This window comes from Argiope bruennichi, chromosome 11 (genome assembly GCF_947563725.1).
Source record: "Argiope bruennichi chromosome 11, qqArgBrue1.1, whole genome shotgun sequence".
NCBI lineage: Eukaryota > Metazoa > Arthropoda > Arachnida > Araneae > Araneidae > Argiope > Argiope bruennichi.
This window is the reverse complement of record NC_079161.1, coordinates 23,742,538-23,886,716: the sequence shown is the minus strand read 5'-3', so window position 1 is coordinate 23,886,716 and position 144,179 is coordinate 23,742,538. Positions and strand designations below refer to the sequence as shown.

Genomic DNA, 144,179 nt, shown 5'->3' with positions numbered 1-144,179 from the left:
GGCCAATCGGGGTTCAGCAATATGCTCCCTCAGCGGCGCCAGTGGGGCGTCGGAAGGTCCTTTTAATGATGCAGCTTTCACAACTGACTATTCTGGAACACGGAGTTATCATAGTCTTTTCACAATGAGAAACATTTAGCATCTAGATGTTTGGACACTTCTTTCTCTTTGAAGGTACTATCAATATCTCTTGGACGAGGAATTCCCACATGTGGTCTTTCACTGTAGTCGCTAATGAACAGATGCGAGACCACCCAGGTGAAAAGATCCACCATCTGGCTATTTCGAGGAGTTTAGTAATTTCCAGCGACGACACAGCTGGCTGTAAATGTCTTATTAGTACTGGGAAACGGGGAATGTTACAATGTATAAAAAAATCAGTGTAACCCTCCCCAAAACACACACACACACACACACATACACAATTCTAACGGTTGTATAAAGAAACCTGTTCAAACATTTAGAATATTAAATTTTAAAAAAATCATAGTTTTTCAAAAAAAAAAAAATCATTTTTTAAACGCAGTCACATACGTTGAAATCCTAAATAAAATTTTTAAAAATGGAAAAAAATATCTTTATCAAATATGGTATCCGGAAAAAAATATCTATACCAAATATGGTAGCGCTAGATGAAAGGGTCTAGCCTATAAAGCGCGTGAGCACGTTCTTTCTGTCATACTCAGAGAGAAAGATAAAATTCCTACCCTCCCCTTTATTATTAGCTAGGATAAGCCGTTAAAACCGTTGAAATTTCTTAAAGAGAGGCTGACTTCATTTGAAACACGATTCTTTTTTCAACAGCAAAGAGCTGCGAAAAAAACGAAGTGGTGATGATGAAAAGGGCGACTTCCGGAGATCGGTTTCTGGAATGACTGCGCGACTAGACACCACTGATTCTCTGGATTTTTTTTTTTTTTTTCCCCCTTCAAGAATGGAGACTGGGGGGGGGATTTTCCCAAAAGAAAGAATTTTAATTGCGACGATGGAAATTAGGCATGCGAGATTAAATCTAGAGACTATAAATGAGGCGTATAGATTTGTTTTTTCGGAAAAATGAACTCGTGTTCGGATTTCTGCGAAATAAGGGCAAATTCTTTCTGAGAAATGTGGATTGCACAATAGTTTTGTGTTTAAAAAAGTTTTCGTTACTAATCGAAATGATGCAATTTTGACATTCTGCGCACATGCTAGCATTCATCCACTGACGGGTTTTTAATTTTTCGAGAAAGACCAGATCTAGAAGTCGAAATGTTTTAGCATCGCTTTAAAATGTTTTAACGCGATGCTTCAGAAATTTTGATTACTGTCGCACTATCGGGTCACATATTGACGATGAATATTTCCATTAAATTTTTTAGAGTTTGATATGTGGAAAGGGAGATGAAGGGCACCAAATTCATTAAATAAACAGTTAAAAAAATTTCTAAATTGATGAAATACGCTCAAGCTCAATTTTTTGCTTGCCATGTTTAAGTATTACAGTAGACTCCCAATTATTCGCGGGCGGGTTATCCGCGCCTGCCGCACAAAGTTTTTTTTTTTTTCTTTTGACTGATTTCTTCAAAAGATGCAGTTTTACAGTAATGCTTTTGTAATTACATAATACATTACAGCATTAAAACAGTACATATGTATTCATTTTTCTGTGTATCCTTGACGCCTCTCGTAAATACAAAGCACTTTTCTGTTTTCATTAACAAAATGCATTTTAGGTTCGTTTTGAGTGATATACTAAAATAGTAAGCGTTCGTTAAACATTTCCTGCTGTTTATTTTACGTTTTATTGTACATAAAACGATTTTTCAAAGTTGGAATGACTGTTTTCTCTTTTGCTATACCCGTTTTTAGCTTTTTTCGGATTATCCGCGATTTTTGTTATCCTCGGCGGCCACGCCACCCAATTCCGCGGATAATCGGGAGTGTACTGTATATATAAAAATATAAATAAATTTAAAAGTAGAAAATTATAGAAAATTTTACTATTCCAGAAATAGATGAAGAAACATAAATAATATATTTTGTTATTACTTTTATTATTTTTTACATTCTCGTATGCGTAGCATACACAAAGGATAGAAATTGTCAAAAAATTCGAACTCGAGATTTCGGCGCATCTCCACGTTTTACGTTCTCTCCGAGTTAAAAACACACACACCATTTTGGAAAATGACCGTCTGCTTGTCTGTCTGTGATTACTGAAAACTCCTTGAGATAGGTGGTTGAAATTTGGTATTCAATCTTTACACTAAATTTACAGATTTCTATCAAATTTTGAGAAAAATCTGTTGAGAGGAAGTCCATCTGTCCAGCTGTTTGAATGTAAGTTAACATGATAATTACAAAAAGAGAGTTGTACAGATAAAATATGGTGCACAGATTTAACATCTATAGTGTCACTTGTTAAATTTTGTCTGTACAACTCTCTTTTTGTAATTAGACAGTCAATCCAACTGCGGGTTGACTGTCTGTCGGTCTGTACTTTCAGAAATTGGTAAAAGCGATGATTGAAAAGCGCAATGATTTAAATATATCAAATTTGGTACGGGATTGTTGTGTCTACAAGTGCAATTTTGTGTCAATTTCTTTCTTTCTTTTTTTAATAGGTTGAGAAAAACGTGTCTAGAACAGAAATTCAATTTTCGGATACTATTAAGCGAATGTCAGGAATTAATCGCCAAAAAAAAAAAAAAAAGTCGCCAATGATGACACGACGCATGCCATAACGAACTCTTAAATGGTATTTTTATCAGTAAAAATGCTAAATTCCCGCTGAAAGCGAACTATTGTAATTATTGTACACAAATGCCATTTTAGGCGTTCTCTGGCACTACAAATTTACTAGAGATTATGCGAGAAAGTTTCGGAAAGACCACTCCAGCTGTTTATTATTTTTTATTTATTTATTCTTGCCGTGTTTAGGAATTATTTATGCCGGCGTCCTGGCATAGGGGTAGCGCGTCTTCCCCGTGATCTGGGTGTCCCGAGTTCGAGTCCCGGTTTGGGCATGGTTGTTCTTCTGTTGTTCTATCTGTGAGATGTGTGAATGTGCCCTCCTGTAAAAAGGGGTTGTGCAAGCGAATGAATGATGCGTGAGTGGCAAAGTCGTACTCTTGGCCCTAGTTGGCGCTGCTATAAAAAATAAGAGACGTTCCCCTCAGGCTTAAATCGCTGTCTTCGTAACAGCGGGCTTGTCAGTGGCAAGTGCCATAAGAAACAAACAAACAAACAACAGGAATGATTTATAAAAGCTTATTAAAGGGTTGAAAGTGCATAATTGCCGGCGTCCTGGTATAGGGATAGCGCGTCTTCCTCGTGATCAGGGCGTCCTGGGATCAGGAGTCGCGGTTCGGGCATGGTTGTTCTGAGTTCTATCTGTGAGGTGTGTGAATGTGCCCCCCCCCCTGTAAAACGGGGTTGTGCGAGCGAATGTGTGTGAGTTTCATGAACTAGAAGTCAGACTTCTGCCCTTGGGTGCTCAGGGGTCTTTACCCACAGAAGCTACTGCAACCTCTTTCCGTGGTAATGAGGACACGACATCATCATCATCATCAAAGTACATAACTGTTGAAAATCGATAATTTTATCTTCGTGTTAAAATATTAAAAATATCGGACAAAATTCGTTATACAAATAATTAAAAAAAATTTTGAAATGATGAAATGCAGTCAGACTCGTTTTTTGTGCACCTGGATTAGGTACTATATATAAAAATATATATAAATAAGTTTGAAAATCGATAATTATTGAAAATCACAAAATCGCCGAAATAGATAAAGAAGCATAGATAACATATTTTGTTGTTAGTTTTATTGCTTTTTTGTGATCATTTACTTACATTTTTGATAATAGGATAATAATTATCATTAATGATAATATTAATGATGATAATAGTATATATTACTTGTAAAGTGAAAATAGAATATCTAGGCATTTTCTAGAACGCCAAAAATGGCACATCAGTGTATGAAGCGATAAATATTCCATACATTTCTTAAACATTTTATAGAATACCGAATAAAAAAGTCAACGAAATACGAAATACTTATATTAAATGCAAATCAAAATAAAATTATTTCCATTCTTGGAGGAACTAGTAGGTTAATATTTTATTTAATTTACTGAGAAATGTATACGTTTTATTTTGTACAGCGTTCATTCTTCTTTTACGCATTTTGAATACAATATTCTAAATTTTATGGGTACTCTTTCATAATTTTTTTAAATAACATTTCTATTTTTAAGAAATGAACATCTTTTAAACAGTAATTCTATCATAACCTTTTTTTTTCATATAATGTTTAAATAACTTTTGTCATTTTATAGAATGCCTAGGAATTATATGTAATACCCACGGAAAATTTATAATAATTTTCATATTTCATACTTTGTCTAAAACCGCTAGGAGTTCTATAAGTTGCATAAGTATCCTAGAGAATGCCGCCATTTCATGTATTGCCATATAAAAAAGAAACGAGAGCCTCGGAAGTTACTTTTTAAAATCAAGATCTGTTTATTTTCTGTTTTGATAGTGAACTAATTACTGATAAGAGAAAATTACCGAATTTTGAGCAGTATCGTATCGTCAGTTCTATAAATACTCTAATTCCTGACATTTGTTCAAAATCTATATTTGATGCAATGTTTGCAAATAAATTCAAATATTTTCAATACGAAGCGAGCTATTATTTTTTACTACTCGAAAATAGGAAAAATATACTTCCAATGTGTAATAGTAAAAGATTATAGTGTTTGTTCGCTAAAATAGAGGAAATCATGGAATAAATAACTGATAATTTAAATATTTGTGTTATTTAAATTATATCAAATATTTATGCTATTTAAATTTCCTTAAATATTTGGGTAATTTAATTTATATTAAATGTTTTAAATATATTAGGTTGTAAGTGTTTCTTAAAATTAGAAATTTTTTAAGTAAAAGTACTTTACAGTTAGTTTAGTTTAAGAAGAAGTTTTAATATTAAAATACCATCAATTAACTATTTAATAGGTTAACAAAACTTTTATTAATATTATCTATGTTAATATTTATTGATATAGATAATATTAATAAATATTTTCTATATCTAATATAGATTAATATTTATTAATCTTTTTTAATAAAAGATTAATTACTCCTTTTGCTACTTTGAAGTAAGTATCAGAATCTGCTATGATATACCCAGAGAGAAAATTTAATTGGCTTCAGCTTATTGCGGTAAATTCATTATACTAGTTTAAAAGAATTAGTTTCTTTCAGAAGTTGCTCATAGTAGTAGTTGCTCAGAATAATTGCGCAGATTGGTCTGTTTAAAACAGGGGAACGATGATCTCGAATAAAGAGAATCCAGGGAGCTGTTATAATTACCAATAGTTCTCATACATTAGAAGTAAAAAAAAAAAAAAAATGAAATAGAAGGGCATTAAGGCTTCCGGAAGGATATTCCGGAGAATTTTTGAATTAAAAATAAAATTGATTTTTCAAATTTTTTCATCACACAGTTGAGGGCATCGCAAAAATATTTAAAATATGTATTTCGAAATTATGAGGAGCAACAAATTTATACAGAAAATGCTACGTTTATTTTTTGACAGCTAAAAACGATTATTTTTAATTATTTATCAAATATTTTGAATGCTGTAAATATATCTAAATTTGAAATAATTGCGTATTAACTATTTTTTTAATAAAAATATTTGTACGATTTCTTTTTTATGGCTTACAGCTAAATAAACGAGAAAAGTTTCATGATTTTTATCATATGTAAAATTAAATTTACATAAGATTATACTGCAAAAATATGTGCATATAAAAGGTTTAATTAAATTACGAAAGCATTTTATTAACTAAATTGAAACTTATAGGCATTTATTTGTTAAAAAAAAGTGTTATCTGAAAATAAGAAAAAAATGTGGTTTTTCAAACTTTATAATGTTCTAAGTACTTCAGTTTTTAACTCCTTGAAATTTTATATAATTACTAAAAACTTGTTGGTAAGAGATTTTGGCATACATAAAAAAAATTATCTTGAGATTCAGCTGTATCTGTTTCCTTTCATAACAAATATTGGACATATTTCCCGTCAAAATCAATAGTTTTCCGTTATTACATGAATTCATTTGGAATTCGTACCAATTTTTGATTTAATGTCAATTTTTCCTTGAAAATGATTCAAGTGACTAACATAAAAATTTAGAATGTTTCCGAATAATTTTGGAACCCCCCGGAAATTGTATCATAAAAGCTATTAATTATTATTAAAAATTATAATTAGACCTATAACTTAGAAATCAACAAACATATTACGAGAAAAATTTTTATACCATCGTTTATGGTGTTCCTCTTCATGCCTGCAAAATTTCTAATTTTTAAATTGAAAATTAAATTGACGTTATTTTAAGGTTATCTATCTCTTTATAGAGTTGAAATATTAATTCTAAGAGAATAAAAAAAAAAGTTAAATAGTTTTGTATCACATGCTTAGAAACGGAGGAAAAAAAAAGAAATGATACATTGAAAAAAGTCAAACTTATGTTCGAGCGCTGTAAGCCAGTGTGAACTCAAATTTGAAAAATCAAGAATTTTTTTCCGTTGATTGGGCTCACTTATTTTATTAATAAAACTATTTTAATATTAATTTTACTTTTATAATTTTATTTCATTTCGAAAATTCCCGCTTAGTTATATAAAAACGGTAACGTTCATAAACGGTAACAATATATATATATATATATATATATATATATATATATATATATATATATATATATATATGAGTATAATTCCCGTAAATAAACTAAGGAAAAGCATTGTTGTAAAATATAAATGTGAAATGTTAAAAAAAATTATTAATTTTAATAAAGACATGACACAGAAATAAAATTAGTATTATCTAATCAGTTTAATTATTGTTCATTCGGTATTAAATTAAACGCCCCATATTCACCCGATTTTTATATGTAAATAAATAGATCTTATTAAACAATATTACATAGCTTTAATTTAAAAAAGTTATTTTAAAAACACTAAGGCCAATAACTCTCTGGCGGCTTTAGGGATATTACGGTATTAAGCCCTGCATATTATGAGGCTTCATTTTAATAAATTAGACAATTTAATTTCATATTTTAACACATTTCCAATATGTTGATGATTTATTTTAGGTTAATCTTTTTTAACTTATGAAAACGCATTAGTTTTTATTTGTCTACAATTAATCTAGACAGCACAGCATAGACGTTTCTATAGAACATTATTGAAATAGTGGTCGTGCGTTTTTAAATATTCTAATAATAAGGTGAAAGTAATGAGACATAGACGAATTTGACCAATCACATCAGGTATAGTAATAATATTATCATAATTCATAGAATCTACATTTTTTAGTTTGTTCATCTGATAAGCAAAGACAAGATTTGAATTAAATATCCCATTATATATATTTATTCACTAGTAAAACATTTATACGAACAAAAGATAAATTAGAAATAAGTTTTTATAGACCTTCCATAGGATATCTCCTTCCTTCTTTAACCATACGCATAATAAAGCGAATTCACTGAACTCCATGTCAACGAAACCTACCCCTTGCAGGAAAACAGTAATATTGATAGCATGCACATTATTATTTTTTTTTCATCTTTCTGCTTCTGTCTTATATGTGTGTGTGTGTGTGTGTGTGTGTGTGTGTTACCGTTAAAGTATGAAATCCGTTATTTTATAGAATATCTAGTTATTCCATGAAATAACTGATCGTGTCAGTCAAAGTGTAAAACTCTCTTGTATTTCATGGTTTAACTAGTTATTTCATAGAATAACGATATTATATTAATATTAAGCGCTATTATTGCAATATTACTTCACTGTGGCATTGTCAATGCCCGAAAATTCTTCATGGTTGATTCAAATATCGAAGAGATATGACCTTGAGCAAGTCATTCAAGAAGAAGATGGTAGAACCCCACAACAATTAAAAGGCATCATAAGGCCTATTTTTAAAAAATTGTGCAATCTACAATTACTGTGTAAGTATCCACTCAGAAAAATGTAAAATACCAATGAATATTTTAATGACATGCTATGGAATTTTGAAAAAGTATTTCGTCGAGTTAAAAATTAATGCAATTATGGTAATTTATTCTTGTATAATTTATTTAGGGTTATAAAGGTAGATGAAGAATTTGAAGATTAAGTAAATATAAATATGCAGATGCTTCTTAATACGAATGCAAATAAAACATTTATATTTAAAAAAATTTAAATATTTTTTTATTAAAAAAAGGATATCCTTCAGAATTGAATGACATATTTTCTTCTAATTTAACTGTTATATCCAATTAGCAATAAGAAGCGCCCGGATATTTCTTTAACTGACAACGCTTGGATTGTTTATAATAATCTTTGTGTTCCAGATGAACAAAATAATATATATGTCACCGTTAAAGTATGAAATCCGTTATTTTATAGAATACCTAGTTATTCCATGAAATAACTGATCGTGTCCGTTAAAGTGTAAAACTCTCTTGTATTTCATGGTTTAACTAGTTATTTCATAGAATAACGATCTGCAGCCCGTTAAAGTGTAAAATAATCTATATCATATATCTCGCACGACAAATACATTTACCTTCCACCCCTACTGCATTTATGTTTTTGTTTGTTTGTTTTAGAAATAATGTTCTTTGTAATTCCAAGTGTCATTTTAGTAATCCTTGTTGTAACAAATGATTTTATGGTACGTTTCCATAAATACCATTTATACGCTGCATAAATGAGATAAATGGCTTCTTTTTCATATTAATTGTCTATCATTAATTTAATTTCATTTTAGATAAATTGTTTGTTTATTTTACACTTTAACTGTCCCTCATTAGTTAATTTATAGAATACCTAGTTATTTCATAGAATAACTAGTTAAAGTGTCAAATGAATAACATATTACACACTTTAACGGACACGATCCGTTATTTTATGGAATAACTAGGTATTCTATGAAATAACTGTATTATATACTTTAACGGTAACATATATATATAAACAAATTTTAAAAGCGGCAATTTTATTGTTTTATTGTTATTTATTTTCTGATTTAACGCTGTACGCAACAACTAAATTCTTGATTTAAATTTCCGATATTTTGGTCATTTTTAATAAAACAAATTTTGTGTTATGTTGTCTGCTTTTTGACACAATTTTAATGCAAAATAATATTCTAAAAAATATCTCAAGTCAAAGTTTCTAAAAAAATGATCTACTAAAAAAAAAAACTAATTATTACTATTATTGTGTGTTGTTTTTGTTTTCCTTGAAAATTTCTATAAATCCCAATAATACTAATAAGAAAAATGATTTCGAGTTATTTATTTTTCCGTAGTTTTAACCCAATTTAATCTCCTAAAACATTTCTTATATGACAGCATCACCTGCAAAAGTTTTCTTTTGTTAAAACCGTTTATTTTTTTTATGATCAACAGTCATTTTCCTTGTAAATTCTTTTGAGCAGTAATACTGCCGAAGTGAACGATTCGGCAACGGCAACGGCAACGTCGTGATGTTTCGGAGTTCCGCGATGTGACAAAGTGGTCACGAGCACCTCCACATCATAATTTGGAATAGATACTTTAATTTGTTAGTTTAGGGAAAGTTAAATTTAATTGAGCTAGTTTAGACGAGCGCAGTAAAGCTCTAACGTCATGAAATTGGGTAATTAATTTAATTTATACATATTTTTCAATATTTGATCTCATTTAATTAATTAAAATAATAAAAAGATTATTTATGGGGTAAATAGATAATTTTAATGGATTTACGTTGCACGTGCCTTTTTTCTATGGGGGACTGATCATAACTGGGCTGAATAAAAATTACAGAAAATTTTCACGCGTGTAGCACATCGTAGCTATCTAGGGCCTAAACAGTAATAATTTTGAGAATTTTAAGCCACCAAATTGGCAACAGAGTTACGATGTCCTCAGCTTTTTTACGGCTGGGAAATTAATGTAAGTATTATCAATTGCAGCTCTAGGTCTTTTCCTAGAGCTGGGTAAAGCAGGATCGTATGCAGGTAGATTGAGTAACTCGTTGCGAATCTGGGGTAATTTTTCAAAGAACTTAATTGACGTTCTTTTAATAAATTCCGAAACAGGTTCAATTTTGAGGTCGTTATGTATTATTTTTCCTCTGACGTACCAGGGTGCGTTAACTATTTTCCTCAGTTGTCTGTTTTGAAAAACTTGCAACCTCTTGATGTTAGTGGCTGATGTCGCCCCCCCCCCCCATATTTGGGAACCGTACATCAGTATTGGTCTTAAAATGGCTTTGTAGAGCAGAAGCTTGAGCCTAATCGATAGCTGGCTCCATGGAGCAATTAAGCTGTTGAGTTTACAACTCATTTTGGTAGCTTTGGAGAGGGCTGCTTTAATATGACTATTAAAGCTTAATTTTGAGTCTAAAACTAACCCTAAGTATTTGTATTCATTTACAAAGGGGACGGGTTGGCCGAATATTTGGATTGGGGCTAGGTCAGGCATATTCACTTTTTTAGTAAATAGGAGGCACGCGCATTTACTTGGGTTGACTTTTATTTTCCAGCCGATGAGCCAGCACTGCAAAATGGTCATGTACTGTTGAATGTTTGCTATGACTATGTTTGGATCTCTATGCTGTGTAAGAATGGCGGTATCGTCTGCAAAAATTGCTAAGTGACAATTGCTAGCTCTAGGTAGATCGTTAACATAAATGTTAAAAAGAGTTGGAGAGAGTAAACTTCCTTGCGCACAACCGCTTCGGATTGGTCTGGGGGAAGAAATTACATCATTAACTCGTACCCGAAAATTACGAGAAAGTAGGTACGAGCGTAAAATTTTGACAAATTGCGCCGAAAATCCAAGTCGCATGCACTTGAATAAAAGCCCTTCGTGCCAAATTTTATCAAAGGCTTTGGCTACGTCCAGAAAAAGTGCACCTGTGGTTTGGGACTTCACAAAGCCACTGTGAATCAATTCTGTAACACGAATTAGCTGGTGATTCGTCGACAGATTTTTACGAAATCCGAATTGCTCGGAAATTAAAATATTTTTGTCGCTGAGAAATTGATTCAGGCGTTTGAGAAGCACAGATTCGTACACTTTGCTCAAGCTACTAAGTAGCGAGATGGGACGGAAATTTTGAGGTAAAGTCAAATCAGAGTTTGGTTTTGGAATAGGGACAACCACAGCTGTTTTCCAGCAATCGGGGAAATAACAATGTTCCATTAATTTATTTATTAAAAAAGTTAAATATAAAATAAATCTAAAAGGGAGGTTTTTAATCATGCGATTTGTAATTAAATCCAATCCTGGCGATTTATTCGGCTTAAGGTTATTAGTGAACGATTCGCAGTGGAGGTTGGTCATCCGTTTTCCGTAAACACCATTGGCCACAATTTATCGCTCGCACACAATTGGATCGAAAGACAGAGAAAGCCGCAGTGACTTTTCAAGGTTACACGTTCCGCTTTGACCTTGAACGCTATCGCACTGGAAGAGATTATGCCGTTTCTTCGAGTTCACCCTTCGGCTAAATCGGGAAGAAGATTCGAACGTGGTATTATTAAACGCAGGCGTAGGAAAGGAGATCAAAGACGTATGCCGGGCCTTTTCCACCTGGATCTTTTACCTTCAGAATCGAAAAGACCCGATGTAAAAGGAGAACCAAAATTAAATTTATTTTGAATGCTCTAAAAAAATGATAATTAGTTAATTCTGGAAGTTTCAATATGATTAATTTTACATATTTTTAGAAGGGCCTGTGATTTGTCTGCCGATATATTTCAAATTAGCTGCTTTTGGCGACCAATTTTTCATCGACACTATTGGTTATGTATAGATATTTATTATTTCCTGAACAAACTATTTTAGGCATTCAATTGTGATCAATGTTAAAGCCTTATTATTTTAAATAACCTTACGTTTGTTTTGTTTATCGTATAAATGAACCGGCAAATCTCAGCGAAATTCTGTAGCATCAAACATAACTATAAAAATATATAACTACCAGGGTCATAATTTTCTAACTGCTCGCTGCCATCCGGGATATTGTAATTTCATGTTGAGCAAAATTCCACTAGGGATTGACCACCTAAATGTCTGTATTTCTAGAAACATGTAAACTCAATAACTCCAAAATATAATAATTTAATTGCATCAAATTCAGTATGTGATGATTATTTGACTTCAAGTGTAATTTTGCATCAAATTTTTGTTTCCAATCGGTTGGGAAAAAACGCCTCTAAAACATAAATTCGCTTTTCAAATACTATTAACCGCATGTCAGGAATGAATCGCCAAGTAACTCGCCAAGGATGGCACGGTAGATTCAATAAAAATGCTAAATTCACGCCAAAAGTTAATATTTCGTAACAATTGTACGCCATTGCATATAAGGTATTCTCTGGCATGATTGGGGGGGGGGGACAACTCCCGTTGGTTTAAAAAAGAAAAATGTCAAAATTTAAGGAAAGAATTGCGCTACAACTAATATGTTATTATTTAAAAGAAAATATTTTTGAATTTTTAGATGTATTTAGTTCAGAAATTATATTTTCAGAAGTGATTGCAAAAACATGCCAAACTCTCACTTAATTTATAATTAATAAGAATTCAAATTAAAACTTCAAGAAATTCACTCCGAGATGTTGATTCCCGTTCTTCGAAACATATTTAGACCTAATTTGGAGCTGTAGGTCAAACAGTCTGACCTGTATATACCCAATAGACACACACGTACACACTCTTCTTTGGTACTGATTAGAAATGAGTTAGTTTACTTTATGATGTGTATCAGGATATCTTCGAAATTTTATACATGAATTCTAACTTCATATATGATGAATAAGACCAGACCATAATTATTTCATTTACAGTAAGTTAACTAATAAACATATTCCAGCTAGGTTTACTTATTTATAAAATATATCAATGTTTTTGTGGATTGGTTAAACATAGATTCTATGACAGCCATTTATTCTATCGTAGATTGGTCATTCTCCCTTTGATAATAGTCAACATATTACTGATTGGTCTGCTTGCTTGTGAAATCCACCATTGTATTTCTGATATTGGTGTTCGTAGATTCTGACTATTATATTTATTCTGCCTGTGTGTATCTATCTCTCTGTATACAATTTTAAACATAAATATGTTTCTTTATAAAGTGCGTCATTGTACTTCTGAGTTGATTACTCATAAATTCTATTCTATATTGGTTCTTTTCTCATTCTATGGTGAGTCAATGTGCAATAAATATCGCAAAAATAAATATGCGCAGCTATAATGTCCTTACAGTATGTGTGTGTGTGTTTGCGCTTCGTAGGGTAGAGTGTTTGATCAACAACTACTAAATTTGCACACCTTGGAGGGTGAAAATTTGTACGCCAAGGTGTGTTTTTTTTAAAAAGATTTAATTAATTAAAAATTAGGTGGAATTTTGGCATTATTCCGCAATAGCATCCGAAAATATTATGGGACAAAATTCAATTTTGCAAGGTTTTGAAATTCAGAAAATATATATCTTTTTGATGATACCAGTTTAATAGTTGTGCAAATGTTCTCTGTATTTTTCACTTTTTAAAATAATATTTTTTTGTCTTATTTGCAAGAATAGCTTACATTATTCTTTTAAAATTCAAACTAGTCTTATTATTTCATAAAATATTTAATTGGAGGACTTTCTTTCATTGTTGGAAGTTAAGGAAAAAAAGTTCTGTTTAATATCTGCATAGTTTGCAAAACGAATAAAAAAAGGAAAGTTACAATACTGTGAAATATAAAAGATAGATTAACCAGCTATTTACGTTTTAAATAGCATTATGATGCCATGCTATTTCAATGCTCATTTTATCTTTCTAATGGTCTCCATTAGAAAGATTTCATGTACGCAATAAACAGAACATATGTAAGACAAATAAATTATATCTAATTAATCCGGAATATCATCAATATTCCGGACTAACTATCTGGTCGCTAAATGTGACTGGTTTTAAATAAATAATAACAAAAAGACTGTAAAATTTCCGAACTCATTTTAAATATTCTAATGCTAAGTTTGCGAGAATCATTATGTTGTGCTTCACTCAGCCAACCAGTCTTCAAAATAAATTAAACCATATAGATATGGAAGCAGATTTGAAAGCACAAAAAATAGCCGATGAAAATATTCTGAAATTTAAACGTTACTTGATTTTTAATATCAATATATTCAAGTATACGTACACGATAATGCACAGACCGACGGATGGGCGACTCCGTAATGGTTTTGATTCACATGACTTTCAGCACTTAAATATCAAATGAAAGCAAAATTAAATACCGGGATGATAATGCAATAATATTAAAAGTACTAATCTTGAAGCCTCAAGACCCCCAAAGTTGCTGGACCACTAAATAGTTGCTTACTTTCCCGATTTACTAATCTGGTTTCGGTGAAGAAAGACCACCCAAAGAAAAAAAAAAACCCCAAATCCCTCAATCCTTTTGCATAGAAATCTTTTCTTGAAATTAACTTCCATTATAGCATATATCTGACCGATTTCGAGGTAATTGACAAACAAGAAAAATTGTCTTTAGATTACCTGTTCTTCTAAATTTATTTTCTGCATCAGGTGCTAATTTTAACAAATTAATGTCATAGGATGTTAAATTTGTCATTAGCATTGTTTTTTGTATTGCTAAAATTGTCATTAGTGTTGTTTATTGTATTGCTAAAATTGACATTAGTGTTGTTTATTGTATTGCTAAAATTGTCATTAACATTTTTCATTAAAATTAGTAAACTAATGTCTTTTCTTTCACTTTTCATATAGTCCTATGACTTGATTCATGAATCCGATCTGTCACACTGTTTTCGGATTCAAAGAAAAAGTATTATAATTGTGAAAAAAATTCAGAATCAAAATTTTGACAAAATTCCCAAATTTTAAAACTTTCTGACGTCCGAAATCATATTTTCTTTTAATTATGTCTGCTTGTTTGTCCATCTGTCATCATGAAAACGATAGCTCAAAACCGCTTCGGCCTGGAAAGATGAAATTTACAATGAGGTCTTCAATTCAAATTTTGACCGAAATTCATTTAGCGGAAGTTAAATTGTCTGTTTGTTTGAATACAAGCGAACGTGATAAATACACAACTTAAAAACAGACAAATGGTACGCAATTTGTAGCATCAAATGTACAGCTCAGTGCGAATCAAATTCATTTAGGGGTTGACCGTGTGTCTATCTGTACCTTCTCACGCATGCAAAACTGAAAAACGCAAAGATTGAGATAAATGAAATTTTGTACTTGATTTTGTTATTAAAATTGTAATTCGATTTAAATTTTTGTTTCAGTCGGTAGGCGTTTAAAATACACATTCAGTTTTCTTTACATCATTACTGAAGCGGAAAAAATTTAATATGTTAGATTCTGAAAATTTAAAATCTGCAAACTCGTTATGTTCACAATTTTGTTCAAAATACGGAAGAAAGGGTAGAACAGCATCTTTGCTGTTGAGTATGTGAGAAAATTTTGAAAAGACCACCTCAACTAGTTTTTGTATTCACTCAACTTGAAACTATTCATTTTTTTTTTGTACTTTTTCCGATTATTGTAGTAATATATTGTTGAGATCTGGCCTTTTTATTGAATTTCATATTTTAATATTTCATATCCTGGTACAGATAATTCTTCACAAGTTATTAATGAATATCAAAGGCAATTTGCCGGCGTCCCGGCATAGGGGTAGCGCGTCTTCCCCGTGATCTGTGCGTCCTGAGTTCGAGTTCCGGTTCGGCCATGGTTGTTTTTCATCTGTTCTATCTGTGAGATGTGTGAATGTGCCCCCCTGTAAAAAGGGGCTGTGCAAGCGAATGTGATGCGTGAGTAGCTAAGACGTACTCTTGGCCCTAGTTGGCGCTACTAAAACAAGAGACGCACCCTTGGTATAAAATCGTTGACTTCGTCAGCGAGCTTGTCCATGGCAAGTGCCAAACAACAACAAAGACAATTTAAATGCTCAACTTGCGAAAATTAGCATAAAACTTTCAAGACTTCCTTAAAAATACAAAAATGATCACTTTTAAACATTCCACAAGCATATGACATTTCGAACGCCTAGAATGCATTTGTTAACTGTGAGTTACTTTATACAATTTCTAATTATGTTGTGAAATGTAATTCTTTAAAGTAACTGAAGGGTCTGAAGATGAGGTCTAGAATGCTGAGATTCATCAAGGTTTCGAGTTCGAATTTTCTAATGATTTCAATACTTTCTTCGTAAAAAATACAGAGAAAATAAATGAATAATAATAACAACAAAACTGAAAGAATAAAAGTCTTAAGAACTCCTTAAACAACCTTGATCTTCAGGTATTTTATTTACACGTATTATTATTTTACTTAAGTATTTATTTTCTAGTTGCCTTTGATGATCAACCGATCCACCAGGAAGATTAATTTTAATTAAATTTCATATCTGTAACTTGATGTTCCCGATTCAATACAATATTTTTGAGCATTAAACGGTAACAGATATACTAATGACGTAATATATAATATCTTTGAGACTATTCTGTTTATTTTGTGCATAAAATTTCATAATCAAGTCAAGTCCGGTGGCATCACATTTCCATTAAAACTTAAACGTCTTTGTAATCTATTTCAAATGGATCGTTTTTTTTTTTGTTTTTTTTTTTTTTTGTTACAATTTAACTGACTTTTAGAATGAGACAAGAAGTTAGTTTTTAAATTTTAAAATGGCTTAAAAATTAATTTTGTGATATTTTCCGAAGATATAGCGAAAAAATACAAAAGTATAGCTTAATATCTTATTTATAAAAATTCTTTTAAAATCCCCCTCCAAAAAAATCGCCTCATACACACTTTTTTCTTTATTATTAGTATATGTTTATTTATTTCGTCCACTTTCGATTCAATTTTTTTTTTCATAAAAACCTTCAAATCGTTACTCACATTGAAAGAAAATGAGATCACATTTCGAGTGCCATGTTTTCAAAACACCCTGGCAGTTATCAGCAAATAATGGGAGATATCGCAGCTTAACATTTCAATAGATAAAATAATCAGGCAATTGTTCAAAGAAACCAGACGATAAAATCATTCATTTCCTGAATGGTTTATTTGGAATTTTTAGTTTTCCGGTTACTCATTAGTCAATGAAAAAAGACTGGTTTATTCGAGTCTGAATGGATCATTATTTATTTGATCCGGAAACGAATTCTAGGCAATTCTGGAACAGATATTTCTAGAATCATTCATTTACACAGTTGTAAAACAGAACTTCACAAATCATTTCTGGTATTATTTATTTTACTTTTTAATTTCTTATGTGCGTAGCATAGAGAAATTATAGTAATAGTCAAAATATTCCTCGAGATTTTGATACCACATTTTAGACCTTTTCGTGTTCCAAAAACCCATTTTTTTAAAAATATCTGTCTGTCTGTCTGCGACGAGGACACTCAAGAACGCTTTAGGATAGATCGCTGAAATTTGATATACGGTCTTTACACCCAATTTGAAGATTTCTATCTAATTTTGAGTAAAATCTGTTCAGAGGAAGGTTGAGTGTCCGGCTGTTTGAATATAAATTAACGCGATAACTACAAAACGATGACAGCTAGATGGATAAAATTTGGTGCACATAGTTAACATTTATAGTCTAGACATTTTTCAAACTTTGACCCTAATCCAACAAGGGATTGATCATATGTCGGTGTACACTTTCAGAAATATGGAAATGTGATAATACAAAAACTCAAATACGTAAATATATCAATTTGATATCAGATTTTATGAATATAAGTGCCGTTTTGTGTCAAAATTTTGTTTCAGTCGGTTCGGAAAAATGTTTCTAAAGCACAAATTCGATTTTTGAATACTATTAACCATATGCCAAGAATAAATTGCCAAAAAAACTCGCCAAGGATGACTGGATAGATTCAGTAAAAAGACAAAATTCACGCCAAAAGTTAATATTTCGGGCCTATTGTACGCCAATGTCATAGAAAAGTGTTCTCTGGCATAACAAAAATTCGATTTTTGAATACTATTAACCATATGCCAAGAATTAATTGCCAAAAAAAACTCGCCAAGGATGACTGGATAGATTCAGTAAAAAGACAAAATTCACGCCAAAAGTTAATATTTCGTGCTTATTGTACGCCAATGTCATAGAAAGGTGTTCTCTGGCATGACAAAAATTCGATTTTTGAATACTATTAACCACATGCCAAGAATTAATTGCCAAAAAAACTCTCCAAGGATGACGACATAGGTTCAGTAAAAAGGCAAAATTCAAGCCAAAAGTTAATATTTCGGGCCTATTGTACGCCATTGTCATATAAAGTTGTTCTCTGGCATGATAATTATTATTAGAGAATAGGCAAGAAAGTTTTGGAAGACAACTTCCGCTTATTTTTTCATTTGAAAGAAATGTTCAGTTCGAAATTTATTATTATTATAATTTGAAAAAAGAATTCAGTAAAATTGAGGCGATTGTGAATTTTAGAATCATTAGCTTCTCATGTTTCGCAACACTGAACATTTTACCCAGGAAATTATTCCCCGGTTTGAAGGATCTGAAATGAAATTATCTTCATATTCTAAAAAGAATTTAGTCATCCGAAGGGAGAGAATTATCAACATTCGAACTCTCTGAGTTTTGATAGTTATATTGTCCAATAAAATCCAGCATTAGAGCAAGTATACTAATTATGTATACTTATATAAAGCTCAATGTGTGTGTGTGTTGGCGCTCTACAGGCCAGACCGTTTGACTTACAGCTGCCAAATTTGGTACATGTATACCTTGGAGGTCGGGAATGTGCACCTGGGGTCTTTTTTTGAATATTTAATTAGAGTTTTAATTATTAATTAAAATCTAAAACAAACTTTCCCGCCAAAAAAATCTTCTCATTTTCCCCACCGCCAAATGAGTAAGGCTTCAGTCTTTTTTCCCCCCAACAGTAATGAGGCTAGGGTCAACATTTTTCGGCTGATTATTTCAAACGATTCTGTTTATTTTCTTAATGTTTGATGTGTTTAAAATTAAACATTGTTAATAAATCGATCTTTCAGATTCATTCTGAAGTACTTTTGAATTGAAATAACACAGAATAAAGGAAATTAAAAATGTCTAATCTGCATAGCGTTACCTCAACTGGCGTAGAAAAATTCACGCGTTTGCGTTACCGTAACTGGCGTTGAAAATTCACGCATGCGCATTGTGTTCTGATTGTTGACAATATTATCAACGGATGATTCTTGATTTAAATTATTTTTAGGTTAGTTGCATGCTCTTGTAATTAAATTATATTTATGTTAGTTATATATTTTTTGTATATGCTTATAGTTTTAAGTGCATCATTTTTTAAGTAGTTTTTTTAAACCTGTTTTCGACCGATTATTTTAAACGATTCATTTTATTTTCTTAGTGTTTGATGCATTTAAAATGAAACATTGTTAATGAATCGATCTGTTCATGATGAATCTGAGAAAATGTTGTTGACAAATTCTTGAGATATAACATAAATTAAGAAAGATATTCTTTAGTGCCCATAAAGTTTAAACACTCAGTGACTCTGTTATCAGTAATCATATTATAAAAAAATGTTTTGTTTCAGTAAAAAGTATTTTATTAATTGCAGATTAATCCTTTCCACTTTAATTTAAAGCATAAATTCTACGGGAGCTAACAGAAAATGAGAGAGATACATATTAAGTTATGACTGAAGGCCTTTATAATATAATGAGTGGATTATATGACTATCAAAAATTGAACGTTTAAAATATTTTGATGAAGAATCTATTAAAGTAGGAATTGCGTAAAATTTTTAATTATTAAAATTTAAACGAACATTAAGACTGGCGAACCGGCTGGTTGCCAAAGGCGGCTAGTTAGAAATAAGACAATGATTTTGGTTTGATAAGTATTCTAAAACTACTTTAGAAAACAAATACACTTCTATGAAATTGTAGATTTTACCATTTTAGTTTACATCAAAATTTTGCTGCTGGTAGTTTTTTACTTTTAATGTATTCGACTAAATTCGGAAACTTGAAAACAATTATTGTTAAAATGATGTTTTTTTTTATTAATATAAGGATAAAATGATGAATAAAAAAAATATTTAAATATGCGTGTAGCTTTTGAAGAAAAAGCATATCTCGATGTAAATTTTAACATTTATTTACAAAAGCTGGAATTATTCAAGAGAAAAAAGAAATGTTGCACATTTTCATTTTTCTTTGCAACATTATACGCGTAACATACCTTAGAGTGTAACTAACTGTTATCTAAGAATTACATTCAAAAATAAAATTTCTGTATGCAATATATGAAATTACTTATGAAATTTTGGATTTTTTTCAACTACATTTACATTAAACAATCATAAATCCACTTCTAGAACATTCAATATCCAATGCATAGTTTATAACATTCTGCACAAGAAAACGAACTCTAATTATAAATTTCGTTAATATATTTTGATTATTTTTTGAGATAGGACGATACTCGTACAGTAGAATTATGAAAAAACTTGTTCTTTAGTAAACACATTTAAAGTTTTGAAATGCTTATAAATAAGCATCACTTAAATGTCAATAGTATGTTATAATTTGGCTTCTAACTGATATAAAGACAATATATATATATATATATATATATATATATATATATATATATATATATATATATATATATATATATATATATATATATATATATATATCACTGGAATCAGAAACGTACGTATTTTTTGACACTGCAAAATAAATAAAAATGCGAATTTTCATCCAAATTAATATTTTCAACCTATTCGGATTCCTTAAATGTTTGCTTTGTTCATTTTAAATCATGAAAATGCATTTAATTTTAAATGTTAGGAAAACGCAATCACTTTGTGCGGAAAACTGGTTTAAAAATTTTTAAAATGTTTTCAGAACAGTAGCAATAAACGGTCTTTGCGCTCGAGATCGTCTAAACGTCTCATCATTTAACTTTTTGACTCTAACTTTAATCCATAAGACTTTCATAAAAAAAAAAAGACCAAAAACCATTACTTTGGTTACCATTATATAAAAAATGCAATAAACGAATTAAATTATTTGCTTTTGTTGTGTGTCATTATTTATGGTCTATTCCACCAACTTTGTTATAATGAAAATTAAATTAGAGCTATAATAACTTGAAATAGTTTCTATAAGTATTAGGCATTTTTGGCAGCCGTAAACAATAACTCCGGCCCGCCTTGATGGTACAAGTCTAAAACTGAATTACCGGATCGCCGAAAACTTAGGTTGAGTCCTAATGATCATCACCGCCCACGACACAACCCCTCCCGTTCATTAAATTGTCCGACATTAAAACTGAATTCTTACATAAATTATGTGCGTAAACTTTTCTAATGGAGGCAGTCCCACAACAATATGGCGCTATTAAAAATGAAATTTTACGGGTCATCTATCGTCTAAATTTCACGGTATATTAAAATCATTTTTTTTTTTTGTTCGACTTGTAAACTAAACAGACATTAAGCAATCCTTCTTCTTCTTCTTTTTTTTTTTTTTTTTAGCTTTCACCAACGGTAGAAAACCACGCGATTAAATATTTGATGAAACAATGAAAATGGTCTGGATTTCAGGACAGCAATAAATCTACTGTAGGAAATGAAGCAAAGAAAAAAAAAAGCCGGCGTCCTGGCATAGGGGTAGCGCGTCTTCCCCGTGATCTGGGCGTCCCGGGTTCGAGCCCCGGTTTGGGCATGGTTGTTCTTCTGTTGTTCTATCTGTGAGATGTGTGAATGTGCCCTCCTGTAAAAAGGGGTTGTGCAAGCGAATGTATGATGCGTGAGTGGCAAAGTCGTACTCTTGGCCCTAGTTGGCGCTGCTATAAAAAATAAGAGACGTTCCCCTCAGGCTTAAATCGCTGTCTTCGTAACAGTGGGCTTGTCAGTGGCAAGTGCCATAAGAAACAAACAACAGAAAAAAAAAATCCTAAAAAATTGCCAAGATGCAGCACACATTTCCACGATTATTAAATGGATATAATTTTTAATACCTTGAAATTGTGCAAAATTTCTTTTTATGCAGAAATATGTTCGAAAAATAATGTAGAAAAACGTCAAAATTTAGGTAATTAAAATTAATAAATTGACCTAATTAATTAAAAGTCTAATTAATTGACCTAATTAATCAAAAATAATCGCTCCGAGTTGCACATTCCCCCCTTTCAAGGTATATATGTTCCAAATTTTGTAGATATATGTTGAACAGTCTGGTCTGTAGAGTGCCGCATGAATACACACATTCGTCTTTATTATTAAAAAAAATTACAAATGATATCAGTTTAATACTTCTAATAGAGACATGAAAAGATCATCCTTGATGAGTTTCTGAAAGAGCAATTTAAATTTAATAACAATACTATGCCCACTCAGTAGTAATTATTGTCATACAATAACACAACATTTATTTGTCCATAGTTAATCACAATTTCGGATGTCGGATATTTACTTATGAACAAGAGGAACATAGATTTATTGAGATTGCAATCGACAAAACGGATTCCTATATTTAGGAATGAAATTATTATTATTCTTTTTTACTAAATATAGGTGTTGTACTAATATCTCTGCATCTCTAAGATCACTAGCTGACAACATGGAAACTTAGGAATATTGTTAATCCAGGTACTAAACAAAAGTAATAAAAGCAAGCTTTTCTGAATACATCCGCTGATGTGATGGAAGAAATAATAGTATTTAGTCGCACCTTAAAATTACGTATAATCAGAAACGAGATGTATTATATCATCGTAATGAACTGGGCCTAACATCTAAATCATGCGATCAAATTTCCGGAGGCAATTTTTGTCACAAACTTCAGCTGCGTGCAGAAAAGATACATCTGTGTTTCAGATTCGACAAGCGCATTATGATTTAATTAATCTGTCTTTCAATATAATTACTATGTTAAATAAGATTGGTTTAATAGAAGGTCACGTATTTAATATTTAAATATGATAATATTATTATCAAAATGACATTGGAAAATAGAATTCAAATGTTTCACGGGAAGCAAATAGCTGAATAACCTATTAAATCGAAAGCGGGATGACGTTAATAATTCAGATATCGTCTGACATAACCTACTTTCGTCTAAACTTGAAAGGTTACTAGTTAAAAAAATTACTTAAGGGTTATTTGTTAAAAGTTAAAGGAATTCTGCTTGAATAAGAATCGGTGTACATTTCATAAAAATCTGCGAAAAGGTCTTCGTACAAATTGTATGATTTTCATACAAATTGTATTTGCGTAACTCTAGATCGTAATGATAAAGCGGAAAAAAAGGAACTGCATGAAACCCTGAGCGCAATTTATTTAATCCATGAAAATTTTAAAATTTATTATCGGTATAAACATATCAGTAGCATCTTCTAGTTTAAAAGCGTATAAACTCAGGCTAATAATTTCTTCGGCCGATTATAATACAAATGCGAGTTCTGAATTTTATTGATAATCATTTGAAAATTGGATTGAGAAAAGTTGGAACATTTTTATATTACTTTTATTTTGCTACAGATTTTTTTTTTTTCTATGGAAATTCTGGAAACTTTGTAGTTAAGGTTATTAGTAGGAAACTGATAATTATGATTTTTTCAGTTAAAAATAGTTTATTGTTTAGCGAAGTGATTTTCAAAATTTTTAGATTGTCTACGCTCTTTGGAGGAATTCAAATTCTTTCAAAATGCCATTCATGTAAGATCCCAACGGTATTTACTGAAAAACGGCTTATTCTCTTAATGTTAAAACTTTTATATCTGAAGTCGTTTTTAAATTTCAGTAACCATAAAATGTGTTTGCAGATTTCACAGTTAATATATGCAAAATTCACATTACATATCAAACTGATAATCGAAAATTCTCTTAAAAATGATATGGATACTAATGTAAATTATATTTATCGCATAGTTATCAGAGAATGTAATTATAATTTTCCCGAGTATATTGAAGCCTAAAAAAAGTTTTACTGCCGAATTGTTTGAAACAGGGGGCATTTTATGTGTATGAATCAAAATTCTTTTGATAAAAAAAATTCAAAAGTATTTACAAATTATAGATAAAGAGAACAACCAAGCGAATTTCACATATATATATCTGAGTCAAAGCAATTTATGGAAAGTAGTTTTTTATGGAGATGGCAAAAATTTCTATTTGTCCAATGAATAGTGAAAAAAGCGATGAACGTTTGATTTGAAATTCAATTCATAAATAATTTTTTTGGTTCTCTTTATATCCTAAAAATTTTCCTTAGTGCAAAAAATAATTTCCTTTTGATTTTGAAAATTTGTGAACATTGCTCTATAGCAAATAAAAATTCGATTTATCATCATATAAAGTCTGTTTGTACGTTTTAAACAATTAATAAATATTTATTTAAATATTGGTTCCTAAAAACTTCATTAAAATACACCAAAAAACCAAATAAGGAAAAATCCCAATAAAATTGCAAATTCCTCATATTTGATTGACATTAAATATTTTCAACCGAAGTGTAACATAAAACTGGGATAGTAAAAGACCGTGATTAAACCACCTGTCTCGAAAATACAGGGTGTTCATTAATTATTGTCGGGGTTTCCGTACCTCATAACTTTCGAATAAAAAATAGTACGCAAAAACCGATTACGTATTCGTAAATTACAACTCAAAGAATTTTATTAATGATATTAAAGTATAAAGCAAATGCGCTAAGATCGCGTTGTTGCCAAGTAGAATTCTTTGAGTTGTAATTTACGAATACATAATCGCCTTCAGCTGAATGACTACAAAGTGCAAATTATGCAAGCTTTACACTTTAATATCATTAATAACATTCTTTGAGTTGTAATTTACGAATACGTAATCGGTTTTTGCGTAATATTTTTTATTCGGAAGTTATGAGATACGGAAACCCCGACAATAATTAATGAACACCCTGTAATAGGTGTTTAACTATTATTTTCTTGTATTCGGACAGAAAGTGTATTTAAAAAATTGAAATCCAAGAATCCATTGAATCTGTTTTTCAAACGTCGCTGAATCTAAGAAAAATATTTTTTGAATTGCATTTGTCAATCCATTTGTCTTATGAAAGCAATAACTCAATAATAAAGCAAGCGAATTGGGTAGAATTTGATATGTGGTCCTTGCGATAAAATTAAATATTTCTACCCAATTTTGAAATAAATTTTTTTAAAAAAGTATACTTGTCTCTGTGCATATGGACAAGATAACATAAAAATGGTACAAGCTTGATAAATGAAATTTGCCGTTTGGGTACTATCATAACTATAGATGCACATCGAATTTTGGATTTAGTTCGTCAACAGACTGACTGTTTGTCTGTCTTTTTGTTCAAGATTACATTAACGTAATAAATGAAAAGCGCAACATGGTACTTAAATGCGTATGATCTCGATAACATAACTGTGAATCCTATCAAAGTTTGAATCAATTTGCTTAGCAGAGAAAAGTACAAAAGGCACATTCTATTATTTTTATTACTTGATAAGCCAAACATAGTACGCACCGAAAACGTGAAATTATACGAAAAAATCGGGAGTGGGAGATTTCCAACAGGATTGTGTTAAAGAAAGCAATGTGTAAAAATTAAATCTATACTTATATAAAGCTCAATATGTGTGTGTGTTGGCGCACTACAGGCCAGGCAATTTGACCTACAGCTACCAAATTTGGTACATGTATACCTTAGAAGTCGGGAATGTGCACCTGGGTCCCTTTTTTTGAATTTTTAATTAGAATTTTAATTATTAATTAAAAACTAACTTTCCCGTAAAAAAATTTCCATTTTCCCCACCGCCAAATGAGTAAGGCTTCATTTTTTTCCCAACAGTAATAAGGCTAGGGTTAACATTTTTCGGTCGATTATTTCAACGATTCATTTTATCTTCTTAAGTGTTTGATGCATTTAAAATTAAACATTGTTAATGAATCGATCTTTCAGATTCATTCTGAAGTACTTTTGAATTAAAATAAAACAGAATAAAGGAAATTAAAAATGTCTAATCTGCATAGTGTTACCCCAACTGGCGTAGAAAAATTCAAGCATTTGCGTTACCGTAACTGGCGTTGAAAATTTACGCATGCGCATTGTGTTCTGATTGTTGACAATATTATCAACGGATGATTCTTCATTTAAATCATTTTTAGGTTAATTGGATGCTTTTGTAATTAAATTGTATTTATGTTAGTTATATATTTTTTTGTATATGCTTATAGTTTTAAGTACACCGTTTTTTGAAATAGTTTTTTTAAACATGTTTTAGGCCGATTATTTTAAACGATTCATTTTATCTTCTTAGTGTTTGATGCATTTAAAATGAAACATTGTTAATGAATCGATCTGTTCATGATGAATCTGAGGAAATTTTGTTGGCAAATTCTTGAGATATTACATAAATGAAGAAAGATATTCTTTAGTGCCCATAAAGTGTAAACGCTCAGTGACTCTGTTATGAGTAATCATATTATTAAAAAATGCTTTGTTTCAGTAAAAAAATACTATTATATTAATTGCAGATTCATTCTTTCCACTTTAATTTAAAGCATAAATTCTACGGGAGCTAACAGAAAATGAGAGAGATACATAATACGTTATGACTGAAGGCCTTTAGAAGATTATGAGTGAATTATATGACTATCAAAATTTGAAGTTTTAAAATATTTTGATGAAGAATCTATTAAAGTTGGAATTGCGTAAAATATTTAATTATTAAAATTTAAACGAACATTAAGATTAGCGAACCAGCTGGTCGCCAAAGGCGACTAGTCACATATAAATTGAACTATTATTATATTTCGTTAAAAATTGCCATTTAAAAATAATTCAGATGTTTTTCTTCCTTATACTTAAATTAAACATTGCGAATAGGAAATTCGTATGTAGCATTATTCTTTTAATTCTATTCAAAATTAAATTTCTTTTCAGATGATTTACGCAACATAAACGTAATTTTTTAATGGTTCGACAAGATTTTTTTTTTGTGTGTGTGCCAAGCTCATATTCAAACTATGATTAGTATAAATCTGATACTTGTATGATTTACATTCATAAGCTGATTCAGCTCGGAAATTAAAATGTATTTATGCATCGAACTTTTGATTTTTGATGAAAAATATTGTGAAGATAAAAAAAAAAAAAAAAACGCAATTGTTTTTCTATAATTTTGTGGAATATATACGAGAACTTATCATTATGAAGATAAATAGAAAATAATCAAATTTCAAATTGCGTTCATACAATAATTTTTTCCGTTGTATTTGTCTTTAGATATTTAAAAATTTGCTCGAAATAAATTTAGAAATCCTTTTTAATAAAGCAAATCGATCCGTAAACCATCTCAAAATCCAGATATTTACATATTCAATGTGGCAAAGTTTTTTACCCATGTTATTTTTCTCTCTGATTTCCTATGAATAAAACAATAATTTTGATTTTATCCACTATAGAATACACGCAAATGGATTGTATGTTTTTATTAAGCAGAACGCAACGCATTGTCAAAAAAACTTAAGCTATTGCAATAATTTTGTGTAAGATGAGTAGAAACAAACAAGTAATTAGATGCAACAATCAAAATCATATGTGATATTTTTATTCAATGCGAATGGCAACACGCTTTTAAAAAAAAATCTACTTATTTAAAAATTTTTCTTCAAAATTTTGCTTATCTTTATAGTATAAGAAATAGAAAATGGAAGAAATAAATGAGTATGTATTTTGAGAAAATATCGCTTCCTTTTGCAAAATTGTGCCCAAAAATTAATAAATATATAAAATTTGAGACTAAAATCTGAAAGCCAAAATTCTTTTACTTAATATTTGTACTTTTAAGTTATCGTCTTAACAAACGCACGGGAAGACGACACATAAGTTTAACTCCGAAAAAATTTGTTTTCGGTTTCTGGAATAAATGTAGAGTTTCTTCAAAATACCGGGGTTTAAAATCCTTCCTGAATTATAATTTTTTTTTTGACACAAGAACGTTATAGGTAGAAACTCATGTTGATTATAAGATAAATAAAAATAGTTCAAATCATGTTGCAGATGACTAAAAATTGAATTAAAATCGTTTCCTAATCCTTATAAGCAACTTGAAAATTAATTTATATGTAGGCTATTTATTTCTTCCAACTGTAAGGCATATTATCACGTGAAAATATGGCATCACAATTTCTTACATTTGTAACAATTTATTGAAATTATTTACGACTTTTTTCGCCAAGATCTAGCTGCGAATCTAAACTGCATATCTAGTCTATAATTAATGAGGGCTGAAAAACAATACGAGTAAATAAAATAATAGATATCAAATATAAAACAAGTGAAAATGAATCTCGAGAAGTTACGTCTGGGGAAAAAAAAGTATTTTGCTAAACAATCGACCATTTTAAGGTCATTCCTTTTTCTGAAAAAAAAAAAAAAAAAGTTTGAAAAACCAGAAATTTGATTGGAGCAAATACAAATAAATCAAACAAGGGAAATGTAAGAATATAAAACGTTTTGTTAATTAAGTATTTTTTTTTTATAGAAGCTCGCGAACTTTGGGAAGTTCTTCTAAAAAAAAACATTTTTAGAAAGCCAGGCTTTGTTGTATTAAAACTGGAAACATTGGCGCGAAAAGTAAGATTTATTTCAATTATATTTTAATTTTATACTTACATATTATCTGCATATCAGCGATTAATCGTAGGAAAAAAACGTCCGAGATTGGAAGCTGATATTTTTTTGTCATAACAAAAATTTTACTGTGTTCGTCATCGGTATGTGGTTAACGCGCAAGTATCTTACATTTTTTTTTGTTATTTTCTGCTATAAATAAATTTTTTAGATACATGAAACTTTAAAAATATTTGCATTATATCAATTTGTTTACTCATTGTATGTAATAAATAAAGAATATGCTATAATTTCTTTACTTATACAATTTAAATAACTTTATAAGTATATCAACGAATGAATTACTTACATAATTTATATGTTTTATTCACAGTTTTTTAATTACATAATTTTTTTTCCATATTTTTTATGCTAATTTTTGGAAATCATGAATTATATTCAAATTTCTCTGGTTTTATTTTTATCAGATTATTGAAAGTGTAAAATATGAAAAATATAACAAATCTGTTAAAAGACAAAATTTTAATATAATAATAAATTTATATAAAATTAATTATATGCATTATTATTAATTTGGTTATTAATACTTTTTATAAATATTAATCGATGCTAAAATGATGAATTACTAATAACCTTTTTGAAAAGATAAAATATTTCTTATAACCAAATATGCCAACAATTTATTTATTTATTCCCCTTAATCATCCTACAGATTCTTTGCAAATTTTTTAAATAAAATGTCTGCTCCAAGTTTTTTGAAACACGAATTAATGATAACATGATCTAATTATTCAAAAAATTATCTGTAATATAATAATCTCATATAAGATTTAAAAAATCATTTCAAAATATGACTGACAATAAACACCAGCTCACATCAATTGTGAGAATTAATTTTCAAAATATTTGTAATAAATTAAATGTCTATTAGTTTTCTAATATCTCAAGAAAGATATTTAGGATTCTTAAAAACGCAGGTGCAGCCAGTCATTCAACTTCCCATTCTGAAGAACAAATTTTTAACCGACCCCCAAACAGTTCTAATGTTGTTTAGGCTATGGCGGCTGCTATTGGCGGCGTATTGTCCCTGCACGTCATCATGAACAGAAAGCAAAGCAGGGGGGAAAGATTCCATAAAAGGCGGATCGTGAAGAACATGCGCTCTGCAGATCGTGCTTCGCCGCTGGGTGTAGGCGGGGCATCGCCAAATCGACCCGGGATACCAACCAATCAGGGAGCTCAGGTCTGTGACTTGGCGTCATCCGGCCTTGGCGATATGCGTGGAGCCAACTGAATGTGGATTAGTTCTTGTAGTGCTGTTCGTTGGTGGTGCGGTATGTTTACGTCGCTGCGAATTTCGACGCAGTGAGGATTTTTCGTGCCCAGCGGATAAAAATGTTCGGTTGCTATGGCGAGCTCTTGAGTGCCTAGCAGCATTCGACGTCGCACTTAGCGTTGGATTATTAATTTTTAAAAATGGGATTAAATTACTTGGATTCAGATTTTACTCAGAGGTAAATATTTTTATCCCTCCCCCCCCCCTAGAGTGCATTGTTCGGTGTATTTGGAATGCATTTAAAAATATATATATATATATATATATATTAGTTACATCAACGGAATGAAAGCTGATACGAATTTTCTGACCTATCTGTAATTTATTTTATTGAAAAAATCTGTTATTCATATTAAAATTCCGTATTGAGAAAAATCATCATCTATCGTGTGATGTTGATGGGACACGGAGTCTTTGAAGATGAGGAATTTCGGTGTCTTTAAGAATGTTGGATTCCGACGTTAGGCCTAAATCCAGCAGTAGTGAACTAGCTGATCGAATAACATGGAAGCGAAATGTTAACGAATTTTATCAATTTAATTGTTGATATTTTTTTATTTCTACGAACATTGATCTATTTATGGTTTGTTTGTGAAATTCTTATATATCCATAGTAAACAAAACGGTGGCTCTTTTTATAGTTTAATGGATTTAATCAGTTATTGAAATGTAATTAATATTTTTTTCTATTAATTATGTTCTAAAAATAAATTATAATAAATAATAATAAAATTTATTATGAATGTCTTTATCACTTTTTTTGTAATCAAAATTTTTTAATTTATATGAGAAAGGAGTATTATAAGTACTACATATTTAACTCTTTAATAATTTAGAATTTTTTTTTCTTTAAAAATATTTTTTTGATTTTGTATAGTGATAAATTTCTATTTCTTTTTTAGGTGAACTAATTAAAGGATTACTTAGTGCTGTGTGGATTACTTGAATTGCTTTAATGAAATCATCTCTATTGGATACCTGGTTCTAATTTATAAAATAATTGAAAAGCCCGGAAATTGTAAAAATTGTGCACAAACATATTTTCACTGGAATAGTTGTGGATTACCGATTGTGTGTTGTTTACGTATTGGAGAGTGTTACAATACATAGTGTTTACTTGGATTACATCATGTTTATAAAATCGGTTCTAAAGTGTGTGCTTTTATGATAAACGGATCAGGAATCAAAGCTCTTGCATATTTAAAGGAAGTATTATCGGATACATTTATTTACAGGTATGTTGTCATTTAAAAAAAAATTTTTTTTTGGATTATTTAGATTTGCGATATTGTTGTTTTATTAAGTGGTAATGAAAAGAAAATAATATAAACAATTTTGTCTTTTTTAAATTTAAAAATACATTAGTTTAATTTTCGTATTCTTTAGAAGATTTTAATAATTAGATCTCATTTATAAAATATAACGATATTTTCTTATTTTGAATTTCAGATAAATTATTAATTAATTTTGTAATTAAGTATTCGTGGAATCAATGTATGATATATAAGCCAATCAGCTTTTGGAAAATTTCCATATCTTTCGAATTTTTTCTAAATATTAATCTTATTTGAGACGTTGTCACAAATAATGAAACAAATAAATAAATAAATTCTGGGAGCATGTGCAGTGTTTACCAGTCAACTGAAATTGTGTTTGAGTGTTAAAATAACAATCCATAAATAGAAAAATATCTGCTTTTGAAATTCTCTATATTTTATTTTAATGACTTATGAACGAATTTATTATTTACTAATCTGAATGAATTTATTATTTATTAAATTGGTGTGAGGCTGCAGAGTTTTAATTCAGTTTTATCATGTTGTCAAGTGAGAATGACGGTTGTTAAACATCTCATAAATTGCTTTCTTTATACAACTCGAAAATTATATGATTTTAGTGATAGAGAATATGATTAGAGTAGTATATGATTTTGAAACCTTTGTTGTTTACATATAACTTTTTTAGAATCCCTAATCAAGAAATTTTTTGCAAGATTCTTTTAAAAATAAAATAATTATTAATAATTATAATGCACAGTTAAGATTTGTGCATACTTTCAATACTCATGGTCCATATTACAAACTACTCTATCTTTATTTGGTATTACATCAGATAATTAAAAATATACTTATGCATTTAAAAAAAATACCATTTATCACATCAAGCAATTGAAAAAGTTATGCATTAAGTAAATTACATTTATTTGAGAAAGCTTGATGTTTTTATATTTACAATCAGTTGTAATATTATAGTAACATTATTTCCTGGGAAGAATTTTTTAATACTGAAATAGGAGTCTGCAAAAACTAAGTTTAAAATTGAAATTTAGTATATATATATATATATATATATATAAATAATAATATTTCTATGTTTGAATTCCTTCCTTTTCCATAGAAGTGAGTATCTTCTTCTTTTGTACAGACAGGTTCGATTGCCTTTTCATATATTTATAATACCTTAAAAATAGGATGAACAGTGGTGCCATTTGAATTTTAAATCTTTGGCCAAACATAAAATAATATGCTTATTAAATAAAAAGATAAATAAATAAATATACCTTTAATAACAGAAGAGAACTTATACTATATATATTTTTTTAATTAGTAATAGGATCTAACCATCTGATTGACATTTGGGGGTGCTATTATCTGTGAATGTTTAAATTTAAATACCTGACAAAATTTGGTCTAATTTTTCTTCTAAATCATAATTTCTGCATTTTGTTTAATATTGACCAGCAACTTTATTATGTATATATATATATATATATATATCATTGGACTACAAGTATTTCATGTAACATAATGAGAACTACAAGCTAGTCATGAATGAATACTACAATATGTGTCAAAATAAATAAACAATGAAATCATTTTGATTGTAAAATGAGTATTGTTGTGAAGATATTTTTGTTGATGTAATGCTGAAATTATGTTTTTAAACAAGTCATATAGGCTGTTTACTTTTGATGCATCTTGAGATTGTCAAGCAGATAGCAGAATAAACCATCATACTTATCTATTTTGTTGTTGTTTACACCATTGATAAGATAAATGATTTCATGTTTATCTGACTGACCACCTTATGTATTTTAATCATAAATAAAAACCAATGATAGTTAAGCTTACTTTTGTACTAAGGTATAGATAAAAAATTGTTGAATAGGGATGCTAAAATTTATCTTAAATATTTATAAATAGAAAATTATATCTTTACCAATGAGGAATCAAACAATCATATATTGAAGTAATATGATTCTGTTATATAAAAACTTCTAGTTGATTTTTTTTTTCTTCCATTTTTGTAATTTAAGCATTTGTTTCGTGACTTTTTTGGAACTCGTTTATTATAAGGATTATTTGGAAATATAGTTTTCAGTTTAAATCAAGCTATTATCAGTGAAATATATTTTATTTAGAGGAAGTAGTTGTAAAAATCGGATTCATATATGTTTAGATTTTCTTTTTGCATATAATTTGTGGGTGCTTTTTTTTTTATTTGAAAGATTTTTTGATATTTTTCATAGAGAAATGTGAATTAACCTTTTAATTAGTACTGTATCTTAAAAGTTCCAAACTTGTTCATTTGGGGACAATTATTTTATTATTATTTAACATTAATTAGATTAATTATTCAACGTATTGCGTCTAGATGTAAAAGAATCATATGCATTTTAAAATATCAAGCAATGTTCATGGTAAGACAATGTTCAACTTTAAGACAAATTATGTTCACTTCTTTGAAAAATTTTAAAAATATTTAGCTATTTTCATATTAGAAATCATATAATGTTCAAAAAGTTTAATTTAAATAGGATTAAATAATTATTCATTTAAAAAAACAGTATGAGCAAAATTTTAATGTAAAATTGATTTATTTTCTCAATGTGAGGCATCAATCAATTTCAGTCTCAAGCAGAATAGAAAGCTTTGTGATTAATTAAATATATTTTTATTTTTGCTTTTGTTTAGTAAGAACATTTAAAATAAGTCAGGAAGTAAATAAATTGGTTGTCTTTTTAGAAACTTTGATTAACTTAACAAATAAATGAGATTTGCATAATCCTGCGAGTTGTCAAATCAACATTTTTTTTTAATATTCAGTTAAAAAGCATATATTTATATTATGTATTTAAAAAATTTCATGATTAAGTATTTTTTAGTTATCAGAGATTTAATTAAATGGAAGGTAGTTTGGTAATTCAATCTAAAAGCTGATTCTACAGATTTAGCCATTAGTTCAAAATAATTAGATGTTTTCTTGAAGATTTGCCAAATAGCATTTTAAACTTTAATTGCACTTTATTTCGTATTCTTTAATCATTAAATTTTTATTTTCCAGTTTCGGCAGTCACTTCAAAATTTTTTTTAGTGAAAGATATATGTTGGGGATTTTTCTTATCTAAAAATCATTGAAAAGTTTAACTCGCTTATAAATAATTGAACTCAAGATGCAAAAGCAAAATATTGTTTTCTTATTTCATCAAGCATGTCTATAAGAAAAGATTTTGCTTTCTTTATTTATTCATGCTATAATTAATGTTATTTTCTATTTGTATGGAATAGACTACTTAACTTAAAACTATGGATGAAAACCTAAAATAGAAATAAAATGTGAAAAAAAATCACAAAATTTTTTGCAATTTTTTTAGAAACTTTTAAAAATGTCGTTTTAAACAAATTAGTTAAATAAATAATCATAACACAAAAGATTTGATTAAATTTTTCTAAATGTTCTTAAATTTAATTTCTTTTATTAAATCTTATTGGTTACTTTTTTTTTTATTTATATTCCTATGTGGACATTATAGCAAAAACTTTCCGACGGAAATATGATTATAAGTATTTTGTTGTAGTTCTAGTATTAAATCACACTAGGAAATGTTTAAGAAATAAATATTTGTGTATATGTTATATTTTCATAATCTGAATTTATTCTGTAGGTTACATTTGTTATCTGCAAATTATATTTGGCGTTTATTTTTAAGTATGATAAAGAGTTTCATTCCTTTCTTGATATTTTTTATTTTGATAATAATCTTTAAATAATATACATGAAGTATAAAATTCTTTCCATTTTGTGTTCTAAATTTCAAATGTTGTGTTCTGGTGTTTCTAGTCTAATTTGATTGATAGGAACTATCGTTTTTGAAAATTTCAGTTAGTAATTGGTAATATTTCTTTTTTGTTAGAATGCAAAATACTCATTTATATTATGGAATTTTAATCTTTAACATACCATGTTGTGCATTTCTTTTCAATCTAATCAGCTTTATAAAGTTTTTGTATAAGGATAGATTAAAATTTCCCTGTCATAAATAAAGCCTTAATTTCTGACATGCAGAAGTTGATGTTATAAATGTATTGTAATAGTCTTATATCTCCAATTTTTCATAGTTTGGGAGTGAGGGATTATTTGAATCAAATAGTTTTTCTTTTGTTAATGATTATCTTGATTAGTGTTGAGTTTTCCCAGCTCTGATTGGTAGAAAGATTTTAACACATTTTGAAAAGGACATGATCGTCAAGGCCGTATTCCGATTTTGTTGGAAAATTTTGACAATAAGAGTGTAATTCTTTTCTCACATGTGCAAAAAAAATCTGTAAATATTTTAAGAATAGATATAATAATTTAATGTAATATGCATATAAATAATCTCTCTCTCTCTCTCTCTCTCTATATATATATATATATATATATATATATATATTAGTATTTATTTATTAACCATATAGAGCAATTGATTGCTTAAGAAAATGCTTAACTTTTTAGTATATTGATAATGATCACTAATGGCATAAGATTAAACCTAATATTTCCCAATGGCGTATAGTTAATATACAAAGATCACATATGAAATAATTTTGATTTATCCACATTCTAATAATAATTCTTTTTTAATCTCTTGAATTTGAGCTTCACTGTAACTTCCGATTCTTATTTTCCCACACTGAACTCTCCACTTATTAAGACCAAAAATGTTTTCTGTGTAAAATTTCTATTTTAAATCTATATATCAAAAACTTAACATGGTCTTTTATCATACTATTCAGATTATGCCAGTACTTGGTCATGGTTCTAACTAAGAACTTTCTAAATCTCTCTTAAAAATTGAAATTTTCATTTGTATATTAAGAAAAAGGATAAAAGTATAATTTCCAGGTAATCGAATCTGTTCTCCTTTCCCCCTCCCTTCCCCAAAAAGGCCATTTCATATATATGCATAAAAATTTAGACAAATTGGTAATATTTTTACATATATTTTTGTGTATGTTTCCTGAAATGTATAACTTGTAAAAGAGTACTTCTTAAAAGGTTTTTTTAAAAGCCTTTTAGTCTAGGAAATTATAATAAAGCATGAAAATTGCTGCATAAACTTCTATAATGGATGTTCACATCATTTTGTATCCAGTCCATTAACAATGATGTTAATTCCACATGTAAAGATGAGCTAGTGACTATTGAATTTATAAAAACTGATAGATTTTACAATGTTAACATATTAGAAGCAATTTGTTACTGTAATTAAGAAATGTATCATAGTTAGAATTGTACATTTTTTTTTTCAATATTTCAATCACTGTTTAATTTTATTTACAAATGTACTATCTGCCTCTGCTCAATTTTTCAGAAATAAATATTTTTTTAATAAAAAAATATATTTTCTAAAAAAAAAAAAAAAAAAAAAAAAACGTATTTTATAAATAAATTATTTTATATATCCATATAATAAGTATCCGTAAATAAGTATTTTATTAATCCGTATTTTATAAAGTAACGTGTGAGAAAGTTGTTATGAATTGTTTGTTCATAAATATTATTCAAAAATAAACATAACTGTGACATAATGTGTCATTCGAATATCTCCAAAACTTAATTATTAAAGCTTTTTTGTTATATGTACTGCATACGTAAAAGAATGCAGTGTATGAAAATGCACCTGATTTTTTAACTTGAAGAATGCTCTTAAATTTTTTGTTAGGGATGTATGAAAAATCGTATAAGTCAACCAGCACACACACAAATAATTAAATAAAAATAAATTAATTAAATATTAAAAATGTAGTTTTAACCATATTCTTTTAATTGCAGGATATAAATATTCTTTTATCAAAGTAGTTGTAATAATAGAAAGATTGTGTTTAGAAATTGTAATTTCATAGTGAAGCTATAAGAAAATAGTTTTTTTTTTAAGACCATCTTGAAAATTATTATTACTTTTTCTTTCCCAATTTTAAGGAAGAAAGAAATTGGCAACGATTCAACCATAATCAGAAATTTCAAATTGTATTCTAATTTTTCCAAACAAATAAAAATTTCATTTTTAGAAAATAACTATTGCGAACTTTTCTTTTCTCTCTCCCTTTGGAATGGTTGTGATATTTGCAAATATTTTGAAATTGGTTTCATTGAATACATCTGTTGTGAAAGTTTAAATACTTTTCAATGATTTATGACACTATTTGAAATTGTGGACTTTGAAGTTATATGTCCAAATTATCAGGAATTTTTGTTGATGCAGTCTGCAAATTTTAGGTCAAGCCTTCATCATTGGCTTTTAAATTGATTAGATCTAATGTTGTAGTATTAATGAAAGAAAAATCTAAACCTTATATGATGCAAAATTTAAAAAAAATAAAAAGAATTTGAGATTGAATGATTTGTACCAATATTTTCTTGTTTCATATTAATGCATTTTAATTATTAAATAGAATAGCCTTGTACATTTTATTATGATCCAGGTGCACTTAGAAGCATTTTGAAACAGAATTTAACAGCTAATTCTGTGTTCTATTTAGATGTGTGATTATTAGATGAATGGGGGAAAAAAAGAAAAAAAATTTATACAGTGTTAAATTTTATAAATGGAAATAATGCGAGAGTGAATTATTTTGAAACAGCATTTTCTTGTTTTATATTAATACACTTTATTGATTCAACAATTTTCCACGTTCTTTTTATAATCAGATGTAACTGAAAAGCATTTTCAAACAATGATAAAAAAAAATAATTCAACAAGACATGTAATAAGTTTTTATAATGTCATGTTTTCATAGAATGCTTAGAGAGATAAATTTAATAAGGAATTTATGACTAAGTATATACAAAAAAAAAATAAGTATGCACCTAATTCAGCAATCCCTTCTGTTTGCATTTTTCTCTTTGAATATTGCTATAATAAATTTTATTAACTGCATTAAGTTGAAACTTTGTTATATTGTTTTTCTTTGACATGCTAAATTGGAAATAGTTTTTTTTTTTGTGCTATTACAAAAATTTAGAAGCAATATTGTAGAAATAACAAAATTTGTTTTGAAATTAATGAGAGCTTAAGAAGTTTCCTTTACTCTAACAGAAATATAGGCTTGATTGTATAACATTTATGTTCATTCTTAATCCATTTATTTCTGTACCGAGTTTGCTTACCAGTTGCCATTTATTTCTGTAATGAGTTGCTAAGTTCATTCATTCATTGCAAATAAAAATTTGTTTTACGACACCAAGAAAATATTTGGTGTACATTGCAAGGGTTTCTGAAAGCTATTTAAAAGACCAAATGCAGATTATAAAATAATTTAAAACTTGATTCAGTTTTGTTACTTGTGCCGAATTCACTCTATTATAAAGATTAATATGCTGAAATTTAAAAGTGTGCTTTTTAAACCTGCACCATAAGTGATTATAACATTGCATAATAAACTGGTAGAAATCTCAAAATGGAATTATTAATTTAAATTTAAGTTAGTTCAAGTGTAAGTCCATAAAAAAAAAAAAAATTACTGTTAAGTGGTCTTTCCAACTGATGATCCTATTTTGTATAACACAAAAATGGGTCTGTTACTGTGAAGAAACCAGTGGAGTGATGACTATGCTTATATTATTAAAAGCTTCAAAAATTTACAAAAGAGCAGTTTCTGAAATATTACTTTTTTTTTATTTGTATTGATTTGATCTTTAGAGCATGAATTTATATTAGCAGGTGGCATATTTTAGTTGACTATAATCAGTGCTTTTGAGTTTATCATCCTTTTACTGAAAGTCTTATACTTAATTTAAGATGAATATGATTATGCTTTATATGGGTTATGTATAAATTATATGAACAAAATAAAAACATTGAAAAACAAATATAAAATAAAGCCAAAGCAATAATCTAGATATCTTCAGAAATTCTCTTATGGAACCAAAAATTTATTGCACTTCCAGCATTTATTCCCTCTTCCTTTTTATTATTCAGCCTAGTAGTGTTTGCATTACATTTTAAGAAGTAAGAATAAAATAATTATTCTATTTTAGAACCATTTATGAATATAAATTATTTTTATACTTCCATTTTTTTTAAAATAAATTTACATCAATTAAGTGATTACTAAATAAACACCATTCATTTCTCATTTTATTGGTCTGACCTAGTTAATCTTCCAAAGAATAATAATAATAAAAAAAATTTCAAAAAAAATTTGTGATGAAATAATAAAAATACAATTTTTTTGAAAATGGTAAAAAGACCTGAAAATACTCTTTTTCCAGATCCAATTCTTCCTTCTTTCTGGATCCAGTTTGACCTGGGAAATACCAACATGAGTCAGGCGTCCTATTTTTAGCCCCTTCACACTCCCAGGGCTTCCACCCTAGAAAAACATAGGACAGGGGAGAACTCATTAGAGGAGCCTCATCCTTTTATCTCCTCTCCCCTTCATCCCAGAGATCTCCTCCTCTAATCTCTGGAGCATCCCTTTAGCCCTGCAGCCAGGGTGTGGCAGCATGCTGAAAAGAACCATCAATGCATAATTTATCTGAAAATTTATTATTTATCTTAATTTTTTGAGATTATGTTTAAATTTGAAATAGCATGCCTAATTGTTGAGAAGTGGCCAGGGGGAGAGGTTTTTTGTCAGGATAATGTTGATTTGTATATTCATTGCTTGTAAGATTTGAAATAGTGTCCCAGTTTAATAACTATCTGAATTTTTTTTTTCCCTTAAAAAGGAGTTGAAGTTGTTTCAAAACCTTTTACATGCAATTAAGTGTTCTGATAATTTAATAAATTTACATAGTTTGACCTTTAATGTCTCATTATTTATTATTTAATAATAATCTTACATTTTCTTGGTTATCAAATGCAATTATATTTCAGTTTTTAGGGTTATATGAGAATGTAAATTCAACATAAACATGTAAGTTTCGGTTGGAATAGTATGTGTTGTAAATGATTTTTTTTAACTTAACAATTATTACATAAAAATATTTTAATATTTAAATAAAATATTTAAATAATTATAAAAATATTTTTAATATTTCACAAATTGTAAATAACGAAAATGTATTAGCTTGAATCTATTCTTTTTTTTAAAGTTAGGAAAAAACACTGTTAATTTTTTTAACATGTAAACAGTGAAATCACAGACATATGGTACAGTTTTTTGTGAAGAACTACTTTATAAGAACTCAACTCTCTAAATTTTGAAGTTTTACATGTAAATAAATAGCTAAACGTTATAAGTTTTACAGAAAAAAAAATAATTCTATCTGTGATTATGAATTTATACAAATTTAATATTTTCTTTTGTGAGATTTTTTTTTTTTTTTTCGTACAGATTGTGCTAGGTTTAGGAGGTTAAATATCAGTGGTGTAGCAAGCATAAATGGTATCTCGTTCATAATCACCCTCCCACGATTATTGGCGATATTAGCAATAAAGCAATAAAAAAAGTAACATACTAATGTTTTCTGCCTGCGGCTACCCCTAAAAGTAGGAGATGCATATGTCGTCTCCTCTTAGTAGTCTGCTTCATTACTACGCCATTCATAAATACCAACCATAAAAAGGAAAAGTTTTCAGTGGTGTGCTTTTTGGTTCCTTTCGCCGTGTCGCGGAATTTCTCTATTCGTGGGAGGAAAAGCGTGGGTGTGAGAGGGAGTACCAGGGTACATTCTGTCAATTTTCCTGATTCTGGCGTCGCCTAGCAACGGGAGACCCCTCCCCACCCTCGGGGCGCATGCGTTGTGGGCGGAATTCGGGCTTTTCTAATTCGATTTGGTCATGCATTTCCTTCGTTCTCTTCCCCTGCTCCCCAGAGCGTTTTTTCTTTCTTTTCGTGCATTCGCTCACTCTTTGGAAGTGCAGTTTATGAAATCCTGCCCTCTGATTGGTCGTCTAGGGCATGACGTGCACCCCTCGCCGCCTCATTAAATGCGCTGGCGCTGATGGAGGGTTTTGAGTGCATTCATGCATATGTGCGTGGTGGGGAGCTTGGGAGGCGAGGTGGGAAGGGGTACCAACTCACGAAAAGAATCTGTAAAGCAGGCTGGGTGAGGGTATTCTCCTCTCATGGCAAAAGATTTTCTATCCCCGCATTTCCGGTAACCCTCCCTCTTCTTTGCCTGTTCCCTTTTCTCTCCTGTGTATTTTAGACCGAGATTTTGATCCTTTTTTTTTTTTCGGGGAGGGGAGAGGTGAGTGAGAGAAACTTGAAAATTCCAAACGACTTTTTATTACAGTCGAATATTTGGAGTTGAATTTTGGCCGCCAGACTTGTGAATTGAAAGATAATGAGATGCAATCGTCTTTTTTTTTTACTTTCTGTGGTACCGGATTAGTGAATACTTCGGTTACGTAAAAACGATGTCGAATTTAACAGAAATGTACATTGTATTAGCATTTAGAGACTAACAAAGAACTGTTTGTAATTTGTTTTTAAAGAATGTGATCGTGGTTGTAATATATTCAGTTTAAATACCACCTTAAAATTAATTATTATTTTAGTCACTTGGAATTCAAATTTTATTTTTTATTAATTTCTAGAGTTACGCAGTGTTGTAACTTTTCTTCGGGTCTAATTTTTATTAGTTTAACTGTTTTTAAAGTAAAGCTATAGAATCTTCAAAATAATGCGTCTAAATTATAAATTATAGTAAAATCCCCTATCGTAGGTATGAAAATTCTAAATGCTTTCAAACGTCCTTTTTTGCATCGTCTTGTCTGAGGGGGGGGGGGTATGTTGACCGAGTTCTTCGACACAGTTAAAAAAAACAATTAAGTTTGTGTTTTTGTGTGTGTGTGTGTGTGTAATTATGAAGAATGTGTAAAACATTCATTTAAAGATCTGAAATCCTGTTATCATTTATTATTCATTACAAAAATATTTATCTAAATTATTTCTTACTATATTTCTTTTTGCATTAAATGAATATTACCTTTAAAAAATCAAAGATAAGTAATTTTTCTATAACGTATTAGATGGAAGGGAATGAATGAAACGATGAAATTGATTCCCCCCTTTTTATTGAAGTTTTTAGTATTAGAAAATGTATAGTTTTAGCCAAAAGTGGTTAATGACATATAATCATTATATTTCTCATTTTTAGAATAAAGCACTTTGATATATAGTGCAGTCGATTCTAGAACATTTCATTTAGCTAACTGAATGCGCGTGTTTTTAAGTCCTTGTATTTATTATTTTTAGGCTATTTTCATTATTTTGTCGTTGGCGACGACAGTTTTGTAGTTGATATATTTACAAAAAAAAAAAAAAAAAAAAAAAAAAAAGACGAATACAGATTAATTTTGAGTTTTGAATTACTACAAATTTGATACAAAGTATTACAAAATTTAAAGACTTTTATAGAGACAGTAAGTGATATAAAACTGTTTAATCTCCTTTGTAATTTTAATATTGCTGTACATATTTTGTCTGTGTATTCCTAAAATTAATTCAATACCTAGCAAGATAATGTTCTAAAACAAGAAATTTAGTTGTTCATTATGAAACAAAATAATGTGACGTCATAAAAGTTGTGTTTAATCATACAGAATTAGTCTGAAAATTAATTTTGTTCAGTTAATAAAACTAAAAAAAATATGGAATGTTTAAAATGGAATTAAATCTACGCTATTACACTTCATAAATAAGCTCTTTGTTGGTAAAGATTTTTTGATCTATTTTTTTGAGTGAAGGAAGTTGTATCCCTTTCTTATGCAAATGGTGTACCAACATACGGTATGCGAATTTATTAAAATTTCAGTGAGAAAAATTATAATATTTAAATAGAAAATCTTGCAAATCTGCCGTTACTTCTATAGAAATAGAAAATTTGTGTCGATTTGAATATTTTTGAAACGAAGCCAACAACAACATCTCCCCCCCCCCTTACCGAATTCCCCCTTTATTTCTGTTCCTCCGCCCTCAAACATTCATTCTCATAAAAATGTATGATGACTCTACTGCAAAAACATGAAAGCAACCATCCACTTCAGGGATTCACCATCTGTTTGCAAACTGGAAAATTGAATTTTTCATTAGGCGCTGTTTGGTACCGCTCTTCGTTTTCTAAAAAGAAGCCCCAAAATATTTGGAAAAGCAGCTCTCTTCAATGATCTCTGTAATACACCCGCGTCTGAATTTAGTGCTGGTGTGTGGTTGGCACCGTGTTTTGTTGGAAGAGGGAAACAGGGTGGTGTAGTATGTCCCTGGAGGGGGTGGGTGGATCGACGGCAAACTGCCGTTTGCAGTGAATTTCGAATTTATGAATGTAAATATTGAACTGGCGAGTTACCAGCCTATTCTACAAAGTGGCAGATATAAAAGTCCTTGTAAATTAGTAAGAGAGAAGTGGATTTAAAATTTTCTATACTCATGTGAGAGTTATAATATGATTTTTAGAAGCTAAATCTAATCCTTGTTTTCTTCGTTATACTGAGTTAAAAATAAAATTTTGAGTTAAGAAAAAGGAGTTACCTAAAATAACGGTTTAAAACGTGATTACTTGTATTTTGTTAAAATGATCGTCGTTTCAGTATTATGCTGTGATGATTCTTGTGTAGTAAATCCACGATTGATAATTCCGAGATTTTGTTAAAAAATGTGTATCAAAAATCACACGAACAATTTTTTTTTGTAAGAAAAAAGTCAATTAATAAGCATGAAAATGCAAAAAGTATAATTTATAAATTATTATATCTGTAGGCTACCCTGCTGTAACAGTTAAAAAGTATTATTTTCATTTTGGTTTGTACCCTTTTATCGCGTATTTTGTGGAGCTTATTATTTTTAATTTGTATTTGCGTTTCTTTGTATTTATTATAAGTAGAAAAATTGAATTTTGTCGAAAGAAAGATTGTTGGCGAAAAAATGCAAGTCGAAGTGATTTATCTATCAAAATTTCGCGGACCAAAAAATAATCTTTATTATCAAAAAAAAAAAAAAAATCTCCAAGTATTATAATTCGATTGGACTATTAAATGTTCGCAAAAATCTTAGAAAGGTCACTGCATCTATTATGTCTTTAAAATATAATTGTTATTCAGTTTGTCTAGCAATAATGATCCAATCGACCATTACCTGTAAAGATGACTTTTAACCACGAATCATTTTAATTTATTTACTCGCGACTTGCAACTTCTAAACAGATTAATTGTTGCAAAGGCGCGAACTATTAGGATCAAATTAAACGGTTCACACACGACGGAGCTACGTTTTAATTTTTATTATCACAAGAACATTACTGAAAGGTCCAAGTCATAAACACAATTACGTTCACGAGAGTAGAAAAGCCGAGGCACGTATCTCCTGGCCACGGTGTCTTTTTATTTTATTTTCTCTCCAAGTCTCTCGACTTTTGATTGATAGTCGCTAAGTAGCAGGTCTCGCTCTTGAATTGCCAACGGCGAACGTTTTATCTGCTATCTCTTTTCCCATTCAGTTTGTTTGCGATATTTCGCGACTACTTCAATCTGTCTTTTTCTTTTACTACCCCCCCCCCTGCATTGGCGTAATGAATGCCCGCTTACTTAAATATATCTATCTACATGTGACCTTCCGAAAATGATAATTTCAATTATTTGCCGATAATGTAATCCAAATATTCTTGTAGAACGTAGGCATAAGTAGATAGCGAACCAGTCTTTGGACATAATGACAGTTGCAGATCAATTACTCAGTGAAATTTCGTGTTTTTTTTATTAAGAGATTTTTTTTATATACTTTTAAGTTTATACAAGTGACAGAACTTTAGATGTTAAATTTGTAAATTTATTGGAGAATTTTCATAAAAATAAGTAATTAATAATTAAATGAGAATTTTCCAATCGTTGACATATGACAGTTATAAACACTTTTTCAAGAAAATTTTTTGCTATAGAAATTTCTTGGAGATCTTTTTTTATAGGAAAATTATTTTGCCTTTTATTAGAATTTTGATTTTATTTTTTTATAATATTGACAGAGCATATAGCTGCTAAACTTGTAAAACTTGTACTATTGTGTCCAATGAAATTAATTTGCGAGATGTTATGGCAGTATAATTTAACCATTTTTTGACTAACCATTTCTGAGATAGCGAACCAATAGTTGGACATGGGATAGTAATCGAGCACTTCGTTTTTGATTGAAATATCATGGTAAAGTGCAGCTTTTATTAGATTTTTTTTATATGCTTGAGTCAGTAATGGTGAGAAAGCATATATATGCTCAATACATAAATTTACCACTGTTGAATTTGATATTAGATTGTAATTCTTCAATTATTGACGATGATTTCCGAATGCTCAATAAAAACTATTCACCTGATGTCAGTCTCTTGACAAGCGCAACTACGCATATCATTTAACCAGTAACTGCAAGTTTTAATACTTTTGTGCTTTTTAATATCATAACCTTCACTCTTTCGCAAATGGATTCCAAAATTAATTTGAAGAGGCGTTTTTTTTTTTTTTTTTTTTTTTTTTTTTGTAAATGCTTGTATTGAATTCGCTTTTGGTGGATTTTATTTGGCCAGAATTATTACAAATTAATAAAATTTAGATGTTAATAATATTAAGTGTTCCTTGATTGTTATTGTTATTAAAGGTTATAAAATACAGAAGAAAATTTTTTTTTGTTATGCTGTTTTTGATGTATAGAATATAAAGTTAGAATTCATATTTTTGCTTTTATCAAAGAAAGAATTTTTAATCATTTCCTCTAATGCATTTTTTTGGTTTTGGAGGGGGGGGGATGGATGAGACGACACCCACTTTTTTTATTTTTATTCAATAAAGCTTGTCCAATAGGAAAATATATTAGACAATTAATCATGAAATAGTATTGAATTAAAACATTTCATTAAAATTGTTCTAAAGATTCTAACTTCAGCAAAAAAAGTAGTGGTGTAAGAAAAATATATTTTAAAGTTATTTCGTATCAAAAGCAGTATATTAGATTCTAAATAGCATTATATACCACAAAGAAATCATATGAAATTTTAGATCGGACAATATTTTTATCAGATAAAATTTTAGACCAGGCCATTCCTGGAAAAAATTGACACACGATATAATGTTCAATTTAATCCAGAGGGCTAATATTACATATATCAAATATTAGCGTTTTTTGTGTAAATCATTCAAATTTTTTCCAATTCAAAATCTTTCCGATTTCAGAAAAAAAAAATTCTTTCATCGATTTTCATAAAATTTGGTTGCGAATTTAATGTTATAAATAATTTCCAACGGGTGTTTCTTATTCAAATTTAAATGCATTCTTAATTCCAAAATTCAATGATTTTCTGTTGTCGGTATTTTTGTAACGACTTGCCTCCGTTTATTATCACGATTAACAAAATGTTCTTGAAACACTAATATTTTAAATAAAAAGAAATAATTTCCAATCAACTAAATCAATCACTTAAACTGACTGATTTATGAAAATTTGAATATCACTATTCAATTAAAAAAAAAAAAAAGGATAATTTTAGATTTTCCATCGATTGTTTCAAAGAAAATACGCCAATCAGCGCGCAGGTTTCTCAAGATTAATTGGCCTAAAATTATGAAAATGTTGAGTTTTTCTAAATTTTTAACATTCAAAACTTCATAAATAAGTCTTAGTTGATCGTGGAAAATAGAAACATTCATTCATTTATTTAAAATTTGATGTGTCCAGAATATTTCTCAGAATATGATACCTTACTGCATTAAATTTAGACTTTAGACTTCATAATTTTTGAAATATATTTATAGGCTGGAACAAAATATTATTGATTTCATTTCAATCCTTTTGAAATCAAAACTAAAAACTGAATTTTATTCTGAAACTGAGAAATTTTTGTTGAATTATTCTTTGTGATATTACATAAATTATGAAAAATATTTTATAGTTCACATAAGACTTAAATACCGAGCGATTCTGTTCGCAATACTCATATTCAATAATAATAATAAATAAATAACAATAAAGATGATAAATAAAATAAAACGCTTGGTTTTTATTAAAAATATCTTTATATTAATTGCAATTTCCTCATTTCCTCTTTAAATTAAAGTTGAAGTTTTACCGGAAATGACATCAAATTAGCAAAATATATATATAGTAAATTGAACGAAACGATCTAAACAACAGTATGAGTTTGGTATGACTATCAACATTTGAAGATTAAAAATGTTTTGTTTGAGAATCTATTAAGAGACCAGTTACTTAAAATATTTAATTGAAAATTGTAGCGAGCGGTAATACTGGCGAACCGACTGGTCGCCAAAGGCGGCTAGTTATAAATAACAACGGATATTTTCATTTTAGAAATAAATGACCATGATGCGCTTGTTAGAAAATATCCGCTCAGTCACTGATGAAATTGAAATACAGAATTTTCCTGAATTTTATGATCAGGTCATACGCCTGGGTACATACAGTATGATCTGATTTGTTTTTAAAATTCTTCAAAACTAATATATTTATTTAAATTAATATGCTGTCGATAATATTTTCGACATTAATTTTCCGTCCAGTAAACTACTGCATTGAACTGTTTTTTTTGTTGTTTTTTTTGTAATAACAGCAGACCTCCCCCCTTCCCACATTCCATGCTTCTTGTTCAATTATTTATGTTTCTAATAAGTTGGCCCGACTGTTGACACCCAACACCTCTCTCTGCTTCCTCGCTGCCCAATTTTCCAAAAGGAACTGCGGCACGGCATGTTTCTGGACACTCCATCTGTTTTGATTGATGACCGCCGATTCTAGGAGGTCTTTATCCAACCTTCTTGCCCACTGACCGGAACGAACGCTCTGGCCATTTCTAAGCGTCCGGAGGTGTCCCCCCTGTGGGAATATGGATTTGTACCCTTCTGGAAAAGAGGCTTATGGTGCCTGGGTATGCTCATATTGAGAAATCCCTAGAGGTGGCTGCACAGCCCCTGCTACTTAAACCCACAGCAATCTTCGGATTTTAGCGAAATGGAACGCCCCATTGCAGGCTTTGGCAGGATTACTGTTGCTCTTAAGTTACCGAGGATTAGGCTGGTTTTTTTTCCACCCTCCCCCCCCCTGATACGGATGAAAAGAAGATTATCTCTTCAGACAGAATAAAAGTAATAAATATTACCGTGCTATTTATATGTAACACTAATTTTATGTTAAATTATCCTAAAGCTTTCAAATTAAAATTAATTTAACCCGTTCGCTCATATTGACGAGCTTGTATTGGGTCGGATTAAAGACAAGGTGCAGTAAGCGCGAGTCCTGGAAATGTAAATAATATATATATATATATATATATATATATATATATATATATATAATATACTTTATTTATATTTTGCGTTTTAGGTAGATTCTTTTAGGAAGACCTACCTATTGCAATGGATCCCATGACAAGATTTCGGGAAAATTACCTGCAGTTCTTCACCGATCATGGTCCTTAGAATCAAAACCATTCTTCGTTCAAAAGTTATATATATATATTATGTGCGTATAACCCTTTAGCCCATGTTGTAAACTGAATAACGAGTAATTTTGTTTCGATTTTTAACTGGCTTGGAATGTGTTGTTAGAAATGTGAAAATCTCGGACGAGTTCGTAAATGGCCCATCAAGCTCGAAGGGGTGGAAATGGTGGGGGAAGGAGGGGGTTGAAATTTTCATTTCGCTATTCCTTCCTTAATATTCAAAATAGAAAAATAAATCCAATTATCCAAATGAGCGTCTCATTAAGACGAACAACTTTTGTATTTAAAGTTTTTCGGTAACTGCAATATTTTAGAAATTAGGGACTGAAAAGTGATTTTCATGTCCTAATTTTAACCGTTTCTAATATCAATTTATGTTACCAGATAGTAACTCAGATGTAAAGGAAATACTTTTGCCTTCCTGCTTGCCGAGACGAATTTTTTAAATATTAAATTGATTCCATTTTGAAAGTTCTTAAATGTTGAATGAAAAAAAAAATATTTATTCACGTATTAGTAATATAAAAAGTAATTTTGTTGTAAAAGAAGCAATTACTTTTTCCTTCATACAATGATTCCTTAATTTGATTCGTTAATATATCTGTGCGCGCATTTAAGCTATATGAATTGCCGAATTAAAAGCATCTTAATCTAAATCATATGAAAATTTAATTATCTGGTAGTAATTATTTGCAACTATCATTATAAAAAATACTCAATATTATATTTTTTAAAAATAAATTGATTAAAAAGTCGAAATAAAAAGTATTTATGTTTTATATTTTAGAGACCGCTCTAGTAAATAAATGGTGCCGTAGTCTAATAGGAATTTTGATTGATTCGATCAAAGATCTGTTTCTTCCATTTCTAAACAATAATATGATTTCACTTAAAAACATTTATTCAGTTAATGAATTTTTTAAAAAGTTCTTATAAACGGGGAAAAAATCCCCATCCAAATTTATTATCCAGGGTTTTTTTCCCCCTTATAAAGGAAAAAAGAAACTCTATCCAAATGTATTCACTGCTATTGCTATGTAAATGCTGTATTTGCGAATCAAGGTAGATTTGATGTCCGCGTTTGAATTTGATAATATTTAATGATTTTTGTCCGCATTTAATTGATAATTTGATGTCCGCATTTAAATGATAAGTAATGAGTTGAAATTTGAATTATGATAACAACGAGCTCTTTTTTTTTTTTGTTATCATTTTTTAAATGGATTTATAGTTTTTGATACCAGAGATAATTTAATACTTCGTCTTTCTATTCTGAAACTCATCTGCATTTTAAATTCATAAGATAACGAATTCTTTTGAATTTAATGCTTAGCTTTAACCCTCAATTAAAAAAAAAAAATCTGTTTTTAGATATCTCCTCTTCTGTTTAGCTTTGTGTGTTGACACATGTGGAATTAAAAATGTCTTGATGTATGCCATAAATTAGAATGCTTTGAATAGAAATCACTGATATGATAAAGATGAATTTATGTGCGTGTGCGCGCTTTTAATTTAAGGCCCATGACTTGTAAAAAAAAAAATCGGCATGTAGACATTGACTTTTATTATTTCAAGAGAAAGTGTGAACAAAAAGTGAAACAAAATATTCTTATTTTACAGTAGAATGCATTCAGTAACAAAATATTTTTGCTGTTGGATTTTATTATTATTTTTTTTAATTCGGAAGATGTATTTTTCATTTCTCTTGAAAGAGTTATATAACCTAATTTTGCTGGGACAATAAATGGATTATGGAATGGAATAAATGGATTATGGCAATAAATGGAATAAACCATTTATTGCCATAATCTTGACATGTTACAGATATTAATTAAATTTCGTTCATGGCAACATTGTCATAAGCCTCTGGTTAATGTTTCATATTTGGCTTCGTTTCAAGAATATTTACTCTTAAATCTTTGATGCGGATTCATTTGTCGTCATGCTAGAGCAACCAGCCTTGTTAGCCTCTGAAAAGAGGAGTAATAAAGCTCAAATGTTTACCAAAATTTAAAGTATGTTATAAATTTTCATACCAGAATTATTTATCTTTTATTGCACTAGAATTTTAAAAAGTTGATTATTAAAATCGTAGTAAAAAATAAAACTGTTCAGTTGGAAAGAAATAAACTTGAGTTTCATTAAATATTTTTTGATTTTTTTATATCCTTTGAAGAAGTTTAAATGAAACTTAATTATGTATGATTTATATTTTTGCTATTTTGTTGCCTTTAACCCTTTAAAGGGCCATTTTTTTCTAGACATATTATGTTAAAACATTTTTAGGCTTGAAATTAGAATAAGAAAAGGGATTCATTTAGCTTATTAGATAAATTTAATTTGGTTAATAAATAATTAAGTAACTAATCGAGACACATCATTTTGTGTAAAATAAAGAACTAAAGCATCTAAGTTTCTGTATTTCTAAAAATATTTGTCAGAACTTATGCCAACCTACATAATTTCATACAAAGATTGATAAATTTGGTGGGAAGCATACTTACCACAACCCTAGAAAGGGTTAAATTAAATGTTATATGTGCATATTATTTTTACTTTCTCGTATACGAAATATAGAGAAAGTAACTGTAACCGTTCACAAATTCGAACTCGAGGAATGGACGAATCTCCACATTTTATAGAATACCTGAGTGTGAAGAACACATTTTTGGAAAATGACTTGTCTGTGACAGAGATAACTATAAAATATTTTCAGCTAGACAGATGAAATTTGGTGTATGGTCTTTACACCATGTTTGTTGATTTCTCTCAAATGTTGAGCGAAATCTGTTCCGTGGAAGTCTGTCTGTCCAACTGCCCAAATGTAAGTTCACACTACTATAAAACTGGATTGATAAAATTCGGTGCACTGATTTAAGATCTACATTGTAGGCACCTGTCAGATTTTGAGTTAAATCCAACAAATAATTGAATGTCTGTCGGTCTGTACATTCAGAAGCTTGTAAACGCGTTAACTCAAAAATTTAATGACTTAAATATATCAAATTTGGTATGTGATTTTGTGGTTTCAATAGGAGTTCTGTGTCAAATTTAGTTTTCAATTGGTTCAGAAAGAACGCACCCAAATCACAAATTTACTTTTATTAGTGAGTATGCGAGAAAGTTTTGGGGAGACCTCACCTGCGGGTTACGTTTTGTGAGTGGTAGGTACGAAAATATGAATAAGTGTAGCTACTCCCTAAAAGCATTCTGTACAACAGATTGTCTTATAATCTGTTCTTGCATATCTTGCGATTTGCAAGCGATACTTAGATTGCACAACGGATCGTTTTCAAAACATTCTTGGAACTTTTTTGACCTTGAACGGAACACTGAGTTCGGTTATCGGTGTAACTGATCTGCGATTCCAAGTGTAAATTTGAGTGATATAAAATATCAGCTCGATGACTTGAAGGTGTTTAGTTTCTTAGCTTTTTTTTTCTTCGAAGGGCGGTGCTAGAAAATAAACACAATACATTAAAAAACGTAATAGCTGTTTCTGTATTTTTCTTACTTTCTCGTGTTATTTTTTAAACAACTTGAAATAACTTACGAAGACAACTCACAAAAGATAAGTGGATATAAATATTATAATATTGCTCTAACATTTAAACGATACTTGATTTTAATTTGAATTGGCTCGAATACTCAACTTATATAAATTAAATGAAGATACCACATAAGTATAATCAGAAAATATTACTAAAAACGTACAGGGTGTTTATTAATTATTGTCAGGATTTCCGTACCTCATAACTTTCGAATAAAAAAAAAATACTACGCAAAAACCGATTACGTATTCGTAAATTACAACTCAAAGAATTTTATTAATGATATTAAAGTGTAAAGCTTGCACAATTTGCATTTTGTAGAGCTGAGCATTCAGCTGAAGGCGATTCTTTGAGTTGTAATTTACGTATTCATAATTCTTTGAGTTGTAATTTACGAATACATATTCGCCTTCAACTGAATGCCTACAAAGTGCAAATTGTGCAAGCTTTACGCTTTAATATCATTAATAAAATTCTTTGAGTTGTCGTTTACGAATACGTAATCGGTTTTTGCGTAATATTTTTTATTCGAAAGTTATGAGGTACGGAAACCCCGACAATAATTAATGAACACCCTGTATATTAAAATTACTTTCTCCTAAGCATCTCCCTCCCCCCGTGTTCTTTTCGGGGAGGCAAAATAAGCCTTTAGGCAGTGTTTTCTTCCGCATGTCTACCCCTCTTTCTTATTATAGGCGGAATGTTTTATAATCTATTTTGCATTAGTGTAACGAATCTATTACATAGCATCCAACCTAACTCCTTACTATCAACTTGTATTATCTTTCACTGTGAAAAACGCCAATATCCTACCTATCTTATTGCTCACCCCCTACCGCTTATTTTATGAGACTTCCTCCCTTTCCCCCCCCCCCTTTCTTCCTCTTCCCTAAGCACTATCTACTGGAAAGGGGCGAGGTTACGGAAGAAATATCCCTTTTAAATTTAAAAATCCGTTCCTTCCTTTTATTATTTTTTTTACAAGTCATCTTCTGGGACATCAAGCCCTGTCAGGAACCCGCCGAATCGGAAATTGGTTCCAACCCCCCTGAATCGTCCGTCGGTCTTCAATCTTTTCAATTCCCTCGCAGAGAATGAGTGGGATTTTAAAATCCGACCAATGTTTGCGTCGAGGCTTATGCACGACAGGATCTAATTAAAATACAGAGTGCATGTGTGTGTGTGTGTTGTTCGCCGCCCCCCACCCCTTCAACCCTGCTATTGTGTGCTTATGTAATTGCGCGTTCTAATATTGACGAACCAAGAGCGGCTGGCAGAGACGATTTGGGACTTATTAAAAATAAATTGCTTTCGTATTATGCGGATATTTGTTTTAAATCTCGAGCCTTTTGTTATTGTAAGGAGGGGGAGGAAGAGGTTTGGGATTTGTTAGGGATCCTTGGTTAATTCTGTTTGTAAAATAGCTCGGTGGAGTGTTTTAAAATGCGGCTTTTTGGAATAGTAGCTCGATGGTTGGTTTTGCAATTAATAATGTTAATTTCAACATTAGTAAGGTGCTTAATGTTTAAATTTTAAGTGAATTATTTTTATTTCCTTTCTATACCAAAAGTAGGTATTGTAGTCTTAAAAAAATTCGAACTCTGAGATTTTGAGGAATTTCTCCCCCTCCCCCTCTCTGTTTCAGATCTCACTAAGCATTACTCCCCCGCTGTTTATGTCCTTAAATAGTAGCGTACACTAATATTTAAGAATAATAAGTAAAAGATAAAAAGTTAATCATTAAGTATTTTGACTTCTTGCAATTATTCTAACGCGATTTATTTCATTACTGGAGGCAGATTATGTACAAGAAAGAAGCGATGCCTTCATCGTGATGCAAGAGCAGAAGAGACCGAAATTTTTCCCTCAGTGATTTTTTAATGAGATTTTGATAAGGATTTCTTTAACACGTGTAGTCTTAGGAAAGAGAAATGTAGGTATCTTTAAAAGAATGGTGGAAATATTAAGGATTTTTATCCCTTCACTTGGAGTGTGGGAAAATGCTGATGAATGCAGCTTTATAAAGCGCGTGTAACATTAATTAAATAAAAAAAAGGGGAATTGGATCAGGAAATAAGAGACCATTTTAGAATGAAGTTAATTTGGGCTGAATTGTGGTGGAAAAATTGGAAATGAATTAAGATTTAAATTAGATTAAGATATATATAACCTGTGAGGATTTGATTAGGTCTTGACGTGTGGTACAGATACAAAGATGTTACAAATTGATTAGTTTTCTCTCATAAAGTAAATAGTTTCTCTTCTTAATGCTATTTCATCTGTTCACGCTTAAAGGATACATTTTTTTTCCATAAAAGAGAATAAGTCAACCCACATGTGGTTGAAAAGTAATCCGATCTTTCATTGACCTGAAGAACTTACACATTTCAACACTAGAATCCCTGTTTTGAAAGAAGATTTGTCTTCGAAAGGTTAAAGATTTACGATTTGAGACACATTATTTGGATCGCATTACTTGCGGTGGCGAAGTTAAGTATTTTGACGCATTATGAAGCCCTTTATCAGTAAAATGACTAATTTAATTTCACATGTTATTGATTTATTATATATAATAAAGTAATGATGAACAAAGAAATAAACTTACAATTAAATTCAGAACATAGATGAATCGAGCTTTTACGATTTTAACAAATCTGTGATATCATGGAACTGGTCTCCATTAGAAAATTTCATGTATCCATATAAACATATCATATCTAAGACGATTAAAATAACATGCTTTTAATATCCGACAATTTGATGGAACCTTGAAATGACGTCTGAACTGTTTAACTGAAATAAAATTTCAACAGTATCTCCCGGACGCTATCGTAGGATTACCAAAGTTTGAAGATGCTAAAAAAATATTTTGAACAAGAAATCATAAATTTCAAGTTACATAAAATATTTAATTGAAACTTTTAGGGACTATTAATCCTGGTGAATCACCTGCTTACTAATACTTCATAAAATGTTAATAGTATAATCATTGCGAAACAATTAAAAAAACATTTATTTTGAATATGTAACTGCACTGCAGTCAGCTCAGCCAGGGCTGGGTTATTAAATAGGTAACTAACTACCTAGGAAGCTATAAGCCATCTCGTTTTTGCGGTATTTTGAAAATTATATCATTTTTTTTTCTTCCATTTAACAATAAAATCCATGCAAGTTGAGCTTACTTGAATTAAAATCAAATATTGCTTAAATTTAAATTGATTTTAGAACATTTTTCTAGTAATATTCATAATTCTTGTCATCTACAAGTTTTTGTTATTTTACCATGAAAAGATGTGAGGCTATTTAATTTTTGTCGGAATTTTATATTTAAAAGTATTTAGATATAGAAAATTAGTCAATAAGCAAATGGTATGGTTTTGAAAGTTTGAGATGAAGAGGGGACCTTGAAATTTTTATTGACTGTGTTCCCTTAGATGCCTTTAGCCGACCCTGCATTTAACCGCTAATAGTGCATAATCAACTGAGTTAATAATAATAAATTGTCTATAATATTACAAATAAATAGTTCGGGGAAATTCAACAACTTGGTTTCCTTTTCGTTTAAGAAAATGAATGTCTTATTTAAATAATTTTGTTTTTGCAATAGCAAGCGAGTTGAAGGTAAACTTTTCATCTTGTGGAACACTCGACATCTTTGAGAGGGGGTAATGGTCATCTTAAAATAACCTGAAATAAATTTACGAAGTCTGGAACTCGATTTATGAATGCTGGAATATTTCTTTTTCTCTAACTGGGAAGTTAGATTGTTGCTATACGCTTTACATAAAAGTTTTACTTACTGGGCGAAAACAGGTTTCCTTTTATATTTAGTTCTAAAGCGCTTTGCGAATTTTAATTTTTTCCTCGGAAAAGGCTATTATGAAGTAGGTTTGGTATTTGTCATCCAGCGGATGTAAGCCGCCATAAAGGTGTTCCACTCAAGTAACTGAAACGCAGACTTGTTTTGTTGACACAGTTTATACGGATTTTGGCATTATTTTTCCAAAGAAAGAGAATCTACGTGTGAAGATAAAATATTTCAGCAGGAAAGTAGCAGTCCGGTGGTGTGGCTACAGCGGACGTGGCTTTAGCGGACACATAAGATTTCGTGGTCAGAGCGGACACTCCGAAACTCATCGTGGTTAGAGCGGACACATTTTCCCCCCATCTTAGAACAGATAAAGGGTGCAGATAAATAAGTAAATAAATACTTTTAAAAATCACAAATATAATTGAAAACAGTATTTTAAGTGGCAAATCTTTCACGTGGGATAACGTTTTTTTTATTTTTTTAACCGAAGTTTTCTGTTTTTGCACTCGATTATCGAATTACAAGGATAAATACATTTTTGTCAATCAAATTTAATTATTTATATTATATTATAGTGCGAATGCATTTTAAACATAGCGAAATGTAATAAAAATAAAAACTTTCAGAGAAATATTTAAAAATGAATAGTAAGTAACAGTGTAATGAAGGGTATGAACGAATTTCGGGGATTTTGTGGAAAACTGTATTTTAGAGTCAAATAAATGTTAGAACAGGTGCAATTGCCATAAAATGAATTAGTTTCATTAATTTAAGTAAAAATAAATATTAGAAGTAAAATATATAAAACATATACAAGTAAATAAAAGAAAAATAAACACAAGTAAATAAATATTAACTAACCTTTATTATAAAGGCATAAATATCATTTACCATAGAATTTAGTCCAACCTAGTTACAAAACTTAAAGATTTTAGACATTTTTCTAAATTGTTTGATATTTCGAATGCTTTTAGGATGTTTTCAATTCTTTCATCCAATTTTACATATGCTTTTTCCCTTTTTATTCCAAAGTCGCCTAACTTTCTGGATTTCAAATTAAAAGACATTTTTTGTGTTTCTTCTTTTAGTATTTTAACTAATAAGTGGACAGTAGGCTGGTTTCTGCTAGTGATTGCATTTAATGTGGAATTCCACCCTTCAACAGAATTATTTGTCCTATGACGCTGTCCATATACATTCCATACTTTAATGGGCATATTTGGAGAAAGGCCTTCTCTCTCAAAAATATCGGCTTATCGCTACAGCAGGTGCAAAGCTCGAAACTACACAATAGATGACATACGACTGATTAGGGAAACAACACAATAGGTGCAAAAATGTCCGCTCTGCCCACCCCGCTCCTCTCACGTGTCCGCTGTAGCCACTGTCCGCTCTGGCCACGTAACCGGCAGTCCAGCTAATGAGAGGCAATAGAAAGAAAATTTCAACTTGCTTAGAATTTATAAATTACACATTTACATGATATCACTGTCACTTGATAAATGTAACTTTGACAATTTTTTTTTTTTTTCCTGTTCTGTTCAGGATAATGTAGATTCAAATGTGTAGATAGGCTGAGTTTTATGTTTTTGTCGTATCAAAACTAGGTGCTGACATGACACATTTCTGTGGATTTCAGTTTTCAGAATAGAATTTTATCTTTTTTGAGATCGATATATTTTCTTTTATGTAATTATTCGACTGTATTTTTAATATTTCCAAGTTATTTTTGATATAAAATTTATTCATTTTATTTTGGCCAATAATCATACTGGTCTTGTTTCTCTTTGTTTACATTTGGTGCAGCTCATTATTTTACTATGTTCAGCTTTTTCTCTTTTTTTTTTCCAAGCCTGTGTGATCTCTGAATAAGGTATTGAATACTTCTTAAATTACAAGTCGTGGAAGTTTGTGAAAGCCTGCTCCTTATTAAATTTTCTCCTATTTTATATTGTTGCGACATAAATCGTGAATATTTTATTTAAAAGTAGCTAACGATTATTTTAATAATTATAAATTTTATTTTGTAAATAGTTGCGAAATTCAGATTGGCAACAGTGATATTTCTGGAACTTTTAAGTTGTTAAAAACGATGCTAGAATGTTGAATGAAAATAAGTTGATGTAAATTTGATAATATTATCTATAATGTAATAAGATTTAGTTTTATAGTAAGTTTGTCTGCATTTTATTTTTGTTGAAGCACGAACACAACAATATGTAGAAATATTTATATTTAAATAAATCATTTTGGCTTAAAATATGTTAGAGTTTGTTATAATCATTGATATTGAAGGTTTTTTAAAAATTCATTTTAAGTTAAAAGTAAAGCTAATTTTATTATTTTTAAGATAGAACCTAAAAGAGTTGGAAATAGATTTAAAAAAAAAGTTTTTATGCAATGTTTGTCATAAGGAATGAATTTGTCAGTTCTGCATCATCAGAGTTACGTGAAGTAGCGATGCACGGGTTTTCATTCCCAACGTGAGATGAGAGCGTATTGCTAAAATCTTAAAGATACTTGCATTTCTAGTAAGATTAAACGCAGTAATTGACGTAAGGAATTGTACTTTGTCTTTTGAGTCAATAAATAATCTTCAACAAAAGTTACTTAGTCTAAATTTTTATATAGTACTCCGGTCTTAATTCTAAATATACGCTTATTCTTATTGTACTAACATTTTAAAACAATAATAGCAACAAAAAAACTCATTTTTTCTGTGATTAACACTGATAGAATTATGAAGCTTTGAATATCTCTATTATATATAAACATAGTTTTGCAGATGAGTGACCAAAAATAAGAAACATTTGAAATTTTAACTTCGATTTATTTCATCCTAGTGGAGGTATAATTTGTGCAAGGAAGAAGTGACAATAAAAAGACGCCTGTTCACATCGCGATATAAAAGCAAAGTGACAGAATTTTTCCCTTTAGTGGTTTTATTACGAGATTCCGACAGGGATTTTGTTGGCACGTGTCGACTGAGGGGGAATCCTAGGTATCTTTGAAAGACCTGCATAGGCGACAGGGATTCCTATACTTTCTCTCGCGACGTGGGAAGGGGGGAGAATTTTTTAGAACGCATGTTGGCAATAATTAAATTAAAAAAAGTGGGATTTGGAGCAGAAAATTATGAAAATTTTAGAATAAAATAACATGGACTGATTTAAGGTTAAAAAAATAGGAAAATAAGAAGAATTAAATTAAAGAGATGCCATTACATACATAAAACTACATCATATCTCTTTCTATATATAGACTATTTTAGACCATTTTAATAACTACTTCTAAGAAGATGAATTAATTAAAACGCTACTCATGTTGGCGATCGCCTTTGTTGATTTTTTAAAGTAATAAAATTCATCGCTTCATAACTCTGTCTATTTTAATTGCAGAAGAATGGAGCTTTATTTTTTTCAAAAAAAAAAAAAAAAAAATGTAAATGTACGAAGACTTTTTAACTGAATATAACCTGTTAGACCAGAAGACTGCATTAAAATTTGAATTTCCTAAATTTTTCAGCAATATAATACATTGACTGTGAAAAACATAAAATATAATTCTAAACTAAAAGTATTCTCCAAATGAATATATCTACTTATTCAGTGGGGCCGCGGTATCCTGGTGGTAAGGTCACAGCTTCGGAACCGGAGGGTTTCAGGTTCGTGACCCGATTTCAATAAAGAACCGTCGTGTAAGGGGATCTGTTGCACGTTAAATCCGTCAGGGCCAACGTCCTCCCGCTGGTGTGCCAGCTCAGATGTCGTCCTCGCCATCTGACCGTGGTTCAAAATGACGAGGTCCGTCCAAAAATAGCCCTAGTGTTGCTTCAAACGAGACGTTAATGCAACCAAACCTACTTATTCAGTGATCACCCTTATATGTACACAATCCATGCGATCCGTAGTCTGACTACTTCTTAATTGTGAAATCTAAGTCAATATTTACCATGACTCCCAAGTATTTCTGCATACTAGAAAGAGGAAGAGCGGTTTTAATTCAATGGAATTCCACTTCATAATACTCCATTTAAATACAACTATTCAGGCATATCTACTCAATAGAAAGAAAAACAGATTATTGCTTTACATAATCTACTTAACTTTAATTCCCTCTTCCGAATATACCTCTTAACACAACAAAACATTGAAATTCTCCCCCCCCCCCCCCGCCTCACCCCAAGCTATTCATTTTCTCTGCATTCCATCATTGCAAGAAAAGCCTGTTCAGTCTGTGTGTACAATACGAATTCGAAGCGAACAACTCTCCAGACAACCAATCAGAGCACTCCTCTCGTACCCCTCCGTTCTTTTCCTCTTCCCCCCTCCCTTCCAATCCCGTCAAACAGGCACTCGCTGCCTCCAAAGCCTTTATTCCGTGCCTCTGTCATAAGCATCATCAGTTCAACGCACTTCTTTTCGGTGCGTTCAGCAAACAGGCATTTATTAAAACGCGCGAGACAAGGATGCGTGCGTTTTGTCGAAGATATATGTATCCCGATTCTTCCACCCCTCTCTCCCTCTTTCATCTCTTAATCTGTGTCCCGAAAAATCGATTTCTCATTTCGGAACAGGAAGCTTTTGGCTCTTCCCAGAATGCCTCTCCACCCTCTCTCTCTTTTGCTTTTTGTACCCCCTCCTCCCCCGCACAGTAACTTTGCTCCCTGTGTATGTATGAAGAGGGAAGGAAAGGATACATACTTTTACAGAATGTCCCCCCCCCCTTTTCTTTTTGATATATGTGAGAATTCTTTTGATGAAAGGTTTTTTTTTTCTTTTTCTCCCACAAGTGGTAAATGTTGCGGTATTTCTTTTGAAGGGGGTGATCCTTGTCATTGATTTTAATAGTCGTATGCAATGCAAGGATAGATCGAAAAAGTGGTGCGACTTTTTTTTTTTGTGAAAGATTTCAGAAATATTATTTTCCAAAATGATACTAGTGGTGTATTTTAATCTAATTAAAAATCTATTTAATTTCATAATTTTTATCTTAATTTAGCCCACATTAACTTCATTCTAAAATAGTCTCTTATTTCCCGATCCAATTCCACATTTTATTTAATTACTTTGAACATGCGCGTTATAAAACTGCTCATTTCAGCATTTTCCCACGCTCCGAGTGAAAGGATAAAAATCCTCAGTGTTTTCATTCTTATAAAGATACCTAAATTTACCTTTCCTAAACCTTTACATGTCAAAGAAATCATTTTTTTTTTAAATCATGAACACAAGTCAGATTTATTCCAAACCAATTCCGCGAAAAAATCTTTTGTTTTTACAACCAGTGAAATCTTAACGATTCTTTGTGGAGTCCAAGCAAATGATGTTTCGAAGGTGCTAGGTCTTGACTGCAAGGAATATATTCAAGTGTTATCATGTGAAGTTTCTATTTCTTGGGTGGAACCACCTTTGTGGACTCTTGTATTATCTTGGTTAAAAAGGGGCCTTGTGGAAAGGAACGTCTTTTGGGCCGACCTGTTGCTTTAATTATCGTCAAAACATTTCTGTGAGATACCGTCGTAATATTTCGTTATCATGAAAAAGGTCGAACACAGGCAGTAGCACCCTGGGGATACGAAAAATCAATAATAAGAACCTTTCGAGCAAGCAACCAGATTTAGTAGAATTAAATTTTCAATTTTATTGGGTTATTTTAAACATATTTGTCATTTGAGTATTCACTAAGTTGTTAGTACCAAATTGGTCATTCAGCCTGTGCCAAATTATCAAAAGGTTTCACAATTCATTCATTAAATATTTAAGGATTATCCTGTATCCTATTACACTTTATAGTAAATGGACATATGAAAAATAAAACGGTACCAAGTAATTATTTAAATTTTAAACAACAACGCGATCACCATAGCAACAGATATTGAAATCGTATTCATAATTGATTTTTTCCTGTTGTTCATGTGTTGTTCGCATTTTGATACTACTTTTTTATCGAATTAATTAAAAATAAAATAAACGAATAAAAATAATAAAATTAATCCCAAAATTTGAGCGAGACTTTACAATTTTTTTTTTTTTTTATATCGTCGACTTAAATGTAAAGGTTTGTTAATTGGTCATTAATTTTTATTTCAAAAGGCAGATATACAATATTTAAGATTTCATTTAATTAAAACGAGAATTAAGTTTTATAATGAGATTGATAATTTTATTTTTAGACTCCTCAGTCATAAACAATTAGGAAGAAAAAGAATAAAAATAAATATTCAGAGGTAGTTAATTCCTGATGCATTTTTACTTGAAAGCCAATTATTTTCATTTTAATAAGAGAATGTTGCGTTCTAAAGCTAAAGTTTAATCCCTGACTGATGAGGGAGCAAGAAGGGGGGTGGCGGGAGACCTTGGTGGTGGTGGGGGATTTGCAGAACAGTAAATTTAATGATTTTTAGGTTTATTCATTAATTTCATTCTAGCAAATTCTTTGGTAATTAATTTTTTTTATTGAAATTCTCTAGAATACATTAAAACTATTTCTCAAGAGAGTAATTAATAATAAATATGAATGTTATTAAAATGGTTTCATGGTTTGATATAATTGTAAGTAAAGTTTGATTATTTTTAGCATAATTATTTTTCTAAGTCCGCAAATGTTTATCAAACGATAATTCTTCTATTTGACTTCAAACCGACATAATATTCTTTTTGATTTATGCTAAAATGGTTGAAATGGTTTTGAAATAAAGCGAAGTGATGGTAAATTCGTCTTTTCTTGAGATTTTAAACAAGTTTATTCGTATGGCGTCATAGTTACACGAAAAACGTAACTGTGCGTGTCGTGCACTGAACTGTAAGATTCAAAAATTAAATAAAGCGCGGAATATCTTTGTATAATATGTGCATGGATTGACCTTGTTTCAGTCTAATATAAGCATATGTACATAACTTTTTTATATAGTGGTCTAATCGATTTTTAATGTCTTGATAAAGTAAGATAAATATGAAATAAATTATTTTGATTAAAGCTTACCAGAGGATATTCATTGTAATAACATTTTTACTATATTTGTGTATATCTTTTATGGTAAGGATCTTCGATTCTAAATTTGAAAATCAAAACTTTAGTCACTGCAATCGAATTTTTTTCATTAATAAAACAATAAAATCTGAAATCCCTTTTTTTTAGTATATAACATTATATGGTCTGTGGAAATATGGAAATAAGAATGGAACATTTCAAGAAATTATCTGTTGCCAAATATTAATTACAAAATATTTTAAAAAATTGGGTCATTTAAATACTTATTCAAAATTAGAAATCATTATTAGTGTGTTTTGTGCAAAAAATAACACGGCACGTTTCATATATAATCTTGTTTTTATTTGTTTTAATCGTTTTCTTTTTTAATTTTTCCATTTTCTCACTATTAAATTATGATTGCTTAGAGACATAAATTTGTATTTTTTTAACTGCCATGCATCTGGAAACTTATAAGTCGCTTCGCAGTATTCCATGCAATTTTGCGGGCTTTGCACGTGTGGCGTCGGTATTCTTTATTAATAATTATTTTTTAAAAAATTCATTAAAAATGGAAATTTAATTTATAAGTTAAAACATTAGCATCGTTAAAAAGATAACTATTTGAACTTCAATATTATGTAAAAATCAATTTTGTGCTGTAATATTTTTGAAAATTATAAGGAAAAAATGCCAAAATTTCACTTAATTTTCAATTAATTAAAATTCTAATTAAACATTTAAAAAATCGCTCCGTGGTACACATAAGTATAGATAATTAAAAATACCTCATCTTGAAGTGATATTAACCTATGCACGATGATTCAAGGGAAAATTTCAAAGTAATCTTTAAAATGAATCAATCATTTCTTTTTTTATGTGTGTGTGTGTTTGTTAAGCAATTAAAATAAAATAAAGGCAAGCATTATTTATTGAAAAGTTATAAAAAGTATTTAGCAATCTTAACAGCTTTATAATTTTTCCGCACACTGTAAACTTTCTTTGGCTGGTGATTTAGAACCCTAACAGATCAAACGTAGAGTCGAAAGATTGTACGAACTAAAAATATCTCATAATACATTTAAAAAAAAAGCGAAAAGCATGTAGAACTTAACCTTAATAAACATGAAAAAATCTAAAATATCTGCTTTACTTTTTTCATAAGGAAAGAAACAGAGAAAAAAAAGTGAGAAAATACATTAACACCAGATTCAAAATTAGTCTCAAACAAAATCGGCTTTTATTGCAGATCAAACAATAAATTAAAAAAAAAAACAGCCGAGCAATTATTTTCTTATCCAAACATCGGAAATTATACCTTCCAAAGAAAACTTTTTAAAAAAGCATTAACTCTCACATTCCCTACCGCCGTGCTGCTGCTGACTATCTAGAACTACACTCAGCGAGAACTTGCAACCTTTTTCCTCCGCCAACTTTTATATTTATTTCCTCCCAAGCAGATGGTGTATCTTACTTTTTCCTCTTTATTTGTTGCTGCCCCTGAATTCACTCACACATACATCCATGCATCTTCACACACGCACACATACGAACTACACAAGGAAGCTAGACGGAAAGACCTTGATTGTTATTGGCAGGGTGCCAGATAGACGGATGGGGGCGGGACCACCCATGTCATATGACGAGACCGACCAATCGGAGGACGAGTTTTCTCTCCCTTCATCTAGTGGATTATTTTTCATCCCCCCTACTTCTTGTATTTTTATTTTATTTATTCCCTGCTCCTTCATAACTGCACGAAAAGAGAGATGGGGATAGGCGAAGGCGTGAATCTAGCGCTGGCGTCTTCTTTAGTGACGTTGGCATCATTTTTTTTATGCGCAATTCCTTTTCTATTCTTTTTTTTTTTTTTTTTTTTAAAAAAGGAAGACGCCCGAATGAATGCAGAAAAAAAAAGTTGTTTATGCAGCGGTTGGGTTTCCTGTATTCAGCCGAATAAGTACAACGGTCTTGTGATTTCTACTGATTCAATTACTACTAGACTTGCAAATATAATGATGGGTTTCAGCTTAACATTTTATAATTATTGTGCTCGGTATCAACGTTGCATTCATTCTAGTACCGTATGCATACACGATTATAACTCGAATGATGCGTACCATCATTTGTGTCCTGTGTTCATAATTGCTATTTATGCAATTTAATGAATATTTAGATTCATTAGATTGCAGATGTAACAATTATGAACATAGCACCCAAATGATGATATGCATCATTTTTGCAATTTAATGAATATTTAGATTCATTAGATTGTAGAAATAACAATTATGAACTCAGCAGACAAATAATGGTATGCATCATTCGAGCTACGATATTATGATTTAGATTGCAAAAATAGGACAATTATGAAATGCAAAGCAGGCATTTAAACTGCTAATAACAAATTATTGACTATAATTGTGTATAGTTAATCTTGGTATCATTATGCTTATTTCAATAGTTCGAAATTAGATTCTAATTTTAAAAATGAAGGAATATGTATCGTAATTGGTTTTAAATTCATATTAGGTAGATTCCTATAGGAAGATTACCTATTGCAATGGTTCTCAAAACAGGACTTCGGGAAAATTTCTTCCGTTCTTCAACGATCATGGTCCCTAGAACCCTAAACCACCTTTCGTTCGAAAGTTATATGAGTATAACGCTTTGTCCATGTTATCTTGTAATAATTTTGTTTGGATTTTAATTGGTTTGGAATGTGTTGTTAGAAAAGTAAAAATCTCGGACGAGTTCGTAAATGGCCCATTTATCCCAAAGAAGATGGGAATGGTGGGGGTTGAAATTTTCATTTCGCTGTAACTTTCTTAATATTGAAGATAGAAATATAAATCCAGTGAGCCAAATGAGTGTTTCATTAAGAAGAACAACTTTTGTATTTAAAATTTTTCGATAACTGCAATATCTTGGCTGAAAAGTGATTTTTCAAACCCTAATTTTGACTGTTTCTAGCATCAGCAATTTATGTTGCCAGATAATAACTTAGATATGAAGGTGAAAAGTATCTTTGCCTTCCGGTTTGCCAGGAGGAATTTTTCTAATTTATATTAACTGATTTGACACAAACAATACCGCCTTAAATATTCAGCAGATTGCAAAAAATAACAACGATCGTAATGATGTCAATCAAAAATCAATCATCAAGAATCTTTTTAAAAACCATTTTTGTGATTAAGTTTTAATTTTCATGCTGCATTCAAAAGTTTCCATTGTCTTATATCAATAATCAATTTTTTACTTTCTCGTGTACGTAGTATAGAGGAAGTATAATAATCATGAAAAAATCCAGATAAAAAAAAAACAATATCGTGCCAGAAATGAATCGCCAAATAACTCGCCAAGGATGACACGATAGATTCTGTAAATAGGCTAAATTCACTCCGTTTCGTAACTGTTGTACGCCAATACTATGTAAAGCTGGTATGCAGGAAAGTTTTTTTTTTGGGGGGGGGATCACCCTTTCTTGTTTTAAAAGAGCAAATATGAGCCAAAAGTTTACTGAATTTTATCAACAGATCCTGATATGCTTGCTCTATCGTTCAGGATATGGCCAGTTTTGCTTCATCTGCTATAGTTCTTTACATGCGTCAGTGGTTGAAATCCTTCTTTTGTGTATCGACTAAGAACTCTCTTTCATAAAGTGTACAAGAAATCAGTACCAGGATAAAGGTTACAGCACATCTGGCTTGCTTCCGTATCGAAAAAGGAGATTCCCTTCCTAAAAGGAGTCCGCCTATTCTGATTCATGTCTTTGGGTGGGCCCGTTCCCGCCCCCGTGACAAAAGATACGACTTCTTCCCTATCTCGGTCCCCCCCTGCTATACATTTCCCCTGACTGTTGCATTCGATAAGCGCTGATACCTCCATAAAGAACAAGTTTGGAGGTTGTAAATAAGGAGACGGCCGATGAGACATGTGCCCTGACCTACTCAAGGTTGTAGAAACGTACGCAAATGTCAATAAAGTTGGCGCGGTGCTCTTTTGGCACTGATTCTTCATTTTCACGGTTGTTTAGCCCATTGAGCCAGGAACCTCCATTTTACTCATTCAAGGTAGTGAAGAATTTTTTTTTTTTTTTTTTTTTTGAATAATCGAAAGAATTTTATTGTGTTTAAAGAGATAGGTGCCGTATTTCTATGTGATTCTACTATTGTTGTAGTACATACCAGATTCTTTTTTTGAAGTAAACTTGGCGATATTTTGAATTTTAAGTTGTTACTTTGAGTATATCTTCACTAAGTTTTGATTTTTCATAAGTCTTGTGAGAATAAGCTGAAATAAGTCTTGAGATTTATCCGATTACAAATTAAATAGATTGTGTCATTGTTAATAAAAACAATTTGCTTCCCCTTCCATCTTTAACTTTTTAATGATACCAATTTAAACATTAGAAATGCATTTTTACAGCATTGTCTTTGATTGTTGAAGGGAAACTCAAATCGTTTTCATTTTTACAACTAGTATTTATTTCATCCTGTTGATGATTAAGGCATGAAGATTCGGTTTATTTTCCCAAACGGGATAGCTTTCTGTTTAAAACATGTTTTTTTTACAAAAGTTTTGATTACAGTGACAATTACAGATAATATTTGACTTCAAATGTAAGCTATAATGAAAATTATTTAAAATTTGTGTATTTTTAAACATTGCCGTTCTTATCTGTGACATATTTAGATATATAATAAAATAGATGGAAAACAAAAAACAATAAACAAAAAAAAATGCTAGAGTAATTCGAAGTGAAAACAACAGCAACATAATTTTTGTTAATTTCTAATTGACCATTAAATTAATAGTTGAATTTTGAAAAGTTGGCTGTCTCATCCCATAATATTAGCCGCCTTTGGCGACTTGCTGGTTCGACCGGCGGGATTAATGGTCGCTATTAATTATTTTATGTAACTTGAAATTTTTTTTTTTCAGAAAAATATTTTCAAACTTCGATAGTCTTATAACTCATGCTGTTTTAGAAGTTTTACATCGTTCGTACATGTTAACTTTTATAATTTTGTGTGAAATATATTGTTAAGAATTAAGCTTACAATGTTTTTTTAGAAATTAATTAAAAATTGAAAACTTAATTATGACATTAAATGCCCGATGTTTTTTGAATTGCAAAATGATGTAAAAATCATTTTTGTACTGTAATAATTTGCGATAATTTCACTGAAAAATGCCATCTAATCAAAATTATAAGGAAAAAAAAAAAAAAAAAAGAAGAAGAAGAAGAAAAAACAGCTCCATCCTTGTATGTTTCTACCAAGTTTGGTAGTTAGGTGAAACGGTCTGGCCTGTAAAGCGCCAAGACACGCATAAATACATGTTCATCTTTGTGATAAGTAAAGAAGTGTACAAAATTTAGTTGAAGTAAACCCAGTTTTTCATGAGGAGATTTGGAATATAACTATACAGCTGCAATGACTTGTTTTATTTATAAGATAAACATATTCCAATTCGTTTTGGTAATAATACCTTCTGCCTTAAACCATGCAATGAACTTGTGAACTTCCAATAAACCCATTTGCTTTTTTCTCCCATTTCTCTTGTGCACATTTTCCGAAACCCTATTACATGCCATCTTAAGTCGCACGAAAAAACGCTAAGTATCCAATCCATTAAGACGTCTTCCAAATTACACAGGACATGTCATGTTCAACATCCCGACAGAAGACAACCTCTCCTTTGATGCCCTATCGCAAATCCATTAACCATCGGGGGCAACAGTCATAAGAAACAAGGAAACGCTTTTTAGCTGCAGTTACAGACAGCAACAGCATCATCATGCAAATCTTCCTTGGTTGGTCTTCAGTCTGGTCTTGTAGGCAGTGCTGGTTCTGCCTCCAGGCACTCTTTGGACCCGAGGCGTTGAGATATTCCATTGCTGGATTTCTTTTTCTTTCTTCTTGCTCTGTGTGTTTGTTTTGCCGGGCATTTATGGGCAGCCAACTGGTTACCGAGGTTCACTCGTCAGTTCATTGTTCATTGAGGCGTGATGGTGTGCCTCGGTGGTTGCGGCCTTCTAAATGCCCCACGCTCTCTCTCAGCTGATACGAAATGTCTAGCTCGTTTTTTTGTCTCGCAGACTCTTGGCTCGATTCCCAGGAAAGCGAAATTGAGATCTCTGCCTGAATCTTGAGTAAACTACAGCTCTTCGTTTAAATCTCTCTATTATGTATATATGTTACCGGTAAAGTATATAATGCAGTTATTTCATAGAATATCTAGTTATTCCATGAAATAACGGATCGTGTCCGTTAAAGTGTGTAATATGTTATTCATTTGACACTTTAACTAGTTATTTTATGAAGTAACTAGGTATTCTATAAATGAATTAATGAGAGACAGTTAAAGTGTAAAATAAACAATTTATCTAAAATGAAATTAAACTAATGATAGACAATTAAAATGAAAAAGAAGCCATTTATCTCATTTATGCAGCGTATAAATGGTATTTATGGAAACGTACCATAAAATCATTTGTTACAACAAGGATTACTAAAATGACACTTGGAATGACAAAGAACATTATTTCTAAAACAAAAACATTTTTTATTTCTAAAACAAACAAACAAAAACATAAATGCAGTAGGGGTGGAAAGTAAATGTATTTGTCATGCGAGATATATGATATAGATTATTTTACACTTTAACGGGCTGCAGATCGTTATTCTATGAAATAACTTGTTAAACCATGAAATACAAGAGAGTTTTACACTTTAACGGACACGATCAGTTATTTCATGGAATAACTAGGTATTCTATAAAATAACGGATTTCATACTTTAACGGTAACATATATAAAAAATTTCTGTAAACATTGCGTTTTATTCGCGTTGTGATTGGTAAATAGCCAGTCACCTGACCCAAGGCATTTGAGGGTGTTTTTTTTATGCAAGTATTGTTCGAAATATTTAATGAAAATTATTGTTACGTCGCAGTAAGTATTTATATTGAACTTGACGCTGAAATGGTGACAAAAAAAGCTTTAATTAAAATCAAATTAACATCAAATGAATTTAAAACAATATATTTGTTAATTTACTTTTCTCGAGTTTAAATAGTAACAGGGCATCCAGCAAAACCAGACGAAGAAAATATACGAAGAAAGACAGAGCGAGAATCTGCCAATTGAAAAGAACAACTGAACGTGAAGCTGCTCGATTGGCGGTGAAACGTGAAAAATTGAATTAATTTTTAGATAATGGAGATATGAGTTGTCATTGTGAGACTTCCAGTTTTGAATAGGACATAGGACGATCGCCAAATGTATGTTCTCATCATGGAAAGATGAAGCTTCCAGCATTGAACGGGTGGCCAGTGGAGTTTTAAAAACTTGCGAACTGGAACTGACGGGCATCGCATGCAGAGTCGGACAACATTGGGGTTGGCTTACGAAAGTGGGCAGGGAACGAAGCCCCCTAGTGTAAGGAGAAGAAAAAAAAACTATTCATTTCTGATTTTTATTGTTTTGTAACAAAGCATAGACTTCTTGAATGTGCTGTATATTTGTTTCATTAAATTTCCAAAATACTTGGTAAATTTTTAATTACGTATCAAAATTTCTATAAGGTTACCTTTCTGTTAATACTTTGATAAATTTTTGGAAAAAAAAGAAAAAGTGAAGATTATTTACCTGTTTCAAAAGAACTTCAGCTACCACGTTGCATAAAATTCACACAATTACTCTATTATTGTTGAAATCGATGTTGTTCATTTTATGCAATTTTTAAACTAATACATGTGAGTACTATAGTTTAAAATTACAGTAAAATAATTTACCAAACATATTTTTGTAAAATAAAAAAATAAAAAAAATGCTCCACTGAAGCAGCATCTTAACTTCACATTTTTCTCTATCATAATATACAAGAACTGAAGTAATGTATCGCATTACACTTAAAAATGCCTATACCCCACGTAACATTGTATCGAATTATAACTTTTAATAACTGATTAAAAAACATTTGCATATTGGAAAAACATAATTTTATGCATGTAATCTAATTACAAGACAAACTAGTTAAAAGTAATTCTTTTTTTGTGGGGCGCAGAATAGTAAAATTTTTGACCATTTTATGTAGAAAGAAATTTTTTAAAATTAACATCATTTTTTATAGGTGAATGTATTACAGTACACTCCCGATTATCCGCGGAATTGGGTGGCGCGGCCGCCGCGGATAACTAAAATCGCGGATAATCCGAAAATAGTCATTCCAACTTTGAAAAATCGTTTTATGTACAATAAAACGTAAAATAAACAGCAGGAAATGTTTAACTTACTATTTTAGTATATCACTCAAAACGAACCTAAAATGCATTTTGTTAATGAAAACAGAAAAGTGCTTTGTACTTACGAGAGGCGTCAAGGATGCACAGAAAAATGAATACATATGTACTGTTTTAATACCGTAATGTATTATGTAATTACCAAAGCATAACTGTAAAACGACACCTTTTTGAAGAAATCAGTCATTTGTGTTTGCTTCTTGCTTTGGAAGCATTTTCTCTTTGCATTTCTCGTAGCATAAGTTTCTCGGCCAACTCCGCACTGCAAGGGTGAGTAAGAAATCATTTACTCATCAGAGGGGAAGGTTCCGAGAAGGCCTGGGATATTTTTGCCATAAATAAGGACGATGTTAGCAAATTTAACGTTTCGCTCAGTTTTGTGAACATTTTTATTTTCTTTGCTTTACGCTTGTACAAAAAAAAAAAAAAAAAAAAAAAAAAAAAACTGTGCGGCAGGCGCGGATAATCCACTCCTCGGATAACCCGCCCGCGGATAATCGAGTGTCTACTGTATTCATTAATTTGGTTTCAAATTTTACTACAGTTTTAAAATTCAAAGTAAATCCCAAATATTTACCTTCCCCCCCCCGTTTTTAAAAAGAATTCGTGAATCATATTTTAAAAAATATATATTCTCTTTTTCATTAAGATTTGTATAGATTACCTTGGCATGATATGCAATATGACATTTTTTTTTGTGTCACAACAATTATTTTGCAAAATAAATGCTGTAACTTTTATCACAATAAAAGCATCTATTATCGTTTGGTCCCATACTAAACAGATACCGTCTTCTTGATATAACAATCACTCACTCACTGACTAACCTTTAATTTTGGATATCACGCGTTATTCACTAGGAATGCATTTATCAATAAAAACATGCTTACCTTTACAGCAAATGTTATCAGCGAAGTTTATCTTTATTAAGTTAAGATATGACATTTCAGTTACTCATTCCATCACAAACTATTCCGTACATGACTAGTATTATTAGTAAAAACTGTTTGGCAGTCCCTCTCTCCTCATTGGTTGAATTGTGTCTTGTGATCCACATTTATTTAAGTGAAGGTCAATGCGAAGGCACAGTTTTAAAATAAGTGCGCATTTGTTACTTCATGTTTTTTTTTTTTTTTGTTGTTGTTGTTGTTGTTTTGAAAATAATGAGTAAAATTAAAGGTTTGTTCATATAATGTAGACAATAAATCATAATGTTATTTTTTTTTAAATAATTGTAGAGTAAAAAAAAGGAAAAAAAGGTTGATTGGAATTTCACAGTATCTCTTGCTCTGTTCAATAGCAGCAATTTATATATTTATGTAGCGATAGCTTATATCAAGACATGGGTAATAAATAATTACTAAGTGCTAAAAATAAAAGCTTCGAAATATTTTTTTGAAGGAGAAAAACAAAAGTTTGGTTTGGTTTAGTTATATTAACGTCCCGTTTGAAGCAACACTAGGGCTATTTTGGGACGGACCTCGTCATTTTGAACCGTGGTCAGATGACGAGGACGACATCTGAGCTGGCACCCTCCTCTCCACACTACACCACGCCAGCTTGAGGACATTTGGCCATGACGGATTTAACGTGCAACAGACCCCCTTACACGACGGTTCTTCGGTGGAATCGGGTCTCGAACCTGAAACACTCCGGTTCCGAGGTCGAGACCTTACCACCAGGCCACCGCGGCCCAAGGAAAACAAAAGAATGATGTACAGATAATTAATAGATATGATATCTCTTTCCCCCAAACAGAGGTTCAGTAAAAATATGTTTAAAAAATTCCTCTCGGCAAGCTGGAAGACAAAGGAAGAAGAATTCCTTTAGATCTAAGTTACAATTTGGCAGCCTAATTTGTTGACGTTAGAAACAGTCCAAATTCGGGCTTGGAAATCACTTTTTAGCCATTAATTTCTAAGATATTGCAGTTGGCGATAAGTTTTAAATACAAAAGTTTTTCGTCTCAATGAGGCTCTAATTTGTTTAATTGGATTTATTTTCAATATTAAAAAAATTATAGCGAAACGAAAATTCCCGCTCCCTTTGAGCTAGATAGGCCATTTACGAATTCGTCCGAGATTTTTACAGTTCTAACAGCATATTCCAAGCCAGTTAAAATCCAAAAAAAATTACTCTCTGTGGTGGTTTTGGGTTCTTGGAACCATGATAGTTGAAGAACAGAAGAAATTTTCCCGAAGTCCTGTTTTGAGAATCATTGCAATAGGTAGTCTTTCTATAGGAATCTATCTATAAAAGATATCCTGTCACATACCTGTAAGTAGTATTAAAGATGTTTTAAACGAATTATTTAAAATCACAAGATTCATTATAGGAAAACAAAATCGATAAGAATGATTGAAAGATTGTTCCCAAATATTAAAATGTTATCAGTCAAGAATGTGTAAGAGAATGTGTTTTAAGATACGAGAACTTGGCTATTCAATTTTTTAATAGTTTGCTTTTTATATTTTTTTCAATACCTTTTTAGACCAAAGAACTAAACCATTCCTGCTTACCAAAGAAATGGCAGTGGATTTACTTATAATTTTCATTAATTTTTAAATGGGTGCTGAAATGACAGTCGTCACCATTACGCCTCTAACCGTGAAATTTTTTACTGGTTTATATTCTCGGTTTGAAGGGGAAAATGAGCGAATCAGTGTGTTAATTCAGGCTGCACCGTATGCCCGTTTTTTTTAAAAATTTTATTTTAATTCTTTCCGCGTGAAAATCGACTTTTTAACATCCATCCTAGAATTTTATTTTGTCAGCTTGACTTACTCACGCCGGATTTGTCCCTGATCTCATCAGTCTGAAATTATGCCAAGGTTTTTGTCATTTCTTTTCTGGCAAAGTAGTGCGCTGCTGGTTTGCGATTCTCATCTGCTTGTTACACATCTGCTTTTTTTTTCTTTCTTTTCTAATGCATCGTATGATTGTTTACCTGAGTTTATAAATAATTCTGAAGTCGGTAATTGCATGCTACAAGCGGCAGAAGTGACTGTTTTCCTTGCGATTTCTATGTTATGCATTTCTTAAATATTTTCTGATTTATCGTCATTTGAAATGAATAGATTTACAAGCATATCATGAATTTTGGAAAACTCCAAAAATAACCTGTTTAAATCCTTATTTCAGAATGCTTTAAATGCTTATTCTTATACTTTCAAACCAGCAAAAGTGGTACCCCCAAAACTTTCTCGCATTTTCCATAATGATTCATTTCCCTTTCTTCCGCATATAAAGTTTTATTCTCTGCGTTTCGAACATGAGCGTTTTTTGCTTCGTGATGATGATGATGATGATGTCGTGTCCACGTTACCACGGAAATGGGGTGCAGTAGCTTCTGAGGGTAAAGATCCCTGAGCACCCGAGGGCAGAAGTCTGACTTCTAGCTCATGAAACTCAGACACATTCATTTGCACAACCCCTTTTTACAGAGGGGGCACATTCACACACCTCACAGATAGAACACAGATGAAGAACAACCATGCCCGAACCGGGATTCGAACCCAGGACGCCCAGATCACGATGAAGATTTTTGCCTTGTCATATATTGAAGAAAGCATTGTGCATTTTGAACAATTTTTAATCAACCAATTAAAGCAGTGTTACTAAAGCTATAGTTCTATATCATGAGATCGAACACCAAATTTCATTTAATTACGTTGTTGCATTTTTGAGTTATCTGGTTTATATGTATTCAGATGTAATAATTGACAGACGATTAACTCGTTGATGGATTAGGTACAAAATATAATGCAGGTCTACCCTTTAGACGTTAAAGTTTTGTATCAAACTTTAACCCTTTCTAGGGGCGTGGGAAGTATGCTTCCCACCAAATTTATCAATCTTTGTATGAAATGATGTAGGTTGGCATAAGTTCTGACACATTTTTTTTAGAAAGACAGAAACTTAGATGCTTCAGTTCTTTATCTCACACAAAATGATGTGTCTTGATTTTTACTTAATTATTAACTAAGAAAATTAATTAATGAAATTAAATTTATCTAATAAGTTAAATGAATCCCTTTTCTTATTCTAATTTCAAGCCTAAAAATATTATAAAGGGTTAAACTAGCTCTTTCCGTTTTTTAGTTAGTTTTTTGCTTGTTTTCAGACACATTTTTTGTTCTTGGTTTCGTGTTTTTTGACGTTTGGAGTCTCTCTGTACACGAGAAAATCAAAATACAAATTGATGTCGAGAAATCAACTTCAGCCATTAACAGCAATGAAATAAAATCATGGGTTCACTTGAAAGACAGGATGGAATATTAATAACAAATGTAAAGCTGAAACAACTTAACCAAACATTAAATAGAGCGTAAATACAGAATCAATCATATTAGAGCAATTGTATGGCAACGTTATTTTTTTTATTTTCTATTTGGTATTTAATACCTTTATACTCGATTTTTACTTTCACTTATTAAATAATATATATTTACATCGTAAAATATCATACTAATCTAACTAATATCATTAGAAATATAATTTTCTAAATTTTAAATTAAACTAAAGATTATAATACTGCATTGATTCTAAGAAATTATGTTTAGTTTAGTTTAGTTATATTAACGTCCCGTTTGAAGCAACACTAGGGCTATTTTGGGACGGACCTCGTCATTTTGAACCGCGGTCAGGTGATGAGGACGACACCTGAGCAGCCACCCCCCTCCCCACACCACACCACATCGGCGGGAGGACGTTTGGTCAGGACGGATTTAACGTGCAACAGACCCCCTTACACGACGGTTCTTCGGTAGAATCGGGTCTCGAACCTGAAACCCTGAGACCTTACCACCAGGCCACCGAGACCCTTAGAAGAAGTTATGGATTAATAAATGTGCACAAATGACAAATCTTCACTTATTAACTGAAAAGATTAAAATTTCTATGAAAAAAATTGTCCGAAGTTATACACTAACATCATAGGAAATATACGTGCCGAATTTTGCGGGTCTGTGCTTTCCGATGTAGTGGTCTGGAAAGTTCTTACATTATTTATGCTTATTTGCATTATTTATAGATAATATTTATGTTATCATTATCTTATACTGTTTATAGGTGCTTTTATAAGTTTTTGAGATCTAATAATTGTAGCTAAATATCTCACTTGGATCAACATCTTATTTGAAATAAAAGAAAGATGTAATAATTAGTTTTATATATATATATATATATATATATATATATATATATATATATATATATATATATATATATATATATATATATATATATATATAGTTGGAAAATAGAGAACGGACTTCCAAAAAGTAACTAATTTAAAATCTTCTCTACTGAAATTATAAACCAGTAACTGTTCCAGAATATTAAAAAGCTGCTTAAAAAAAATGACCTCGTTAATATTGGTTGCAGTATTTTTCCTTTTCCAGAAGCTCTTTAAATTCAGATATTTTAGAAACTTTTGACTTTTTTTTTTATGTCATGAAGTAACCGCAAACCATTTAATCAACAACGGAGATTTCTTCTCTTTCTTACATATAGTTAATCAATGCGTTTTCTTTATACATTCATTACGGCTCATTTCAAAAACCGAAATAGACGAAGACGAACCAGATGCTTACACGAAATGTTCAACATATTTTCCTAAAAAGAAACTATTTACTTTTGCGAACACACCGTAATAACACCCGCCACCTTAAAAAGAATACGAATCTACTTCATGATCTGAATACGAACGACTTTTTTTCTTAAGAGAGAAATAAAAAATAATAATAATAACAGCAAGCTAGCCACCATATCCATTGCCTGGAGCTGTTGGTTGGCTGCGCCGGTAGGAAGTTAATGGAGCAGGCCCGGTTTTAAAATGTGGCAGTTTCGTTTTTTTTTTTTTTTTTTTTTTTTTATTCTTTCTGACGGTGCACTTGCTAGCTGGTTGGCAGTCGTTTCCTTTGGCAACTGAATGTGCGTCGATGCGCGTCTGTTATGCCCCACAGAGTTTTTGATGGAGGAATACGCACGCGTACCGCACCACTTGCGTAACGATATGTTTGGGATGCTTTTGCCTCCGTTAATTTTTTTTTCTTTTTTACCTTTTTGAAATGTGAAAATTGATTTTTTTTTTTTTTTAAATCTTACTGTGGTATATTTTCTTAAGTGATGAATGTGTTTTTCTTAGAAATTTTATTTCTAGTACTTTCTTATTATGCAAATCGAATTTCTTATCGAATAATTCTTATTTATTTCGAATATTATTTATGTCAGAAGAAATATCATATATATTTTCTTTCATTTATTTTACCTAAGTCCGCTGAATAACAATTTACCTCTAATAAAACAATTATAGAAATTATTTAAATTGAATAACAAATCTGTAAAATTCCGACAAATATCACCTTTTTAAAGATAGCATTTGAAATGTTGCAACCTTTTCCAAGAATTCTTTTTAGCTCTATACATCTGAGTATCCAAAGACTATAAATTGGTTATTTTATAACTGGTACGTATTTGTCCCTGTATGCAAAAGTCATATAATTAGACTATTAGTGACCTAATTCTACAGATGCATCAAGCCACGAGGGTTACATCTTTTGCGTACTGGTCTTTAAAGTCGTTATTCGTAGCTCTTGCTAGAGATTTTAGGAAGTGATAATTGAAAATTTACTAAATGAATATTAAAACTGTTGACAAAAATCATTTGCCGAGTGGATTAAAAACAGAATGGTAATTTGAAAGGTTATTGGTAATTTGAATATTAGCTGTCCGGAACATAGAAAATACATTGGTATTTGAACTAAATATTGATTCTTAAAGATAATGAAGTTGTTATTAAAAATATTGCTAATGTTTCATGGAGTTATCGGTATTTCTCCCCCCGCCCCCTCCTGTTCTATTTCATGGAAACATAACATCCATACCTGGGTCTTTCCTGTAACTGTTCATTGCATTTCATAACTGTTCCTTTAGCAACTAATCCCTCTTTGTAAATCATTTTAATATCGCTCACATCGCATAAACTGGTCTGCAAGCTCAAGGAACAGTTCTTTTTTTAAAATGTTTTTTGAAGTGGCTATAATAAAATAGTATTCTTTTTGTATTCGTATGTATTGTGTTGAAGAAATAAAAAAAAATGATAAAAGCCATATGCTTTTGTATAAAGGAAATCATTATATTTCATTAAAGTCCGAATAAATGAATAATATTGTCAAATAAACAAATGCTTGCTCTACATAATATGCAAAATGAAATTAGTCTGAAAATACAGCAAGAAATGTGAAGTTCTTGAACTTATCCTAAACAATTGCTTACTTTACCTATATAATTGATTGGTGAGGGTCGCTAGCAAAATCTTCGTCAATTTAAAAATTGCACTGTTGAGACTACACTATTACCAAAAAAATTGGTATAAGGAGGCAAAAAAATTGCCTCCTGATGTGGAAAAATAATCAGTATGTATAAATTGATGCACGCTCATTTTTGAGGTAATTATACTATAGCATCTATTACAAATTATTATTCGAAAGAACACATTTTGTTACTATATTATCAATAATGAGTGAATGTAATTCTAGAATATCAATATACTATCAATAATGAGTGAAGGTAATTCTAGAATATCAATATGTTATCAATAATGAGTGAAGGTAATTCTAGAATATCAATATGTTATCAATAATGAGTGAAGGTAATTCTAGAATATCAATATGTTATCAATAATGAGTGAAGGTAATTCTAGAATATCAATATGTTATCAATAATGAGTGAAGGTAATTCTAGAATATCAATATGTTATCAATAATGAGTGAAGGTAATTCTAGAATATCAGTATACTATCAATAATGAGTGAAGGTAATTCTAGAATATCAATATGTTATCAGTAATGAGTGAAGGTAATTCTAGTATAGCATTTGTTACAAATTTTATCCGAAAGAACACATTTTGTTACTATATTATCAATAATTTTACTATCGTGTATTAATTGCACCATAAACAAATAATGGATCAAAATAAATCTAAAACTAAATGCTTGTTTGATATCAATCTGATGACGTAAACACTTGTTCCTCATACATGTTCCAAAAACGATCCATCTTCCACTGTTCTTTCTAATAATAACTTTTAACCAATGCTAGACTAGAATTACCTCAAAACTGAGTGAACCAATATTCTGCGAAGTCAGATATACTAAAGAGGAGATTCTTATTTAACATTTATTACAAATTATTCGAAAGAACACATTTTGCCACTATATCTTTCAATAATTTTCTGTCATGTATTAATTGCATCGCGAAAAGAAGTGGTACTAAATAAATATGAAACCAAACACTGTTGTTTGATATCAATGCGACGGCGTTAATATATGTTCATCAAACGTGTTCCAAAAACGATTCATCCTGCTGAATATGTGTTCTTTGTAATAATTACATTTAATCGATGCTGTACTAGAATTACCTCAAAATTTATTGAACAAATATATTGTCACATCAGAATTAATAGATACTGACGTGCTCAATTTTGAGGTGATTCATATATAGTTTTTATTGCAAATTATTATTCGAAAGAACATATTTTGCCACTGCATGTTTCAATAATTGTACAGTTATGTTTTAGTTGCACTTTGAGCAAAAAAATATAAATATAAAACTAAACACTATCGTTTGATATCATACGGGTTCCGAAAACGATTCATCCTCCTCAATATTTGTCCTTTGTAATAATTACATTTAATCGATGCTGTACTAGAATTACCTCAAAATTTATTGAACCAATATATTGCCACATCAGAATTAATAGATACTGACGTGCTCAATTTTGAGGTGATTCATATATAGTTTTTATTGCAAATTATTATTCGAAAGAACATATTTTGCCATTGCATGTTTCAATAATTGTATAGTTATGTTTTAGTTGCACTTTGAGCAAAAAAATATAAATATAAAACTAAACACTATTGTTTGATATCATACGGGTTCCAAAAACGATTCATCCTCTTCAATATTTGTTCTTTGTAATAATAGCATTTAATAGATGCTGTATTGAAATTACCTCAAACTAATTACGCCAGTACACTGACCACCTTCCTATTTTTAGAAACAATTCATCTTGCTCAGTTTTACGATGCGATTCTTAAATAGAGAAAGGCTTAGCCATGTCTCCCACGCTGATTGGCCACAAAAATCTGCAAAGAAAGCCGCCGGGCGCAGTCGCCTACTTATTGCCACAAAACAACTGCCCATAAATTCAAGAACCTCCATCGTCACTGTCACTCGATTCGTGGCTAACGACGTGAAGGACGCTGGGCCACTTGAAGCCACAGTAGCGTTCCTGTCCATTTTGCAAGTTAATTGCGTAATTACTCCTTTCAGCCCCCGTGGATACAGTTACAGTTAACCGCAAGAAACGTGCAGCGTCCGCAATAATTGGTTTTGTACCATCTGTTGCAAGTTTTTCACCAGTCGACTTTTCGTGCACCTCTTTTGAGTCCGCTAAACTTTGCGTTCAAAGGTCAAACGGCAACAATATGGCGTTAATGGATTATTATGCTTATTTGATGTAAAATATCTGCGGTATTTTGTTAATTCTTTGGGGTTAGTTGGGTTAAAAACGGTCCCACTTTTTTGCTTCGTTTTTTATGCATGGTGGGATACATTTTAACCAACCTCGAAAAGTTGAAGTTGTGTGATAATCATACAGTTTAATATTTTATTTAAAGTATTCCATTCATTTGGCAATAATATGCAGTTAACGGTAAATGTGTAAATAAGTTTAAAAAAAATAGGCAAATCAAAATGCATTAGTATGTTGTATGTGCTGCTCTGATTACAGTTGATGTATTGTGTGAATCTGTGAATTTTTGTTGTTCATAACGGTACGTGTTGTTTTATTATGAGTGAATAAATTGTTTCATAATTAAAAAAAAACAAAAAAACATGCTAATTGATGTTTTACATAAATTCTGAAGCTGCTAAGTGGTAGGTTTATAATCAAATCCTATTTTTAAAAAAATGCAATGTTATTTTTTTATTATTATTATTTTGAGTAATATTTTTTGTTAGATAAATTTACCCCCCCCCCCCCCCCCATTTTTTATAGTAAATTTTTAATTCTATTTTCGTTAAAATTATGTGCCTCAAAGAATTAACGAATAAGAATAAGATTTGGAATTTTGGGGCATTTGCGAAACACTGAATTCAGATGTTTGAATCCTCGGAGATCCTTATTCGAAACGTGTTAAATCCTGCTTAATAGATTATTGTAATCCAATACTTTATGTAGAAATAAACTTAATCTTTTAATCGTAGACCCAAAAGTGGATCAAATAGTTTTGATAAAAAATTGATAATATTTCAATTTAATTCCAATTTTTACAAAAGAAACTTTACATATAGTGAAAGAGCTCCGTTTTATTTAAAAATCATTTCTCTACAGCAAAACTCCAAATATTCAAGTCCAGTTATCTGAACTGATTTTGGCAAGGAAAAATATATATATATATATATATATCCGATGGGGAAAAATAATATTGGGATCACTATAAGTAGCATTGGCGCGTTTTTTCTTGCTGAACGTGTTTATAATCGTTAATTAAACGAGATTACCTACATATTCTTCATGTGCAATTTTTAGTACTATTTCATGCGTGTAAGAACTTTTATATGCAGTTTGTGGTTCCTTTATTGTATAAATCTTACTGTATTGACAGTTTTCTGCAATTTTATGTTTGCAGACTTTAACTTAGTGTTTAAATTTATTTCTGTATTAAAAGTTAAATATTTCTATTTCTAGCGACATTTTTAATTAATTAATGAGTTTTTATCATATTATACTAATTTCGGCTCGGTGCCCATTTCATCGGATAATTAGTTTTTTTTTTTTTTTTTTTTTTTTTTTAACATCCGAATTGAATTTAGTTTTAAACTCTAATAAAAGGAATTCAGTAAAACGGAGTCATTATGAAGAAAAGTAGTTTAATTTTATTTTTATTGTTTTATTTTTAATACGCGTGTTAATGCATATTAAGCATTCTTTTAAGAAGACGTCGTTTTTTAAAACTGATATCTTTTTAGCGTATTTCAACAGTATTCGCTACCATTTCTGTATTAGAAACCAATATCTCGAATGTAAACAATTTAAATGAAATAAGAATTATTTAACTAATTTGTATCGTTATTCATAAACCACATGCTTTTTGTTCCTTGTAAAGATTTTTTTTAAAAAAAAAATTTTCAAAGGAAAGAATCCGAACTATTTATTTATGCATTCACTTTACATATAATTAAAATAGTAAAATTTGATTACCGAGTTATAATTTCCTCTTTCTTTCTTTAATTTCGATTAATACATTTCGATATATATATCCGTAAGTTTGCTTCTATTACGTATTGAACTGACTTCGAAAGACTAAATTTTTATTAATAAAAGATTTACTACTCGTAATAAAATATGTTTTAAATCAACATAAAAAGTTAGAAGGAAATAGAATTGAATAATTTTAAGACAATTCTGATAAATATGGTAAAACTGCATTATCGAAAAATGAAATCTTCTGTAATATTTTCTGATTGCATAGAGCGCCTTGCAAAATTCAGGGCGCGTGCACGAAATGCTGTTGCCACACGTGAGAAGATTTTTATGTGCATAATTTATCTGTTTCTTGCAAAATATTGTAGTCGTACGGTGTGAACGGAAATAAATGCTGAGATTTCAAGACAGTTTTTGAAACCAGAATGTATGCAAAGTATGTATTCTCTCATAATATTTAATGTTACTGTTGTCATGTTGTTTTAAACTTGAAAAACGGGATTTCATTCAAATCATGCCAGATGCCCAAAGTATTTGAAATTAAGTTTTTACCATTATCGTTTGTCCATCATGGTTTTTTCATGAAAAAAATTTTTTTTTTAATCGTATTTTTATCTAGTTATGAAATATAAATCGTCTGGTGAAAATTTATACGCTGAATGTGAATTTTTCCTAATCAAACACTAGTAAGAAAAAAATAAAGATGTAGAAAGAGAGGATGAAAAACTTCTGAGTTCTGAGTATGTATTGCATTTTATTGGAACTTTATCACATTATCGGAATCCTATCTAACTGCAACCGTATATTAATTTCATGGATACGAGCCATTTCATACCATTTCGAACACATAAATTTTTTCATCCGTTTTGCTTTTTTTAATGCGTTTTTTTAAATACTCGTCTGTTTCATACAGAAATCATTTTCATTCAGTGAATCTTCATTTTTATTGGGAAAAAAATTCTTGTTCTAAAATAGTTTTCATAGATGCTGATAATTAATTTTTGCCATCCATGATTTTCAAGTTAAAATTTTTCCCAACACTTGACAATAAGTTGTATATTAACTGTTTTGATTGAATTTCGTGGGTGACAAAATGTTACTAAATGCGCTTCTTTTAATTTAAAAAATTTCTCTCGGCAATCTGGAAGACAAAGGCAGAATTCTTTAAATCCGAGTTACTATCTGGCAATATAAATTGATGCAAGAAGCAGTCAGAATTAGGGCTTGAAACTTTTCAGGCCCTAACCTAAGATATTGCGGTTATCGCAGAATTTTAAATACAAAAGTCGTTCGTCTTAATGAGGCCCTTATTTGGTTAAATGGATTTATTTTTCTATCTTCAATATTAAGAAAGTTACAGCGAAATGAAAATTTCCACCCCCTTTGACCTAGATGGGTCATTTACGAACGATATATAATATAATATATAAGCTTTTGAACGAAAGGTGGTTTAGGGTTCTAGGGACCATGATCGGTGAAGAAATGAAGAAATTTTCCTGAAGTCTTGTCATGAGAATCATTGCAATAGTTATAGGTACTAGTAGTCTTCCTGTAGGAATCTACCTAAAATGTTGTGATCATGTCATCAATATTACGTACTAGCCGCCTTTCGCGACCAGCCGGTTCGCCAATCTTAATGTTCGTTTAAATTTTAATAATAAATATTTTAAGCAATTCCTACTTTAATAGATTCTTTATCAAAATATTTTAAAACTTCAAATTTTGATAGTCATATAATTCACTCATAATATTATAAAGGCCTTCGGTCATAACGTAATATGTAACTCTCTAATTTTCTGCTAGCTCCCGTAGAATTGATGCTTTAAATTAAAGTGGAGAGAATTAATCTGCAATTAATATAATTATATTTTTTACTGAAACAAAGCATTTTTTTATAATGTGGTCACTGATAACAGAGTCACTGAGCGTTTAAACTTTATGGACACTAAAGAATATCTTTCTTAATTTATATAATATCTCAACAATTTGTCAACAATATTTTCTCAGATTCATCAAGAGCAGATCGATTCATTAACAATGCTTCATTTTAAATGCATCAAACACTAAGAAAATAAACAGAATCGCTTAAAATAATCGGTCGAAAACAGGTTTAAAAAAACTATTTAAAAAACGATGTGCTTAAAACTGTAAGCATATACAAAAAATATATAACTAACATAAATACAATTTAATTACAAAAGCATGCAACTAACCTAAAAATAATTTAAATCAAGAATCATCCGTTGATAATAATTGTCAACCATCAGAACGCAATGCGCATGCGTGATTTTTCAACGCCAGTTGGGGTAACGCTATGCAGATTAGAAATTTTTAATTTCCTTTATTCTGTTTCATTTTAATTCAAAAGTACTTCAGAATGAATCTGAAAGATCGATTCATTAACAATGTTAAATTTTAAATGCATAAAACATTAAGAAAATAAACAGAATCATTTGAAATAATCAGTCGAAAAATGTTAACCCTAGCCTCATTAGAGTGGGGAAAAAAAGCTGAAACCTTACTCATTTGGCGGTGAGGAAAATGGAAGATTTTTTTGGCGGGAAAGTTAGTTTTTAATTAATAATTAAAATTCTAATTAAAGTTTCAAAAAAAGGTACCCCAGGTGCACATTCCCGACCTCTAAGGTATGCATGTACCAAATTTGGTAGCTGTAGGTCAAACGGTCTGGCTGTAGAGCGCCACCACACATTGAGCTTTATATAAGTATAGATAAAATGCAGATCTCAAAGAATACATCGATGAATAACAATATTTAAACGTAATTTCAAAAAGGATTCAAGTAAAACTACTTATTTTTAAAACAATCATTACTTTTTTTTTATTTCGCTAAAAATGATTGCAGGTTAAAATCATATGTAGATTTCCAAAAATGCACCATAATTGCGAGATAAACTAAGAAGAGCCTTACACCGCATCGGTAGAAATGCGGTGTCACGTTCTGTCTATTCTCAGCAGAACGTAATCCAATCGAACATCTGAAGCGGTCCTCCTGATGAATGGGACGTCCGTAAATACGTGCCATTCAACTTTTCATTCATCGGCCACCTTAATCCTCCCAACCCCCCTGAAGAGTCCGAAACATCTTGAAAAACATCTGCTCCAATCCTGCAGAAGGTCTCTTAACTCTGTACCAGGATAATCAGCAATTCTTCCAGTGAAGCTGGGGGATCCCTCTCCAGTTGGAATTGAAAAGCTGCCAACCCCCTCCGCTGTATTCTCTGCCCCCTCCACCTCGTCTTTTTAAAACTCGAGGTCAAGGTCTCCTCCCTCCCCCTACTTCCTATTGCGGTTTGAAGGGTGCTTTCTGGAGGGGTTGAAATTCACACTGGTTGTGCGAAGTCTTTTTTTTTTCAACAAGTGCGCAAAGACTTTCTGAAGTGGTATTATTCCAATGTAGTTGGTTTTCTCACGCAGAGGATTAAGATTCTGTGTTTCGTGGGTCCAAGTTTTTGAAGATTTAGTTTTTGTGTAAATAAATGGCTTATTAAAAATAAAATAAAGAATTAGCTATTTCAATTTAAAATATTTCCTTTTATGAATTGCTGGATTCAGAATCTTCAGAAATCCATTGCGTGGATGGACGCAAGTCAGTTTAATTTTGAAATAGAGTTCTCTTCTGGTAAGAGGGTAATGAACGTGCAATATAAATAAAGCAAGCGAGTACTTAGATCTTATTCGATATGCCCAATTAAGTTTGTCATGTGATTAATATTACGTCATTTGATGCTATTCTCGGTAGACGATGAAAAACTGTTAAAAATTTTTATACAGTGAAATTTCTTGCAACACATTCTTCACAAAAATTCTTTATAAATTTAATCTCTGCTAATCAGTAATTAAGTTTCCTTTTTTGGTGTGAATTCACTTCTTATGTTGCTGGAATTTAACCCCTTAACTGCTTTATTTTGTTTACTATCTAATAACATGACACCTTCTATTTTGGTAATATTTTCTTATTTTGATTCAAATGGAAATCCATTGAATACTTGACGTATCTATGTATTTGAAGTAATTTTAATATTGAATTATAATCGTTATGAAGGGTTTATTTTTCGCTTATTAGCTATCAAAATTTGATAAATCGATGCATGTATGGCACTCGGGCAAAACAGTTAAGCGGTTAAAATCCACTTACCTTTAGAAGTATGTCCTGCTATAAATTATATAAAAATTAACTACATTCTTTTCATTGGAGTATTGATTAGAAATAAAAATTATTGCACTCCTTGTATAATGTTATATTTTTAAAAAAGTAGCAATTTATAAATTTGCTATATACAGAAAAAGTAGTTATACGGTCATTAGAAAGATGAGACATCTCATTATCATCGTGATTTACATTTCCGCAGTTTTCTTGTCATAAATTGTAATGCAGCATTTCGTATACTCTTGATTGGGCTTCATAGCAAAGTGATAAGAGGGTATTTGAAGGGGCAAGCAATTGTAGGCATTTAAAATTTTTAAAAAAAAAACGGGAAAATCCTGATTGTTACTCTTAATTTTCATCGGGGAAGTTCAATCTCCTATAAAAGCACATTCAAATTTCCAAGAGAGAATATCATATAATTGATATTCTCTAAAATTTAAACTGAAAGAAAATTGGCAGTTTGGTGTTAAGGCAGTTTGGTTAACTTTTCGAAATAAGTCATTTTGACTCTATAATATTAAGTCATGAGAATAAATCATGCTCAGTATAATTTTTAAATTTAGACTTAACCAAACAAATTTAGTCTTAGATAATTTTTTAAAAATTATCTGTTCTGACAAAGATTTTATCTGTTGCTCCTTTTCAATATGTAGACATATTTTTCTGCGAAAAAAAACGCCCATTGGCACCGATTTTGGGATCGAATTTTACCATTCTTGAGATAGATTAATTTTCTTTTTCGTGATTATTCTACAATATTTTTACTATCTCAAACCATCTTTTGTATAAATTTATTCATTTTATTGTTCAATCAATCATATCTGCGTCTAAATAACTTTGGTAACACTCATTATTTTATGAAGTTCTTTTTTATTCCAAGGCTATGTCATGTCCATACACGAGTTTTAACATCGCAAAAGAATTCCAACTAAGTTGTTCAAAGAATCTTCACAATGTCGGACGGACATCATCAATCGTATTTCAGCCGAAGGTTTTTAGTCATCGATTTCACGGTTTTCGATACAAGAGCTCCTTCCCCATCTGCAGGAAAAGGTGTGTGGTATTTCGAGTTACTCTTTTCTCTAAGGTTTTCATGGCAGTTCCCCAAAGAATACTGCCATCCTATTGGCATTGTATTGAATGTGCAATTCCTTTGAGATTCACGGTCTACAGAAAGAATGATTGTCCTTTTCTTGAGGAAATCTTGACAGCGTATGGCTGACAAAGACAGGAGTTGGCCAATGTTTTTCCTAGAAGGCAGGCTGATTTACATGATAGAAGAATCCATTGGCAAAAAAGTGAAGATGTAAGCTTTATTTAATCGTGAGCCCGTCTGTCTGAGACTGGAGATGGCTCATATTGTAAGTTGTTTCAAGTTGGGACATTTTAATGCAAATTTTATTTATCCATTTGTAATAATGATTGGCAAATAGTAGATGTTTGTACGATCTCTTTAATTGGGATTTTGACGAAGCGAACATGCGTCAACATCTCAAAATGTATTTGACATTTATTAAAAAACATTAACTCATTGTTAACTATTAAAATACAACGGAAGTGGTCTCTCCTAAACTTTCTCGCATATTTTCGAATAAATTTGTGCCCGAAAACGCCTTTGGTGTACAATACAGTAGAGTCCCGATTATCGGCGCCTGCCGCACTAAGTTTTTTTTTTTTTTTTTTTTTTTTTTTTTTCCCCAAGCAAGGAGAAAATGTTTCCGAAGCAAAAAGCAAACACAAATGACTGATTTTTTCAAAAAGGTGTAGTTTTACAGTTATGCTTTTGTAATTACATAACACATTACGGTATTAAAACAGTACATATGTATTCATTTTTCTGTGTATCCTTGACGCCTCTCGTAAGTACAAAGCACTTTTCTGTTTTCATTAACAAAATGCATCTTAGGTTCGTTTTGAGTGATATATTAAAATATTAAGCGTTAGTGAAACATTTCCTGCTGTTTATTTTACGTTTTATTCTACATAAAACGATTTTTCAAAGTTGGAATGACTGTTTTCTCTTTTGCTATATCCGTTTTTAGCTTTTTTTCGGATTATCCGCGATTTTTGTTATCCGCGGCGGCCGCGCCACCCAATTCCGCGGATAATCGGGAGTGTACTGCAATTACGAAATATCAACCTTTAGCGTGAATTTAATATTTTTACCGAATTTATTGTGTTATCCTTGGCGAGTTTTTAAATATTAAAATAGGATGTTTTAATTTTTTTGAGAAGAAAGCTTTCGTTAATTTTTTCTTCAAATTACAGATTCACGTGATTAAGAATTCTCTTCATTGCTATGTTATTGCTATTTTTTTTAACATACTGAAAAAGCCTTTCAAGCATTGCATCAATTCAGCATATTAAATTAAAACCGTATTTTTTAATATTTTTTGTATTTTATTCAGTTTTACTTTTTTTTATTGTTTTTAATAAAAGAAATTTGTGTGGTTGAAAAAATGTTCATGATTTGGGCGGGGTCTTAACAAATTGTGAATTTCCCGTTTTGAATGCGTCCAAGGTGCGTGAAGATCCTCTCAAAGTTTAAGAGGCAGTCATTGGCTTCGATTGCTATTCGAATAAAGTGTTTGTTTACGTTATCTAGTCTTTTGTGGTTTAACTTAACATGCATGGATGACATTTTGGTGATAACTTTTCACAGAATTAAATTCTTGCTATCAGTGGTTTCATTTATGTTTTTCAAGAGCGTTTCATTGCCGGCATGACAGCTGTGGGTAGTTATTTTAGGCATTCAACAAGTACTTAATGTCTTATTAATGTAAGAATAACAAATATCTGATCATTTTTTCTGATGAATTTATAAATTAATGGCGTACTTGAGAATATTGACAGGGAATTTGAATTTTTTCGTTTTAAGGCTCTTTGAATAAGGAGAGGGGGGGGCGTAGCATTTTATGATGTTTGATGTTCAAAGAAAGAATTTCTTGGATTCCAACCTGGTTGGATAAGGTTTCTTAGAATTTTTGGAAGAATACAGCTTTGAAATTTTTTGTTAAAAATGTTTTGAATCTAGGTAGATTTTATTTCGGACATGAATTATTTATTGATGATTATTAAATAGAATTTTATTTGAGATTATTTCATATATGTTTTAATCCTATTGTTTTCTTTTTTCACGTTATAAATAATAATGGTGAAGTTGAAAATCTTCGTGAAAATTTAATAAATTCAGTTAAAATTTGATAAATTTGTCTTTGTTTAACAAATTGTTTGATACAATTTCTTAAAAATGCGGGAGAGAGAGGTTTTGTTTTTGTTTTTTAATCAGGCGCCGAAAGCTTAAATCTTTTTTCGATTTTCATTTTAATTGAAATTCAACTTCTTAAATAAAACTTCTGGGAAACGACAGTGCTTTGATAGGATACTTTCCAACTAATAATACCAAAAATATACCTTTCTGAAGCAGAATTCCTCTCGTCGGCAACACCGTGGACAAACAAGTGAAAGTCGCAAAAGAGGGATTTCGTTGTGCAACGTCTTCTCAACCAACCCGGTGAATCGGAAAAGACGCACCTAGCACCAAGAACAATGCTCGGAGCATGAGCCATTTCTCTGGTTATCTGTAACCATGGCAACGAGTGTCGCGGATAAGGCGGGCTCGTGACTATCATTAGAAGTTAATTATAGAGTAAGCTCGCTGGGTACTGCTGCTCACTGCTTCTGCTTGCTTTTCTGCTCGGCTGGGGGGAGGAGAGGGGGCTGATGGAACACCGGCAGGTTGTTAGCTGTGGCTTTTTGATAGATCCCGGTCCTGCCGTGAATGTGTCTGCCCCCTTTAATTTAAACTGCTTTTCCTTCGCTCGGCATTTTATTATTTTTTTCCCCTTACCTCCGCTCTGCTCGGACAGTGAAGTTTTAAATTTCATTCGTGCGTGGAGTGATGACGGCACTTAGGAGGGTTTGGGACGGAGGTGTTTGTGTTAATTGTTATTAATGTGTTTTTTGTTGGTGATGCGTCGAAGTTTGGGTTCTGGGTGGGAAGGCGAAATGACTCACTTCCTCAATATTTTGTGATATTCTAATGTTCTTTTTAAGTTTCTGTTGATTTGTTGGAATGTTTTGTTGCACTTAGGAAATAGTGATAAAAAGCCTAGGCCTCTTAATTCCGAATCTGCATTTTCGATCGATTGATATCATTTTATTTCTTTTTTTGACATATAATTGTGTTGTTTTTTTAGTTTTTGGATGGGAAGTTAATTCCTCGAGGGAAAAAAAATCCACCTTCTCAAATTTCAAGAAATTGCTTTTTCAATAATGGTTTTATGACATGATCAAACTCTTTTTAACCCTTTCTAGAGCCGTGGGAAGTATGCTTCCCACCAAACTTATCAATCTTGGTATGAAATTTTGTAGGTTGGCATAAGTTCTAACAAATTTTTTTAGAAAAAAAAAGAAATTTAGATGTTTCAGTTCTTTATCTCAATCAAAATGATGTGTCTTGATTTGTTACTTAATTATTAATGAATTAATCAAATTAAATTTATCTAATAAGCTAAATGAATCCCTTTTCTTATTCTAATTTCAAGCCTAAAAATGTTTTAACATAATATGACTAGAAAAAAATGGCCCTCTAAAGGGTTGACCTGTGGGAATTATCTTCCCAAATTTTTCTCGCATACTCTATAATAAACTTGTCATGCCAGAAGACGCCTTGTATGGTATTGGCTTATAACAGTGGCGAAATATTGACTTTTGGCATGAATCTAGCATTTTTACAAATCTGTCGTGTTCACCTTTGGCGCTTAATTCCTGGTATGCCGTTGATAGTTGAAAATCAAAATTTGTGCTTTAAACACGTTTTTCTCAATGGATTGAAACAAAAATTTCACCTAAAATTGCACTTATAATTGCAAAATCACATATTAAACTTGATATATTTAAGATATTGCGTTTTGAATTATCGCGTTACACATGTTTCTGAATGAACAAACAGACAAACAATCAACCTGTTATTGGATTTGACAGCTGTATACACTGTAAATGTTAAATTTTTGCACCGAATCTTTTCTGTCTAGCTGTCTTTATTTTGTAATTATCGTGTTAACTTATATTCAAACAGCTGGACAGACGGATTTCCTCAGAGCAAGTTTTACTCAAATTTTTGATAGAAATATGAAAATTTGCAATGTATACCGTAGACCGTATACCAAATTTCAACCTACTGGCTCAAAGCTTTTGGTGGTTATCTTTGTCACAGACAGACAGACGAACATTTTCCAAAAATGTGTTTTCCGAACTGAGGGAGGTTTGAAACGTGGAGATTCCCAAAATCACGAGTTCGAATTTTTTGACCATTACTGTACTTTCTCTATACTACGCATACGAGAAAGTGGAAGGGGGGGGGGGGAGAGAAGAAGAATGGAACGGGAAAAGTCGAATAAAGAAATATCAAATGTTTGTTTTCCCAAGAAAACGATGTTTAAATTCGCTTCCTTTCTTCAAACTACCAATTCACTTGAGTAGGCTTTATCTTTCTTGTTACGCACACACACACACACAAAAAAAAAACTTTTGAAACACGTAAGTAAAGTTTTTTAACATTGTATCGATTTTTTTTTTTTTTTTTAAAAGAACACGACATTTTTCTTATTTTAAGCATTATCAAAATTATTTTAATAGTATTGTAACTTATCATTCAAATAAGATCGCTTAGAACAGGGGAGGGGAAAGAAAAAGAAGAAGAAAAAAAAGAATTTGATTTGCCTCTTCAGTGGAAATTAAAAATGTTTAAATACACTTTCTAAATTCGTTATTAATTTCCTGAATATATTTTTCATCAAATTGTAGATTCACTGAAATATATTTCGTAACATTGCGTATAAATTTGATGATGCATCCGATATTAAAGTTAATACAACATTTTACTGTTTAGTATAGTGAACAATTGGAACATTTAGCATCTTCTATATGTATAATATAAATTAAATCGCTGCAGGCTTTAGGCTTCTTATATGCGTTGTTTTATCATACGTGTTTGAAAATTGTGTCTTAATCAGGGAGTAAATATTTTTAGCAATTTTAAAGCATGAGGTGAGGAAAAACATAATCCCAATTTTTTTGCCTAAGGGTCACTCAATATTCGAGAGAGAAGGGCAGAGAAATTATAAATGCGTGTTTTTTCTGGGCAATCCAATTTGGTGATATCATTTCATTTATGAGTATCATCTTCTCAAACTTATTTAAATTCAAATCAAATATCATTTAAGTTGTGGAACATGAGTTTTAGGAATTTTTTTCTCCTCCATGTCTTAAATTCGTCTGCTTTATTGCCCCCCTTCCGCCACTTTTTAAAAAAATATTTAGTCGGTTGGCTTATTCCTAATTTAGAGGCTGTAGCAAAACTTTGTGTTAGAATATTATTGAAGTTTTATAATTACTTTTGTATTTTGTTTAAAACTACTTATAAATTTAAATTTTACACTGAAGCAGCTTTTTTGAGTGACCGGCAGTTTAAAATTTCGTTATGTACATTTGTCATAACATTTGCAATTTAAGAATTATTTGAATAGAAACTGGGTAATTTAAAAAAAAAATTAATAAGTGGTTTTTCCAAATGGTAAATCTCAATCGTGCATTGTCTAAAATCTAGAGTGGCTTTGACCCTAATTTCATATGCCATGCTCTAGGACATAAGATATTACAACAGGATATCTTTTACAAACTTCACACACTTAAAATGATTCCAACTTTTTTTTTTTTTTTTTTTTTTTTTGCACTCTTTCTACAAGTAAATAATAATATATATTTCTGAACAAAAAGAATCCTTCAACAGGGATATGTATCCAAAGTTTGTTGTTGAATTTTTTGATTACCTAATACTTTCTTGGTTATGTACTATGAGTACTGGAAAAAGAAATTTTAAATATTCTTATTATACCGAAAAACGCATTTCTCATCCCTACAGTTTCAGAATCCGAAGGCATTCACTTTTCATTCGTTTTCCTCCCAATCCGTTATCGCAACATCCCATCTTTTACAAAAACAAATCACCCTATTTCCTCATCTGTCGCGGCGTCTTTTGTCTCCAGCATTGCACCAGCTCCGATTTCCGAAGCTTTGCGCTCATTTTCTGGGCCCTGCGCCGGAAGTGAAGAAATTTGGTGAAGAGTATTTCCCATTTCCTTCCACAGCGGATCGCACTTTTCTTACATACTTAGTATGCATGCCACGCACGGCGATGCCGTTCGGTAATTCAATTGGAGCATACTGACTGTGGGAAAACAATACAGTAACAATCTTTTTGTAATCTAGTTTCGGATCTGCCTTTTGCGTTGGCATCAAATTGGAATATGATTAGTTTATTTATTTGATTGGAAATTATGTTAAGAGAAATAACATTGTGGAATTGTTGCTTTTTAACTCAATTTCCGCTATGAATTAGATATGAAGTCAAAAAAATATATATGGTTACTGCGGTGGTGTAGACGAAATTGTGTGCTAGAAAAACCGTCTGCGAAATCCAAATGCAATTATTTTCATAAATAATTACAGAAACATTCTAAATCTTGGATTCAGAATACAAAAATTCCTCTCTGCAAGCTGGAAAGTACAAATGTGGTAACGGGAAATTGCAGAATACACATGAAAATCTTCTAATGTAATCATTTTAAAGTTAGGAAATTTTATGGTAAAAACATACAGCCGAGTTATGTTATTTTCAGCAGATAAGTTAAATAGCAAAGATTTATCAATTTGTAAAGTTCATCTATAGCAGCACAAGGCAATCTATAGGAATGTCGAAAAGTTTGATTTTATTATAAATTCGGAAAATCAAATCTTATTACATATAAGAATAAATTAAAATAGAATGAAATATCTTTAAAATAGTTGACAAAAAAATTATCAATTTAATATATTTTTATTTAAAGATGTAAATGAGTTAAGCTTAATTTTTCCATTAACTTAAAGGTTCCCGATATATATGTAGCACTCTGTGTTTAAATTCCAATTTTTCTTTTGGTTTACCATAATGGATAAACATCCATTTGCTGTTTCTATCGCCAATGAAAGCATTTAAGTCCATAAAAAAATTTATTGGGTCATGAAGAAATAAACCCGTTTAGACGAAACAGTCCCGGGGAGGGGGGTGCATCGACTTGTTTACCAGTGTCATGTGACGAATCATATGAATAATTCAGTAGTATTTGTGTAATTATAGTATTTAGTTCACATTTCGGACATCAAAGATCCTTTTTCATTTCAGTATGGAATGTTTTGACGCTAGGGCAAAGGTTGTATAAATTTAGACATTCCTCAAGTAGGGGAAGAAGTCAAAATGACTTTAGTTAGTTAACTGGATCACTAAATCGAGTTTGATGGGTTATTAAATTAACTCATGTTTCATCTTAAAAAAAATTTTTGACTTTGAAATCGCATAATAATAATAATAATAATAATAATCTGTCCTTATTATGGTAATATAATTCTTATGCTTGTGCTTGGAAAGCTTGATTTTTTTCCCCGCAATTTGTAGAATATTCATGTCTTGCTTTCAAAATCATTCTCATTATTTTAATTGGTGAAGAATGATAGATCTCTCTTCCATTCAACAAGCTTAATATCTTGTGTATTGATAGATCAGGTTTATTTCTAAATATAGAACATCCATTGTTATCTTTGTGATGTTTTTGGTAGATTCCTATAGGAGGACTGCCTATTGCAATGGTTCTCATGGACAAGACTTTGGGGAAAAAATTTCACCAATCATTGTGCCTAGAACCCAATAGTTTTATATCGTTTTGTAAACATTATAACTAGAGTAATTTTATTTGGATTTTAACTGGCTTGGATAATTATAGTATTTAGCTCACATTTCGGACATCAAAGATCCTTTTTCATTTCAGTATGGAATGTTTTGACGCTAGGGCAAAGGTTGTATAAATTTAGACATTCCTCAAGTAGGGGAAGAAGTCAAAATGACTTTAGTTAGTTAACTGGATAACTAAATCGAGTTTGATGGGTTATTAAATTAACTCATGTTTCATCTTAAAAAAATTTTTTGACTTTGAAATCGCATAATAATAATAATAATAATGATCTGTCCTTATTATGGTAATATAATTCTTATGCTTGTGCTTGGAAAGCTTGATTTTTTCCCCCGCAATTTGTAGAATATTCATGTCTTGCTTTCAAAATCATTCTCATTATTTTAATTGGCGAAAAATGATAGATCTCTCTTCCATTCAACAAGCTTAATATCTTGTGTATTGATAGATCAGGTTTATTTCTAAATATAGAACATCCATTGTTATCTTTGTGATGTTTTTGGTAGATTCCTATAGGAGGACTGCCTATTGCAATGGTTCTCATGGACAAGACTTTGGGGAAAAAATTTCACCAATCATTGTGCCTAGAACCCAATAGTTTTATATCGTTTTGTAAACATTATAACTAGAGTAATTTTATTTGGATTTTAACTGGCTTGGATAATTATAGTATTTAGCTCACATTTCGGACATCAAAGATCCTTTTTCATTTCAGTATGGAATGTTTTGACGCTAGGGCAAAGGTTGTATAAATTTAGACATTCCTCAAGTAGGGGAAGAAGTCAAAATGACTTTAGTTAGTTAACTGGATCACTAAATCGAGTTTGATGGGTTATTAAATTAACTCATGTTTCATCTTAAAAAAAATTTTTGACTTTGAAATCGCATAATAATAATAATAATAATGATCTGTCCTTATTATGGTAATATAATTCTTATGCTTGTGCTTGGAAAGCTTGATTTTTTTTCCCGCAATTTGTAGAATATTCATGTCTTGCTTTCAAAATCATTCTCATTATTTTAATTGGCGAAAAATGATAGATCTCTCTTCCATTCAACAAGCTTAATATCTTGTGTATTGATAGATCAGGTTTATTTCTAAATATAGAACATCCATTGTTATCTTTGTGATGTTTTTGGTAGATTCCTATAGGAGGACTGCCTATTGCAATGGTTCTCATGGACAAGACTTTGGGGAAAAAATTTCACCAATCATTGTGCCTAGAACCCAATAGTTTTATATCGTTTTGTAAACATTATAACTAGAGTAATTTTATTTGGATTTTAACTGGCTTGGAATATGTTGTTAGAAATGTAAAAATCTCGGACGAGTTCGTAAATGCCCCATCTAGCCCAAAGGAGGTGGAGGTTTTCATTTCGCTCAAACTTTCTGAATATTGAAGATAGAAAAATAAATCCAATTAGCCAAATTCCCGCCCCATTAAGACGAATAACTTTGGTATTTAAAGTTTTTCGACAACTGCAATAGCTTAGAAGTGAGGGACTGAAAAATGATTTTCACGCCCTCATTTTGACTTTCTAACATCAGCAATTTACATTGCCAGATAGTAACTTGGATGTAAAGGAATCTTTGCCTTCCAGCTTGCCAAGAGGAATTTTAATATTTTACTGATGCCATTTTGAGACTTATTATGGAGTTCTTAAATGTTGAATTGAAAAATATTTATTAATGCATTAGCAATACAAAGAGTAATTTTTTTTGAGAAAAAAACAAATATTTTTTTACATTCATAACATGAATTCCATAACCTGATTCGGTTATATATCCTGGCGCGTATTTACGATATATAAATTGCTGTATTCAAATTGCTGTATTTACGATATATAAATTGCTGTATTGCTGTCTTAAAATAAAATGTATGAAACCTTAATTATAAGAATGTAATTATTTGTAACTATAATTAAAAATACTGAATATTATACTGCTTTTTAAACAAATTGATTAAAAACTTGGAATCAAAATTACTTATATGTTGCATTCTAGATGCCTCTCCGATAGATGAATAGCGCTGTGATCTAATAATTTTGATACGATCAAAAAAAAAAATCTATTCCTTCTTTCTAATCATTCCAAAAATCTATTCCAAAGGAATCTACCTTTGCCTTCCAGCTTGCCGAGACAGAAATTTTTTATATTAGTAATATGCCGATGGGGTGTTTTTTTTATTAGTAGTAGTATAACTGTTAACTATTTGAAAATCTTCAACATGAAAACTAGTTATTCGAAAGAGAGATAAAAAAAAAGTGTTTAAGGCGATGACTGATCAAACTTCTGTTTTGAATCATTTCAAAGGATGTTTTTGAATTTTAAATATCTCTGACAAAGCTATTGCATTTATTTGTGAAAGTTTTTCATCTGGATTTTGGCATTGCAAAACGAAAATTAACTCCAGAATTTTTCCATTTCCATCCACGCGTGAAGGCGCTATGGGCGTAGAACCTTATCTGGCAAGAGAAACGGCCCTGCTTCCCATAACAAAGGACAATCCATTTTGGAGGTTTATGGGAGGTAACTATGCAAAGGCCTTTACTCGGGATATAAATAACGGAAGCCCATTTCCTTCTATCGTTTGTGTGCTGATAAGAACTTGGACGTAGGTGATAAGAAAGAAAATTTGTCAATTACTTCCGTCATTTCCGCGTAACAATTTTAAAATAGCAGTTCTGCTCTCCATTCTTTGCGGCTAAACGACCTGCAGGCTGTAAGAAGTGAAAACCTGCCGTTTTAAGAATCTGATTTTTGTGCGGGATCGTTTTATCTAAATGATCCATCCGCATAGTGCTCTAAAATAAATATAATAAAATACATAAATAGTTCCTGTTTATGTTGAACTTAAGTGCTATATCTTGGTTTCCGTTTTTCTGACTGCGACATCTCATTAGCTTAAAAAAAAATCGCCATCTATTTTAAACAAAATTCTGTACATATAGCTTTAAAATAAATTAATGATATATAAAGATGAATTTAAAATATAATAGACTCAAATTAATTCAGAGTTTTTTTAATAATTTAATTTTTCTCCGTTGTAACTAAGTCCCCCCCCTCGTCTGGTGTCATAAATTTATCAACCCTTTGCGGTCCATTGATTTTATTAAAACGCTGGTGGCCAGGTAGGTCCAATTTATAGAACGAAATAAGTTAATTTTAATAAATGGAAAACAAATGCAACCTCAATTTTTGAGATATGAATTTTTATATCCAGTGACACTGGATAGTGGACCGCAAAGACTTAACATTGTGTTAAAATGTCGTCTGTAGCTTCAATAAAACAAAAATAATATAAAAATTTCAGGTAATATAAAATATCGCCTGTAGTTTATTCGAAATCAAAACTAAAAAACATTTAAAAAAATTCTTTCTATTTATGAATTGTTTTTGTTAGTTAAATATATCCTTTTTATAATGCATTTTGTAATATTGTATGTTATTTAATTGTTACTGTTATCTTTTATTCAAATAATCATTTTTGAAATTAAACTGCTAAATATATTTTTCGGGAAAAGAAAAAAGTTCTACTGCCACTTGTAATGACGATGGTAAAATGAGTGGTTCTGTCCCCTTTTTAAATTGTTTTATATTTCCTTGTGTAGTCTTTGTTGCAAGCATTTTTTTTTAATTCGAATTTTCTTTTGGGCCCACATTTTCGAATTAGCTTAAACTTTGCTCGGAGTTGTTATAGAAATGGAACGATGATATTTTTCTTACGACCCTTAAATGTTGTAAAATAGGTAGTTTTACGGTAGGTAAATACGCTCTAAATTCTTTTTTGCGGAATTATGAAGTGTTTAAAAGATTAATATTCTTAATGTTTAAACAAATTTCTTCTTAAAACCGTTGAAATTTTGTCCCTAACTCTATTTATTGGCAAGTTACACTAATTTTTATATTTACATTTACACCTGTTTCAATGCCATAGTTATATCATTTGATAAATTTCTAAACTAAAAGGTTTTTGCTTTATACCTATTTTTAGCCCTACCCCCTTAAAAAAAAATTAACTCCTTTTCCCAGTTTTTTTTTTTTTTTTTTTTTTTTTTTAATTCTACATAATTGGTATATTTTGGTTTTATGGATGTTGCTTCATTTTTTTTTTTTGTAAGTATTCTAATATCTATATCTATTTTCAAAAAATTCATCCTGAACCTAGTCACATACCTTTGAATTTGTTAGAAAATTTAAATAGCCATTAACCTTCTTGTTCTGAAACTTGTGTGAAGTTGGGCTGTTAATTGTACCGATTTGTTGGGCATCTGGCGAGGTCAGTAGGAATGCTCCAACAGGAATGAAATCATTTTCCAACTGCGAAAGCATTTATGGCCTGTTGCTGCCATCTTCCCTCTTTTATAGTTATGACAGAAATGATGATTAATGGGTTATAACAGTAGGAAAACCATTTGCTAAATGATGGAGTACTGTTCTGGTACACCCTTTGATTAATAGTTTAGAAAGAAGACATGACTTACTGCATCCTAATTTTGACTCTGCATTTGGAATATTTGTTAAAAGGCAAACTCTCCCGATGAATAAATGGATGTGAAGTGGTGTACAGTGAATCAATAATGGGACTTGTAAAAAAAATACATCATTACGTCAATATATAATCGCTGTTGCCAAGATCGGATGATACTTTGATTTATTAAACTGTTACCAATAAGTCACTGTACTGTCGATGTGTGCTTAGTTTTATAAATGAACCAAATGGAAGTGATGACAAGAACAAGAATTTGATAAAATCTTATAGTTATTACATGTAAGTAATTTAATGATAATTTTTTTGGAAATCACTTTTTACACTGTTTTTGTTTGAAAAAAATTTCGTGATTCAACTTTTAAAAAAACTTTTTCGATTTCAACTTTTTTTAAAAAAACTTTTTCAATTTCAACTTAAAAAAAAAAAACTTTCAATTTCAACTTTTTTTTAAAAAAACTTTTTCAATTTCAACTTTTTTTAAAAAAAACTTTTTCAATTTCAACTTTTTTTTAAAAAAAAACTTTTTTAATTTCAACTTTTTAAAAAACTTTTTCAATTTCAACTTTTTTAAAAAAAATATTCAATTTCAAAATGTATGACTTGTATGTATTTCTTTATGAAAATAAATGCATTAGCGAAATTGAGCAATAAACCATTCCCCCATATAAGTTTTGTTTCCTAGAACACAATCGTCAAACTGGCCATTGAAACCAACTGATCCCTCCAGGGAGGAGAAGAGAAGAAAAAAAAAAAGACGTAAAATGACATTAATATATTTTCAAAATAAATGGGAACAAATATAATATCCTTTATGCGAATCTCAATCAAGTACAACTCATTGCATTTTACAAACCTTAAATCTGACGATTATTTTTGTTTGTGAATGCAGATGAAACCGATTCACTTTTATTTCATCCGCAGAATTCTTCCATGCGGCTTTATACCTCTGGGTTTCGACATCAAGCACAAAAATCTCTAGTTTATATATTTTAACCCTATAAGCATCGCGTAGCCATATGACTGCATGTTTTTATTTCCATTTATAAACTTCACATGACTGTTCCAAAAGACAACAATGAGTGTTATGATTTTTTTTTAATCGTTTTCGTAAACATTTGAAGAAAATACCGATATATGGTAAGAGCGGAACTGGAATTAGATTTAAAGTGGAAACTTTGAAAAATACCAAGATGGCTACAGTATGAATAGTTTTATCATTAAAAATATATCAGAATATTTTTATTTATTTATTTTGCTTTGTTAAAAAAAATGTTGGTAAAAAGGGACTTTCATTTTTGTTGCAAAATTCTTATAATGGGATTTGTGTCACTGGGATATTGTTTAATTACATATTTTAAAAAAAAATTCCTTAGTTATATGCAGTTATTAAAAACACTTTTGTAAAATAATAAGTTATGCATTCTATGGTTAAATTCTATATGCTCTAAGTATTCTGAATTTTGAGTGAAAGTTGAAGGGAATTAATGTAAGACTTTTTTTTTATTGAGAATTAATTTTTCTGTGTATACACCAGAAGGTATATTTTACTCACAAACTTCTTTTGTTTTCATTTCAGGTTGTTGTTGCCACCCTTAGGTAAAAACTGTAAGATTTGGGGCCCACCATGCACCGAACCACCAGACTGAAAATAACAGATCTCAATCAGCATTTCATCTGTGTATTGTGCGATGGATATCTCATTGATGCCACCACCATTGTGGAATGCCTGCATTCCTGTAAGTACCATCCTGCTGTCTGCAAATTTAGGTTATTAACCACCTGCAATGAACGCCACGTTATTATCTTAACAGTATAGCTTATGACAATAATCGGCAGTTTAATTACTGCATGCTTATACTAACAAATAGTGAAGAAAGGTTTAGTTTAGTTATATTAACGTCCCGTTTTAAAGCAACACTAGGGCTATTTTGGGACGGTCCTCGTCATTTTGAACCACGGTCAGATGACGAGGACGACACCTGAGCTGGCACCCCCCTCTCCACACCACACCGCGGGAGGACGTTTGGCATGACGGATTTAACGTGCAACAGACCCCCTTACAGGACGGTTCTTCGGTAGAATCGGGTCTCGAACCTCAAAAACCCTACGGCGAACAAGCCGTGACCTCACCACCAGGCCACTGCGGCCTTAGTAAAGAAAGAATCATCTTGTGGGTGAAATTGGCTTTGAACTAAAATATTTCAGTCCTTACTTTCTCTCGTATACGTAGTATAGAGAAAGTATAATAATCGTCAAAAAATTTGACGTGTTTGCACGCTTTAGACCTCCGCGAGTTCGAAAACCGCGATTTTGGAATAGGCTTGTCTGTCTGCCTGTCTGTATGTCCAAGACAAAGACAACCCAAGAACGTTTTGAGCAATTCGGCAATTCAATGCCTTGCGGCAATTCAAAATTCTACCTTTTATTATAGAGTATGAAAGACAATTAGGGAGACTTCCCCGTTTGGGTTAATGTTAGGTCATTAAGAGTACTTACTGACTCTTGATTTCTATGTATTGAGTTATCTATTTTAGATTATTTATTTTTCTGTTGCCAATAGAATTCAAATAATTTTTTTTTAAATTCCAATGCATTTTTAAAATCATAATTCGTTCCATTCCTTTTCTTCCAGTTTGCAGGACGTGCATAGTTCGATATTTGGAAAACAGCAGGTTCTGTCCAGTCTGTGATGTCCAAGTCCACAAAACAAAGCCTTTACAAAGTATAAGGTAAGTGGATTCTGTTAACAAATACGTCAGTGCGAGGTGACAAGTTTCTGAATACGATGTTATTGCACTTGATATGATAAGAATACCTACAAATAAGTTTTCATCTACTCTACTTTGTTTATTGTGAAAAATTCTTAAACTAAGAATCGAATTCAAAGAGAGATAATTTCTCAAAACAATACTCTTAGTTTAAATTTTTTTTAAAATATTCACTAAAAAGTTAATTTGCGTTCTTTCAATACTTTATGTTCATATTTACTCTCAATTTGGCTATTTTTCTTCGCATCTGATAATAGATCAAATTTAGAAACATTTAAGAACATTTCTTGTTGCATATTTCTATATGCATCTTTGCTATGAAATTAATATCTGGAATTTGTTTTTTATAGGTCCGATACAACTCTACAAGATGTCGTGTACAAACTCATACCTGGTTTATATCAAAGTAAGTTTATATAAAATATAATTTAATAAAATCGTGGGTTTAAATAAGTTAAAAAATAACGCACTTTTTGTTAGATAATGAAAATTATAAAATTAACATAAAATTTTTTTTCAATATGGCTACCTGTGAAAACGTAAAAATATCCCATCAATAAATAAGTTCTTTCCGCATGTGTGTGAGTATTTCTCACGTCATAAAATCAAGTGATGTGAAAAATTGTGATTTTTTTTTAGAGTCAGTTCTCTGACACTTAGGACAGAAATTTCATGGCTCTTGCGCGGCGGATTATATGTACTTTCCTATTGTTAAGAGACGAAAGAAAAGTGTAATGTGCTGAACTCGGTCTTACCCAACTGTGAAAGTGGGAAAATGTAGTGCTATCTATTCGGAAATTAGAATGCAATAGTTTTAATCAACTAGTGAATTACATTGATTTTACATTTAATATTTCGTTAATTATTGAGATATGAAATTGCCCAACAAATGTGTACTCATCTGGTGCCTTTTCTATTTATTCTAGATATTAAAATTCCCTTTAAAAATATAAATTCAAATAAATATTGTTGCAAATGTAGCTTTTATTTGACGGTTTATAAACTGATATCTATGGAATTACTGTTATGATAATTAAAATGTTGATGTGACTGAGAGATTTAATATATTTGGCAAAGGGAAAACAATATCAAATTCAGTCTTTCATCGGATTCATTATTTTCCAAATAATATTTTCCTTTATTAATTAATATATCCCTTCCATTTTATTATAACGTTATAACTTTACAATTTTCCAAAATCAATCACAATTAAAATTAAAATAATTGTTCAATAATTTAGAATTATATTCCTGGTTTTTAAGTCGTAAGTGACGGATTTCTGACACTTTCATATTGTCGTAATTTTTTAAAAAAAATTGTCATAGCTGCAGGATATTTGTTTGCGCACGCACGCACATTAAGGCATAGATTGAAATGCCATATATTCTGTAGTGTGTGTTGGTGCATCTCTGAAAGAATATGGAGTTAAATAAATTAACTTCTGAAATAAAATATATATTTTTAAATTGTTGATATATATTGCATTAAGGTTTAGGATTCTTATTGTTAAGAAAATGTACTAAAAAACTAGTGTATTTCCATTTTTGGTTTCACTAGTAAATTAGGTACTGTGTTTTAAGTTAGTTTCATTTTTGCATTTCCAATAATACATTTCCACTTTTTTTTTTTGTACAAAAAATTGTAAATGAGAAAATGCTTTGACTCTAAAATATAAAAAGAAAAGAATAAAATTTCGTTCGGAATTAATCTATTTGGCTTGTAAATAGCACAAACGTGAAATCTTTTCATATTTCAAGCAATTAAAGACTTCTATACAAAAAAAAAAAAGAAAAAGAAATAAGATTGCATACGACTGTTTGGATCGATGTATTTAAAATAAAAAACACAACAATAGGTTACTTTGTTTTTTGAAGGGAAAAAGAAAAGAAAAGGCTTTCAAAATTTCGCAAACAAATTTGTAGTTTATCATTCGCAGTCTTCATTGAATTCACTTCAACTCTTTTTAATTGTTTCAGACGAGATGCAGAGGAGACGCGAATTCTACTCCGAGCACCCGGAAGAAGGTATGTTTCCTTTGATCTTTCCCGCATTCTGAAGACACTAACATAATTTCTGAATTTTTTTATTTTTATTTTTTGTATCGCATGAGAGGGAAAAAAATTGTTTTCTTTCTCCCCTTTTAGCCGCCAAATGTTCTTCAGAGGAGAGGGGCGAAGGGGCTGAGCAGAGGTGTTTCTACTCCCCCAAAGAGAACATAAGCGTGATGCTGGAGTACTTCCAGGGGTAAGTGGAAAAGTTCATTATGCCTCTTTTTGGGGAGAGGGTTGTGTGGATGGGCGATGGAGCACTTAGCTTCTTATGGCATGGTATTAATGAGATTTTTGTTCCTGGTGAAAAACTTTTTTTTTGTTCCGTTAATTCCGCTGTAATTAAAGGATAATGAAAAGTGGGATGAACCTGACTTGGAATTGTCAGTTCTTATAAGCCTCTATTTTAAAATCCGGAATTAATTTAAAAGTGCCTCGGCTGTTTACCTAAAGAAAATAGGAGTTTTGCTATTAGCTATTTTTTTTTTCTCCACGTGCTGTGATTTGCAATTGTTGAGTGCAAATTCTATAACTTGCAATCGCAGGTTATAGTCTGTTTTAGAATTATTCATTTTTCATTGATTTTGAAAGGGCGGTGTACGGTGCTGAGTATAATCGTAAATTATTTAATAGTTTGCGTGAAATAATTTTTACTTTATTTTTCAACTAGCCGCCTTTGGCGACCAGCCGGTTCGCCAATCTTAATAATCGATAAAATTCCTACTTTATAATCGATGTAATTCCTACTTAATAATCGATGTAATTCCTACTTTAATAGCTTCTTCATTAAAATATTTTACTTCAAATTTCAATTCACTCATAATATTATAAAGGCCTTCAGTCATAACGTGATATGTATCTCTCTCATTTTCTGTTAGCTCCCGTAGAATGTATGCTTTAAATTAAAGTGGAAAGGATGAATCTGCAATTAATCTAATAATATTTTTACTGAAACAAAGCACTTTTTTTTTTTTGTAGTATGATTACTGAAAACAGAGTCACTGAACATTTAAACCGTATGGGCACTAAAGAATATCTTTCTTAATTTATGTAATATCTCAAGAATTTGTCAACAAAATTTTCTCAGATTCATGAAAGGATTTTTTGGCGGGAAAGTTAGTTTTTAATTAATAAAAGAAATTCGAATTAAAATTTCAAAAAAAAAACGGACCTCAGGTGCACATTTCCGACCTCCAAGGTATATACGTACCAAATTTGGTAGCTGTAGGTCAAATAGTCTTTTCTGTAGAGCGCCAACACACACACACACACACTGAGCTTTATATATAAGTATAGATATTCTATCATCAAATTTTGCAGTTCCTTTCGTAAATGCTCTTAAGTATTATTATAGATTAACACGAAATTTTCTAATAAAATATCATAAATAGGGTCGGGCAGCCATGTTTGTTCTCGGAATTAAGATCGACAATATATAAATATATTTCGCGTGAAACAGTATAATTTTTTTAGTTTAATGATTTATAAGATGTTAAACTGTAAAACTCATCGGCAAAATTATTTTCCTAAAAAAATTAATAATTTCAATCCGCACAATAAAATAAATTAATCAATTAATTGATTATTTGATTTTTTTAATCAATTCAACACAACAAAAGAATTACAAAATCATCTATATTATATAAAATCATATCCTCCATAAAAAAGAAATCAACGTCCATTTTTATTAATCAAAGAATTATATTCAAACGACAGTGTATTATAAAAATAACTAACTGAAATAATTTTTTTAAATAAGGTCGTCGAAGAACTTTTCTTTTTCCAGCTATAGTTTTTGTGAAAACAGAAGCTCATTTCTAAACTGGCTTATAAAAAAAGTATTCACAACTGTCAAAATGAATAAAAAGAAATGTAAAAGAAGAAGTCTCACATCTGAGACTTAATTTACATATTTTTCAAAAACTTTCTCCGAATCTTTTTACTGTAAACCACCTGCAGTCACCTTTCCGTGGTTGCGAAATCGATATGCGAAGTGTCTCAATTCATTCGCACCAGCTGAAACTCCGTTATTTATCATTTCCCCGTTATTGACCGTAGCGAAGAAGACCCGATTGACTTCTGGGTTTCCTGCGAAACCGCAAACCGGTTTTTTTTCTTTCCATCCCTCGATAAATTAATTCCATCGTCTGGGCCGCCACTTCATAATTGGTCGCTTCTTGTGGCCTTTTCCCCCTTTCTCAAGGAGTTCGGTTTCGGTGGACAATCGCTTCTGATGGAATTAATTCATTAGACGAATTCAAATGTCTAATTGTGAGATATTTTTGCGAAATTTTTCGGGTGTGGTCAATCCAAAGAAAGTTCTTTTTTTCTCCCAATCCGTTTCCGTTTCCCAATCGTTGTCCGCGTAACTTTGTAATTGATCGTTTATTGCAATCTTACCCCATCTCAAAGATATTGTTCTCTAAATTTTCCAAATACCTGGATTTTGGTAGACAGTAGTTATTTTTAAAAAATTCTTCTGGTGGAATGAATTCATCAGATGTCCTATTGCGTGACATTTTTTCGGAATTCTTCAGGCATATTCTTTTCAAATCTGAAAAATATTTGTCTTCTTAGCACTCTTTACACGTACTTTTAATGATAGATCGTTTTTGTGACCTTCCTATTTTTCTAGAAACTGGATCTTATAGGCAGTGTTTTTGAGGTAATTGTGGTGGTGTTCATCAGATGCCTTACAATTACGAGATATTTTTGCGAAATTCTTCAAGCATGGTCATTCCACGTTTGAAGAAAAAAAAATTTTCCAGTTGATAATCTTCTGAGCGTGACAAAATAATTTATGGTTTTTTGGAGCCCTTTTTTCCAGGGGATCCCCTGGGAGTACAGTTTCGGTTGACACCTCTTTAGAACTTAAGGAGTCCCCCCCCCCTGTAAATGAGGCATTGTTCCATTCTTAAACACCTTGATAGTGGTGTTAACAAATTTTGTATTTTATCATGAAGAAGGGGAGGGGCACAGTGAATATGCCCGGAAATTTCGGATTGTTTAATGTAGGAAATCGTGACATTCCCAAAATCTCGACTAAATCCAGAGGAAAATCTCGGTAACGATCGTGAATCATGTTATAAGACATTTTATAAAATTTTGGCAAACGTTTTTACTAGTTAACACGTGAACAATATATGCAGACTTATTGCTTTCTTGCGTAGAGGGTATACAAAGAAAAATTATTGTAATAGTTAATTGTTTCGAATTCGGATTTTTCACAAATCGCCACGTTTCAGCCCATCTCCAGCCCAAAAAACACATTTTTGGATTTATATCTGTCTGTTTTTAAGATAACTCGAGGACTGGACAGAGGGTTACGTGGCCAGAGCGGACACGTGAGAGGGGCTGGGTGGGCAGAGCGGACATTTTTGCACCTATTGTGTTGTTTCCCTAATCAGTCATATGTCATCTATTGTGTAGTTTCGAGCTTTGCACCTGCTGTAGCGATAAGCCGATATTTTTGAGAGAGAAGGCCTTTCTCCAAATATGCCCATTAAAGTATGGAATGTATATGGACAGCGTCATAGGACAAATAATTCTGTTGAAGGGTGGAATTCCAAATTAAATGCAATCACTAGCAGAAACCAGCCTAATGTCCACTTATTAGTTAAAATACTAAAAGAAGAAACACAAAAAATGTCTTTTAATTTGAAATCCAGTGTGTTAGGCGACCCTGGAAAAAAAAGGAAAAAAGCATATGTAAAATTGGATGAAAGAATTGAAAACATCCTAAAAGAATTCGAAACATCAAACAATTTAGAAAAATGTCTAAAATCTTTAAGTTTTGTTACTAGGTTGGACTAAATTCTATGGTACATGATATTAAAGCCTTTATAATAAAGGTTAGTTAATATTTATTTACTTGTGTTTATTTTTCTTTTATTTATTTGCATCTGTTTTACATATTTTACTTCTAGTATTTATTTTTACTTACATTAATGAAACTAATTAATTTTATGGCAATTGCACCTGTTCTAATATTTATTTGACTCTAAAATACAGTTTTTCACAAAATCGCCTGAAATTCGTTCATACCCTTCATTATACTGTTACTTACTATTCATTTTTGAATATTTCTCTGAAAGTTTTTATTTTTATTACATTTTGCTATGTTTAAAATGCATTCGCACTATAATATAAGATAAATAATTAAATTTGATTCGCAAAAATGTATTTATCCTTGAAATTCGATAATCGAGTGCAAAAACAGAAAACTTCGGGGGGGGGAAACAAAAAAAAACCCGTTATTTTACGTGAAAGAGCCCTTTATCCGTTCTAAGATGGGGGGGGGGGGTGTCCGCTATAGCCACGTTCGCTGTAGCCACACCACCGGACAGAGTGTGGTTTTTTTCATCAAATGTGTAGGTTTCTATCAAATTTTGAATGAAATCCATTCAGAGAAAGTCTTGCCCCTGTGCAAGTGAACAAATAGCTTGAAAACGTAAGGCTCTGATAAATAAAATTTATTAACAGTAGGTTAGGTCAGATTTTGAACCATATCCTTTAAAGGAGTGACTGTCTGTCGGTCTGTACTTTCGCATGCATGTAAAAGCGATAATTCTGAAAGAGCAATGATTTGAATAAATGAAATTTGATTGTGTACTTGTAAATAAAAGTCATTTTTCTGTCAGATTTTGGCTTTAATCTGTTGCAAGAAAATGGTGTCCAAAATACACATTTTGATTTTCTTTCTTGTACAACGAAGCACTAAACTCCTAAACTCTCATGTGCAGGATTTGGGAGGGGGGAGGGAAACGACCGAACGCTAGCGATATTCATGACTTTGCCCAAAGTCCGTAATTACTCGTATATGCTTGCGAAAGAAGGATAATTCTTAAGAGATGCTGGAAACGTTCCTGGAGACCAATACCTCTGGTTTTTATAATTTCAAATAAATAATTTTGTGAAACCCTGTTGAAGAATAATGCAGTCATACTTTGAAATTTAGTCTTTATTTACCGATTTTTCGATTACTCAATGCTATCTCTGTTCCAATAAGCTCGGATAGACGTGGCCATAGCAACCAGATCTGTAAACCATTTAAAGAACGTAGCTGCATAGAACGTCTATTTTAACTTCTCTGAAATGTATGTGACAATCCCTGTCCTCGTGTTTCTCGCCCCGATATGTCAATACCGCTTCCTGCGGGGTTTACGACTTGCGCAGGTGTTCGACATTTCTGTTATTTCAGTAGTTCTCGGAATTGACCGAACATTCCTGCTGTTCGTTATAAACAGCTCCATGGCACGTGCTAAGGAAACCTTCCGTACTTCAGAATGCTCGTAAAATTTCTCGAAAATATTTATTTTACGCTTAGCAGATAGATGTACACTGAAATTTTGATTTTTAATTTGTTTTATCATTTCAACACAGAGATCAAGTCGCGTTTCACTTTTAAACTTTTTTTGAAATAATCCCAATATTTCTTTTATATTTTCGGATGTACTGTGGAATTTCAAATTCATTTTAATTTAGCTAAAATAGACCGAATCGGGATTTATAGTTGTTTTCGTATCTCTTTATTTTGTCCTCGTCCCCTTAAGAAAAAAATTCATTTAAGAAATACGGAAGAGTATGTATTTATTAAAAATGAAATTCTTGTTCAAATGAATGTGGGTTGGAGATTACCATTTTATAGAATTGGGAAATGGGGGAGGAGCCCTTTTACACTCTAAACGAAGATAAAAATAAAAGTTCAACTAAAATTCACTAATCAGTTTTCTTTCATATCGCCAAATGATGTCAAATTGCTAATGCCAAAACTCAAAATGACAATGTTTTGGCTATAATTGAAGAAGAATGGCTCGAAATGGTCGCATACATTCAGTTTTACCAGACAGTGCTTATCCCCCTGTCCGAAACATTGTACGCTATTGTTTTCTCTATTTACAACATTTCATTTTTGAATCTTTTAAGAAAAATTAACATTTTGTCAGTAATAATTTTTAAAAATTTCTCTTGTAAAATTGAAAATTTCTTTAAACTTTTAATCAGTGCATCTTTACTATGTTTGCTTCATTTCATTGCTGAATGTAGCTGGGATCTTGCATTTTTTTTAAAGCGCCGGCAGATTATCTGTGCTTTAATGTACCTTGGCCGTTCTGTGTCTGTAACTGAAATATTGAGGCGAATGCTCTTTTGTGAATGTCCCCCTAAAATCTCTCTTCCTTCTTTGTTGCAACTCTGGCAACAGAACTCATTGTATCGTTCCCCAGCGTGATACTAATTCGACCAAAAAGCCCTTTGGGGTGGGACAAAGGAAGGACGCATGCTTGAGATCTAAGAACAAGTTTTTCCTTCTTGGAAAGAGGGTTGCTCTTATATAGGGCCATTCTGTGAAATAGAATAGGAAGGTTGTATTGGTATAATCTTTTTAGCTGGAATTCCAAGTCCTATTTAAATGGAACCATTTTTTTGTTTTGTTTAAAGAGCTAATAGGCCGAATGATTCCATTATATTGCAGCTGTCAAAAACATTTTTCGATCGTAAGTGTCCTGTGTTTGATTCGATGCCACTTTGCTCATTTAAAAAAAAAAATTAAAATTAAATATGAAAAAAAATTCGTTGTCTTTTCTGGCATGTTTTGGTGGGATAACTTTTGCAAGGCTAAATTTAACTAATCCAGGCAGTTGCAGTGTGGTGAAAATTAAAAAAAAAAAAGTTTCTGTCTAATTATTTACTGTTTGAAGATAGTTTTCAGTCCACATTTTGTTTAGAAAGGTCTTAAATTAGAGCCTAATCCAGCTGTTTTTCCCTATATATTCGTCAATTTTTACAGACTATCTATCATTATGGCATAAATTAAAAAAAAAAAATGTAATATGTGAAAATTCTAGATAATTTAGTCAAGAAAATAATGCAAATTTCTATCTCCAGTGCATCTCTTTTGCATAATCTTAATATAATACAGAACTGGACCTTCTCACTAATTCATTGTATTCGTAGAATTTTCATCTGCGAGTTGAAAAAGTGAGTTCTAAATATAAGTAAAGTATTTTCTCTTCATCAATAGAGGCGTGTGACATCTGGATACTGCAGCAACTTGGAAATTGGTGATGGGTATCCAATACTCGAATAGGTTCCGTATTCTATATATGACTTATGTCGATCTTCAGAAGGTTTTTTTTGGAAGAACTATCCCTGAAAACCTACAAAAATTGTCCCTTTCTGCCGTTTGGAGTTTGTATTCAGATAATCACCGTCTTGAAATAGCTTTGAATCGCAATTCTGTCATGTTCCGATAGAGCCTTAATTCGATTCATCTTGCTTAGTTATTTGAAACTCCATAATTCATCTTCCTTTCTTTCCTTTCATGTTAGACAGATAAGATATATGGCTTCAAAGAGAAAAGCGGGAAACTCGATCTCATGGAACAGCACCCCCTCCCCCCCATCCATAGCTCTCTTGTATGTTTCGCTACCCACCAGCAGGCTCACTAGCCACTGGCATTGGTAAATCAAAATTGGTTCTGTAATTGGACAGGGGAGTACCTTCGACGACCTACAAAACTGAAGAGGTTAAAAAAAAGAGGAGGTGTTCCATTTCGGTTTAAGCTCCTCCCCTCCGGCCTGGACTGGGTCTCACCTGGGAACAATGGGAATCTGGACTCCGCCTCCGAGAGTCGATGGCCTGCGTGAGGTCAGGGGGTCAGCACGTGACGTCACCTGTGGCATTGTGTGTGCCACTAAGGCGTGGTGCCGAGTTGCCCCCCGCTAAACCCGTTGTGGTTGGCTGGCGGCCCGAGACTGGAAGCGGGTTCTTTTCAAAAGAACTCGTTTTGGGGTGGACGGCGGGAAAGAGTGGTGGGGGATGCTCACGAAGTTTGTTACTTCACTTGCCTGCTTTTTATTTTCGTTATTTCCGTCCCCCATACCGCTTTTGTTTGTTGTTACCGGAGTTCGTTGATACCCTAACCGTGACGGGCCGGTAATAAACTTAGGTTGCGCTCGAGTGTTGGATTGTTGCTGGATTTTCGCGTCTGGTGCATCTGCAGGTGAATGCCTTCAGCGGGACTGCTGCGCTTTTAAGCAAGGCGTGAATGGCAACGACGCTTGTGAATACCACACTGGCTTTTATCAGATTTTTTTAAAATAAACTTTGCTCTAATTGTTAGTGTTTTGCTCTGTGATCATCTGTCTATTACAGCTCATGAAGCTGAATGAACGCATTGGTAGCAATGGGGGGAGGCGCTGATGACCGACATCTGGTTATTTCAGTAGCACCATAGGGTGGGTCATAAGTGATCTGCAAAGTAGACTGATCTTCAAGCTCAGTGCTGCCGGTCACACTCTCTGTGTATTTCAATTTATAAAGTGAGCAGTGTGTCCCTTTTACATATTGCTACAAACTGGCTTGAGAATATTTGAAAAAAAAAAAAGCATAATTAATACTCTTTTTGTAGGAAAATTATTTCATTAGAGCCGTAGAATGCACTGGTAACCGCACATTAACCCTTATGTTCATTTTGTATAGTAAGTATACCATACATGCAACTTTATAAAAATATACTACCACTATAAAATAATTTTTAACTTGGTTTTATCAAACGATTTTTATTACACGATTTATTTATTTTTTTTTGATGTTTTTTATAGCGTAAAGAAACTACCCATATACATTTTTTTTTTTTTTTTTTTTTTTGCTTTTTTTCAAAAAAGCAATCTTGCCACGATAAGGGTTAAAAAATTAAAAAATGCGTACAAATAATTATTAACCATTTTATATAAAACTCTATGGTGGCTATCAATATGTTAAATTATTGTTCATAGTCGGGCAAAATGAATTAAATGTCACGATGTTTATGACTAACTTTAATATTCAATCTTTGAATCAATTTCCGTAATTATTCAATTCCACTTATTCACTTTATGAATTTACTGATTTTGTGAAGGTTTAAAAATAATTTTGATAGTAAAAAGTAATATTTCTAACTAGTTATATATTTGAAAATTACTCTTTGATTGATAGGATTGCAATTGGAACAGTATTTCCATTTCCTCAAAATGGTTCAATGGGTTTGGTTTGTCCAAAAAATTTCAATCTTTTTAATTATCTTTTACAAAATGGAAGTAAAATGCTAAAACACAGTAATGAATTCGTATACCAATACGATACATACAAATGATAAATGTAAAAAATATAAAACACAGTATTTTATCATTCATTTACTTATCAAACCAGAAGCATATCAAATTTTGAAATCTTTTTCAGGACAGAGAACGGTGCCACTTCCGACACCGATTCCAATTCAGATAACAATAGTAAGGTAAGTGTCATTATCCGGTCGTGGAGGGTTTTTTCTGTATTTAATGCATTTAGTTGTTTTATATCTCCTTTGTTGCATATGTTTTTTCTAAACTTTTGATTGGTATTTTTTTACAGGAACTTATGACTCGATATCTGAACTGTCCGGCCGCTCTCACTGTGGCGAATATGAAAAAGTTTATCCGCATGAAATACAGTCTTCCTCTAACGTACAGGGTAAGGATTTGCAGTTTATTAATTTATTCTTTTAGCTCGGTGTTTTCTAGCTGAAAACAAATATGTAGCTTTCTTAAATGATTAATTATCTGCCGTTGCAATTGGGCGACTGACTTTCGTGTTGATGACAGAATATTCTGTTATTGCAAAAAAAAAAAAAAAAAAAAATGTTTCTGCGTTTGCTCCGTGGATTTAGAAAAGCGCTTTCAAACGATATCAGCAGAATTAAAAGGTATCCGACTGGTTGGAAACATGATTTCGGATAAAAATTCGTTGTGCCGTTTTAAAAAACAAACACATTTCTGTTTCCAGGGATATTTTGATTTTGTCTCTGTGTCAATTAAAAATTAACTTATAACAAACTATTGGCATTTAAGAGACGCTTATTTATAAGCATTTAAAAACTTTAAATACATTTTCTGAAGAACGAGTTTCTTCATAATTCTACTGTATCATCTTATCTCAAAAAATCATCAAGGTATCTTAACGAAATTTATAATTAGTGCTCGTTTTGTTATGCAGAATGTAATGAACTATGGATTTCATATTGAATGCTCTAGAAATGGATTTATGATTGTTAAATGCAAATATTGTTTAAAAAATTCCAAAATTTCATAGATAATTTTAAAAAGGAAAGGATTTTCGAAATTAAATACATATCCCTAAATAATTTTGGAACCCGTTATTGCCCCAAAACCTTTTTTTCCCTCAGTTTAAAATTTCAAAGATTCTCCTTTCAGTAAAACCTATTTCATTTTTTTAAATAATTAAAGAAAAAAGCTACTAGAAGTATTTAAATCTATCTTATTGCATTACATTTCTTTGTCTAACTTACAGCCTCTATAATCACGCGCGTTTGCAACGTATGTGTGCATTTATTATCGTTGCTATAATGTAGGATAGACTCTTTAAAAAAAAACCATACTGATCGATTAGTCGAGTCTAAAACATTACCTTGCAACCATGCTTTGAATCGCCTTTTATTATTACTATTATTTTAACACTGATCATTTTTCTACCAATAGCTGTCTCGAAGATATCTTCCACTATCAAATGAAAATAAGTGAACATAACCCAAACCATTTCGCATTGTTTTCATCTGCTCGTTCATCTAACTTACTTACCCACCTGTTTGTTCAATCATTTGCCACCCCTATCAGAGCTAAAGGGCAGTTTTCCAAGAAGGGAATGGCACCGCCACCATTCCCATCTTCATAAATCCAGATACGCACAATTACAAACACACGACAGGTACAATCTCGGCGTGCTTGCCATTCTTACAAACTCCATACTTTAGCTTCTGCCGTCAGCAAAACGTGCTCGGATGCTAATTTTCGAAATGCAGGAGAGGAGGGGGGGGGCGATTGTTCAGTGAAGTAAATTGCCATTTGGACTTGGGAGGGGGGTGAGGCCGCCTGTTGGAACACTCTAAGTAATCAAGTCCCCCCACTTCACCCCACTCTCGGCGAATTGGCGATAGCGAGATCAAAGGTGAAAAGACTATCAAAAACGCCAGGAGGGAACGTGCAGTTTCTGCACCCTTCCCCCCCATCCCCCAGCACTGTGGGAGCGGTCCTTCGCCAAGATAAATATGCTGAGAGACCAGCTGCATGCTATGGCGTCCCAGATAGCGAATCTCGCGTTTTGGGATGTTTCAGTTGATTGTGTGCTTTGTTAGCAAAATTGAGGATAGTGTCATTTATATCAGCCTTGATGAAATATGGGACATTTTGCAGAGATGATTTTTTATTTAAAATATTAAATTTCAATGATCCACATGCAATGTTTCCAATCTTTTTTTTTAAGAGTAAGCATTTTAAATAACGAATTGACTATTTTAGAAAATTAAAAATTACCATTGGAATCTGAGGCAGGTTACATGGACAACGTAGATGTTTTCAGAAAACACAATAAATAAATAATGAATCGATGAATGACTAAAGAAAGTTTTTTTAAGCTTTAAGAGCTATATTATGATTTTAAATGTGTCAGACTATCTGAGAGCAGTAGCATTTGAAAAAAAATGTGACGGTAGCGCGAGCTATCAACAAATATTTAGTGACCAAATGTGAAACCTTGATAATTAGACTATCAAATCCATTGCAGGGGGGAGATATTTAGGTATCTACCTGAAATATTTTTCTTGGATTGTCCTGACTTATTTTTCATCGAAATCTTTGACTTTCTTTTGTTCTTAAAATGACTGAGATTGCCTCGAATCATCTATTTCTTCAGAATAGGACTTTAGAATCTCGCTGTATTTGCATGGCCCTGAACAACTGATAACAAGTAAACTTACTTTATCATTATTATTATTTGTTTAAAGGACTGAAACGTAATCTTTAGTAACGCACAGCCAATTTTAATTATACTATGAGTTTTTTTAAAAGAGAAAGTGGAACAGGGATGTCAAACTCGCCGATAACAATCCGGTAAACATAATAACAGCAAATGGCTTATCTTAATTTCTAAAATAGCTCACCATTTATACCAATAGATCGTTTTTATCAGATTTGAAATGTTTGGCAGAATTTTTTTTAATCATCTATAATCAACAAATGATGGCAATTGAGATCCAGTATCGCTCAAATTTGAAGACAAATTTCAGTAAAATTTGGATGCCCAAATCTTACAAATATTTGGCTACCAAATTTGAAAGCGTAGGAAAATTGACATATATGGAATTATTTTCATATTTGAATATACTTACTGGCGCGAACAATTATTTACACTTAAAGGAAATAAGTCTCCTGTTAGATCCAGAATTGCCGACATTAGTTTTTATTTTAGTTTTTTTGATTAGATTAATCACTGCAGATAGTTACCCTTGTTGAAGAAGAGAAATAAGAGAGTACAAGTTGCTAAGAACAAAATATTACCGTTGTCCTTGTTCTTTTTAATGCTGTATTAACGAAACGTTTCTTTAAAAACTCTCCAGTTTTTACAACACGCATAAACTTAAATAGTATTGTGTATAGATTTGACGCCACATAGCCATGGCACATTGGGAATTTAAAAAAAATAATTCATTAATATTTTGATTAAGTTTTAAATGTGTTTGGTACGTGAAAATATATCGTCCAGTTTATTAAAAGGGAGGGGAGAATGGTAATAATCAAAACACAACTCCTTGGGCCACAAAATACCTAGAACCATCTCTGATTGGAAGATTCCCATTCTAATTACCCATCTGTTTTGTGGCAATGATCTTTTAGTATGTCTTTCAAAGTCCAGTTATCCCGTATGATCCAAATGAGTAAGACAGCAAACTCAACGAGTGAAATTAGGGAACGGTTTACATTTTTGCCCTGTTAACTATCGAAAAACACAAGATGCGATGTTTTTATTTTAACCAATGGAAAGGGGACTTCATCCACAACATACCTAGGGCGTGTATCCCACTTGACTATCTACAGAATCCCGCATGCTTTGCGGTTTGAAGAGGAGGGAGGGGGGGTGCACGAGAGGGAATTTGCTAGAACAGAAAAAGAGGGTAGCAGCCCGTATGATTAAACCCTCGCCATCCCTGCGCGAGATAAAGGGGAAAAACCTTCATGAGAGAAAATAATAAATAAAAAGGATACCAACGGAATCGAGTTTCTCGTCGCCATGGTAACCATCGCTCAGCAGTCCTGCTTGTATGATGTATTGGGGGGGGGGGCTGGAAGAAATGATTCGGCGAAGGAAGGCCCTGTTGTCCTATTTGTTCACGTGGGGGTGGATTGGCGTAATTGGTACGGAGGAGGACTGCGAGAGGTTGACGTGACGACTTTCTCAGCGGTGATCTTTTGGTCTCTGGTCCGTGGGCGTGCAGTTAGGAGTCCGAACCCTGCAGATCAATACTCGGGATATTTGTGGATGCCCATTATGAGCAGCTGTTTTATCAGTTGATGACGATCCTTGGGGCTGGGTTGATCAGATTGGATCTGAAATGGGCCAAATCTAGCGGAATCCGACACGTGTTCTGGAAATAAAGCAGTTGGAAAAATAGAATATTTATAATAAATAAATGTTCTATTTTAAAATAAAGAACAAGTAACACATTTATTTGTTAGAGAAAACATGTAGCGTTTTATGCGTTGATACTTACTTTATTTCTGTATTTACTTTTCTACATTTGCTAGTAAAAAAAAAAATAGAAGTTGGATATACAAACTTTATATCAAATTTTGAATAAAATCCATTCAAAGGAAATTTGTATCTTGATGACTGTGAGCACGATAACATGAAAGGGAACTAAATGGATAAAATGTGGCACAGTTTTAGCATTTGAAGCATATCAAATATTTTGAACGAAATCTGTCAATGATCTATCATTTGCTTTCATATAAAGACGATAATGTGAAAATGGAACGATGGAATTTGTATGTGATCTAAAATTCTTGTTCTAACGAGTGATTTCAGTCGGTCGGCAAAAAATTCTCTCAAATCACGGCACATTTCCTCATATTTTAGCATTTTCGGAATCGGATTTTATCAATCTTAAGATCGATTCATTTTCTTTTATTTAATAAGTCTAAAATATGCTTAATATCAACATTTTTAAAATAAATTTATTCATTTTATTGTCCAACGAATCACGCTTGTTTTACTTCTCGTTCTCCATGTTTAGTACTATTCTTGTATTGATGAAATTGAATTGAAATTGATTTTTACTTGATAAAAATCGCCTGTTTTACCTTTTAATGATGTAGGCCTTTATTTAGTTTTTTTTCCCCTTTAAATTTACATTTGGATAAAAAAAATTGTAATCAAAACTTCACTTTTGAACCCCTGTTTATAAATATCATCTTGGAATCATTTAAAAGTGCTAATACTAATGAATGACCTATTAATGCTAACAATTTTTTTTTAAAGTTGTGTGTGTGTGTGTGTTCCGAGTTTATGCCATGTAAGACTTTCAAATTGCATACTGTACTATGATGGTGTCAGAACTCCAAAAGTTAAAAGCTGAGCACTTATTGTATTCTTAGTGTTGCTATATGTCCTTATTTTTTTTATGCTGGATTAAAGGGATAGCTATGTGAACGTGTAAACAATAATTTTAAAATTGTTAATTTGTATTCCATAACTTTTTTTTTCTTTCGATTTTTTTTTTTTTTTTTTTTTTTTTCTGCACCTGGTTTATGCGTTACCAAATCGCCTTGAAGTGCCTCCGCATCATAAAATCTGTATTCTGATTTGTCGAGAGATAATCTCAATTGAGACGTGCCGTTCCCTGTTCGGCCGCCTCACGCACCACTGTACTACTCGCAGCTTCACAAATGAAGTCGCGAGCGGCATTCGAATTGTAGCCATTGTTCGCCGCACTTGCCTCTCTTGTAAAGAGTCGTAAATATGTCGTAACAGATCGTCTTATCTGCTCGCCACTTAACGAGTGTTTCCTCCTTACCTTTGTATTCCGAATGTCGCGTCGCCTGCTCATTGTTCGGCGTCTTCAGATGTTTCGGACGAGGGATCCGATAAAAACGCTGCGAGATGTTCTTTGCGTTGGATGGAGATTTGAGATTTCGGGGCGGCGATGTTTTGTCCTGCCTCCGGGGTCAGATGACGAGCGAACATTACAAGATACGGTGTGCTATCGGAGAGTCCTTTTTAGTTGAATGCCTGTAGTTATCATTTTTCAGAAACCTGTTGGAAGTTTTTTTGGCACTAGAACTTAACGCTTTAACAATAAAACTACCAAAACCGTCATTTTGACGGTTTTCAAATGTCATGCTTTAAAATTTTGATATAATTTATGTATTGTTCTAGAACTTTATGACGGCTTTTAATGAAATATAAGAACAATTACATATTCCTATTCCATTTCCACTCGGACATTTTAACTTTCATAATCATTATGAACTGAATATCCTATAAATGCAAATACAAACTGGTTTTTTTGTGGGTGGGGTGGTTATTAATAATTAATGAATTGTTATATTAAATGTTTTTTGTTAAATGATACTCTTTTATTTCCATAAATTATGCCAAAAGTTGCAATGAAAGCCATGATTATCAATAATTCGTCAATTTGACGGGTGTGGAAAATTTAGGTATATATTTAGCATCAGTAGTTATATTTTTATGTACCATATGTACATAAAAAATGTCTATATGGTTCAAAAAAATTTTCTTCAATGTCAACGGAACGTTTTCAGAGTTGTTCATTAAAATGGACAAATATATCAATTGAGTAGTCTTACCAAAACTTTCTCGTAAACTCTGTAATAAAGATGTTAGCTCGTTCTGTCTGTAAAATAGCGGATATTAAATTCACCCGTTGCCAGTTAGGAGAATGAATCTTTTCTTCATTTTATTTGCTAGAGTTCTGAAAACTATAATATGTTACGCGCATTCATTTCTCAAAATTCCCCATTATTTATATATATATATATATATATATATATATATATATATATAATATGTAACATTTTATGTGAAGCAGAATGCAGTTTTGAAGATAGTCATGAGACTTTTTATTTCGTGACGTCGTTTTATTTCATTTTGAAGAAGCAGGCATATGTACAAGCGATGAGCACACAGAAAAGGAATGAGGAAAAAACTCTTGGACATTTTATCCCTGCTCTTATATAACCTATGATTTTGATAGGGAAAATATTTCTTTACAGTGCTAATGTATTATGAGATTTCGATAGGGATTTTCGTTACACGCGTGGACAAGGCAGAGGAAACACAGGGAGATTTTAAAAAAGAATTTGCCTGATCAGCGGTATTTTATCTCTTCACGCGCAGTGTGTGAAAGTTAGATTTTAGCTGATTCAACCATTTAACAAAGCTTCTCTTGAATTAATTAAGTAGAGACAGTGGAATTGGATCACGAAATAAGAGAATATTTTAGAATAAAGTTACTATGGGCTAAATTAAGATAAAATCTTGAAAATTAATTAAATTGAAATTAGAGTTAAAATGTCATTACATATACGAGATTGAAATCAGTTCCTTAAATTTTAAGGTGCAAGCGACGAATATCCACTAAATAGAATATTTTCCTCCCGAAAAACTTTATATATTACTAATTCTAAACAAGAAAAGGTCTAAATTTTTATTTAATCTTTTTAATGCCGAAAGACGATATATCGTCTTTTGGAACGATATATCGCCGCGACATTCTTTTCTCTCCATGTTGAATGGTTCCTTAATTTTCAACAAATACTGAATTACAGTTTTCATTCATTCATTCTTCGTTTTGAATTTGGAGAACATCGTTCTATTTTCTTATCTTATATGAACTTTTTATTGGTCAACTTAGTTCGGTATTCTTTGCATAGATACTTTCGTTCCGTACCAAAAACGTTAAAAGTGATAACTTCCAAAAGTTAAAAGTAATCCAATTTTTTAAAAATTTTAATTTATTCCAATAAATTCGTTTTTGTAATCTAAAAATCAAAAGTTCCTTGTTCTAAATTCTGATGTGGAGGTGTTTGCGAAAATTTTTCACGCCACAGAACTCCGTAATATTCTCTCATTTCCATCAATGTATAGCTTTCTTATACAAGAATATTAAGAATTAGAGCAGTGTTTATTAATTTTCAGTGATTTTGAGATATTTGTCTTGCAATGCGTGATGCATGGTTTTGAACTGTGACATCTTTAACGCAAGAAAAGCTATCTATGAATTCTGCCTTTTGTATATATTTGAAGGGTAATCTAAGTTAAAAAAAGCAAGAAACGCTTCCACGTTGTAGCTGTAATTCACAGCAAGTTTAAACTACCCAAATAGCCCTTTTTTGCACAGCGCAGGTGAATCGCTTGTAAAAACTAAGCGAAATAACTCCTGCGGAAAACGTATTCCTTTTCTAGATTCACCTTGCCGGGAGGGCACTTCTATACCCCCCCCCCCATCTCCTCACTTAGGCTTATTTAGGACTGTTAAGGAGGGGAGGGCTTCACGGATGGATGGCCTCATTCACCAAAAGACTTCCTCGAGGAGAAGAATCGGCCCTCCCTAAAGAAAGGGAATTGTGAAATTCTCCTCCGTCCCTTTTTATGTCTTTTCCGAAAAGAGAACGAGGCGTGAAAAGTTATTTGCTGCGCCGACGAGGGAAGCGAATTTAATTGGAGATGCTGCCTTGACTTCTTTGATTGGGATGTCATAGTACAATTTTTTTTGTACTATGACATCCCAATATACTGGGTGTGGGTTTTAAGCGTTTTATGGCTTGAAGGTAACAGCCATTGAAGAGTTAGGATGGTTTTATGTGGTCTTACTATCAAATTGTTAGAGGGTTTTTTTTTCCTTTTTTTAAAAGGTTGGGGTATCTTTGGAATGTTTCGATTAAATTTTACATTCGATATTTTTTTAAAAACTTATTTACTTCAGTATCAAAACTACAACTTATTTGATCATTAACACTATGCCGTCCAATAGACTAATCGTTTTTTTTTTTTTTTTTTTTTTTTTGTGCTGGTACACTTTCTATGTCTGGTGGTTTTTCGAGTTTTCAGGAGATTATGATCTTCATTATCTAAATAATATAATAAAATGAATGAAAATTCGCGTGGCACCAGTGTGGTGTCATCGGCTTTTGCCCTATCGTTTAGGTAAGATAGGATGGCATAGTATTTATGAAAACAGAATCTGATTTCTCTAATAGGAATTTAAAAAAAAGTAAGATAATATGACCTTTTAACCCGCGATAAGTTTCTTCATTCATAAAATAATTTTATGAAGTTTACCCAAGATAATGAGGTAAATATTGAGTACGGATATCTACAATAATCTGCAATTAGTATTTATTTATTCAGTATTATAAGTCATGTTTCCCAAAATGGGTTTATTATATTTTGGGATTAGGCTTCATGACTGATGGCTTTCTGGAAATATGCGTGGCCAGTGGCTGTTTTCATATCTGGACCACATTCAAGAAAGCAATGAATTTACTTTTTCCAATCTGTGGGGGAATCCGTTGAATAAATACGTTACAGATTAGATTTTTGATGCTATCCATATCAATATTATAGCAAAGTCTCAGTTCAGGGTGAGAGAACTTTGGATTAACACTTTAATGTCCACCCATACAACATGTGTGTGATGCTACTGTTGTGTTTTATGTGTATGTTCGCTCATGTTGAATTATTTCATGAATTAACATAAAGGTTTTTAATTCTTCAAAGATCTTGCCGATTCATGTCGACGTTTGTCAGCACAAATGTGCAGCCTTTAAAGCGTCAAAAATTGTATTTCTGCCAGAGATGTTTATCGTCCAATGATAAGATTTTGTGGCGTCTCAAACAGTTGTTTCAGTCAGTTGAAGTATCGGTCAGTGATAGAACTGGTTCAGATTCATTTTCATTTTTGTGAATGCTAGGCTAATGTCGTTGGTTTGCGTTGAATGAAGTCGAGTCATTGTCGCATGAAAAAGTTTCAATTCCTTTTAAACGCTAGCTTTGTTGCAAAATGCACTTGTATCATGTGACCATGAATTGACTCCATTCTCTTAGTTCATTTTCGTGTGTGACGGGGTTAAATGAATTTACATATGCATTGAACATGAACTGTATATCAGTTATGCAGGTTTTATTCTTTTCATTTCCCTTTATTATTGGATGTTGATATTGCGTAAATATACATAAGCAGAATATAAATTATATATTTCTTAAAGCCATTCTTTTACATCTTTCTAAAACACTTTTTTTCCTTTTAGATTGAACTCATGTACAGTGAGCACCTGCTCATAGATGATTATACTTTAATGGACATAGCATATATTTATTCTTGGAGAAGGGTATGTAACGAGTTATTTAACGTGTGCTATAAAGCTATGATATCAAATTTTAAATTGTATTTTTTTTATTAATGTTTTTCTTTTGTTTTAGGCTGGACCTATGAAATTTCTGTACACATTCTCACATCGGAAATATTTGCCAAAGAGAGTGTTGGAGCCTATCCAGCAGGCAGACACCGAAATTCCGCCGCATAACGATATCGTCAGCGATCCTGTTGTTATACCAAATGTATCCGAGGACAGTGACAGTTCCAATAAAGTGAATACAGAAGACAGTGCAATGGACGAGAGCGATGAAAGCAACAAACCCGTTGCAGAGACTAACGCGACGGAAGACAGCACTGGCAGCAGCAGCAATTCAGTTGCCGTTGCTAATGCCGTTGACGAAAGCAACACTGACAGCAACGTGCCTGTTGCTGTCACAAGTACCGTCGAGGAAGCAGATGGTAGCAAAAGTCACCAGCCAATGATACCATCTGCAGAACCCGAAAAGATGGAAGTGGATGTACCTACAAGTGAATCTTCATGTGTTACAATCCCTAATATTCCAACTTGGGCTCCCGCTATGAAAGTAGAAGCTACATACGCGCCACAAACTGCTATCTTTCCACCGACGAATGGGATAAAACTGAAACTTGTTCCTCTCCCGGACAATTCTCCAAAGGCCCGTTCTAAAAAATCTGCTGGTAGAAAGGGCGGTAGGACACGGTACAAAAGCACTCCTGTACAAAGATTTCCAAGGCTTGCTCCTTATCCGCCGAAACCTCACCCTACCACCTCTGCTACTTGCCTATCAACTCCGAATATGCCTCCGTTGCCTCAGATAACAATGGGCAAACTTGTTCCGTCTGTCATAACCACTCTGCCTCCTAATATTGTGACTGCTTTAGTGTCCACAACTGCTAATTCCATGTGTGACGTTACGAAAAATTCCACTATGTTGCCTACTGCCACATTCCTGAGCCAGCCGCCACTGTGTACACATTCAAATACATTTGCTGCAGTTCCGAATTTCATTCCCTCATCTTCCAGTTCTGTAAATACAATTTTACCAAATGTATCTGGAGCAGGTATGACTGTTAAGCCGATTTTGGCTCAAACAGTTGTCGGCAATGCCGTCTCTTCTTCGGAAACAACCACTCTTCCCACAACGACAATACAACTTAATGCTGCGGACAATAAGAATACTGTTTCTCAACCGACTAGTGCGTTGTCGAGTGCGACTATTGTTTCGAGTGCTAGCACACCAACGTGCACGTCTTCGTCAGAAATAAATACATCCAAAGAGCAACCTGTTGTAAGTGCCCCTGTTACTGTAATGCCGAGTATGCCAATTATATCTATCGCTCCGTCTCAATCGACACCCATGGAAGTGTCTACTGTAGATGTCACTGTATCTAAAGAGAAAGAATCGCCCTCCATATTAAAAACTGCTTTATCTGAAGACCAACCGCGTGATTCTAAAACACCTACTCCAAAGACTATTCCCAATGGAATAGATGGTAAGATCGAATGCAACGGCATTAAAGATTCCACTTCTTTGACACCAGTTAAAGATTCGTTATTTTGTGATAACCTTACTCCTGAGAAAAAGGCATCAAAAGCTTTTGAAATGAGTGTAAAGAATTCGATATCCGCCGAGTTCAGTGACAACGATGATCTCGGCTGTCAACCAGATTTAGTGGTCGACGAACAGAAAATGGATAGTTCTGATAATGAGGACGATACGGACACTGCTCTTCGCAAGAAGATCACAGCCATTGCTGAGAAGGACGACGAGGCAGATGACACAGAGGCTGATAGTGGGAGAGCCAGTGACATCAGTAGCCAAGCTCGCTCGAGCTGTGATGATGATATTGGCTCTCCGATGAATACCATGCCTGTTTCGGAAACCGTGACAAGTTCCACTTCTTCGCGTCTGCCTACCTTCACCCTCGCTGTTTCTTCGGCACCAGCCACTTCCACAGACAATAGTCTTGCCATCAACAGCCGCAGCGTGAAATCCAACAAAATCAATAGTGTGATAAATAACCTTTACCTGAAAAACGAGAAAAAAGACACCCATGGTGCTCTGGACTTATCTACGTGTACAAAGAAACCTGGTGAAGCGGCGGCCGCCCGACCGAAACCAGTCGCCAATCCCGTCTTGGACATCAAACACAGGCAACAGACCTATCTCCCAGCCCCTAATACCAACAGCAAGCAGCACACTGCTTGTGTACCTTCTCCAAAGCATCCCACAACTTCACCCATTCTCATGCATGGACTCACGGCACACCGCCACAATTTGCTGCCTTCCCAGATCCCTGGAGTGAACAGAAAATCTCCACATCTTCCTGTTCCAACCTTCCACAGCAGTCCCATGGTGTATCCTAGTCAAACCAGAGGCATGTCGTCACCGTCATGTATGCCTGGCAGATCAACCCCTACTACACCGCCATCTCTACTATCACACCACAATTCCCCCTCTCCTCACGCCAGCCACACTCTGAGCCCACCTGTTCCTACGGCTCATCAAGGCATGCCAGCAATGCTGACTGGCATCCTACCATGTATGAGCAAGTCTGTCATAAACTCTTTCCCTTTGCGAAGTGCTACCCCAGCACCCAGTGCAATGCCTCCTCGCAGCAACTCGACCTCGAGCAACCACCTTCCAGAGAGCAAATCCTTTTTCTCCAAAGGACTCAACAGGTCGCTGTCTAACCCTTCAAAATCGATGGTGCCAACGACAAACTCTACGTCGCCGTATTTGACGACGTCTTCTCACAAATCAAACAATTCTACCGTTTCTGGCTACAAAAAATCGAACTCTTACAAGAGCTACAACGGTAAATACGCTGTGATTAACCCCGATCCGAACGGATATCAAAATAAGATGCTTATAAGGAACTTAGACGCGAGACCTAACAACAACAGTCAGCAGTCGCATAAGCTCTAAGTTAATTGTTACCATGTTTTAGTATTTGTTTTTATTGTGTACGTACGTGGTATGTGTCTGTATTTTTATTATTTCAAAGTGTGGCGTCTTGTAAACCAACTAGAGGAAAAAAAAACAACCAAATTTTATATTTTTATAATCGCGGGGATTTCATTCGATCCGCGTTTTGTCAGTATTAATGGTGGTGCGAAAAAAAGATGATCGTTCCAGATTGGCACGATTTTGAAAAAAAATATGTAAATATTTTATATATAAAAAATAAATTATGAAATGTAGCTAATTGTTAAAACGAAAATATTTCGAAAAAAATCAAACATGTAAGTTTAAAAAAAAAACTTAAATAATTTTTACTTGAAAATGACGAAGGTTTTGGAAATTATTATTTAGTCTAGATATTTATTCTTTTTTTTAATGGCAACAGAAGCGATTTAAAATCATAGCTGTAGTCATATTAACTTCTTTAACATATCAAAGCAACTTGGAAAGGAAAGCTAGTAATTTCATTTGATTTATTATGACTATACGCTTATTTGGTATTGTATAATTTAAAATTTTCTCACTATTTATAAGTTGTTTATTTTATAGAAATGAATTTGAAAATGATGCAAATTTTATCGGAAACACTTTTTCTAATTTCCTTTTAAGATTTTATTTTTCCTGAATAATTTTTCTTGTTTTCAAAACTAATTTCTCATTTTAAATAATTCCGACTAAATCGGTTGAAAGATTTGACACCCCTATTTGGAGATTCTGAAAAGTTTACATTTATATTTTTTAATTAATAATTTATCATGTATAAAAACCATTCTTCAAGAAACATTTCAGCCAAATTTTATACCATCGATCCAGAACTGGATTGTACTGTTCAGTAAAAATATTTAAATGTTAGTACAATACATGCTACCTGTAATAATTGCTGGGCAATTCAGGTAGGTTAAGTAAAATTATTGTGCACTTGCTTGTGAAGCATCGTTCCTTTTATAAATTCCTTCAACAAGAGGTGGAAATTTCGTAGCAACAACCATACAGTTACCTCCCAGCGCTAGCTTGAAAACTTTCTAACACTTCATCAGTATTGGATTCATCCACGTAGAACAGTCTAATACCATACCCTTGATTGTTTACCTTGTACTGTAATTTATATAATATAATCTATTTAGTTTTTCTGTCGTAGAATGACCCTAAGCCAATATCAACCAGAAGTTAAATACCATTCTTAAGTTGATAGACCAAATTAGCTGTTAATGGTTTGTCTATTTAAAATTCTCTGGCAGTCACGAATTGGTTCCATATAGTTTGGTATTAAATCATCATTTTTAATCAGGGTATAATAGCCCCAGAAAAAAATAATCTTGATTGTTCTAGAAATTCTTAAAGCGACTGACAGAATCATCAATAAATTCCATATTGCTTTAGATATTCTACTCCGGTAGAAACAAGATATATTCCGAACTGATCGAAGACTGCAGGCAAATATTTGTGCTGCTTGGGGTAGTAGGGTTGGCGTACTACTACGAAATTCCCATCTCTTGGCATATTCACCCTTTTTGTTGTTTGTTATGTACATGCATGTGTTAAATTTCTTTGAATATTTTATGAAAATGTTTTTTTCTTTTCTTGTCTGCTATGTTTTCATTGTACATTTTTTCATGGGACTTTTTCCATCAAAATATCTATATCAAAAGTCGAACTGTACATAAGAATTCTAGCGTCCTCGCATTTTATTTGAGCAAGAGTTCACAAACTTTCGCCATCAAAGAAAAAAAACGTCTTTTTAGACAGACCCATCCTATAAGTGCAATATTTCTGTTGTACTCTAGTGGATATGTTTTGTTATGAATCCAATAGCAGCAAAATACACGGAAGACTCTTGGTGTGAATTGATGAATCTGCTCGCCGGAGGGATAAATACGTATGTAAAGTGCTATATTTGATCTGAAATTTTGTGTTTTTATTCTTTTCGTATGTATGTGTATATATATATAGAGAGAGAAAGTATAAGTTGTATACTTGTGAAAGTGATTTATTTCTTATTCTTTCTAAAACGGGAGGGTGGAAAAAAAACCCCTCTGTGTGCATCCAAAAGAAGATTATACAACCTGCACTTGTCCCGCGTAGAACACTATTTTGTAATGTCTTGTACATAGGTCTACATTGGGTGAATTGTATGGTGAAACAATAGATTCACGCGATCATTAATTATAAAGATATATTTTAATTAGAGTGTACAGAAGTGAAATTACTCAAGGTTGTTTTGTTGCAATTACAGTTGTACAACAATGAGAAAATGAAAGCAGCAATGCAAGTGTCGTATATTTTATTACCTACGTACCCTACACCCGTGTAAATAGGATAGTATTTTATGAAAAAAAATCAAAAGATTATCAGTAATTATTTGAATTGATTATCTCTGATATTTTAATCAATGACTCATTAATGAGTCCAGTGGACTAGATGGTGCATAATGTTTGTATTCTGAATTAACGTTCGATACAATAACGAATCACATTCATTGTTAACTTCAGAATGCGCGAGTCTGACTCAGTAAAATATGTTTAATGGTTAATAGATTTCGCATTTCACGGTTGTTCATTTTTTTCCCCCCGAGAAAAAATATTAATATCGGAAAATTTGATAACTGAAATATCTTTAGAGGCTATTATTATTGTTAAACAACATAAAAGCAACTAAGCAAGGTAGATATTACCTTATTTCGTGCTGGTCTACTTCAGATAGATAACTACGTTCGGAATGATTTTTTAAATCTATTTTATGCAAAAAAAATCAAAAATATAACATTAAATTTAGTTATTATATTTGATTAACTTACGTTTTAATTTTCCAGAGAATGAACGAAGAAATTAAAAATTGATGTTTTTTTTATTGTAATATGTGACTTGAACGATTTACGTCAATAAATATTTAAGACCTACCTGATTTGAGATTTTAATTTTCAATACCAAAAAGCCTTAGTGAAATATGGTTTCTTAATTTAAAATTGGCTGAAAGTATTTAAACAAATGTACTTACTTGAACGTAAATGTTTCTCAAGAAAAAGGTTAAAGTACTTACCAATTAGCATAAACTGCGCGTAATGCGTTTGATTTACGCAAGAGTTATTGATTGAGACACTTGCAATGCTGCTTTTTTTATCTTTTTCCTTCGCTGCTGCAATTGTGCTGTCGACTACTGAAGAAAAACTGTGCCTCATTTCTTTTTTCCTCTAGTTTTTATTAAAAGGTGTATCGAAGGATTTTGTAGATACTAGTTGAATTTTGGCAACGAGGGGAGACGAGCTTGGATGTCCCCTCCTTGCCGTTGTACACTGAAAATGTAAAGTATTTGCCAATAAATGTACAATTCGCATTGTATGCTGAAATTCAATTGTTGTGTTGTTTTACTACTCATTGGTTTCTTTTTACACATCACAAACACAATGACAGATCTGACTCTGAAAACACATTTCTCGAATAATATCCGTCTGTCCATTTACACATATACTCGATAACTCAAGTATGCGATCTTTACACAAAAACCATAGGCTACCATTATTAATTCAATTTTGTGTGAAATACGTCGGGGAGGGGTCTGTTTGTTCATCCGCATGAACACGCTTATCCACCTGGTGACATTGTCGTTCTTTTATCGGCATTTTTACTTTCTCTTATGCATAGTATTTTATTATTAAAAAATGGAACTCGAAATTTCGACGAATCTACATGTTTCAGACATACCGAGTCCGAAATAATCCTAAAACACACTTTTAGGATTATATCTATTTAATGTGAACACGATATTTCAAAAAACGCTGAGACAGACAAATGAAATTTTGGTGTTCAGTCTTTATTCTAAACTAGCCGCCTTTGGCAACCAGCCGGTTCGCCCAATCTTAATGCTCGTTAAAATTTTAATAATTAAATATTTTATGCAATTCCTACTTTAATAGCTTCTTCAAATTTTGATAGTCATATAATTCACTCATAATATTATAAAGGCCTTCAGTCATAACATAATATGTATCTCTCTCCTTTTCTGTTAGCTCTCGTAGAATTTATGCTTTAAATTAAAGTGGAAAGAATTAATCTGTAATTAATATAATAATATTTTTTACTGAAACAAAGCATTTTTTTTAATAATATGATTACTGATAATAGAGTCACTGAGCGTTTAAACTTTATGGGCACTAAAGAATATCTTTCTTAATATATGTAATATCTCAAGAATTTGTCAACAAAATTTTCTGAAATTCATCATGAACAGATCGATTCATTAACAATGTTTAATTTTAAATGCATCAAACACTAAGAAAATAAAACGAATCGTTTAAAATAATCGGTCGAACACAGGTTTAAAAAAAGTACTTAAAAAACGATGTACTTAAAATTATAAGCATATACAAAAAATATATAATTAACATAAATACAATTTAATTACAAGAGCATGCAACTAACCTAAAAATAATTTAAATCAAGAATCATCCGTTGATAATATTGTCAACCATCAGAACACAATGCGCATGCGTGAATTTCCAATGCCCGTTACGGTAACGCAAAAGCGTGAATTTTTCGATATGCAGATTAGAAATTTTTAATTTCCTTTATTCTGTGTTATTTTAATTCAAAAATACTTCAGAAGGAATCTGATAGATCGATTAATTAACAATGTTTAATTTTAAATACATAAAACATTAAGAAAATAAACAGAATTATTTGAAATAATCGGCCGAAAGATGTTAACCCTAGCTTTAAATTAAAGTGTAAATGATTAATCTGCAATTAATATAATAATAATGTTTTTTACTGAAACAAAGCATTTTTTTAATAATATGATTACTGATAATAGAGTCACTGAGCGTTTAAACTTTATGGTCCCTAAAGAATATTTTTCTTAATTTATGTAATATCTCCAGAATTTGTCAACAAAAATTTCTCAGATTCATCATGAACAGATCGATTCATTAACAATGCTTCATTTTAAATGCATCAAACACTAAGAAAATAAAATGAATCGTTTAAAATAATCGGTCGAAAACAGGTTTAAAAAAAACTACTTAAAAAACGATGTACTTAAAACTATAAGCATATACAAAAAATATATAACTAACATAAATACATTTTACTTACAAAAGCATGCAACTAACCTAAAAATAATTTAAATCGTCCGTTGGTTGTCATGCCAACAATCAGAACAATGCGCATGCGTGGATTTTCTTCGCCAGTTACGTTAACGCAAATGCGTAAATTTTTCTACGCCAGTTGGGGTAACGCTATGCAGATTATACATTTTTAATTTCCTTTATTCTGTGTTATTTTAATTCAAAAGTACTTCAGAATGAATCTGAAACATGGATTAATTAACAATGTTTCATTTTAAATGCATAAAACATTAAGAAAATAAACAGAATCGTTTGAAATAATACGTCGAAAAATGTTAACCCTAGCCCCATTACTGTTGGGAGAAAAAAACAACTGATGCCTTACTTATTTGGCGGTGGGGAAAATGGAAGATTTTTTTGGCGGAAAAGTTGGCGGTGGGGAAAATGGAAGATTTTTTTGGCGGGAAAGTTAGTTTTTAATTAATAATTAAAATTTCAAAAAAAGGGACCCCAGGTGCACATTCCCGACCTCTAAGGTATACATGTACCAAATTTGATAGCTATATGTCAAATGACCTGGCCTGTAGAGCGCCAACACACACACACACATTGAGCTTTAAAGTATAGATTAGTCTAAACTAGCAGCCTTTGGCAACCAGCCGGTTCGCCAAAATTTTAATAATTAAATATTTTATGCAATTCCTACTTTAATAGCTTCTTCATCAAAATATTTGATAGTCATATATTTCACTCATAATATTATTACGTTATGGCTGAAGGCCTTTATATGTATCTCTCTAAAGCATAAATTCTACGGAAGCTAACAGAAAATTAAATTAAAGTGGAAATGATTAAACTGCAATAAATATATTTAAAAAAAATGCTTCGCTTCAGTAAAAAAAAAAAGAGATTATAAATACTGAAAACAGAGTTGCTGAGTATTTAAACCTTATGGGCACTAAAGAATATTTTTCTTCATTTATATAATATCTCAAGAAGTTTTCAACAAATTTTTCTCAGATTCATCATGAATAGATCGATTAATTGAAATGTTTAGTTTTAAATGCATCAAACACTAAAAAAATAAACAGAAACGTTTTAAATAATCAGCCGAAAAATGTTAACCCTAGCCTCATTACTGATGGGAAAGAAAAAAAAAACTGAAGCCTTATTTATTGGCGGTGGGGGGAATGAAAAGATTTTTTTGGCAGGAAAGTTAGTTTTTAATTAATAATTAAAAATGGACCCCATGTGCACATTCCCGACCTCCAAGGTATACATGTACCAAATTTGGTAGTTGTAGGTCGAATGGTCTGGCCTGTAGAGCGCCAACACACATTGAGTAAGATAGTACAGATAAAGTATAGATAGATGTGTAAATTTCCACCCATTTTGAACGAAATCCAATCTGAGGAAGTCTGTTCGAATGTAAAGTACTATCAAAACAAAACGAAAAGCGGCATATGTGAACGACAAAAAGATGGAAGTTATATATAAACGTTTAATCTAAAATCAAATATAACTCATTCCCAGCAAACTAGCTGGTTGTGGCGACTGAATAGGAATAAGAAAGTGAAATTAAAGCATCTAGATTCTAGAAAATTGGAAAGTAATGAGATGGACAAATATGCTTTTAATACCACTATGATGACATGGGGCACGAGTCTGTTAGGCCTCTTTATATGCACAATAGATAGAAAGGTTATTAAGATGATACGGCTTCTATGCCTTTTACAATTTGATGTTTAAAAATATGCATTTATTGAAAGAATATAAACAAGCATTAAGTTGTGCTAAGGAATTTAATTAAAAAAATAAGCGTAGCCAATATTTCCAGCTAACCATTTGGTCTCTAAAGGGGACTAGTTAACTCTTTGTATTGGGAAAAGTAATTCCATGTGGAACTATTTAACTAATACAGGGACTTATTTATAGCTATGAAAAATAAATATAGATATAATTGTTTTTAAGTTGAATTTCAGCGAAGATTTAATATACATCTTCTTACCTATCTCCAGGCATTTCAAACAATAAAAATTAACCACCTGGAGCTGGAGATTCGTCAAAATTCGAATTCGAATATTCAAAAGATTACAGTATTTTCTCTATAGTTCCTACACAAGAAAGCAAAAAAGGAGCTTACAAAGATGCAAGTAAATTTGAATGACTGCAAAAACGAAAGCTTATTTTCGTTTCCAACAATTTCAGCTTGCGCGTCACTTAGAAAAAGAATGCAAGATTCTTAATCGAACCTTCTACTCAAGAAATAACTATTTGCCAAATTTAGTAGTTCCTAACATATAGATTGTTACTATATCGAGCAATTCATTCCAATAGATGCTTAGTATAACAGTCTATAAAGATTATAATGGGAAAATCCAATACAATTTTTGCTTAATCCCATGAGGATTGTTATTACCCACGTAGATTAATCCCTCCTTGCTATTTTACTGCACGCATTTATGCAACGCTAAAGCGTTGCTACAAAATTGTGTTTAAAAGGAATTTCAAAAAATTTAGGAAAATTACGTGGAGGCAAAACTTGAAGGTTAATTTTTTTAATTTAAAAGTGGTGTAAAAATAATTTATGTACCACTAGATCACTTTACAAACACTTTCACTAGATATTTGTATGTACCGGAACAAATATCTAGTGAAATCGAATAAAAACCTAATGAGTATCAATGTTAAATAAAATAGAATGTTCTGAAAAACATAATTTTTCAAGAAAGGAATTGAGCAATGAACTGATTTTAAATTAAATTGATAATCTATTTTCAAATTAAATAATTCAAAGAAACTACACTTTTGAATTACTTATGGACATAAAAACAATTTGCAAGTAGTTTAGTATTATCTGAAGTTATTCCGGTTAAATATTAAAATTCCTATCAACTGATTAACAAATTTGATAAACAGTTTTTTTTTTAGCCAATAGTTTGCTATCCAATAAAAAATTATTTACCGAATTTGGTGGTTGCTATGGTGAACGCTTTGAGCTGTTCATTCATGAAGCATAATAATAAAAGATAATCGGAAATAGTATCTCCTCTAAATGTCATCATGTTAAAATTTAAAATATATGAAAGGTCGCATAGGGATCACGTATTAACTCGTGTTTTACGCTTCTAATATTACAAATTGATCACGAATCAATTGATGCTTTCTTGAGTATTTTTTTCCCTTCACTTTACATGCATAAACTCGTTATCTATACTAGTCAGTACAGTAGTTGTCTTTTAATGTGATCACCTCGGGTTTTATCAATTTTAATAACAATACCCAAAGTGAAAAAAAAAATAAAGCGATACAAAAAAAACAAAGATCGATTCCTTTACATCTCAGTTACTATTTGGCAATATAAATTGTTGAGTAATTGTAGTAACGATCAAAGACCTTTTAAGTACAAAAGTTGTTCGCCTTAATAAGGTGCTCATTTGGTTATGTGGATTTATTTTTCTACCTTTAATATTAAAAAAGTTATAGCAAAATGAATACTTCCACCTCCTTTTGATGTGGGCCATTTACGAACTTGTACGAGATTTTTCATTTTTACCAACATATTCCAAGCAAAATTAATTATCCTTTTCACAAGAAAATATAGGCGACATATCTCTCTCTATATATAAACTTTTGAAAGAAGGTGGTTTGGGTTCCAGGGACCATGATCAGTGAAGAACTGAAGAAATTTTCCCGAAATCTTGCCATGAGAACCACTGCAATAGGTAGTCTTCCTATAGGCATCTACCTAAAATAATTTACTTCGGAGTTATCAATAATTTATTTGAAGAATGACAATTGAAAAAAAATTCATTAAGTGTTGTTTATCAACATTTATTCTTTGACTAGTTGTCTTTTGCGACAGTTGTTTTATCTTTGTTTATTGTTTATCTTTCATTCGAGTTAAATCATTGAGATATAACTTCATATCCAAGATACTGTTAAATTGCCAGATTTTAAAAATGTGTTACTTTAACTGTATTAGACTTTCTAATTGAGGCCGGTCCCACAATATGATGATGATGATGTCGTGTCCGCGTTACCACAGAAAGGGGGTGCAGTAGCTTCTGAGGGTAAAGACCCCTGAGCACCCGAGGGCAGAAGTCTGACTTTTAGCTCATATGAAGGTGACACAGATACATTCGCTTGCACAACCCCTTTTTACAGGGGGGGGGGGGGGCACATTCACACACCTCACAGATAGAACACAGCTGAAGAACAACCATGCCCGAACCGGGATTCGAACCCGGGACGTCCAGATCACGGGGAAGACGCACTACCCCTATGATAGGATGCCGGCGGTCCCACAATATAATAGTCATATTAAAAACCGAAAAATGTGGCTCAACTGTCTTCTAAATTTTACAGTATTGATTTTTTTTTTAATTCGTCTTGTAAATCAGACAAATATTAAACAGAATCTCACTTATTTAAACAATGGAAGAAAATCAAGCGATCAGGTAGTGGACATAACAACAGAAATAGTTAGAACTTCAAGGTCACAACGTAGTCTTTTACTGGAAATTACGCAAAAAAGGAATAAATAAATAAATTACCGAAATTTAGGTAAAATTTGCATGATTAAAAACATTTTTTTTTTTTTTTTAAATTTTGAAATTGTGTAAAATTTATTTTTATGCGATAGTATTTTCAGAAGCTATCAGGGAGAAATTCCATAATTCAGCTTCATTTTTATTTAATATCCTAAGTAAAAATTTCAAAAATTCTGTGCTAGGTGAAAATTACCTCTCTCCAAGGTATATATGTGTTAAATTTGGTAGTTTCAGATAAACGGTCTGGCCTGGACAGTGCCAAATGCACACAGACAAATTCATCCTTATTGCGAGAAAGATTGAGACTATTGGCTTGTAAATTATTTGTATTTGTATTTTGGAATATGTTGAACGATCTTTCCGTCACGTTTCAAAATAACAAATGCTTGATTCATTGCGGCATTCACAGCAGCGATTTCTTCAACACATTCACCTCTTTCCGAATCTTCATCGTCTCGCTTACAAAAAGCTCGTAATTTTAAAATTTGCAACTGCATCTAATGCTACGTTGACTTATTTTAGATAAATTTTCATTCTTACTGTTAAGAATTTCAATTTTACCTTTACACTTAAATCACCCTTTTCAGTTTATCGCATAGATAGTATAGGGAAAATATAGTAATCATCAAAAATTCGAACTCGAATTTTTAACGAATCTCCACGTTTTAGACATCACCGAGTTCGAAAAACACATTTTTGGAAAGTGTCCGTCTGTCTGTTTAGAGCAAAGGTAACTCAAAAACGCCTTGAGCTAGACCAGAGGTTCCCAAACTTTTTTTTTTCTCGTGGACCACTTTCAAAATTTTACTATTTTCGGTAGGCCCCTTGCTGCTACATTTCTACCGTATTCCCAAAACTCCTAAAAAATATCACCCTAAATGGGGGGTGTTAAGAAGAAAAAGAAATAGCACATTTTCTTGTGTCCTATTTATTAAAATAATACTTGTGGTTATAAAAAATTATAAACATTTATCATTACAAACAATCAACAATTGACAAAAAAAAATCAGCAATGGACTCTGAAATGTAAATCAACAATAAAAAATGGTCCTACTTTTAATGAGACGGATGTACTTGATGAATTGACAGCAAATTATCAATATTTGGCTTCAGTTTTGTAAGAAGTAATCTCAAATCTCCCCGTTCTGTGATGTTCAATCTGCTCCTTTTTTTGTTAACAGGTTGGTCACGGCATTAAAACTTCTTTTGACAAGTTATGACGAGGGAAACGCTATCAAAAAATTTCTCGCAATTTCCCACTATTCCCCACTTGTACTATTATCTATTGTTCTATTCAATTCTGTGTTTGAACTGAGTCTCGAATATTTTTGAGTACCTACCTAGTGAATGATGCTACCTGCCTACGTTGATAGGTAAATCCAAGCCAAAATTTTTGTTCTTTATTATGAAAACCAGAAAATTTTTCGTGGACCCCTACTTACAACGTGTGAACCCGTTTTCTTTTCACTTCTACGTGGACCCCCGTGTGGTCTCCTATGGACCCCTGGGGGTCCACCTGGACCACTTTGGGAACCTATGAGCTAGGCGGATGAAATTTGTTAAACGATTTTTACACCAAATTTCCATATTTCTATTAAATTTTCGGTAAAATCTGCTTAGAAGAAGCCTGTCTGTCCGGCTGTGGGAATATAAGTTAACACGAAAATTACAAAACGAAGAGAGCTAGATAGGTAGAATTCAATTCACAGATTCAAAATTTATAAAGCAGACATCTGTAAAATTTTGAGCCAATCCAATTATGAGTTGACCGTCTGTCGGTCTGTACTTTTAAAAATATATAAACGCGATAATTCAAAAACACAATAACAAATACATCAAATTTGGTGTGGGATTTTGTGATTACAGTTGTAATAGTTATATGTCAAATTTTGGCTTCAATCTGTTGTGAAAAATGTATCTAAATCACGAATACGGTTTTCTGATACTATTAACGCATACCAGAGATTCATCGCCAAATAATTCGCCAAGGATGACACGATGGATTCAGTAAAAATGCCAAATTCATGCCAGAAGTTAATATTTCGTAACTATTTTACGGCAATGCCATATAAGGTGTTCTCTGGTATGGCAAGTTTATTAGAAAGTTTTGGGAAGACTGCTTCCATTGTTTTAAAAAAAATCCATTTTGCTTTCCTGATTCAATCGCTGGTAATATTAGTTCATGGCTGCTCATCAGATTTCAAAGCAGCGACTTAACCTTAAACAAATCATTTAAACCAATGGAGATCGCTCTAGTCCTAACAAAAGAACGTGAATCCAGTATCTTCTTGCGTACAGCCGACCACCCCGCCAACACTGAACGTAGCAGTATTGACAGGATTTGTTGTGGCCGACTGCTATCTTTAGCATTGCATGTTAGTCCAGTACCGAAGGGAAAATAAAATGACTCCCAAGTATTTCCTTTCAAATCAAATGAAGCAAGAAATGATACGAATATGAATCGTTGAAAAAAAAGAATTAGTCAGTTTTCTACTATAAAACCAATAACTTTATTCGGTAATGCGATCATACCAAAAAAATATTTTTGTAAGCATTTGAATACGTTGTTTCGAGATCTGAAGATTTTAATAATACAGGGTGTTCATTAATTATTGTCGGGGTTTCCGTACCTTATAACTTTCGAATAAAAAATAGTACGCAGAAACCGATTACGTATTCGTAAACGACAACTCAAAGAATTTTATTAATGATATTAAAGCGTAAAGCTTGCACAATTTGCACTTTGTAGGCATTCAGTTGAAGGCGAATATGTATTCGTAAATTACAACTCAAAGAATTATGAATACGTAAATTACAACTCAAAGAATCGCCTTCAGCTGAATGCTCAGCTCTACAAAATGCAAATTGTGCAAGCTTTACACTTTAATATCATTAATAAAATTCTTTGAGTTGTAATTTACGAATCGGTTTTTGCGTAATATTTTTTATTCGAAAGTTATGAGGTACGGAAACCCCGACAATAATTAATGAACACCCTGTATAAAACGAATGATAGCATTAACAGCGATTAGTTTAGACTACATCCACTGTATTTCTACAAGTGTTACGAAAGAAGTTTAACACTTTGGATAAAATTGTTTCATTTCAGGACTCCATATCAAAAAGGAGTAAAATGAAGACCGAAAACAATCTTCATACACACACACGCGCGCGCGCGCGCGCATACAATGTGGTATTCGTCGATGAAAAATACTTAAATGGAAAAAGACTATACAAATAATTCGCTGTATTTGCAGTGCACTCGTATTACTTTTAAAGAGGAAAAAAATTTCCTGTCCAAACAGTTACATATTTGGTCCTATATAACCGTAGATATATTCGCTGCTATGCTTTTACAAATGTTTCATTTCAAATTTCCTGAAAATTTAGAGGGTGAGAATTTGGTAAGATATCCATTTTCTATTTTGGCTACTGAAATAACGTTTTGGATTCAAGAAAACTATCAGTTTTAAATTAGAAAAAAAAAAAATACCTGTGACAGAACCCTTATGAATAAGTTAAAAAAAAGATAGCGACAAAAGATACAATAAAGTTAAATTCAAAAAAAGTTCATGAATGAGTTCAGAAAAAGATGTTATTGCTAAAACAATTTGAGTGGTCTTCGCAAAATTTTCTCTCATGCATTCTAATAAAGATGTTATCTCAGAGAACAAACACCTTGCATGGCATTAGCATACAATAGTTACGAAGTATAAACTTTTGTCGCTCATTTAGCATTTTTATTAAATATCCTGGGCGAGGTTTTTAATTCCTAGTATTCGATCGCAAAATCTATTTTCTGTTTTAAGCGCATGTCTTTCAACCAATTTAAACCAAAATTTGCACAACATTGCAGTTGCAGTCACAAAATCGCGTAACAAATGTGATAAATTTAAGTCACTGCGTTTTTGAGTTATAGCTTTTGCATGTTTCTGAAAGTACAAACAGTCAACCCTCTGTTGAATTTGACTCAAAATTTGACAGGTGTCTACACTGTAGATATTAAATCTGTGAACCGAATTTTATCCATTAAACTCTTTTCTTTTTGTAGCTATCATGTTAACGTATAATCGAACAGCCGGACAGACAAACTTTCTCTGTACGGGTTTTTCTCATAATTTCATTGAAATCTATAAATCTGTTATAAAGACCGTATATTAAATTTCATCCGTGTACCTCAAGCATTTTTTGAGACATCTTTGTCACAGACAGATAGATAGATAGACAGACTGTCAAACATATTCCAAAAATACGTTTTTCGAACTCAGGAACTTAAACGTGCAGAATTGCCAAAAGCTCAAGTGCGATTTTTTTTAGCGATTACAATATTTTCTCTATACTTTATATACGAGAAAATGAAAAGCGAGAATGCCTTTAAACACATCTCATCTTTCTGAAATAGGATTTTCAACCATGAATGTTAATTAAAATTAAATTCAAGGCAAGACTGCAGCTTGAGCTTGCAATTAATTAAGAAGACGACGGTCATATCAAAATTAGTTACCACAAAACAAGTGCAATCATCGCATTCATTTTCAAGAATAATAAACTTTTACGCTCCTCTGCCTTATGAAAACTAATTAGATGCTTGTAATGCTTTGTTGCTCACACACTATGATTAAATTCCTTCATAGACAACGTAATTACTCTGATATAACCAAAATTAGAAGTTGTGTGTTTACAGAACATACATGTCTAAAGCATGTTGCAACCCATTACCTCCACAACGGAGCCAATGGAGTGCTAAAGATAAATATTTGCTATTCATTAAAATCCAGTATTTGTTATAGTATTCTACTAGTCGTCTTAAGCGATCAACACTTGGAGTATTACTTATATTTGTTTCAAAATAAATCGTTTCTTTTATGACTATTTTCGTCATTGTCCGACATTAAAGTCTCCAAAATGTCTATTTTTGTCTCCAAATAATATATTATAAAATTATTTAAATTGTCTAACATTAAAGCTGACTTGTTTTAATTATGTCCTATTTATCGTGTGCATGAACCTTTGTATTGGAGATCAACCCCATGGCATCATATTTGTACTGAAAACTTAAATATCCAGTTCTCCTATCTTCTAAATTTCGCGATATATTGTTAACTTTAGTTTTTATTTGTCTGCAAGCTGTGCAAATATTTAATAAAATGTTTCTTTCTTCCTTAACTTTCAACAATAGAAGAAAATCACACGATTATGTAAATATTTGATGAAACAATGAAACGGTTTGAATTTCAAGGCAACAATGGAACTGTTGGAAATTAGGGAAAAAAATTCAAAAGATTGCCGAAATTCAGCAAAACTTCGCACGACTATTAAATTAGCATCATTGAAAAGTTATTTACATCTTAAGTGCACTGCAGATAATATTTTTTTATTTATTTATTTAGTTCTCAAATGCTGTTGCCAATGTGTATGAAATCTACTGCAACTTTTGTTCATTAATCTGTCATAATCAGATCCGAAACATTGTTAACAGGATAATAGGCGGTCTAGACGGGCGCATCTTCTAGTCTGAAAAGAATGGTTTATTGTCCCAAAAATAGTTTTTGGTCATTTTGTCTCGGCATGCATTTAATAACGCTTATAATATGAAATAATGATGGACATCCTCGTCGAAAACACAGAAGGAAAATCTCATAAAATGATAAATAGACTAAGAGTCGTTGCCCTAAATAGTTGTATTGTAACGTTAAACATTTATTTTTGACGAGACGCATGATATATATTCTAATGTATCCATTAATTAATTAGAGTAACTCCTGGTTTGATAGTTACAGATAACTAGAACGGAACCAAAATTTCAAATTAACATGCAGTAAATTCTTGATTATTCGAGGAATTGAATGGCAACCACGGATAAGCGAATTCAGTCTTTAACCGCAAAAATTGACGGAAAAAGAAACACATATGTTCAACTAAAAATACTTTTTTCCAATTTTCGTTTACAATAAGTACACATATAATTATGACTTGATAAACCGTAGATCTCTGTACTTATAAGTTTGTGGTTATATTTTATTTTAAATCTAGTCGCCTTTGGCAATCAACTGATTCGCGGGGATATTGGTTGTATTTTTTTATAGAACATTTATAAAAACCCCGTGCACCACAAAGTATCACACGGGGCTTACAGAAGTAAGTATATAACACATACCAAAAGGAAAAAGAAGAAAATTTAACAGTTATGAAGGATTACATATGTCAACAATAAATTTACAGAAATTTTGAAAAGCACTTCTAGTGGAAATAAGTTGGTGAAACTCTGTAGGCCAATTTATATTCATGTGCTTGAGAGCCAGTCTTAGGATCCGTCTTTCTTTGACAAACTTGGAACATAGAAGGAGCACATGTTCAACATTTTCCTCCCCACCAATATCACAATCGCAGGAAAAAGACGGAAACAAATTAAATTTGTACAAATAACTTTTAAAGTGACCATGATCAGTTAGAAATTGGGTTATTTTGTAACTAGTATAAAAATGATGGCATGACAGTCTCTTATTAATGGATGGAAAAAATTTCGTTGTTAAGCTCCCTTTATTTGAAAGGAGGTATTCTTGATTCCAAGACTCCACCATTTTTTCTCTCGTAATCTTCTTGTAAAAGGATTTAGGAATATTAACGTCAATGTCGATTTTGCGCTTAGTGGCAGCTTTTGCAAGCCAATCGGCCCGAGATATTTTTATCTTTCAGGCTTTTAATTTGCTTTTGGATTATGTTGTTAGACGAAGAAATACACTTCAGAGAATCCAAGGATGATAGAGAATCGGTACAAATAAGATAATCTGAAATTACACTATTTTGTTCAGCGATCCATTTGATGGCGAAGTTTAAGCATAAGAGTTCAGCTACAAAACTATTGGGTGTATTTAACCTCAGTTAAATCGTTAGATATGACTTCATGTCCATGATGCCCTCAAATTGTCAGACATCAACGCCGTGTTATTTTAATTGTCTTTCATACTACGTTTTGTTTATTGCTTCCAATGGGATCTAATCCAATAACATTATTATGTTATGAAAAATGCAAATGTGTGGTCAATCATCATCTAAATGTTGCAGTATTGTAAGCTTAATTTTTTTGTTCGTCTTGTAAACTACACAGATCTAAACAGAATCCTTCTTTTTTAGCTTCCAACAATGGAAAAAAAATCAAATGATTAAATAATTCATAAAGCAATGAAAATGGCTTCAATTTCACGGCAACATTGTAACCTATTGTTGGAAATTAGTAAAAATATTATTTTAAAAAAGTTGCCAAAATTCAAAAAAAAAAAAAAAAAAAAAAATGCGCGGCAATTAAATTGGTATCATTAAAAAGACAATTTTGAAAATTTTAAACTGGTGCAAAATTTATTTTTTGTACAATAATATTTTCGAAAATTATCGTGGAAAAACGTTAAAATTCATCTGAATTTTTAATTATTTAAATTTTT

At 31.5% G+C, this 144,179-nt stretch overlaps 1 protein-coding gene across 1 annotated transcript; it reads left to right on the top strand.

Moving 5' to 3' along the window:
• Window positions 1–30,017: 30,017 nt before the first annotated feature.
• LOC129956963 (mucin-5AC-like) lies at window positions 30,018–130,436 on the top strand. Its single transcript, XM_056069028.1, has 11 exons — window positions 30,018–30,235; window positions 30,960–31,292; window positions 101,695–101,854; window positions 102,751–102,847; window positions 103,237–103,292; window positions 104,863–104,910; window positions 105,031–105,130; window positions 114,154–114,208; window positions 114,325–114,423; window positions 124,074–124,154; window positions 124,246–130,436. The coding sequence occupies exons 3-11, from the start codon at window positions 101,743–101,745 to the stop codon at window positions 127,090–127,092; spliced, it is 3,495 nt and encodes a 1,164-aa protein (XP_055925003.1). The 5' UTR covers window positions 30,018–30,235; window positions 30,960–31,292; window positions 101,695–101,742; the 3' UTR covers window positions 127,093–130,436.
• Window positions 130,437–144,179: the final 13,743 nt, after the last annotated feature.

Excerpts from the sequence above, each read along its gene's own strand:
- LOC129956963 (XM_056069028.1), top strand. The coding sequence starts at position 101,743 with ATGCACCGAACCACCAGACTGAAAATAACAGATCTCAATCAGCATTTC. Across the intron at positions 101,855-102,750 it reads TGTGGAATGCCTGCATTCCT|TTTGCAGGACGTGCATAGTT; the intron begins GTAAGTACCATC and ends CTTTTCTTCCAG. Across the intron at positions 114,424-124,073 it reads GTCTTCCTCTAACGTACAGG|ATTGAACTCATGTACAGTGA; the intron begins GTAAGGATTTGC and ends TTTTCCTTTTAG.